The 144,179-nt window shown below is 45.1% G+C and overlaps 1 protein-coding gene across 3 annotated transcripts; it reads right to left on the reverse strand.

Annotated features, from left to right (window-relative positions):
* Positions 1 to 8,697: 8,697 nt before the first annotated feature.
* Positions 8,698 to 112,621, reverse strand: P2RY6 (pyrimidinergic receptor P2Y6). Of its 3 annotated transcripts, none has more exons than XM_073548574.1 (2): positions 112,381 to 112,621; positions 8,698 to 10,500 (listed from the first exon to the last, which is right to left on the reverse strand). In XM_073548574.1, the coding sequence occupies exon 2, from the start codon at positions 10,458 to 10,460 to the stop codon at positions 9,462 to 9,464; it is 999 nt and encodes a 332-aa protein (XP_073404675.1). In that variant the 5' UTR covers positions 10,461 to 10,500; positions 112,381 to 112,621; the 3' UTR covers positions 8,698 to 9,461. The 3 variants fall into 3 exon arrangements, with proteins under 3 accessions (XP_073404675.1, XP_073404677.1, XP_073404676.1); XM_073548576.1 differs by lacking the exon at positions 112,381 to 112,621 and adding an exon at positions 77,545 to 77,837; XM_073548575.1 differs by lacking the exon at positions 112,381 to 112,621 and adding an exon at positions 11,912 to 11,961.
* Between the last annotated feature and the right edge of the window lie 31,558 nt (positions 112,622 to 144,179).

Consider the following 144,179-nt stretch of genomic DNA (forward strand, 5'->3'; position numbering starts at 1 on the left):
TATTGCCAGAAGTTCCGAAAGTGGGCGGTCCTCACTAAATGGAACGATTATGCCCTAGTAGCTCTCTTTCGGAAAGGTCTGGCGGAAACCATAAAATATGTTATGGTGGGATTTCCTGTCCCCTCTGGTCTTAACGACTCCATGTCATTAGCCATTTAAATTGATTGACGTTTACGTGAACGTAAGAGTACGCGAGAGGAGGTGCTGCCTTTTGAACAAACTTCTGAACCCATGCAATGTGATGGGGTTTTGTCTAGGGCGCAACATCAGGAGTTTAGAAGGCGTAATAAATTAGGCTTCTTTTGTGGGGACGCCTCTCATGTTATCTCGGTCTGCCCTAAACGAGAAACACGTTTTGCTCACTCATTTGCCATGGGCAGTGTACAGCCTAAGTTCCTGTTGGCGGTTGCCTTGATCTGCTCCTTGTCTACATTTTCTGCTAAGGCCTTTGTTGATTCAGGAGCAGCTTTGAATCTGATGGATCTTGACTTTGCCAAATGTTGTGGTTTCCCCATGGTGCCCCTGCGGACCCCTATCCCCTTGAGGGGGATTGATGCTACCCCTTTGGCGGAGAATAAACCCCAGTTTTGGACCCAGGTGATAATGCGGGTCGCCCCGGACCATGAGGAGAATTGTAAATTTTTGGTGTTGCACAATTTACATGATATTATTGTACTGGGTTTTCCTTGGTTGCAAACCCATAATCCTGTTTTGGATTGGAAATCTGTGTCTGTGGTGAGTTGGGGTTGTCAGTGTGTTCTTAGGGACGCTCCTGTTTTCTTCACTTCTCCTCAGTCTCATGAAATTCCTGATTATTTGGCTGATTTTTCTGATGTATTTAGTGAGAGTAAGTCTGCGTCTTTGCCTCCTCATAGGAGTTATGACTGCGCGATTGAGTTAATGCCCGGTTGTAAATTTCCCAAGGGTCGGCTTTTCAATTTATCGGTACCCGAACATGATGCTATGCGATCTTATATCAAGGAGTCATTGAAGAAGGGTCATATTAGACCATCCTCGTCACCTTTAGGTGCTGGTTTCTTTTTTGTGGCCAAAAAGATGGCTCATTAAGACCATATACTGACTATAGTTCCCTTAACAAAATCACTGTTAAATATCAGTACCCGTTACCCCTGATTTCTGATTTATTTTCCAGAGTTAAAAGTGCTTGTTGGTTTACCAAGCTTGACATCGGGGGGCGTATAATCTTATTCGCATCAAGCACGGGGATGAATGGAAGACGGCGTTTGATACTCCGGAGGGACATTTTGAGTACCTGGTGATGCCTTTTGGGCTCACTAATGCCCCTTCCGTCTTCCAATCTTTTATGAACGATATTTTCCAGGACCTCGTGGATAAGTTTTTGATCATTTATCTGGATGATATTTTGATTTTTTCCAGTGATTGGGACTCTCATGTGGAACATGTCCGGACTGTGTTCCGGATTTTGAGGGAAAATACTCTGTATGTTAAGGGATCGAAATGTCTTTTTGGTGTACAGAGGATTTCGTTTTTGGGATTCATTTTGTCCCTGTCTGCTATTGAAATGGACCCGGCCAAGATACAGGCCATTTATGATTGGGTTCAGACCACTTCTCTGAAGGCTCTTCAGAAGTTTTTGGGTTTTGCTAATTTCTACTGTAAATTTATAAGTAATTTTTCTGGTATTGTTAAACCACTGACTGATTTGACCAAAAAGGGCTCTGATGTGGTGAATTGGTCTTCAGAGGCAGTTTTGGCATTTCAGGAGCTTAAGTGGAGATTCACTTCTGCTCCGGTTCTACGGCAACCTGATGCTTCACTCCCATTTCAGGTGGAGATAGATGCTTCTGAGATTGGTGCAGGAGCCGTTTTATCTCAAAAAGATCCGGTAAAATCTAAGATCTATGGTAACATCTATGCCTTCTTTTCTCGAAAATTTTCTCCATCTGAACGTAACTATGACGTGGGGAATCGGGAATTGTTGGCCATGAAGTGGGCATTTGAAGAGTGGAGGCATTGGTTGGAGGGAGCTAGACATCGAGTTGTGGTCCTCACCGATCACAAGAATTTGATTTATCTTGAATCAGCCAAGCGCTTGAGTCCTAGAGTAGACAGGCTAGGTGGGCCTTGTTTTTCACGCGTTTTAATTTTGTGGTCTCCTTTATTCCTGGCACTAAGAATGTTAAGGCGGACACCCTTTCTAGGAGTTTCTTTGCGGATTCTCTTGATGTGACCGAGCCTATTACCATTCTAAATGAGGGTGTAGTTCTTTCCGCCATCTCTCCCGATTTGAGAGGTACCCTGGAGGAATTTCAGGAGGATATACCTGAACGATGCCCTATGAGAAAATTGTATGTCCCTGACCAGTGGAGGAGAAGAGTAATGTCTGAAATTCATTGCTCCGCGTTGGCTGGTCATCCAGGTATCTTTGGTACCAGAGATTTGGTGAGTCTGTCTTTTTGGTGGCCTGCCTTATCTCGTGATGTCAGGAATTTTGTGCAGTCCTATGGGACTTGTTCTCGGTCCAAGCCCTGTTCTCATGCTAGTGGTTTGTTGATGTGCCTGCCGGTGCCCAGAAGGCCATGGACCCATATCTCAATGGATTTTATTTCTGATCTCCCTGTCTTTCAGAGAATGACTGTTATTTGGGTGATCTGTGATCGATTTTCTAAGATGGTCCATCTTGTACCACTCCTAAAGTTGCCATCTTCTTCTAAGTTGGTGCCCTTGTTTTTACGACAAGTGGTTCGTTTGCATGGGATTCCTGAGAACATTGTATCGGACAGAGGAGTCCAGTTTGTTTCCTGATTTTGGAGAGCTTTTTGTTCCAAACTGGGAATTCAGTTATCTTTCTCCTCTGCATTTCATCCTCAGACCAATGGGCAGACTGAGAGAACAAGCCAGACCTTGGGAGTCCTATTTGAGATGTTTCATATCTGCTGATCAGGATGATTGAGTCTCATTTTTGCCCTTGGCCGAATTCATGCTAAACAATAGGGCTAGTTCTGCCACTTTGATGTCTCCTTTCTTCTGTAGCTTTGGGTTTCATCCTCGATTTTCTTCAGGGCAGGTGGAAGCTTCTGCCTGCCCAAGTGTGGATTCTTTGGTAGAGAGAATGTAGCAGATTTGGGACCAAGTAGTGGATAAATTGTCCCACTCGCAGGAAAAGGCCCAACGGTTTTCCTACCGCCATAGGACCATTGGTCCCCGGTTTAAAGTCGGTGATATGGTTTGGTTGTCCTCAAAAAATATTCCCATGAAGGTTGCGTCTCCAAAATTCTAGCCAAGGTTTATTGGACCTTATAAGGTTTTGGAAATCCTTAACCCCATTTCTTTCCGTTTGGCTCTTCCAGCTCTTTTATCACCACCAATCCAGTTTTCCCTGCATATTCTGCTCGCCGGCGGTTCCCTTTTAGGATCTTTGGGCCTCTCGCACTATGTGAACTTCCAGGTGTCATGATGCCCAGGAGGGTTATTCGCAGGTGTGTGTGAGGTTAACAGTGCACATCATGATGCCGTTGACCTCCTAAAGGACCCTCCCGGGCGCTATGACACCTGGAAGTCTGGCACCGTGCAAGAGACCCAAAGATCTATAACGAGTGGCGGGGGAAATCAGAGAGTTGAGCAGTGATGTATCATTTTTCTTACGTTTTTGTTTACCTTTTGATGACCTATTATAGTTCAGGAAGATGACATCCATTGACTTGGGTTTTGCTTAATTGGAGTGCAAGGGAATTGCCAAAAAATCTGGATTTTGGCGACTGCAGATGTTGGTAAAATTTCTTGAAGAATTCAATTCCACTCAAATTTATTCACTCATCTCTGCTGCTCATGAAAATTTGACTGAGCATGATGAACTGCTCAACTCTTCTAGTGTCAAAACTCATGCAATGTTGTGGTCTATACCTGAGTGGTGTTCAGGAGGGGCTCCTATAATTTCTAAGGAGGACTTCTACCATCTTAATACTCTAACATACTGAACCTGGAGTGGGGTGAGGTTGCACTCTTTCTTATATAGGACCTTTCCAAGGTTCACTTCAGTGCTTAAGATTAGTAATGTAAAAAGCCCTCAATGTTTCATATATCATGCGACAAGTTGGACAGCTCCTGGGAGAGTGTAGTGCTCTCCACCCATAGCTTCCCCTTGGTCAGAATGTAGGTCAACCAAAGAGTGTTTAGTATGTCTCTATGCTTTGCTAACTATCCGCAAAGCGAGGAAGTAAAAGACGCAAGACTGGAACCAGTTTTCAACCACTGAATTATAAATATTATATCATGACAGCAAACCTTCACTCTTATGGAGGCCACCGATAGAGATTACACCAAATTCATGAATTTAAGTACCCAATTATCCAAGAGGTGGACATACATTTGTGTGTACTGTTTTTCTTCTTTGTCACCTGTAATGTAGAAAACTGTCAACCTCTCCTATGGGAACAAAGGTTCCCCAATGATCGTTTGGATTGATGGTTGGAGAGAGTTCAAACCCCCTATAACCAAAGACATGTGATAGTAGAACCCCCTTAAGAAAAATAATATACAATAATATACAAAAAATGCAATGAATGGAAACATTTTTGCTTCCTGTACAGATGTTTGATTTATTAAAAAAAACAGTTGATACCACAGAATGTTTTTATAAGCATTTTTCAGCCCAGAATCGAAATTCACATTTTATACTTTGTCAAAAAGTGGTTACAATTTAACACATTTCTTGTATTCACTGAACATATATTAGGTGCATGTCACATTTGCACATTTTTTTATCCTTATCAAACGCAATCACTTATGTCTATATTTGGCTCTGTAATGTATATGTGTATATATTTAAATATACAAATACATTCACGCAGAGTTTTTCACATATGGGGTTTATAGTTATTAGATGCATATATCTCAGTTGAACAACAAAGTGGCAGCCTGGTGGTAGTAGATAGTTATATGGATCGAAAGAAGACCCCGAGAAGACATAATCGTTGGGCAAATTGTCTTATCTGAGGTAGGGGTGAATTTTGACCCCATAACTGTTCCCTTTTTTTCTTACTGTGTAATAAATGTATAGTAGAGGCTAACACATTAAATATCAACCTTTTTACTCACTACTACTAAGAACAGTTCTGTAGATCCTGTTGGAGGAAAGAAAGGACCTGGACCTGCACTAAAAGCCAATTTCATAATGTCCAGAATGTTATGCATTATATTGCCAACTTTACCTTCATTTGCTACCATGGTAGTGATCTGACCTTCTACTATGAGTATACCAATATAAAATATATCTGTACAATATTCAGTTCACTGATTATAACATTATAATTTACAGACTATGATCGCCATGCAATTACAGACTGTTGCATTGAAGGAAGATGATATTGAAGAATATATACAATTCCATCCACATACGGCTACAAAAGCTATATACTTGCGGACAGGTTACAGAAATTTCATGGGTCACAGGTAAAAAAAACCTTGTAAGCAGACTGCAGATCCTGTACTGCAAAGATTAAATATACTGTAGTATCTGGTTACTTTGGATAACAAATACACAAGTTAATACAGTAGTATTATAGTATGTTGTCACTTGTCAATTGCACCAGAACCCCTACTGGAGTCCTGATTGAATGCATTTTCATCATCACTTCTCCGGTAAAATATGTTTTTATACCACCTTGCGACAAATAGCATACAAATATACATTTGCAAGTTGTGTTCAAGGAGAAGTTGTAGCATGGAGCTAGTTGCTATGGCTTTTATGGGGTTTTAAAAAAAGATGCTGCAGATATTGCCACACTCCCTTCTTCATTGTGATCATGCTTCTAAATAACAAAAACACTAAGATGCCTAAGAAAGCATAAAATTGAAAGTGTATTAGCAAAAACACATAAAATAAAGTGCACTGTAGTGCTGCTGCTGGCGCCCCTGCATGGTTATCCCACTCCCCCTCTATGCAGGGATGTCGGCTTACTCAACGCCCCAGCCCCGCGGCGTTGTCTTCCAGCATGTCCCTCTTGCTGCTTCCTTTCTGATGCGTGCGCACCACAGCTCATGGCGGCACATGCACTCCCCTGCTTTTAAAAGGGCAGCATGCGCATTTTGCTAAATGCCCGCAGCTTGTTGCTGAGAGTCATTTAGCATAAGTGGCACACCTGCAAGTAGGTTCCCAGTCAATAGGTGGGAGGAATCTTGTATAAAAGACTCCCTCTCCCCTAGGTAGTCGCCAAACAACGTGTAGAGTCATTAGTTAGTAAGGTGTACTACTAGTGAGTTGTGAGGTCCCCTGGTCCCAGTGTGGCCAGTGTCCTGAACCTGTATCCCTGGTCCCGGTGTGGCCAATCATGCATCGGTAGTCCCCTGGTCCTCCAACGGCCAGAGCCTGAACCTTGTCCCAAGGTCTCAGAGCGGCCAGTGTCTGAACCTCATCCCCTGGTCCTGGAGTGGCCATAGTCTGAACCTCATCCCCTGGTCCTGGAGTGGCCAGAGTCTGAACCTCATCCCCTGGTCCTGGGGTAGCCAGTGCCTGAACATTGTCCTCTGGTCCTAGTATGGCCAGTCCTGTATCCACAGTCCCCTGGTCCCGGAGCAGCCATTGCCTGAACCTCGTCCCCTGGTCCGTGAGCGGCCAGTGCCTGCACATTGTCACCTGGTCTTAATGTGGCCAGTCCTGTACCCAAAGTCCTGTGGTCCCGGAGCGGCCAGTGCCTGAACATTGTTCCCTGGTCGTGGTTTGGCCAATCCTGTACCTTGTCTCCTAGTTCTGGATGGCCATTGCCTGAACTTTGTCTCCTGGTCAGTGAGCGGCCAGTGTCTGAACATTGTCCCCTGGTCCTGGTGTGGCCAGTCCTGTATCCAAAGTCCCCTGGTCCTGTTGCATCCAGTGCCTGAACATTATTCTCTTGTTTACAACTGGCCAAAGCCTGATACAGTATCCTAAACCGGTGTGACTCAACTAATCCCTAAAGTAGTTTCAACATACCTGACCCCTAGAGACAGCAGCTGCAGTACCGGGTTCTGCCCAGGAGAGACACCTGGCAGCTACCTGCTGCACAAGCCTGACCTCACCACTAGAGGCTCCACTGAAAACCAAAGTAGCTGCTTAGTTACACCCCTTCATGGGTTGGCTCGACCACAAATCCACATGCGTCACAGTTGGGTGTAACACGCACAGATGTATTTGTACACAGAGTCAGAAAGTTTGCCTATTATGGGTGGGACCTTAAGATAGTATCTGATGAGCAGATGCAAACTAATGAGCACTTCAAGGGGTTGGCCAGGACTAGAAAGAAGAACTGGTGTTTTTCCCAAAATATTGTCACAACTTTCCACGGGATGAATTTGGTATTGCAGCTTATCCCCATTCAGTTGTCCGAAATTGGGCTGCAATCCCAGCCCCAGCCCAAGGACAGGGACTTGCAGTTTGCCTGGGACCTTTCTGTAAGAACGAGGAAGGGACCTTGAGGCGCGAGTGTTGTTGAGAGGTGGAGGTGACGTAGCTGGGTGTCCACATAGAAAGAATGAATTGCTGTAGAAGTAGGAAGGTCATCCTAGGGATTGACACATTTAAATAGCAAGCCTCCACTAAAGAGCCACCAAAGTCATGGAGGCCCCTAAAACATGAATAAAACTGAGCTGCCATTTCATACACTGCCTATACAGTGCCTTGAAAAAGTCTTCATATCCCGTGAATGTTTCCACATTTTTTCACGCTAAACCCACAAACTTAACTGTATTTTTGGGGGAATTTTATGTGACACCAACACAAAGTAACAAGTATTTGTCAAGTGTTAAGGAAATGATACAGGTTTTTCTAAATATTTTAAAAGATAGACCTGAAAATTGTGAGGTGCATTTACATCGGGTGAAATAAGTATTGAACACTTCTCCAGTTCTCTATATGAAGTATTAAAGAAAATTCAGTAAGCGTGATTAATACTTTTCCCTGTGTAATTTCTCATTATTACACATAGTTATGGACATCCATTGGGATTTCTTTGCCTGTGTGGATCGGTTGGGTTGTTGCTGACATCTGGTGAGAATTTCATGTCAATAGCATCTTTTTAAATAGATTTACTTAGAAAATTGGTGATGTGTTCAACAGTCCTCTGCAGTCTGATACCCTCAAATAAAATGCTGAGTGACCAATTGCCACTTCACAAATACTTGTTAGTTTGTGTTGGTGTCACATAAAATCCCAATAAAATACATTTAAGTTTGTGGGTGTAATGTGAAAAAATGGTAAAATGTTCATGGGGTATGAAGACTTTTTCAAGGCACTGTGTGTCACAATGCATATTTGTGACTGTATATAATTTAGAACAACTTTTTGAAAAATTTGCTCTTACTGTAACTTACCTTTATGGCTAAATGGAGCCGTACGGTAAAAAGCGCTGTTTGATAATAAATACTCAATGTGTGAATCATCCTTGCCTTGCAAAGTGTCCTACAACAGTTCTGAGTCTTTCATCACTTCTCAAATTTGTGTAAAATAGTTAGGAATTCACTAAAACTTGCTCATTTGTACAATTTGCGATTTCCTGCCACCTATTTTTTTCACTTTGCAGAAGATTGTCAGCCAGAGAAGAATCACATGACCTTAGGAAATATGTGGGAAATCTTCACAAAGACAGAAGGAAATTTTGTGGTAAATATGTGGTAAATGGTTTTTCAAAGATCTCATGCAACTACTGATCTCCACCAGGCAGTGCCCTGTAGAACAAACACTAATGTTTTTTTTTTATTTTATTCAGTGCTACATTTCACATTACAATGTATGTTGCTCTCTCTAATATAATACTGCATATTTATGTTTATTGTCATTCAGTTCACATTTTTAGATTATATTTACATTTTTCACTATATACAATTTATACTACAGCCTTCAAAAAGGAACTGCAGTTCCAAGATGTTGCCAATCTGATGATTTGTGATACTGTGACACAGAAAGAGCATACAAGTCTGTATTTTTTTGTCTAGCTAAGGTTTGTTTATACCTTTGAATTTTTATACTTATTGTAGTTTTTTCAAAGCTACATGTAATGCTGTGTGATTGTCTCCAGTTCTGGTTGCACAAAGACAACATGTGATACACATAAAGAACCTTACGAAGCAGCAATACTGGTGTTAGATTCTGTTCTGTAATCAGGGGTGAGTTTTGACCCCATTGCAGTCCCTTTTTTATGTGCTTATATCCATTCTTTTTTGATTATGGAAGATTGTTAGATTTGTGTTCCCAGTTTTCACTGTTGCAGTATGGTTCCTATAGTGTTGCCATTAGTGACTGTTATTTGACGTATTTATTCAGTCAAGAAAGCATCTGTCCAGCTCAATCTTTTAATTTCATCCTTTTCTGTCATGTCTTCATGACTGATATCTGCCATTGGGAAGTTGGAAACGATGCCCAATAGGCTAAAAACATATCTTTTGGCAAATATACCTCCCCAAAGTGATTTTTACACCTCTTCTAAATGAACAGACTATGTAAGTTGCATTTATTCCGTTTGTCGTTTTTGAGTGTTGGTTGCTTCAGACCTCCATTTAGTGGTGACCCTCTTAACTAATAATTTAGTACTTTGTCTAAATTTCTGTTGGGTAAAATAGAACAAGATGGGGTCAAGGACACTGTTCATGCTAGCGAAGGGCCTTGTGCATTTATACACAATGGCAAAGGTCTGCAGCTCCAAACATGGGACCCCGGACTTGGAACGTACAACCAAATAGATAGTTTTCGTGAGGTGGAAAGGAAAGAAGCTTATGGCAAAGACCATGACCACAATGATGATCATACGAATGGCTTTATCCTTCCTTCGTCGGGCCACCACATCTGAAAGGTTATCCTTCTGGCAGAGAATTTTGGTCATGGCACAATAACAGCCTAAAATGGCAATGAAAGGGATCAAGAAGCCAGTAACTGTCAACGTTATGCCATATGGAAAATACCGAGAGGATAAAGCTGGAGGGCTCAAGTCATAGCAGACTGTCCGATTCCTCTGGGTTCCTGTAGATGCGAATATGAAGGTGGGTATACATTGGACAATGACAATAAACCAGACAATCCCACAGACCACCCAGGTGAACTTTTTGCCCCTTTTTTTGTGCCATACAGATAATGGGTGGCAGATGCCCATGTACCTTTGAAAGCTCATGCAGGTGAGGAACATGATACTTCCGTGGAGGTTGGTGTAGAATTGGAACCGGACAAACCGGCAAGTGAAGTCTCCAAATGGCCAGTAGTCATGATGGACATAATTATATATGAGAAGAGGAAGGGAGCACACATAGAGGAAGTCAGCCACCGCTAGGTTCAAGGTGTAGATGGCAGTTCGGGTGAGCTCCTTTTTTGAAAGACACACTTGAAGGATCACAATAAAGTTGAGCGGGAAACCGAAAACAAGGACCACAGAGTAGACTACAGGCAGGAGGATTTGCTTAAACTCTTCGTGGAAAGTGCAAGAATTCTTCCCGATGGGGTCTGACGTAATGTTGTCCATGTCGCTGGAGGTGGAGGTGGTCACATGCTTACTTCAGAATCTGGAAGCAAAGAGAAGACAAGACTTAAAGGGGAGATCGACCAGATGTTTGATAAACCTCATATATCTATATAACAGTAATTGATGACCAATTTAACAAGTCTAGAAGTCAATAGGCAAGAAAGAGACTTTTTCTTGGGGGGAGTGGATCTTGTATATTAACCCCTTCAGGGTCTATGTCAGTCATATGTCATCTCCCTGCCTCTGTCTTGCGAGCCTGCATCTTTCATAGCAGAAAATGGCTGTAATATTCAGCAAGCATCAGCAAGAATGTAACAGCCTTGGGTAGATTAAGCCTTTATTTTATAGCTTGAAATGTAAGTATCTTGGAGGAGCTAGAGGTAACTGACCGGTGGATGCCCCCCCCGAGGCCTTCATTACCTTCCCTACAGTATGACTGCCTGTTCTTACCAAAATCTTTCACTTGTAACTTCTCTATCAACCACCAGGTGGTGAAAGAGCAATTGTGAACGATTCACAAATTTACCAGATTTGCATACAGCAAGAAAAATTCTCAAATCGCAAATAGACAAATTCATTTTTTTTTTATTTCCTTCAGTTATTGAGAATTATGTAACTGGGCAGTTAGTAAGTAAGTAAGTAGTGCTTCTCTCCCACACTTCTCCTATTAGGGGCTATATGACATTTTGGTAAAACTATAGTTCCATAACTAAGACTAAACAGTTTTAATCTCTATATTGATATAATGATACGTTCTAAACTTACTACAAAATTTTTTATAACATTACTAATATCCATTATACTCTAAAGGCGCCCCATCATTCCCCGATATTATATCATCAGTTATATGCCTGACGCTATAGTTTTTCTTGGGTTGGCCTATGACCAAGCTTCTGTGGGTGAAGAGGACCCTTTGACTAGGTCATATCAATATCTAAGCCAGCCCCCTTCTGTGTCACCACCAATACATAGACAGACAAGGGGGCTGGCTCAGCTACTGCCATGAGTCTGGACCCGGTGCCACAACGTAAAGCTGCAGATCGGCGCACCTTATACACTGCAAGTATTAAGATTGCTAAATTTACTAATTAAAGCACATTTGAGTATAATTTTTTTTGCACAGGATATTCTCTTTAAGGAGGTTAAAGTAGAGGTCCAGGGTGGCAGATGGCCTCCAAACTGGGTGGTTATTAAAAATCACTAAGAATTATCAATCTGGGGCAGAGGTGTAGTCTGAGGGAACTGTAAAAGGCGTCTGCCTGACATGTATAGTACTGGCGGGTTATGTGGTGGGTTTGGATCTACTCAGGCTCCAGAACCGGTGCACAACGGCTACCGTTACACCCTCATAGCCAAGCCCTAAACTGGACGTAAGGGGGATATAAAACATCTATAAATCTAGGTCCACAACATTAAGGGTCTGCAAATAACAGCAGCAATAAATGAGATACCTGAGAATTCTGCTGCTCCAGCAGCAAATGTCACCATCCTGGACTCAGCGCGACCCAGAATCAGAGAAGTGAGGACGTCGGCCCCTTAATAACGCCTAACACTTCCCCTTTATAAGGATCTTAAAGAGAAATGTGGCAACGACAGACTCTCCGATTTCTAAATGAAAATGCGCAGACAAAAGTATCTGTATCTATTATCTATCTGTTATCTATCTATCTATTACCTACAGTAGGTACGGAAAGTATTCAGACCCCTTTAAATTTTTTACTCTTTGTTTCATTGCAGCCATTTGGTAAATTCAAAAAAGTTCATTTTTTTCTCATTAAAGTACACTCTGCACCCCATCTTGACTGAAAATAAAACAGAAATGTAGAAATTTTTGCAAATTTCTTAAAAAGAAAAAACTGAAATATCACATGGTCATAAGTATTCAGACGCTTTGCTCAGACACTCATATGTAAGTCACCTGCTGTCCATTTCCTTGTGATCCTCCTTGAGATGGTTCTACTCCTTCATTAAAGTCCAGCTGTGTGCAATTAAACTGATAGGACTTGATTTGTAAAGGCGCACACCTGTCTATATAAGACCTCACAGCTCACAGTGCGTGTCAGACCAAATGAGAATCATGAGGTCAAAGGAACTGGCCAAGGAGCTCAGAGACAGAATTGTGGCAAGGCACAGATCTGGCCAAGGATACAAGAGAATTTCTGCAGTACTCAAGGTTCCTAAGAGCACAGTGGCCTCCATAATCCTTAAATGGAAGAAGTTTGGGACCACCAGAGGTCTTCCTAGACCTGGCCGTCCAACCAAACTGAGCAATCGTGGGAGAAGAGCCTTGGTGAGAGAGGTAAAGAAGAACCCCAAGATCACTATGGCTGAGCTCCACAGATGCAGTAGGGAGATGGAGAAAGTTCCACAAAGTCAACTATCACTGCAGCCCTCCACCAGTCGGGCAGAGTGGTCCGACAGAAGCCTCCCCTCAGTGCCCAACATATGAAAGCCCGCATAGAGTTTGCTAAAAAACACAAGAAGGACTCCCAGACTATGAGAAATAAGATTCTCTGGTCTGATGAGACGAAGATAGAACTTTTTGGTGATAATTCTAAGCGGTATGTGTGACAAAAACCAGACACTGCTGATCACCTGCCCAATACAATCCCAACAGTGAAACATGGTGGTGGCAGCATCATGCTATGGGTGTGTTTTTCATCTACAGGGACAGGACGACTGGTTGCCATTGAAGGAAACATGAATGCGGCCAAGTACAGAGATATCCTGGATGAAAACCTCTTCTAGAGTGCTGTGGACCTCAGACTTGGCCGAAGGTTCAACTTCCAACAAGACAATGACCCTAAGCACACAGCTACAATAACAAAGGAGTGGCTTCAGAACAACTCTGTGACCATTCTTGACTGGCCCAGCCAGAGCCCTGACCTAAACCCAACTGAGCATCTCTGGAGAGACCTGAACATGGCTGTCCACCAATGGTTTTTAAATTTACCTAATGGCTGCAATGAAACAAAGAGTTAAAAATACTTTCCGCACCCACTGTATCTATGAATTATTTATTATCTATCTATCTACCTCCTCTTGCACTTTAATGGTGACTATTCCTGTAATTCGCACAGGGGAACATTAATAAAGACTTTATTTAAATTTTCTATTGTTAACCAATGCTAATGGGGCCAGATCTGCTCCATAATTTGCAATTGTTTTCATTTTTTTTTCTTCCCCAAATTTATGGAGCATGGATGGAATTTATTTAGACCCAGTAAATTTACTATAAACTGATTTGACTTTTTGGATGACCAGGAATTTGCCATGTTTATTAAGTAGGACTTCAGATTAAATTTGGCGCATGAAGCGCCGGTCTTAACACGTTCCCCTGTAATACTTCACTGCTGCCTTCATTTATTACTGAAAAGGAAATACGACAAATCTGCTTCTAAAGTAAAACACTGTGTGAGTTTTCTATGCAGCGATGTTGTGTGCGCACAGCCCCGATGTATGCAGACCTATGAGTTTGCCTTTGCATGTACATTTTTTATAGCACTAAAGCCCCCTCCATTGTTGGGTGTTGGGTGACTATTTACCAGCCCCTGTAGGTACGAGCTTGGGTGTGCCGCTGGGGGCCACGTGTGCCGCTTCCTCATCTCCTCCATGGTGCGGCATCATCATCGCTGAGATGCACGGTATCACTTCCCCCCGCGGTGTATAGTCATGCCTTGTATGTATAGATGGCACATGGCACCACTTCCCCTATGCTGGTGTTTTACTAAAGGGATAGTCCTTGTTAATGCATTTGCTGAGAATGGATCACAAAGCACCGCCATACGGCCCCCCGACTGCCACCAATCCCCAATCTTCATGGTTTTGTCCAATATTCTCAGGGAGGAGGGGGTTGGCCATTGTATTTTGTTTCTTTCAGATGGGACATGGTCCTTTCATGCTAATCATGGGGATCCCAGGTAATTTCCCCCAACCCCATTGTTATATGCACATATGCCTTTATGATACTTCCCCCCCCAGTAAAAAGACGACATACTGTATATATCGGTGCCCTCCTCTATAGATGAAAAGCTGTATCCAGTTGCTTTATTATTTTTTTCTCGCAGGTCCGATGTTGTGGCCTTTGCTCCCATTTCCCTCTTGCAGCACAAATTTCACACACAGGTTGAAACCGACAGTTTATAATAGGAGAATGAGTCTCAACCAGAGGAACAGATACTGCACCTGCATCTCCCTCCTCTCCACATTTTATACTATATACTGTTGCATAATAGATGGATTTTTTTTTTTTGCCAGTGAGTGGATTTGGAAATATTTACAGAAATCCTGAAGGCAGAGAAAGAGTCACAGGATGCTGGAAGGTGGCAAAGAAGCTGTTATGGGCTCACTAGGTGAGGTGGACCCTCCAAGCCAAGGTCTGGATGGTCACATGGGCCACAAGCATCAGTGCAGCAGGAGGGTGTTTCACAAAGGAAACAGGTAGCACAGGTACTGGAAGCCGCAGGCAGACAGAAGACAAACTGGAGACCACAGACACACAGCAAGAGGTACTGGAAAATGCATATACATAGCAGAGGCACTGGAAGTGAAAGGCAGACCAGAGATGTCTACGAGACCACAGATAGGTAGCAGAGTTACTGGATGCCGCAGGCAGACTGAAGAAGTCTCGGAGATCGCAGACAGGTAGTAGAATTACTGGAAGCTACAGGCAGACAAGAGACATCATGGAGACTGTGCACAGATAGCAAAGTTATTGGAAATTGCAGGCAGACAGAAAATGTCTGGTAGATCACAGACAGGTAGTAGAGTTACTGGAAGCCACAATTAGACAGGAGACATGCAGGAGACCGCAGACAGGAAGCGGAGGTACTGGAACCCACAGGCAGACCAGATAAGTCCGGGAGACCGCAGACAGGTAGCAGAGTTACTGGAAGCTGCAGACAGGTCTGAGATGTCCGGGAGATCGCAAACAGGAAGCAGAGTTACTGGATACTGCAATGAGATAGGAGACATCCAGGAGATCGCGGACAGGTAGCAGAGATAGTGGCAGTTCTAAGCAGACAAAAGATGTCCTGACAACCACAGACAGGTAGTTGAGTTACTGGAAGCCACATGGGGACAGAACACATCTTGGAAGCCACAGGCACACATGTAGCAGGGGCAAACAAAAAGTCCTAATGAGGTACTGGAAGCTGCAAGTGGCCCGGGAGACCAGAAATAGGTCGCGGTGCACCGACAAACTAAGATATTTAATACTAAGACACAAGTGTGTGTCATGATAGCCCCTATACAGCTCAGGCAGATGATCACATGGGATCACACCGGGCCACGTGCAAAGCCCGACGTAGATCACAAGAGTTCAGTAGAACAGAGTGAAGGGAGCATAGCCTGGATCTGGAGCAGGTGTGTAACAGATGCTTTACAGATGTCACCAGGGATGGACAGGTTTACTTCTCCACCTCTCATGACAATCGGAGATCATAAGTTACCCGTCCGTTTGCATTAGACATGATATAATTATAGCCCTCAATAAGGGTTATTCCTAAATAAACAAGTTTTCTGCTATCCATCGAACATGGAATAAGATACTGATCGGTGGAGATCTGACCACTAGGAGCCCCAAAGATCCCAAGAATACAGCTTAGGAATCATGAAAGCGAAGCTCAGCAGCCATGTTATGAATGGAGGGAGTTGAACATTCTCCACCTCCGCTACTTTCATTGTGAATTGAAGTGCTGGAACAAGCCGAGTATAGACTATGAATGGAGCGGAGTTTCACCATGCACATCTCCCCTCCGCCCTTGCGGTTCCAGAGCCCTATCCTTAGGATCTCTGGGTACCAGTGGTGAAAATCCCAATGACCAGCGACTCACGAGTAATCCCTTATGGATAGAGAATAACTTGCTTTGCGCCACCACTGGTATTACTACTCACCCCAAGCCTTTCTAGGTGTCTAGTGATTAGTGATGAGCGAATTTACTCGGAGAATGTTCGCCAAACATAAATTCGGCATGAATATGGCACATTCGGATTCGTGATCGGAAACCTGAGCAAAATTTTATAGAATCAGTAAAAATCGGTAACGTTCGGTAAAAGTGCGGGAAAATATTAGCGTTGCCAGAAACATATTTTCAGCACTTTAGCAACGATAATGGTGGTGTATTATGAGCGTTTGTCACATGTTTGATGAGGGGAGGGGGGTTTGCAGAGCTCAGAGGCGCCGCGTTCTTGTAAGCACAGCACAGCAGTCAATTTTTCCCCTAACTTTATGTGTTCACATTGCAGCTAGCCAATCAGGGTGCAGGAAACACCCACACTGCCCAATCAGGGTGCTGGCCAATCAGGGTGCAGGAAACACCCACACTGCCCAATCAGGGTGCAGGAAACACCCACGCTGCCACTGTTAACAGCAAGATTTTAGCTAGTTAGCTAGGCGGTTGTCTATCTGTGAGCTAGTGTAGCTAGACAGTGTCCAGTGTGGCTGCAAAATTTACCTTCTAGCACGTTTTTTTCTTTTTTGGCTATTACTGAGGTGCACAAACAAATCCAGCAGGGCACGTGTTATGCACTGCTACTATTGTGATCCATGCACGAGTATAGCATTCTAATTCACATGTAGCTAGTGAAAAAATATTAAACAGCCTGCTGTATCCCACCTTGTCATTTTGTGCTGTCTTGATATGAACCTGTCTTCAGACCTAAGGCACATTAAAAAAATATATACTTTTTCAGTTGCTAAAAGTTAGACAACCCGCCGTATCTCACTTTGTCATTTGGATGGGTTGAAATTAAGCTGTAGAGGCCTGATCCAGAGGCCACCCAAAAATTCTTCTGTTAATAACATCATACAGTAGGGGACCTGACTTCAAAATTGTTTGTAACATATCTTATTTGTCATACAGGCCTCATCCACACTCAAACAATTATTTTTTCTGTGTCTAACACGATACAGCACGCCATATTTCACCTTGGAATTTACTGTCGCTTAAATTCAGCTGTTTGCAGAGGTGGTGCAGAGTTTAAAATCTAATTTTTGTTGCTAATACTGTGCTCCTACCACACTATCTGAGCAACATGACTGGGAAAAAGCGAGGTCGTGGTGGAAGGGGGGTTAGGCTTGATGTTCAAGTAGTACGTAGTGGTAATGTTGGTGAAAGCACTAGTGAAGCAACGTCACGTACTATGCAAAGACTACTGAAAACTTATGTTACTGGACAGGTTACTCCATTACCTTTCTTTGGCAGACGCACAGCGGTACGCCTTGTCGATGATGCCCAGAAAGATCATGTACTCGAGTGGATGGCAAGCGCAGCTTTAAAGTGGCCTCTCCTCCCCTTCCTCCACCTCAACATTACACCCAGTACAGTTAACAGAGGTGTCACCCAAATTCCCCTTGCTTCTCCCCACGTCCCAACTATCCAAACGTTCAACTGACTGTACGGAACCATAGATGAGTCTGAAGAACTGTTCACGCCCTGTATGCCATGGTCATCAGAAGTATACTCAAGAGCTTTGCAGAGTCCAGAGAAGGAAATCTGCGTCGATGCCCAAATTTATTTTAGCTTGGATCCGGGGCAGGAAGAAGTACGGTCCGAACAGCATCCTGACCCTCTTCATCAGACGTTAACCCCTGGAGATATCTGAGGCTCACGTGGACTGTACTGTGCTGTCAGGGCAAGAAGAGGAGGAGGGTGACTCCAATGGCGAGGAATGTGATAACACCGAGGATGATGATGATGAGGTGTTAGATGCCAGTTGGCATGAACATAGAAGCACACAGCTGAGTAGGTCATCTGAGGAGGAAGATGAGAAGGTTACGTTACGGTGTACGTCGCAGACACGTAGTGATTCAGCCACGACGAGCAATGCATCCTCAGCCACAACTGTGTCTCTGAGCATCAGCGTCCATGGGTCTGCGGCTCGCAGTGGTGGCAAGGGTTTCCTAGCCTGGGTCTTATTTGACACTGCAAAGGATGAGTCAACTCACGTAATCTGCCAACTTTGCAAAAAAAAAACTGAATCGAGGTATAAAATGTAATAATTTGACTACTGCATGTATGAACCTTTACATGCAGAATCAGCATGCGTTACTGTTGGAATCCCACTGCGCAAAAATGCAAACCAGCGGACCTCAATAACCATCAGTTACCCCATAAATTGCATCTGCTGCTTCTTCCTCCTCCTCTGTTACCGTGCCAACTATTGAGACGCAGGTCTTTGACCGCAGAACCTCGGGTTCTTTACCCACTCCAGTCACACTGACTGAGCGCTCACCGTCAGCTGTAACGGAAGTGAACATACCTGCTGTTTTTGACCGATCTCAGAGAACCATCACACCACTAGTTTCTCAATCCGCCCTAACATCTCCGCCTGCACCTCTCTCACGGTCCAGCAGTTTGTCCGGTTCATCGTACTCCGACCTCTCTCAGCACTGCAGCCAGCCCATGGTTCTGCAGTTGTGGTCACGGAAAATATTGTTTCCTCCAAAGCTAAGAGGTTGAACTCCACCATCTCCAATCTGTTGGCCACGGAAATGCTGCCTTTCCACCTGGTAAATACAGACGGTTTCTGAAAGCTGATGGCCGTCGCCGTCCTCCAGTGTCCTGACGGATAAGCGCAGCCGGCTGTCCCCTGAAAGTGTAGACTGCCTAACTTTCATTAAGATGAACAAGTCATGGATCTCCAAGGACTTTTGCACCACAATCGCAGACTGTACAGACTAGGTGATATTGCATTTTTAGTGTGATGCATTAATGTCACGTAACTGCAATCTGTGATATCTTTAGTGTTGCTTCTGTGGCTGCTGATGTTAACACAAATTTGTGGAAATGTGAACACGCATGGTGGGTCTACATCTGCTGGGTTAGCTGCAGTGGAAGACGTGTCGGTCCCAATTATACTATTTCTACGGTGGTGAAATTGATGCCATTTTGTTGGTGTCTGCCAATAATTTTTGTAAACGTGTAGACTCCTGGTTAGATCGCCTTCATGCGTGTTGCCTGTAGCAGTAGGCCTCCGAGACCGTCTGGCCTTCACTGCCTTGGACTCAACTACCCGTGTTACTATCCTTAAATTTTTCTGACAGTGGTAGTCTACAAAACTGATATTTGTGCCACCCGAGTGTGGTTCAGCATGAAAGCAGGTTGAGCTATTGCATGTGGTATCAGGGCTCACAGGAGGCCTACACTGATCCCTCACCCACCTCGTCTCACTATGAGGTTCATTGGAAAGCTGTAAATGCTGACCCAGACCCCGATACCTCATGCCTGGCTGATTGCTGCAGTGCCATGCTAATATCTGGACTGTGGGTGAATTGCGGCCACTTTCCTGGTGTCTGTCCCTCATTTGATGTGTTTTGGCAGCATTTGGGGCCATTATAAGGTGTTGTGCAAGCATCTGCTGTTGCCTCTCATTGACGTGAATGGTGTTCGGTAATGTTTGGCCAATATTCGATGAATTAATCTGCGAATATTGCAAATTCGGCGATGGTAATCCGAACCGAACATTGAAGTATTCGCTCATCTCTACTAGTGATATTAGATATTAGCTCCGGCAATGCTGCCAGCAGGAGCATCAATGCATATAACATCATCATTAACTCTATAAGAAATCGATATAGGCATAGTAAGAGGGGGTCCCACCAGCATCTATACTGATTAATTGGGCAAATATGTTTATATCTGACACCAAGCGTCCATCCAAAAAAAACTCACTTAAGGCTATGGGTAAGTGCACACGTAGTTTTTATGTTGTGCGGATTTTGTTGAAAAATCTGCAGGTAAATCCGCAGGACAAAAGTCCTGCGGTTTATGTGCGGTTTTGCCCTGCGGTTTCACACCTCATAATGGATAGGTGTGAAACCGCAGCGAAATCCGCACAAAGAATTGACATGCTGCGGATTGTAACCTGCAGCAAAACCGCGCTGAAAAATCCGCAGCATGTGCACAGCATTTTTTTATTTCCATAGGAACTAAAAGTACTGTACAACGCAGCAGAATCCGCACCGTGTGCACATAGCCTTAATATTTGCTATTATCTATTTTTATAGGGGTACGCGCCTTTTGAATGCAGTTGATAAATGCTTTTCTATCGATTGATTGTGGTATTACTGCCTTTATAAAAGCCTCTTATGGCAACGCCGCTGTGCCCATTGACAACACAGGGAAGAGGTTAATACTCAGCCCCCCGAACTGTCTGAGATTCGCCAAGGTAAATACCCCAGAGGGAACTATACAACTTCTAGAGTTTCTGTCTGAGGAAATCACAAGATCTGATACCTTGTATAAATGTGATGTTACATGTAGCAAAGAGAGAGACAACTACGTCTACATTACTCCTCTGAACCTCATCCCTTCTAGCAGTTTCCACCTCCCTCCCTGCACTGTTCACAGAGAATGTGTATTATCCTGTTCTTATAAAATATATGCCGAACCCTAATTCTTATTGCAGCCTGTACCTTCACCTTTAGAAATATCACTAGTTGCTGTTTATCTATGATTATTATTTAACAGTTATAAATCTGTCTTTTCTCATGTTCTTTGTTCTTCTTCACTTATTGTTCTTGTTGCCCATCTATGTTTTCTGCTATTTCCATATTTTCCTCCTTTTCCCTCCTATTCCTTTTCTTATCCTTCATTTCCTTCATCTGTACAGTGACTTGATTCCATTTTTTCTTCTTGTATTTCCTTTCCTTTATTTCATTTTCTTCTCTTTCTTTCTCCTGTGTGCCTTCTTCCCTTCCTCTTTCATCTTCTTGTACTTAACTTTTCTCTTTCTTTCCTTCCATTCTTTGATTTAATTTAATTCCATCCCTTCCTTTATCTTTTTTCCTTTTATTTTTTAACTTCCTATCTATTTCTTTCTTTCCTCATTTTCTTCCTTTATTTTAATTTATTTTACTTCTCTCCCTTTCTTTTATTTTTCTGTTTCCTTTTATCTTCCTTTCCTTCTTTTTTCTTCCTTTCCTCCCTTTTTCAAATTTCTTTCTTTCTCTTTACCTTTTCTAAACTATTTTTCTACTCTTATTCTTCCGCCTTCTTTTCTACATATTCCTTTTATTTATTATTTTCCTTATTGTCCATTTTCTTTTCTCCTGTTCTTCCTTACCTCTTCATTCTTCCTTTCCCTCTCCTACTTCCTCTTCTATCATCCTTCTGACTTCTGCCTTGTCTCCTCCATATTCTTACTTTACATCTGTTTTGAATTCTACATTTATCAGATTTTGCTGCCAATATTCATAAAAAATCTACCTCCAGACCCCCCAAATTGTTAATCTGTGTGTAGCTTTCCTCACTAATGGTTATTATTAGTAGCATTATAATTTATCACTTTAATGAAACAACCACTTACTGATTTGTTGTGTATTTTGTAGGCTTATAGAAATCGATCCAAGGGTATGGCAATGGGTACAAATCCAACCCCTAGTGCAGCACAGTTAAAGGGAATCTGTCACCTCAATTTGGAGCTGTATGTAAATGAGTTGTGTCCGGTCCAATGGGCGGTGTTTTGACTCCTTCACTCCACCCCTCCTTGGCTGCTGTATGCAATATTTCATGTAATTTCCGTAGTTGTTGTCCATATTACGCGCATGCGCATTGCAATCTCTAATTGCGCGTGCGCAGTATGCTTTGCCCAACTGCGGGCAAAGCCGAAAAGCATTAGTGCGCATGCGCCGGTGAACTATTTCCCAAAAAGGATTTCCAGTTTGTCAAAGAGCGCTTCCAGTTGATTCATTAATTACTCCGAATATTTCAATGAATATCCAGGTTATTGTTAGACATACAACTCGTTTCGGCTTTTCTGCATTCCCTGACGAATCTCCTACAAGGCAGTTCCAAAAAGGTGAGAACAATTTCTATTTCTATCTGATACAGTTAAAACTCTGCAAATAGATCTGCGCCCCCCTCCTTTTTTCCTCTCACCCTTGTTTCGTAGACTCCATTGTCTTCAAAGACGATATTGATTTATTGGTGAACTATTTCCTGGAAGTATTTCACTGCCATTTCTGTGTTCTGGGACATAGTTCACCGGTGCATGTGCACTAATGCTTTTCGGCTTTGCCCGCAGTTGGGCAAAGCATCATGCGCACGCGCGATTGGAGATTGCAATGCGCATGCGCGTAATATGGACGATAACTACGGAAATTACCTGAAATATTGCGTACAGTGGACAAAGAGGGGGGGAGGGAAGGAGCTAAAACGCCGCCCATCGGACCGGACACAATTCATTTACATACAGCGCCAAATTGAGGTGACAGATTCCCTTTAATGAGGCTTATTGGCCAATGCAGCTAAGTCCTTATGACTGCAAACACTTCAAGATCACAGCAAAAAAAAACCATAGAACCTCTAGGTTATCTTTTCTAAACTACATCCAAGTTCTCTCTTAGAAGTGGGTGATTGAGGAGAATACCACCACATAATATAGAAGTAAAGCAGTGGTGACCGGCTGAGGGTCACACCGGAGAGGGAGATTCTTTCACGGATTTCCTAATAGTTAATATGTGACTGTATGGAAAATATGTGAACTCTGGCTAAAGGAAGTAATTTCACTGAGAAAAGAAAGTTCCTTGTTCCTTGTGGTCGAGGGTTTCTTTCTAATGCCTGTGGGCACTGCCACAAAATAACTGGAGACTGATGAAGACAGCAGGTGAGCATCCGGAAATCATCTCTGAGAATTTGTGTCAGCTGGTCTTGATTGTTCTTTTACTTCCTGATTGCAAATTCAGGCAACATTCTGAATAGACTTCGTAAGTCCTTTACCTAGCTAAGTCATCTGCAAAAAATGTTGCAAATCTGTTGGCGCTCCTGCTCCTGACAGCTCTTGCTGCTTCCCTTCCCTTCTTTTGGCTTTTTTTTATAGCAACAGGGAGCATTACCGGGTTGTACTCAGAGGAGGGGAAAACTAACTACTGTCTGTCGGAGGGCAAAGAAAATAGGCTGTTGAAAAGGAGGAAGGCAAATTAAGATGAAATAAGTACAGGATGGAAGCTGTGCTGATATAGGAGCTGTTAGGCATCTGATTTCCGGCGCTGCACAGTGTGAATCCCGAGCCTTGCCTCCGACGGTCTCCCATTCCTCCCCAGCCGCAGAGGAGGTTGCTCAGCAAACTCATCGGTCCCAGCGCTCTGTCCAGACCAGCTCCGTGGGTTTGCTTGCTGCTGCCACCCCTGGTTCAGCTTTGGCAATGCATGCTGCTCAGCAGCAAGATCCTCCAGGGACTAAGTCCTCATGTCGGGCCACTGAGCATGCCTGTGGAGTGATCTCCCATTGGAGATCAAAGGTCATGTGCTCAGGTCCTGCTCGTGTTCGGATTGGCCCATCCGAGAAGCAAGGAGGATCACGGACGCCTGCGGCTATAAAAGGTTCGCATGGCCGTTCGGCCATGCGCTAAGATAGACTCAAATAGTTTGGTGTGTATGATGATGGATGCATGTATCTGGTGTCTGACTCATTATGAAACCCCTACCCTTTGATACGTCTGTTGTTAGGGTTTAGAGTCTGAGTCAGCGCCTGCTAGTGGCTAGCCTGTAGGCCACAGTGCATACCGGCCGTCTGCACACTTGCACACGCCATTTATTTGATCCCTGTTGGTATCGCAGTCGCGGTGCCGGGCGCTAGCGGTTTAGAGGGACTTCAGTCCTGCTGTCTAAGGGCTGAGTCCTGTGACGTTACGCTAGCGCTTACTCTGCCGAGCTCTGTGAGCGAAAACAGGCTACGGCATCTATTATTTGCGGTAGTGCGGCTCTAAGTCATAAGAGTTCGCCTCGATACACCTTGGGTGAGGTTAACCCTGTGTGTGCCGTTATTGCACCGCCATATCGCGTCCGCCATTACCGAGCAGCAGTTAACACCTCTGCACGGTGGACCTCGGGCTGCGAATGCACCTAAACACCATCTTATTATTTGGTGTGTTCCGCCAGCCCTTAACATTATCTTAGCGCCAGGGTCTGACCGATAATGGCGGATGAACAACGACTGCATAGGTACATCCAGCAGCTGGAGGGTAGGTTGGCAGCGCTAGAGCGTTCCACCTCAGCTGCGGATGTTACCTCGGTCGCCAGTCAGGCAGCTACAGAGGCTGTCGCTCGTGTCTCCATGGCCAGTCCTGCCCCAACCTTGTCCCGCCTCCCGCTGCCCGAGAAGTTCTCAGGGGATAGTGCTTCGTGTAGGGGTTTCGTGAGTCAGTGCTCCATTCACCTAGAGCTGCTGGCTACACGATTTCCCTCTGAGCGGGCCAAGGTGGGATTTATCATCTCCCTCCTGTCGGGCAGGGCCTTGGAATGGGCCACTCCACTGTGGGAGCGTGGGGATCCCCTGGTACAGAGTGCCACCCACTTCTTGGTCGCTCTGAAACAGGTGTTCCTGGGACCTCAGGTCACACATGACACGGCACTCCAGTTGCTGGCGCTAACCCAGGGTTCGTCTTTGGTCAGCCAGTATGCCATCCTCTTCAGAACTCTGGTCTCTGAGCTGGAGTGGCCAGATAAGGTGCTCATACCCATATTCTGGAGAGGCCTGGCTGATCATGTTAAGGACGCCCTGGCCACCAGGGAGGTGCCTACCACCCTAGAGGAGCTCATTACAGTCTCCACACGGATTGACGTTCGCTTCACTGAGCGAGGGTTGGAGCGCTCCAGGTCCCGCCAACGCTATAAGTTGGCTCCAAATTTTGCCAGCCCGCTGGAACCCCTCGGCCCACCGCCTGAGCCTCCAGAGGCCATGGAGGTGTCCTGCTTTGGGTCCAGGGTCCGGTCCGTGCGGGTACCCCCAGTCTGCTTCCGTTGTCGGCAGACTGGGCACCACGCTAACCTGTGCCCACAGCGGCCGGGAAATGCCCCCGTCTAGTGGTTATCAGAGGGGGTCTACTAGACACAGCTAATTTCTCCTCCAAGCTCCTGTTTAAAGGGGTGTTAGAGTTTGAGTCTTCCACTCTGATGGTGGAGGTTTGCGTGGACTCTGGAGCGGAGGGCAACTTTATGTCATCTGCCTTCGCTCAACAACACGCAGTCCCTCTGGTCTTGCTACCTCAGCCAGTCACCATTAGGGTGGTGAATGGGGCGACACTCCCGTCCCTAATCACCCACCAAACGGCTCCACTGAGACTCTCACTGTCTCCGTCTCATCAGGAGATGCTGTCTCTCCTTGTGATGCCAGAAGGTATCGACCAGGTCCTCCTAGGGGTTCCCTGGTTACGGGCCCACTCTCCCCACATAGACTGGACCTCGGGGAAAAGCCTCGCTTGGAGTAAGTCCTGCGAGGGTAGGTGTCTGAGGGACTGCATTCAGGTCGCTACATCTGAGGTTCCTGCAGATCTCTCCTCGCTTCCCAAGTCATATTGGCAGTATGCAGACGTTTTCTCCAAGAAGGCGGCGGAGATCCTTCCGCCGCACCGCCCTTACGACTGTCCTATTGACCTCTTGCCCGGCGCTGAGCCTCCCCGGGGTCGAGTATACACCCTATCTCTCCCAGAGACAGAGGCCATGTCGCAGTATATCAGGGAGAATCTGGCAAGGGGATTCATTAGGAAGTCGGTGTCCCCGGCGGGAGCGGGATTCTTCTTTGTCCAAAAGAAGAATGGGGAATTACGTCCGTGCATCGATTACAGGGGACTTAACGCCATAACCGTTAAGAACAAGTATCCTCTGCCCCTGATATCGGAACCATTTGATAGGCTACGGGGAGCGAGAGTGTTTACTAAGCTTGATCTGCGGGGAGCCTATAACCTGATTCGCATCCGTGATGGGGACGAATGGAAGACGGCATTTAACACCAGAGATGGGCACTATGAATATCTGGTGATGCCCTTCGGGCTATGTAACGCCCCAGCCGTCTTCCAAGATTTTGTGAACGATATCTTCCGGGATATGCTTGCCACCTCGGTAGTAGTCTATCTGGATGATATTCTTATTTTTTCTCCAGATATTGACTCCCACCGGAGAGATGTTCGCAAAGTTTTCGATCTCCTGCGGGCCAACTCCCTCTATGCCAAATTGGAGAAATGTGTGTTTGAGCAGGAGTCCTTGCCTTTCCTGGGTTACATCATCTCAGCCCAGGGTTTGGCCATGGATCCTGCCAAGCTACAGGCGGTGATGGATTGGCAGGAACCCCATTCTCTCAAAGCGGTGCAGCGCTTTATGGGGTTCATAAATTACTATCGCCAATTCATTCCCCATTTCTCAACTTTGGTTGCACCCGTGGTAGCCCTCACCAAGAAGGGTGCGAACCCCAAACTGTGGTCGGAGACTGTCTCCAAGGCTTTCGCCTCCATTAAGTCCCATTTTGCTAGCGCTCCCATTCTACATCGCCCTGATGTAGATAAGCCATTCATTCTAGAAGTGGATGCCTCCTCCGTCGGTGCTGGGGCGGTCCTTTTCCAGAAGGACTCGCAAGGTTGGAAGCACCCATGCTTCTTCTTCTCCAAGACCTTCACACCGGCGGAGAGGAATTATTCCATCGGGGACAGGGAGTTGCTAGCAATGAAGCTGGCCTTCTCAGAATGGAGACATCTCCTGGAGGGGGCTCGCCATCCTTTCCAGGTGTTCACCGATCACAAAAATTTGGTCTATTTGCAGACGGCTCAGCGGCTGAATTCTCGTCAGGCCAGATGGTCCTTGTTCTTCTCCCGGTTCCATTTCACACTACATTTTCTCTCCGGGGAGAAGAACGTCCGAGCCGATGCTCTTTCTCGCTCTGTGGTGTCATCAGAGGAGGAGGAGGAGCCTCGACTGATAGTCCCATCGGAGAGCCTGAGGACCGTGGCTCCGGTTGCTCTTGAGTCTGTACCTCCGGGCAAGACTTTTGTCGCTGTCCATCTGCGACCGGAGGTCCTCTCGTGGGCTCATTCGTCCAGAGTGGGAGGTCATTTCGGGATCAAACGGACCACTGAACTACTGGCGAGGACGTACTGGTGGCCGCATATGGCCCGTGACGTCAAGGACTATATTCAGGCGTGCGTCTCTTGCACCCAGAATCGGCCCTCTCGGCAGCGGCCCGCTGGGTTACTCTATCCTCTGCCGGTTGCGGACAGGCCCTGGGAGATGGTTGGTATGGACTTTGCGGTGGGTCTGCCCAAGTCCAGTGGCAGCACCGTCATCTGGGTGATCACCGATCATTTCTCCAAGATGGTGCACCTAGTACCACTCTCTCGGCTACCGTCGGCACGAGGCCTAGCGGCATTGTTCATTAAACATGTTTTCCTCCTACACGGCATGCCGGGTAAGATTGTCAGCGACCGGGGTCCCCAGTTTGCTTCTCGGTTCTGGAGAGAGCTCTGTTCTCTGCTCTGCATTGAGCTAAATCTCTCTTCGGCCTATCATCCCGAGACGAATGGGTTGGTGGAGAGAGCCAACCAGACCCTGGTGACATATCTGCGACATTTTGTCTTGGCTAGGCAGGATGATTGGGCGTCCTTACTGCCGTGGGCGGAGTTCGCCTTGAACAACGCGGTAGCCGATTCCACCGGTCAGACCCCATTTCTCTTAAATTACGTTCAGCATCCGCGCGTCCCCGTGCCCATGCCCGTGTCATCCACCGACTCTAGGGTGGCAGACGGGGCGGTGGAGGCACGTGACATTTGGGACCGCACGCAGGATGCTATCCGGGCCTCCAAGGAGAGAATGAGGTCCTCCGCTGATACCCGCCGGCGCCCTGCTCTGACCTTTGCCCCTGGCGACTTAGTGTGGCTCTCTGCCCGTAACATCAGGCTGCGGGTGGAATCCGCTAAGTTCGCACCACGCTACATCGGTCCTTTCAAGGTCCTCGAGCAGATTAATCCTGTGTTCTACCGTCTAGCCCTTCCACCACACTTGGCTATCTCGGACACGTTTCATGTGTCTCTCCTCCAGCCAGTTCACATGTCCCGGTTTTCTGAGCCAGCTGCCAGAACATCAGATCTGTCGTCTGACGAGTTTGAGGTCAATGCCATCGTGGGATGCAAGGTGATGCAGGGCAAAAAGTTTTACTTGGTGGATTGGAAGGGTCATGGTCCAGAGGCCCGGACCTGGTGGAGAATATCCACGCTCCTCTTCTCATTGCAGAGTTTGAGCGGAGCGAGGCGCAGAGAGGAGGGGGGGTAATGTTAGGCATCTGATTTCCGGCACTATACAGCGGGAATCCCGAGCCTTGCCTCTGACGGTCTCCCATTCCTCCCCAGCCGCAGAGGAGCTTGCTCAGCAAACTCGTCGGTCCCGGCACTCTGTCCAGACCAGCTCCATGGGTTTGCTTGCTGCTGCCACCCCTGGTTCAGCTTTGGCAATGCATGCTGCTCAGCAGCAAGCTCCTCCAGGGACTAAGTCCTCATGTCGGGCCACTGAGCATGCCTGTGGAGTGATCTCCCATTGGAGATGAAAGGTCATGTGCTCAGGTCCTGCTCGTGTTCGGATTGGCCCATCCGAGAAGCAAGGAGGATCACGGACGCCTGCGGCTATAAAAGGTTCGCATGGCCGCTCGGCCATGCGCTAAGATAGACTCAAATAGTTTGGTGTGTATGATGATGGATGCATGTATCTGGTGTCTGACTCATTATGAAACCCCTACCCTTTGATACGTCTGTTGTTAGGGTTTAGAGTCTGAGTCAGCGCCTGCTAGTGGCTAGCCTGTAGGCCACAGTGCATACCGACCGTCTGCACACTTGCACACGCCATTTGTTTGATCCCTGTTGGTATCGCAGTCGCGGTGCCGGGCGCTAGCGGTCTAGAGGGACTACAGTCCTGCTGTCTAAGGGCTGAGTCCTGTGACGTTACGCTAGCGCTTACTCTGCCGAGCTCTGTGAGCGAAAACAGGCTACGGCATCTATTATTTGCGGTAGTGCGGCTCTAAGTCATAAGAGTTCGCCTCGGTACACCTTGGGTGAGGTTAACCCCGTGTGTGCCGTTATTGCACCGCCATATCGCATCCGCCATTACCGAGCAGCAGTTAACACCTCTGCACGGTGGACCTCAGGCTGCGAACGCACCTAAACACCATCTTATTATTTGGTGTGTTCCGCCAGCCCTTAACAGGAGCTAATCGAGACATCTTCACCCTGGATACACACAGATCTCACATCCAGCCTATATTACTGGGAGAGACACGCAGACCTCACATGCAGCCTATATTACTGGGAGGGACACACAGACCTCACATCCAGTCTATATTACTGGGAGGGACCACAGACCTCACATCCATCCTATGTTACTGGGAGAGGCACACAGACCTCACATCCATCCTATATTACTGGGAGAGGCACACAGACCTCACATCCTGCCTATATTACTGGGAGGGACACACAGACCTCACATCCAGTCTATATTACTGGGAGAGACACACAGACCTCACATCCAGTCTATCTTACTGGGAGAGACACACAGACCTCACATCCAGTCTATATTACTGGGAGAGACACACAGACCTCACATCCAGTCTATATTACTGGGAGGGACCACAGACCTCACATCCATCCTATATTACTGGGAGAGGCACACAGACCTCACATCCTGCCTATATTACTGGGAGAGGCACACAGACCTCACATCAGCCTTTATTACTGGGAGAGACATGTAGACCTCACATCCAGCCTATATTACTGGGAGAGGCACACAGACCTCACATCCTGCCTATATTACTGGGAGAGACATGCAGACCTCACATCAGCCTTTATTACTGGGAGAGACATGTAGACGTCACATCCAGCCTATATTACTGGGAGGGAGACACAGACCTCACATCCAGCCTATATTACTGGGAGAGGCACACAGACCTCACATCCTGCCTATATTACTGGGAGAGACATGCAGACCTCACATCAGCCTTTATTACTGGGAGAGACATGTAGACGTCACATCCAGCCTTTATTACTGGGAGGGAGACACAGACCTCACATCCATCCTATATTACTGGGAGAGGCACACAGAGCTCACATCCAGCCTGTATTACTGGGAAAGACACACAGACGTCACATCCAGCCTATATTACTGGGAGAGGCACACAGACCTCACATCCAGCCTATATTACTGGGAGAGGCACACAGAGCTCACATCCAGCCTGTATTACTGGGAAAGACACACAAACCTCACATCCTGGAGGAATGGAATGGTATGGAATGGACAAGGCAACTGTTAGGTGGATTCATAGCTGGCTTAGTGATCGGACCCAAAGAGTGGTCGTAAATGGCTGCACATCCAGTTGGAAGAATGTCTCAAGTGGGGTACCACAGGGCTCTGTCCTGGGCCCTGTATTGTTCAACATCTTTATCAACGATTTAGATGAAGGAATTGAGGGTAAACTGATTAAATTTGCTGATGACACAAAGCTAGGAGGGATAGCTAATACTAGAGAAGAGAGAGAGAGGATTCAAAAAGATTTAAATAAACTGGAGAAGTGGGCAGCAACTAACAGAATGGTTTTTAACAGGGAGAAATGCAAAGTACTACATCTGGGCAATAAAAATGAAAAAAGCATATATAGAATGGGAGGAATAGGGCTAAGTGACAGCACATGTGAAAAAGACTTGGGTATACTAATAGATCACAGACTGAATATGAGTCAACAGTGTGATGCAGCAGCAAAAAAGGCAAATGCAGTTCTAGGATGTATTAACAGAAGCATACAGTCTAGATCACGTGAAGTCATTATTTCCCTCTACTCCTCTTTGGTCAGACCTCATCTGGAATATTGTGTCCAGTTTTGGGCACCACATTTTAAAAAAGACATCAACAAACTGGAGCAAGTTCAGAAAAGAGCGACCAGAATGGTGACCGGTCTGCAAACCCTGTCTTATGAGGAAAGGTTGCAGGATTTGGGAATGTTTAGTTTGCAAAAGAGAAGACTGAGAGGAGACTTAATTGCTGTCTACAAATATCTAAAGGGCTGTCACATTGTAGAAGGATCAACTTTATTCTCATTTGCACAAGGAAAGACTAGAAGCAATGGGATGAAACTGAATGGGAGGAGACACAGATTAGATATTAGAAAAAACTTTTTGACAGTTAGAGTGATCAATGAGTGGAACAGGCTGCCACGAGAAGTGGTGAGTTCTCCTTCAATGGAAGTCTTCAAACAGAGGCTGGACAGACATCTGACTGGGATGATTTAGCGAATCCTGCTTTGAGCAGGGGGTTGGACCAGATGGCCCAGGAGGTCCCTTCCAACTCTACGATTCTATGATTCTATGATTCTATGATCCAGCCTATATTACTGGGAGAGGCACACAGACCTCACATCCAGCCTATATTATTGGGAGAGACATGCAGACATCACATCCAGCCTATATTACTGAGAGAGACACTTCCACAAGAGAAATTTGGAACTTTGCATCAGGATCTAAGCTGCATATCAAGGGGTGGAAAACTGAATGAATGAATGGATATTTACATGTCAAAGTTGTCCATAGCATTTAAGCATTCTGTGATAGAGTAATCTTGGGTGGGTCTTCTACTGGGACCGTGTCATTTATATGGGTGCAGATCAAAATAAAAATGTGGAAGAAAAAGAAAATCTCCAATAAAGTCTGAAGATAATGTGACACAGAATAATTCTCCTTTCCTCTTAATTTCCTTAATTGTTACGATGTATATTTCATTTCCTTCAAAAAGCAATTTCCTAATTTTATTACTCTCAACCATTACTCTCAATTGATGGACATCGCTGTATTTCTGAGGGGTCTCAAAATGAAGATAAATGCTATTCACCATTGGCAATCTGGTTTTCTCCATGCCTCAAGTTATTTCCTCCAGAAATCCTAAAGCAGCTGCATGAACATTAATGGGATCTGAGACATAATAAACAAGAGACATTTCTCCTGAAACTCCCAAATAATTCTTTGTAGTGGATTTATAAGTCATGAATGCAAAGGGTTAGGAGACCACCTCGTTCCTCAAGACCCATCTTAAAATCGTCTTCTGACTGTCACCTGATTTGTCACCAGGTGCTTTAATTCTGACCTCCAGGTCTTCCTCTCTTCTACATGTCACATTATGACCTCTTTTAATGATGACCCTGACTTTCCATCCATTTTGATAGATGCCAAATGTTTTCTACTTTGAGGACCAAGATCTGGGAAACTGACCACAAAGGCTCACATCCTTGTTGGGGGTCAAAGGGTTTACAAAATTGAGATTCCCTTGACTGTTCACCTCAGTTGGGCCAGCGCTAAAAGAATTGTGATTAAATAGTCAAGTTCCAGTTGAGAACCATGACAAATCTATGGAAAATGATGTGTGGATCCCACCATAGTATTGTGAGGGAGGGCCAGGGCCGTAGTCGTGGCTGAGACTAGTGGCTCTGGCGCACCCTGGCCTCCCATCACATAAACACAATGTCCCCTATGCAGCGTACCTTCTGCTTCACCTTCTGCACCATCAGAGTCCCATCGGGCTGGCCGAAGTTCCGCTGCTTTCATGGTTGTACAATAAGAGACAGAGTCCATTTCAAACTTAATACAAAGAACTTTACTCTTTTCTTGATACAGCACATTCTTGTCAGTTACAGCATCAGCATTAGGTTCCACGCAGTCCACGTTCTATGCTCTCCCTACGCTTTCTCCTACGTCCTTCAGTACATTACTGGGTCATACCGCCTCCTGCGATAACACAGCATCCTCCCTGTACAAGCTCAATATGTTTGGGAGCTCCATCGTCCGTTTCACCCCGGAAAAGAGGGCGTCAGCCCATGCAATGATTTGCCACATGGCGAGTGACCTGTGTCCCTGTACTGGTTCAGGACCACTTCTCAAGCCCTTGTTCCCAACTGAGGTCATGCTGCTGCTTCAGCTGCACTTCTGTCCCTAAGGACTCTGAATGACTGGGCATCTGCTTAACGTTACAGAGCTATGCGCCCAACACGGGCACTAGGCCCTTACTAACTACAGGAAGACGCTTTCCTTTTAACACGCCAAACTCCTCCTTAGTATCTATGTACACTAATGTGCCCCCATCTAGTATCTGATTCGGGGGACTACACTTTCCCTATCTCACGTTTATACATGTATATATAATAACATAAAAATCACATTTACATAATACAGTAACCGGGACGTGATTTAAGGGGTTAGTGGCATATACTACACATTGCAACCCCTTACAGTATGACGCCATCACAGCCACACAAAACTCTTCAATGTTCTTCAGGATTTCTGGTTTTGACCTAATGCTCGTGATTAAGGTTCACCAATGTTTGGTGCAATATCACAACAGTTTAGAGGCAATGCTCTGATGTTCACAAAATGGCACCACTAAACTCATCGGCAATTGTCGCTCTGTTGTATGCATTGTGATGGAGAATACTACGGTAGAAGTGTCAGAGAAAAGACTTGCCATAAATTGCCGTAAAAAACACCATAGTGTTGGATGCATCCAATGAAAGACCCAACACTCTAACTCTTCCGATGACATTGAAAGCAATAAAGTCTATCTCAACCACTGGGTGAGAGTATTAAAAGGATGGAAAACCAGTCTTAATGTGGTTTAATGGATCTACAGGGATCTGTCTCTTTGTGGATAGGTGGATCCACGCAGTCCACAGACCACCACTGAATATATATTATCACCATGGTCGTGCCTAATAAAACAATGATGGAGAAGTGGCACTTCTATTAAATAGTTGCAGTTTTGGTGAAGTTAAGATTTAGGCTAGTTTAAATAGGAAACACTAATGGAGCTGATCAGAAAAACCCTTGGGATTTCTGATGTTCTACAAGAACATCTCCAGCTTTGGAGCTTCTGTAGGGGAATGGTATGATAGTCCTGTCACTTATTTTCCCTATGGCCTTTGAGTGTATGCCTATATATACTCTTAGCCCACCAGTGTAGACCTTTATATACTCTTAGCCCTCGGGTGTAGGCCTATACAGTTGTGGCCAAAAGTATTGACACCCCTGCAATTCTGTCAGATAATACTCAGTTTCTTCCTGAAAATGATTGCAAAGACAAATTCTTTGTATTATTATCTATTTGTGTAATTAACAGCACCTGTAACTTACCTGTGGCACCTAACAGGTGTTGTCAATAACTAAATCACACTTGCAGCCAGTTGACATGGATTAAAGTTGACTCAACCTCTGTCCTGTGTCCTTGTGTGTATCACATTGAGCATGGAGAAAAGAAAGAAGACCAAAGAACTGTCTGAGGACTTGAGAAACCAAATTGTGAGGAAGCATGAGCAATCTCAAGGCTACAATTCCATCTCCAAAGACCTGAATGTTCCTGTGTCTACCGTGTGCAGTGTCATCAAGAAGTGTAAAGCCCATGGCACTGTGGCTAACCTCCCTAGATGTGGACGGAAAAGAAAAATTGACAAGAGATTTCAATGCAAGATTGTGCGGATGTTGGATAAAGAACCTTGACTAACATCCAAACAAGTTCAAGCTGCCCTGCAGTCCGAGGGTACAACAGTGTCAACCCGTACTATCCAGCGTCTGAATGAAAAGGGACTGTATGGTAGGAGACCCAGGAAGACCCCACTTCTTACCCCGAGACATAAAAAAGACAGGCTGGAGTTTGCCAAAACTTACCTGAAAAAGCCTAAAATGTCTTGGAAGAATGTTCTCTGGTCAGATGAGACAAAAGTAGAGCTTTTTGGGCAAAGGCATCAACATAGAGTTTACAGGAGAAAAAAAGAGGCATTCAAAGAAAAGAACACGGTCCCTACAGTCAAACATGGTGGAGGTTCCCTGATGTTTTGGGGTTGCTTTGCTGCCTCTGGCACTGGACTGCTTGACCGTGTGCATGGCATTATGAAGTCTGAAGACTACCAACAAATTTTGCAGCATAATGTAGGGCCCAGTGTGAGAAAGCTGGGTCTCCCTCAGAGGTCATGGGTCTTCCAGCAGGACAATGACCCAAAACACACTTCAAAAAGCACTAGAAAATGGTTTGAGAGAAAGCACTGGAGACTTCTAAGGTGGCCAGCAATGAGTCCAGACCTGAATCCCATAGAACACCTGTGGAGAGATCTAAAAATGGCAGTTTGGAGAAGGCACCCTTCACATATCAGGGACCTGGAGCAGTTTGCCAAAGAAGAATGGTCTAAAATTCCAGCAGAGCATTGTAAGAAACTTATTGATGGTTACCGGAAGTGGTTGGTCGCAGTTATTTTGGCTAAAGGTTGTGCAACCAAGTATTAGGCTGAGGGTGCCAATACTTTTGTCTGGCCCATTTTTGGAGTTTTGTGTGAAATGATCAATGTTTTGCTTTTTGCTTCATTCTATTTTGTGTTTTTTTATTTAAGACAAATTAAATGAAGATAATAATACCATAGAATTTGTGATTGCAATCATTTTCAGGAAGAAACTGAGTATTATCTGACAGAATTGCAGGGGTGTCAATACTTTAGGCCACAACTGTATATGCACTATTAGCCCTCCGATGTAGTCATATATATTCTCATAGCCCTCCTGTGTAGGCCTATATATACTCTAAGGGTCCCATTACATTTAGCGATGCACCAGCAATCCCGACAACGGTACGACCCGGTCAGGATCGCTGGTGCATCGCTAAATGGTCGCTAGTGAGCTGCCACACAGGCAGATCTCACAGCGATGCAGCAGCGATACAGCGGACGATACTTACCTTTCAGACGCGGCGAACCTGACGTACTCCTGCCCGCGTCCACGCGTTGCTCGTCGGCGCCACAGGAAGCCCAGCAGGAAGCGCCCGACGAGAAATGGAGCTGCGCGATCAGCGACAGACAGTGGGGGAGCCGGTCGGAGGTAAGTATCACACACAGCAATATCACTATAACGTCACAAAATCGGTGACGTTATAGCGATATTGCTAGCGATATCGCTATGTGTAAAACCCCCTTTAGTGTTTTATATCCATGGGGGGAATCACTGGAGATGTTATCTCAGGAGAAGTGTTTTAGCATAGAGGTGGAATCAGGACTGGCTCTTTGATGATCTTTTGCACACCAAGAGGTGCTGAGCAGCTGTTGCTAATTTATAACTAAGCAGCTCCCACAATCCCTCTCTCTTGGCCCTGCAGTGGGGTGTATAAATGTAGACTAACTCTAAGGGGCACGCAAGTGAGGGGTCAGCACACATGAAGCATCGCATTAGCTAAGCATCTAGCAAGACAGTTACTCCATGACAGTTAGTCAGGACAGGAGTCAGGTAACCCACACTTTGCTGTATTTTTAGCCATGTGCTTTATTTTTATCCTCCTGTGTTCCCTTGCCATCCACATTCACCGCCCCATCCCTCCCCATCACCACTCATACACATCAGCCCCTCTATACTTCCCTCTCCCATGTACATCTCCCATGCACTCCTCACCTTCCTGAAAAACCTCAGCACATCACGCCCAAACACATTCAACAAAAAAACTGCTAATATTTCAAATAACTACTTGCTCTTTATGTTCTTACTCCTAATGATTTCAGGGGACATCTCCCCCAACCCTGGTCCACCATCCTCCAACCTCAACCCCTACCCTACCCCATATCAAAACCAAAATAATCTAATTAATATTACTTGCACTCCTTCATCTCCTTCTTTCAATTGTGCCCTCTGGAATCCACTGTCTGCTTGTAACAAGCTTCCTTTCCTGCATAACTACTTTCTGAACAACTCTCATAATCTGCTGGCCCTCACTGAAACCTGGATTCAGGATTCTGACACTGTCTCTCCTGCTGCCATTTCCTATGGTGGCTTACAATTCACCCATTCCCCCGAGACCCACAAACAGACCTGGTGGTGGAGTCGGCATACTCCTGTCCCCACAATGCACTTTCCAGGTCATCCCCCCAGTTCCATCACTCTCATTCCCTTCGTTTGAGGTCCATACCATCAGGCTCTTCCGTCCCCTCTCCCCCAGAGTAGCGGTCATATACCGGCCCCCAGGCTCACCCACCCACTTCCTTGACCACTTCTCAGCCTGGCTGCCGCACTTCATGTCCTCAGAACTTCCAACCCTTATCCTGGGAGACTTCAACATCCCCATTAATAGCCCTACTTCCACATCTGCATCCCAGCTTCTATCACTAACCACCTCTCTCGGCCTCTCGCAGCTTTCAACCTCTGAGACACACAAAGACGGTAACACCCTTGACCTGGTCTTTGTCTGGCTTTGCTCAATCTCCTACCTAAATAACTCACAGCTTCCCCTCTCTGACCACACTCCTTCACGCTCACAAATCCTCGCCCACTTCAAATTTATGCTAAGAACCTACAACTCTGCCCTTCACCTCGCCAAACAGACCTACTTCACCACCCTGACCTCCTCACTAGCCAACAATCCCAAGAAACTTTTTGACACCTTTCACTCCCTCCTCAGCCTGAAAGCACAAGCTCCTATCACAGACATTTGCGCTGATGACCTGGCCTCCCATTTTTATAGAGAAAATAGATAATATCCATCAGGAAATCCGCTCCCAATCACCAAGTGCTGTGACTCCCATCCCTTCCTGCATTTCCACTGGCTCACTTTCCACATTTGATCCCATCACAGAAGAAGAAGTCTCCAGACTCCTCTCTTCTTCTCGCCCAACTACATGCACTACTGACCCCATTCCCTCACAACTCCTCCAGTCTCTCTCTCCAGTCATCACAACTCACCTAACTACAATCTTTAATCTCTCCCTCTCCTCGGGCATCTTCCCCTCCTCCTTCAAACACTCTATCATTACTCCATTATTAAAGAAACCTACCCTCAACCCATCCTGCACAAACAACTACAGACCAGTCTCCAATCTCACTTTCATCTCTAAACTCTTGGAGCGCCTAGTCTACTGCCGCCTTACCCGTTACCTCTCCACTCTCTCCCTTCTAGACCCTTTACAGTCTGGCTTCCGACCCCTACATTCGACTGAAACTACACTCATCAAAGTGACCAATGACCTTCTGACAGTAAAACGTAATGGTGACCACTCTCTGCTCATTCTTCTCGACCTTTCTGTTGCTTTCGACACTGTTGACCACTGTCTCCTACTCCATAGGCTCCAGTCACTAGGCATTAAGGACACTGCTCTCTCCTGGTTCTCTTCCTATCTCTCTGACCGCTCCTTCCTCGCTAGCTCCACTTATCTCCTCTTCCTCTCGCTGTAGGGGTTCCTCAGGGCTCAGTCCTTGGCCCCCTTCTCTTCTCTCTCTGCACGGCCCCAATTGGACAGACCACCAGCAGATTTGCATTTCAGTACCATCTTTATGCTGATGATATACAACTATATACGTCATTCCCCGACCTTACCCCGGCTGTACTACAGAACGCCAGTGACTGTCTATCCGCAGTCTCCAATATCATGTCCACTCTCTATCTGAAACTCAACCTCTCCAAAACTGAACTTCTTCTGCTCCCGCTGTCTACTAACCTCCCTAAATCTGACATTTCCCTTTTCGTGGGTGGCACCATAATAACACCCCGGCAGCAGGCGCGCTGTCTGGGTGTTATGTTTGACACCAACCTCTCCTTCACATCCCATATACAATGTCTTGCCCACTCTTGCCACTTATGCCTAAAGAATATCTCCAGAATTCGCCCTTTTCTCACCATGGAAACAACAAAAACCCTCACTGTAGCATTGATCCACTCCCGCCTGGACTACTGCAACGCTCTATTAATTGGCCTCCCCGTTACTCGACTTTCCCCTCTCCTGTCCATACTTAATGCAGCAGCCAGGGTCATCTATCTGGCTAATCGGTACTCGGACGTGTCCGCTCTTCGCCAGTCCTTACATTGGCTGCCCATTTATTATAGGGTCCAATTCAAAGTACTTGTTCTCACCCACAAAGCTCTCCATGGTGCGGCACCCCCCCTACATCTCCTCCCTCATTTCTGTCTACCACTGCGCTCTGCAAAAGACTTTCGACTAACCTCTGCACTAATCCGCACCTCCCACTCCCGACTCCAAGACTTCTCCCGCGCTGCACCAATCCTCTGGATTGCTCTACCCCAAGAAATTAGGACTATCCACAATTTGCAGTTTTAGGCGCTCCCTCAAAACACATCTATTCAGAGCAGCCTATCACATTCACTAATCAAAGTCATTTTATGTGCAAGTGTGAGTATGTAGCCCATTCACTATCTCTGTCCCCCACCTTCTCAAGATGGCTGCACCATCATTGTAAATACATCATTGTAAATACAAACCTGTACTCTGTATCTCCCCCACCTCATTGTAGATTGTAAGCTCTCACGAGCAGGGTCGTCTTATTTTACTTTAATTACTGTACTGTTAACGTTGTTACTTATGACTTGTATTTTGAAACTGTTAAATTGTAAAGCGCTGCGGAATATGTTGGTGCTATATAAATAAAGATTATTATTATTATTATCTCACCAGCGATGCAGCAGCGCTAAGCGATCCGTTGGCGGTCACTCTTACCTGTCACACCGCAGCGATGATGAGGACATCCGCCTGCGTCCATGCTTCGCTAGTCGGTGCCAGCGGGATGCCAACGAGGAGAAAATGGGCCAGGACATTCGAGCGCAATCAGCGATATCCAGCGGGGGGGGCGGTCGCAGGTACGTGTCACACAAAGCGAGATCACTAAGCGATATGACCTGTTTGCAGCCCTTGAGGAATGCAGTTTGAGACCTCTGCTCTAAGCCCTCCGGTGTAAGCCTATATATACTCATTGCCCGTGGGTGTAGGCCTATAAATACTTGTGGCCCTCAGGTGTAGGCCTATATATACTCATGGCTGTCAGGTGTAGGCCGATTGATACTTGTGGCCCTCAGGTGTAAACCTATAGATATTCGTGGCTCTCAGGTGTAGGCCTATAGATACTCGTGGCCCTCAGGTGTAGGCCTATAGATACTCGTGGCCCTCAGGTGTAAACCTATAGATACTCGTGGCTCTCAGGTGTAGGCCTATAGATACTCGTAGCCCTCAGGTGTAAGCCTATAGATACTCGTAGCCCTCAGGTGTAAGCCTATAGATACTCGTGGCCCTCAAGTGTAAGCCTATAGATACTCGTGGCCCTCAAGTGTAAGCCTATAGATACTCGTGGCCCTCAGGTGTAAGCCTATAGATACTCGTGGCCCTCAGGTGTAGTCCTATAGATATTCGTGGCTCTCAGGTGTAGGCCTATAGATACTCGTGGCCCTCAGGTGTAAGCCTATAGATATTTGAGGCCCTCAGGTGTAAGCCTATAGATACTCGTGGCCCTCAGGTGTAAGCCTATAGATACTCGTGGCCCTCAGGTGTAAGCCTATAGATATTTGAGGCCCTCAAGTGTAAGCCTATAGATACTCGTGGCCCTCAGGTGTAAGCCTATAGATACTCGTGGCCCTCAGGTGTAAGCCTATAGATATTTGAGGCCCTCAAGTGTAAGCCTATAGATATTCGTGGCTCTCAGGTGTAGGCCTATAGATACTCGTGGCCCTCAGGTGTAAGCCTATAGATATTTGAGGCCCTCAGGTGTAAGCCTATAGATACTCGTGGCCCTCAGGTGTAGGGCTATAGATACTCGTGGCCCTCAGGTGTAAGACTATAGATACTCATGGCCCTCAGGTGTAGGACTATATATACTCGTGGCCCTCAGGTGTAAGCCTATAGATACTCGTGGCCCTCAGGTGTAGGCCTATAGATACTCGTGGCCCTCAGGTGTAAGCCTATAGATACTTGAGGCCCTCAGGTGTAAGCCTATAGATACTTGAGGCCCTCAGGTGTAGGGCTATAGATACTCGTGGCCCTCAGGTGTAAGACTATAGATACTCATGGCCCTCAGGTGTAGGACTATACATACTCGTGGCCCTCAGGTGTAAGACTATAGATACTCGTGGCCCTCAGGTGTAGGCCTATAGATACTCGTGGCCCTCAGGTGTAGGCCTATAGATACTCGTGGCCCTCAGGTGTAGGCCTATAGATACTCGTAGCCCTCAGGTGTAAGCCTATAGATACTCGTGGCCCTCAGGTGTAAGAGTATAGATACTCGTGGCCCTCAGGTGTAAGACTATAGATACTCGTGGCCCTCAGGTGTAAGCCTATAGATACTCGTGGCCCTCAGGTGTAAGACTATAGATACTCGTGGCCCTCAGGTGTAAGAGTATAGATACTCGTGGCCCTCAGGTGTAAGACTATAGATACTCGTGGCCCTCAGGTGTAAGACTATAGATACTCGTGGCCCTCAGGTGTAAGACTATAGATACTCGTGGCCCTCAGGTGTAAGAGTATAGATACTCGTGGCCCTCAGGTGTAAGACTATAGATACTCGTGGCCCTCAGGTGTAGGCCTGTATATATCAGCATCTTACTGATTGTAAATTTCTTCCAATTTCAAATTAATATTATGTTCCATCTGTTAAATCCCCGGGGCCCCTAGGCCAGTGCCTACTGTGCCTAACTGGTAATCCGGCAGAGCATTGGGGTTCAGGAGATGAAGGATTCTGAGGTTAAATCCACTGATATTACAGCTGGTCATCGGGGTCATGGAGGAGAAAAACATTTGACCTCATTACGCTCAACCAACACCATGAGATGGAGAAAGTAAAAATATAGAGAATCAAATAAAAAAAAACGCTCATCGCTTCTATAGTATTTCTGAGGAAATTCTTTACATAATGATTAAGAAGAAGGTGACAATGCAATATATAGTATACTGTAGTCATACGTCGCTCGCTGACTACTCACCCCGAGCTCACATCTGTACCGGCAGATGATGTTTTAATATTTTCAACTTTTAAACACTAAAGGGGAGCAACTTCTGAAATTTGCCATGGAAGAAAAGTGTACGGCTAGCTGTGTATCTAATCCTCTCCTGTGTGATACTGACTGCTGAGCCGTGTATCTAATCCCATCCTGTGTGATACTGACTGCTGAGCCGTGTATGTAATCCTATCCTGTGTGATACTGACTGCTGAGCCATGTATCTAATCCTCTCCTGTGTGATACTGTCTGGTGAGCCGTGTATCTAATCCTATCCTGTGTTATACTCACAGCTGAGCCGTGTATCTAATCCTATCCTGTGTGATACTGACTGCTGAGCCGTGTATCTAATCCTATCCTGTGTGATAATGACTGCTGAGCCATGTATCTAATCCTCTCCTGTGTGATACTGTCTGCTGAGCCGCGTATCTAATCCTCTCCTGTGTGATACTGACTGCTGAGATGTGTATCTAATCCTATCCTGTGTGATACCGTCTGCTGAGCCATGTATCTAATCCTATCCTGTGTGATACTGACTGCTGAGCTGTGTATCTAATCCTCTGCTGTGTGATACTGCCTGCTGAGCTGTGTATCTAATCCTATCCTGTGTGATACCGTCTGCTGAGCCATGTATCTAATCCTCTCCTGTGTGATACTGACTGCTGAGCCGTGTATTTAATCCTATCCTGTGTGATACTGACTGCTGAGCCGTGTATCTAATCCTATCCTGTGTGATACTGACTGCTGAGCTGTGCATCTAATCCTATCCTGTGTGATACTGTCTGCTGAGCCGTGTATCTAATCCTATCCTGTGTGATACTGACTGCTGAGCCATGTATCTAATCCTCTCCTGTGTGATACTGTCTGCTGAGCCATGTATCTAATCCTCTGCTGTGTGATACTGCCTGCTGAGCTGTGTATCTAATCCTATCCTGTGTGATACTGTCTGCTGAGCCGTGTATCTAATCCTCTCCTGTGTGATACTGACTGCAGAGCCATGTATCTAATCCTATCCTGTGTGATACTGACTGCTGAGCCGTGTATCTAATCCTATCCTGTGTGATACTGTCTGCTGAGCCGTGTATCTAATCCTCTCCTGTGTGATACTGACTGCAGAGCCATGTATCTAATCCTATCCTGTGTGATACTGACTGCTGAGCCGTGTATCTAATCCTATCCTGTGTGATACTGTCTGCTGAGCCGTGTATCTAATCCTATCCTGTGTGATACCGTCTGCTAAGCCATGTATCTAATCCTCTCCTGTGTGATACTGACTGCTGAGCCGTGTATTTAATCCTATCCTGTGTGATACTGACTGCTGAGCCGTGTATCTAATCCTATCCTGTGTGATACCATCTGCTGAGCCGTGTATCTAATCCTATTCTGTGTGATACTGACTGCTGATCTGTGCATCTAATCCTATCCTGTGTGATACTGTCTGCTGAGCCGTGTATCTAATCCTATCCTGTGTGATACTGACTGCTGAACCGTGTATCTAATCCTATCCTGTGCGATACCGTCTGCTGAGCCGTGTATCTAATCCTATCCTGTGTGATACTGACTGCTGAGATGTGTATCTAATCCTATCCTGTGTGATACTGACTGCTGAGCCGTGTATCTAATCTTCTCCTGTGTGATACTGACTGCTGAGCTGTGTATCTAATCCTATTCTGTGTGATACTGACTGCTGTGCCGTGTATCTAATCCTCTTCTGTGTGATACTGTCTGCTGAGCCGTGTATCTAATCCTCTCCTGTGTGATACTGTCTGCTGAGCTGTGTATCTAATCCTCTGCTGTGTGATACTGCCTGCCGAGCTGTGTATCTAATCCTATCCTGTGTTATACCGTCTGCTGAGCTATGTATCTAATCCTATCCTGTGTGATACTGACTGCTGAGCCGTGTATCTAATCCTCTGCTGTGTGATACTGCCTGCTGAGCTGTGTATCTAATCCTATCCTGTGTGATACCGTCTGCTGAGCCATGTATCTAATCCTCTCCTGTGTGATACTGACTGGTGAGCCATGTATCCAATCCTCTCCTGTGTGATACTGTCTGCTGAGCCGTGTATCTAATCCTATCCTGTGTGATACTGACTGCTGAGCCGTGTATTTAATCCTATCCTGTGTGATACTGACTGCTGAGCCGTGTATCTAATCCTATCCTGTGTGATACCATCTGCTGAGCCGTGTATCTAATCCTATCCTGTGTGATACTGACTGCTGAGCTGTGTATCTAATCCTATCCTGTGTGATACTGTCTGCTGATCCGTGTATCTAATCCTATCCTGTGTGATACTGACTACTGAACCGTGTATATAATCCTATCCTGTGCGATACCGTCTGCTGAGCCGTGTATCTAATCCTATCCTGTGTGATACTGACTGCTGAGATGTGTATCTAATCCTATCCTGTGTGATACTGACTTCTGAGCCGTGTATCTAATCCTCTCCTGTGTGATACTGACTGCTCAGCTGTGTATCTAATCCTATTCTGTGTGATACTGACTGCTGTGCCGTGTATCTAATCCTCTCCTGTATGATACTGTCTGCTGAGCCGTGTATCTAATCCTCTCCTGTGTGATACTGTCTGCTGAGCCGTGTATCTAATCCTATCCTGTGTGATACTGTCTGCTGAGGCGTGTATCTAATCCTATCCTGTGTGATATTGACTACTGAGCCGTGTATCTAACCCTATCCTGTGTGATACTGTCTGCTGATGCGTGTATCTAATCCTATCTTGTGTGATACTGACTGCTGAGCCGTATATCTAATCCTCTCCTGTGTGATACTGTCTGCTGAGGCATGTATCTAATCCTATCCTGTGTGATACTGACTACTGAGCCGTGTATCTAACCCTATCCTGTGTGATACTGACTGCTGAGGCGTGTATCTAATCCTATCTTGTGTGATACTGACTGCTGAGCTGTGTATCTAATCCTATTCTGTGTGATACTGACTGCTGAGCCGTGTATCTAAACCTATCCTGTGTGATACTGTCTGCTGAGCCGTGTATCTAATCCTATCCTGTGTGATATTGTCTGCTGAGCTGTGTATCTAATCCTATCCTGTGTGATACTGACTGCTGAGCCGTGTATCTAATCCTATCCTGTGTGATACTGACTGCTGAGCCGTGTATCTAATCCTATCCTGTGTGATACTGTCTGCTGAGCCGTGTATCTAATCCTATCCTGTGTGATACTGTCTGCTGAGCCGTGTATCTAATCCTCTCATGTGTGATACTGTCTGCTGATTCGTGTATCTAATCCTTTCCTGTGTGATACTGACTGCTGAGCTGTGTATCTAATCCTCTCCTGTGTGATACTGACTGCTGAGCCGTGTATCTAATCCTCTCATGTGTGATACTGTCTGCTGATTCGTGTATCTAATCCTTTCCTGTGTGATACTGACTGCTGAGCCGTGTATCTAATCCTTTCCTGTGTGATACTGACTGCTGAGCTGTGCATCTAATCCTCTCCTGTGTCATACTGACTGCTAAGCCGTGTATCTAACCCTATCATACATAAGTATAGATAAGACTGTATCTCACATGACAGGTTTGGATACACGGACCAGTGGACAGGTTTGGGCAGGAGCGCTACGATGGAGATTTTGTCCAGTGAATTGTACTCCTCGCTGGATGAAGCCACCACCGCAGCGCTGCTTCCCGGGCCTAGTGCGGCTTTGCAGATGCCACAGTGAGCAGAGCGGAGGCAGTGTTCAGAGCTCAGCAGCAGGATGATTACACTACTGAGCTCTGAACACTGCCCCGGAGACAGCGGCGGTGAGGTCAAGAGCCTGACCTTGTTTTACTAGTACCAGGCTCCTGAGCTGTTCCGACCACTGGAAGAAGTCACTGCCGCAGCCGCGTGCTCACCACTCAGTCGGCCCAACTTGCACTCACCACTACTGTAATGTTAGTTTTTTGACCACTCTTGCCTGGAAATTCTGTTACCGCTTGCTGCTGAACTCTGCATCAGTGGGACATGGAGAAAGTGTATCTCAGCGCACAGCTCATCTTTGGGCTACAATAAATTGGCGTCTGACTGCCCCAAAGCTGTGAAATGGACAGATCAGGAGCCAAGGCCAGAACAGAGCTGCATCAGACGCAGCACAGGAGATAGGGTTGGACACTGTCCGCAGTGGCAACTAGTTGCAATATTTGTGGGTTGTATCGTGCTTTGAAACACACAAGCAAACTAAAATGTCAGCTCCCAGGGCTGTGGAACCCTTACTAAAGAGTATTTAATACTTCTTACAAAAGCCTTTGTTGATGATAACAGCTTCTAAAGGCGTCTTGTATGGAGAAACTAGTCGCAGGCATTGCTCAAGTGTGATTTTTGCCCACTTTCACAGGTGAAATTGTGCATTATGTTGAGCTATTGGACTGCAAATGGTCCTCACACTGTCTTTGAAGAGGGGAAGTCTCCTGTCTGTGTCGGCAATTGCGGTAAGACTGGTTAATGAACGTTGATTTGCCTGGGAAGGAGATTGGGGAGGGATGTGAGGCTGCAGAATGCTGCAATAAATACAAAGGCAACAACTCATGGTCTATATCCTGAAGGCAGGACCCCACAACTCCCACCTTAGAATGTGCCAAAAGCTTTTTTCTTTCAAAACGAATTAAAAAAAAGTTCTTCAAAGACAAGTAAAGGTTTCCTCAGCCTCTAAATTTTACCCAACGATGACCACATCGTTCTCGAAGAAGGACCCAACAAACATTCAACCAAGGTTTAGATTAACAAAGAACTTGGACCATATTTACTAATAAAACTTTTTATAGAACTAACAGAAATGACAAAATAAACAAGATAAAAGTGAATTTCTGAGAATTAATTAATACGACATGAAACACAGAGATGAGACGCGAGGTGTCTGATATATACAGAATGATGTATGGAGTGAGAAGTGTCCTAAACAAATCTCCTGGCATCACACATGATGAAGTAATAAACAAACTAAGCAGAGAGCACAAAAATAGAGCAAAGACAATGTGTCCATGAGGAATATCCAGGAAGGTCACAAAGGGGTGAGAAAACCTGACCATAACATCCAGATACAGTAGTGAGCAACTAGAGCATGAGATGTGGTGTGGAGAATCCCTGAAACTCTACATATTAGCAAAACAGGTGAAGAAACAATTTCAAAGTCCATAATTAAGAATGAATATTACACCTAGATACAAAAAGATTACTACTATAATACTGCCCCCCTATGTACAAGAATATAACTACTATAATACTGTTCCTATATACAAGAATCTAACTACTATAATACTGCCCCCTAGGTACAAGAATATAACTACTATAATACTGCCCCTATGCACAAGAATATAACTACTATAATACTGCTCCTATATACAAGAATATAACTACTATAATACTGCTCCTATGTACAAGAATATAACTACTATAATACTGCTCCTATGTACAAGAATATAACTACTATAATACTGCCCCCTATGTACAAGAATATAACTACTATAATACTGCCCCTATGTACAAGAATATAACTACTATAATACTGCTCCTATGTACAAGAATATAACTACTATAATACTGCCCCTATGCACAAGAATATAACTACTATAATACTCCTCTTATGTACAAGAATATAACTACTATAATACTGCCCCTATGCACAAGAACATAACTACTATAATACTCCTCTTATGTACAAGAATATAACTACTATAATACTGCCCCTATGTACAAGAATATAACTACTATAATACTGCTCCTATGTACAAGAATATAACTACTATAATACTGCCCCTATGTACAAGAATATAACTACTATAATACTGCTCCTATGTACAAGAATATAACTACTATAATACTGCCCCTATGTACAAGAATATAACTACTATAATACTGCTCCTATGTACAAGAATATAACTACTATAATACTGCCCCTATGTACAAGAATATAACTACTATAATACTGCTCCTATGTACAAGAATATAACTACTATAATACTGCCTCTATATACAAGAATATTACTACTATAATACTGCTCCTATGTACAAGAATATAACTACTATAATACTGCCCCTATGTACAAGAATATAACTACTATAATACTGCTCCTATGTACAAGAATATAACTACTATAATACTGCCCCTATGTACAAGAATATAACTACTATAATACTGCTCCTATGTACAAGAATATAACTACTATAATACTGCCCCTATGTACAAGAATATAACTACTATAATACTGCCCCCTATGTACAAGAATATAACTACTATAATACTGCCCCTATGTACAAGAATATAACTACTATAATACTGCTCCTATGTACAAGAATATAACTACTATAATACTGCCCCTATGTACAAGAATATAACTACTATAATACTGCTCCTATGTACAAGAATATAACTACTATAATACTGCCCCTATGTACAAGAATATAACTACTATAATACTGCTCCTATGTACAAGAATATAACTACTATAATACTGCCTCTATATACAAGAATATAGCTACTATAATACTGCCCCTATGTACAAGAATATAACTACTATAATACTGCTCCTATGTACAAGAATATAACTACTATAATACTGCCCCTATGTACAAGAATATAACTACTATAATACTGCCCCTATGTACAAGAATATAACTACTATAATACTGCCCCCTATGTACAAGAATATAACTACTATAATACTGCCCCTATGTACAAGAATATAACTACTATAATACTGCTCCTATGTACAAGAATATAACTACTATAATACTGCTCCTATGTACAAGAATATAACTACTATAATATTGCCCCTATGTAGAAGAATATAATTACTATAATACTGCTCCCTATGTACAAGAATATAACTACTATAATACTGCTCCTATGTACAAGAATATAACTACTATAATACTGCCCCTATATACAAGAATATAACTACTATAATACTGCCCCTATGTACAAGAATATAACTACTATAATACTTCCCCTATGTACAAGAATATAACTACTATAATATCTGTATAGAAACAAATACTACTATTATGGTGCAGTCTACATTCAGTTATGCAAATACTTTTTTCTGCGTTTCCTTTGTTGCTCCTGTACACCGCTGCTGGCATGTGATGTGTGACGTGACCTCGCTGTTCAGGTTCTTTCTCTTTTGATATTAAATATCGTAAACATTGTTTCTTCCTAGAACTATTATCTACCGGTGAACACTGGTAACTTCATGGTAATGAGTGTTTTGCCAAGGACACTACAAATATCCAGCAGTGATCAGGATAAGAAAACTATCTGACTTTTGATAACCCTGCCTAATGCTACTGTAAGAGCGTGAGATAATACTGCAGACTGTGCTGATATACTACAACCCCTGGCAAAAATTATGGAATCACTGGCCTTGGAGGATGTTCATTCAGTTGTTTAATTTTGTAGAAAAAAAGCAGATCACAGACATGGCACAAAACTAAAAAGTCAATTCAAATGGCAACTTTCTGGCTTTAAGAAACACTAAAAGAACAAAAAATGTGGTAGTCAGTAATGGTTACTTTTTTAAACCAAGCATGGGGAAAAAATTATGGAATCACTAAATTCTGAGGAAAAAATCATGGAATCACCCTGTAAATTTTCATTCCCAAAACTAACACCTGCATCAAATTAGATCTGCTCGTTAGTCTGCATCTAAAAAGTAGAGATCACACCTTGGAGAGCTGTTGCACCAAGTGGACTGACATGAATCATGGCTCCAACACGAGATATGTCATTTGAAACAAAGGAGAGGATTATCAACCTCTTAAAAGAGGGTAAATCATCACGCAATGTTGCAAAAGATGCTGGTTGTTCACAGTCAGCTGTGTCTAAAATCTGGAACAAATACAAACAACATGGGAAGGTTGTTAAAGGCAAACATACTGGTAGACCAAGGAAGACATCAAAGCATCAAGACCGGAAACTTAAACAATATGTCTCCAAAACAGGAAATGCACAACAAATCAAATGAGGAACGAATGGGATGAAACTGGAGTTAGCGTCTGTGACCGAACTGTAAGAAACCACCTAAAGTAAATGTGATTTACATACAGAAAAGCTAATCGAAAGCCATCATTAACACCTAAACAGAAAAAAAACAAGGTTACAATGGGCTAAGGAAATGCAATCCTCTACTGTGGATGACTGGATAAAAGTCATATTCAGTGATGAATCACGAATATGCATTGGGCAAGGTGATGATTGTTCTGCCCATTCTGTACAGCACGATATTTTTTAAGTGCTGTTCCAGCTATGGCCACTAGGTGTCATAGTTGCCTCTCTCTTTCTTATTCATGTGTTTGGAATCTTCTGTTCCCCCAAATAGTTAACTGTTCAGAACCGCCCCTTTTCCTGCCCGTGTTTTGCAGCATGTAACCATCACTGCAGAACTCCTGAGTAGCCCACATGTGCTCAGCTCCATGCAAAACCACTGCTTATAACAAGCAGATTCCGGTAAGGTTAATGCAATTATGTGCTATGCATTTGTGTTAGCAGCCATAATGCAGTGAGTGCAAAGCTGGCAGCCATTAGTTGTTTTAGACATCTTTCTCTTTTACTGCTGTGTATGCTGTATTGCTCAGCTTCTATAATGCATGCTACCAATATAACTGCATCCTGTATCATTGCTACTGTTGTGATAGTACCCTGTATTGCTGAGGTTACCTGCCAGTATTTGTGTATTGTATGTTATCTACCAGTACTGACATGCTGCATTATCTGTTTCTTATAGTTTTTACCTGAATCATCCACATTGTGTACAACAATATCTGAATCATCCATAACTGTTGTCACGGGGTCCTTCTCCGATACCACACAATCAACAGAGCGAGGGAAGGGTGAACAATTCCAAGACCTTTATTACAGGCAAAATTAGAAGGTCCATAAACAATCCACCACACTGAGGATACAATAGTCCAGAACAAGAATGTAGTCCAGTAACAAGATAAAATGTCCAGGGAGACGAGATTTCAAAACTCTAGCACCAGAGGATAAAATGGGTCCTTCTCTCTGAAGTGCAGTCTTTACACGATCCTCTCCATACAGAAACTGACTTGACCAGCTCCTGTTCTCCCCACCCCCTTCCTTGTGTCCAGGGGTTGTCAAACAGGTTGGGGCAGTTTCCAGGCCTCCCAGAGGAGAACAAAGGGGCCTTGGGGATTAAAGAACTACAGGGGGTCATCCAGAGACATATACAGTCAGGCTATAGACATACAAGAAAAACACTATGAAAATACGTGAAATAGAAATATACACTAAATGATATCCACATAGCCTATCACACCATCACAACCGTGTTCAACAATCTCTGATATCATCTACAACTTTATACAAAAACCCCTGATCTCATCTACTACTGTATACCATCTGTTATCATCTCCCATTGTTGTCCACATCATCCCAATAAATATAGACTTAAGCACCCATACAGTCTTGTGCCATGTCTGTGATCTGCTTTTTTCCTATAAAATTAAACAACTGAATGAACATCCTCCAAGGCCAGTGATTCCATAATTTTTGCCAGGGGTCGTAATATACTAATCCTATACTGAAATATAGTAAATTTACCATCTTTTCTGAATAACAATTTTTATTTTATGTCCTCTAATGTATATAGGTCACAACACCAACCTCGAAAGCACAAATAGTGCAAATAACTTCTATTATGAAACATTAAAATCAATATTAATACATATGGGTCCTAGAGAATTCCACTAAATAAATGTGACCAAACCCTAAACTGTTCCCCAAAAATAGAGAATCCTTTAAAATAATGCAGATCTCAGGAGAGACCCTGCCGGATGTCCCAGTTATTTCAGGGAAGATGGTAAATATCATATACAGGAGTGTAACCATAGGGGGTGCAGAAGTAAGAAGTCATCAGCATCATAAATGGTCCATGGCTAAAGAACGGTCTATTACAACTTTACACTAGAGACACAAAGCACCAAGTTACTTCCCTACTACCGTACCTCTATTCTACAACGATCCTTTTATTATTAGTATTATAGCATATTCTTGTACATAGGGGCAGTATTATAGTAGTTATAGTCTTGTACATAGGGGCAGTATTATAGCAGTTATATTCTTGTACATAGGAGCAGTATTATAGTAGTTATATTCTTGTACATAGGAGCAGTATTATAGTAGTTATATTCTTGTACATAGGAGCAGTATTATAGTAGTTATATTCTTGTACATAGGAGCAGTATTATAGTAGTTATATTCTTGTACATAGGGGGCAGTATTATAGTAGTTATATTCTTGTACATAGGAGCAGTATTATAGTAGTTATATTCTTGTACATAGGGGGCAGTATTATAGCAGTTATATTCTTGTACATAGGAGCAGTATTATAGTAGTTATATTCTTGTACATAGGAGCAGTATTATAGTAGTTATATTCTTTTACATAGGAGCAGTATTATAGTAGTTATATTCTTGTACATAGGGGGCAGTATTATAGTAGTTATATTCTTGTACATAGGAGCAGTATTATAGTAGTTATATTCTTGTACATAGGAGCAGTATTATAGTAGTTATATTCTTGTACATAGGGGGCAGTATTATAGTAGTTATATTCTTGTACATAGGAGCAGTATTATAGTAGTTATATTCTTGTACATAGGAGCAGTATTATAGTAGTTATATTCTTGTACATAGGGGCAGTATTATAGTAGTTATATTCTTGTACATAGGGGCAGTATTATAGTAGTTATATTCTTGTACATAGGGGCAGTATTATAGTAGTTATATTCTTGTACATAGGGGCAGTATTATAGTAGTTATATTCTTGTACATAGGGGTCAGTATTATAGTAGTTATATTCTTGTACATAGGAGCAGTATTATAGTAGTTATATTCTTGTACATAGGGTGCAGTATTATAGTAGTTATATTCTTGTACATAGGAGCATTATTATAGTAGTTATATTCTTGTACATAGTGGAAGTATTACAGTATTTATATTCTTGTACATAGGAGCAGTATTGTAGTTGTATTCTTGTACATAGTGGAAGTATTATAGTAGTTATATTCTTGTACATAGGGGGCAGTATTATAGTAGTTATATTCTTGCATATAGGGGCAGTATTATAGTAGTTATATTCTTGCATATAGGTGCAGTATTATAGTAGTTATATTCTTGTACATAGGAGCAGTATTATAGTAGTTATATTCTTGCACATAGGGGGCAGTATTATAGTAGTTATATTCTTGTATATATGGGACAGTATTATAGTAGTTATATTCTTGTACATAGGGGGCAGTATTATAGTAGTTATATTCTTGTACATAGTAGCAGTATTATAGTAGTTATATTCTTGTACATAGGGGGGCAGTATTATAGTAGTTATATTCTTGTACATAGGAGCAGTATTATAGTAGTTATATTCTTGTACATAGGGGGCAGTATTATAGTAGTTATATTCTTGTATGTAGGGGACAGTATTATAGTAGTTATATTCTTGTACATAGGGGGCAGTATTATAGTAGTTATATTCTTGTACATAGTAGCAGTATTATAGTAGTTATATTCTTGTACATAGGGGGCAGTATTATAGTAGTTATATTCTTGTACATAGGTGCAGTATTATAGTAGTTATATTCTTTTACATAGGGGGCAGCATTATGGTAGTTATATTCTTGTACATAGGGAGCAGTATTATAATAGTTATATTCTTGTACATAGGGGGGGTCGCGTTTCGTTTCGTGAAACCCGACTTTTCCAAAAGTCGGGTCGAGCAAGATCGTCCGATTATAGGGAAAAGTCGGGGTCGTCCCGAAACACGAAACCCAATGTAAGTCAATGGGGAATAAAAGTCGGCAGTGAGAGGAGGACAGGAAACACACCTACAGTGCCCATTTGCCCATCAATTCTTCTTACTTAAGCTTGTCAACCTTAATTAACTTCATAATACAAGTTACGCACTGAAAAATGGGGGTTATTTGGCTAAAGTTGTGGGGGGGGGGCTGGCTCCAGGTTTTCATGTGCCCTGGGCGAAAGTGCGCCCCTTTAACACATACCACAACTCATCATGCTCCGATACGGCAGAGAAATAGCGGTATAGTACAATGAAAAATACTTCACTTTTTACATCTCATGACGAGGCCCATCTATTTCTCCATACAGAATCATTGGTCCCATATAATGTTTGAAACAGTATATGATGAGCTCCACATAATGCTACAGTATATGTTGGTCCCCATGGATGAAGCTCCACTGTCTTATGGGCCCAAATAATGCTCCAAACATAATGGGCCCCATTTCTAATGCTCTAGTGTATAATGGGCCCTGTAAATGCTGCTCCAGTGTCTGATGTCCACCTTTGGAATGTTCCAGTGTATGGTGGGCCCCATCTATCATTCTCCAGAGTAACGTGCTCCCCAAAAATTGCTGTCCCAACATTGAAAACAATCAAATAAGTCTCCTCGCTAGGGAATCCCTGTACTAGTCTGGACTCCTCGTCGTCCCCATCTTCCATCTCACTGCACAGTATTTCAACCTTGCAAGTGCTGTGATCCTGAGCAAGCAGGGGGGGCCCACTCGTTGGCGACGGCACTGGCACAGGGCCCCTGATAGTACGGTGGTGTGTCTGATGGCGGGTGGGCCGAACCTGCACTTTCATCTGCAGCTTCCTCTTTGTCACCGTGTAAGATGGAACTGTATATGGGAAGGGTAACCTGAGTTTCATCAGGGTCAGATTCAGGCCGTGTAGCGTGCGAGGGGAATGTAGTGGTCTGGGTCAATGTACCAGCAGATTCATCGAGCAGTGGCTGGGCATCAGTGCACTTGTGTCGCCCCCAGGAGTACGGTCGCCACAGTGGCATTACCTTCCTCCTAGGGAGTGTGATGTCATGCTTGGGAGCAACGAAGGATCTCTCTAGCAGGTTAACTGATTGGGCGGCGTTATTCCCACGAGTCATGACCCTCTAAACAGTGTTCATGAAGGCAAAGTGTTTGTTTTACGTGGGCAGTATGGTTGCAAAGCTGAACCTTAAAGGAATGTCCAGAAGGGCACCACCAGGAGTGGAGCCTACGGTTAAATTCGACTCCACCTGGGAAACCTCAACCATGCCAGCTACAGAACAGATGCACACATTGCAAGCTTAATTCCGTTAACGAACGAGACTCCGTCATGCCCCGCGGTCCGAGTCCGGCTTACTAGAGGGACACGTGAGGCTCTGGAACATGAGATTGGCCAATAACTGGTGTGTCATGCCCTTACATGTCCGTGGCTGCATGTGCGCTACACTGAAAAGGCCAGCGTTTGTCGCTTACGGGTGCAGATAACCCGCTGAACAACGTTAGTGATGGGGATCACTGATTACAATTATTACCCGCGAACAATGATTTCCCAGTAAGTGCAGGTCAACTGCAGTTCCGGAATTAGGCCTAACCGTCATTCCTGAAAAAATGAAAAACTTACGTGTGCAAACCACAGGTGCTGTAGCTTGCTTAACAGCTCGCCAGCCGTTCTCACGCCCAGTATGGATTACACGTGATTGCACAAAGGTTAGAAAGGGTACCGTATCCCCAGATAACATGTATGGATAGCGTACACATTCAAAATATATGTCTCAGGAGGCAGGCTCAGACGGTGTTAGGCCCAGTATGGATTGCACGTGATTGCACAAAGGTTAGAAAGAGTACCGTATCCCCGGATAACATGTATGGATAGCGTACACATTCAAAATATATGTCTCAGGAGGCAGGCTCAGACGGTGTTAGGCCCAGTATGGATTGCACGTGATTGCACAAAGGTTAGAAAGGGTACCGTATCCCCGGATAACATGTATGGATAGCGTACACATTCAAAATATATGTCTCAGGAGGCAGGCTCAGACGGTGTTAGGCCCAGTATGGATTGCACGTGATTGCACAAAGGTTAGAAAGGGTACCGTATCCCCGGATAACATGTATGGATAGCGTACACATTCAAAATATATGTCTCAGGAGGCAGGCTCAGACGGTGTTAGGCCCAGTATGGATTGCACGTGATTGCACAAAGGTTAGAAAGGGTACCGTATCCCCGGATAACATGTATGGATAGCGTACACATTCAAAATATATGTCTCAGGAGGCAGGCTCAGACGGTGTTAGGCCCAGTATGGATTGCACGTGATTGCACAAAGGTTAGAAAGGGTACCGTATCCCCGGATAACATGTATGGATAGCGTACACATTCAAAATATATGTCTCAGGAGGCAGGCTCAGACGGTGTTAGGCCCAGTATGGACTGCACGTGATTGCACAAAGGTTAGAAAGGGTACCGTATCCCCGGATAACATGTATGGATAGCGTACACATTCAAAATATATGTCTCAGGAGGCAGGCTCAGACGGTGTTAGGCCCAGTATGGATTGCACGTGATTGCACAAAGGTTAGAAAGGGTACCGTATCCCCGGATAACATGTATGGATAGCGTACACATTCAAAATATATGTCTCAGGAGGCAGGCTCAGACGGTGTTAGGCCCAGTATGGATTGCACGTGATTGCACAAAGGTTAGAAAGGGTACCGTATCCCCGGATAACATGTATGGATAGCGTACACATTCAAAATATATGTCTCAGGAGGCAGGCTCAGACGGTGTTAGGCCCAGTATGGATTGCACGTGATTGCACAAAGGTTAGAAAGGGTACCGTATCCCCGGATAACATGTATGGATAGCGTACACATTCAAAATATATGTCTCAGGAGGCAGGCTCAGACGGTGTTAGGCCCAGTATGGATTGCACGTGATTGCACAAAGGTTAGAAAGGGTACCGTATCCCCGGATAACATGTATGGATAGCGTACACATTCAAAATATATGTCTCAGGAGGCAGGCTCAGACGGTGTTAGGCCCAGTATGGATTGCACGTGATTGCACAAAGGTTAGAAAGGGTACCGTATCCCCGGATAACATGTATGGATAGCGTACACATTCAAAATATATGTCTCAGGAGGCAGGCTCAGATGGTGTTAGGCCCAGTATGGATTGCACGTGATTGCACAAAGGTTAGAAAGGGTACCGTATCCCCGGATAACATGTATGGATAGCGTACACATTCAAAATATATGTCTCAGGAGGCAGGCTCAGACGGTGTCAGGCACAGTATGGATTTGACGGCCCAGATTACACAGCGGAGGAGCAGGGAGAGGTAAAGATTGCAAATGCTGGGGCCCTGCCCAAGCAAGGGGGGCCCACTCGTGGGCGTCGGTACTGGCACTGGGCCCCTCATAGTACAGCGGTGTGTCTGACGGCGGGTGTGCACCACCACCGTCAGAGACACTTGATTGCACTATGAGGGACCCTGTGCCAGTGCCCGCGCCCAAGAGTCGGCCTACCCACCTGTCCAGGGCAACGGCACTCGCACGGTGTCGTGCGCTAGGTGGTGACCCCGGCCATGGGGGGGGAGGCAGCACAGTTAGGGAGTTTTAGAAAGTGGCATATGTTGATGTTGGACATTCAGCTGATGCAAAAGGCGAAATAGGTCAAGTCCCAGGAAGAGGTGGACCAAAGCAAGCCATTTTTCTGTCACCCTATGTGTCATCAGGGGAAGGTGGGACAAAATCCTTGGAAACCCATGCATGGTTCATTTTAATGAAGGTTAGATCATCCACATTTTGGGTTGACAGACGGGTCCTTTTTTCTGTCAGGATTGATCCAGCTGCACTGAAGACTCTTTCCGATAGCACACTTGCAGCTGGGCAAGCGAGCTCCTGTAAGGCATATTGGGACAATTCAGGCCAGGTGTCCAGTTTAGCGGCCCAATAGTCAAAGGGGAATGACCTGTGTGGGAGAACATCGATATGGGAGGAAAAGTAGTTTGTAACCATGGTTGACAACTGCTGTCTCCTGTCACTTTCCATCGATGCAGTATTACCAGTTGTGTGAGCGGTATTTGAAAAATCAGTCCACAACATTGTCATGAAACCCCTGTCTCCAACGCCACTTCTGCTGTGTGCACCACAAACACCTCTGCCAAGCTGCCCCCGGCCCGTACGGCTCGTGTGAGAACCATCACCGCTGCTGTGTGCGGGGAATGCCTCAAGCAACCGATTTACCAGAGTTGCTTGTTTATTAGCCAATATTAGGTCAAGGTTCTCCTGTGGCATGATGTTTTGTAATTTGCCTTTATAGCGTGGATCCAGGATGCTGGCCAACCAGTAGTCGTCATCGTTCATCATTTTGGCAATGCGGGGGTCCCTTTTTAGGATCCGCAAGGCATAATCTGACATGTGGGCCAATGTTCCCGGTGTCAATGATGCACTGCGAGTGCTGGTTGGAGGAGCACTTTCTGGCAAATCCACATCCCTCCAGTCACGCACAAACCCTGTACCAGACCTTGCCACGCCAACATTTTCACTTGCCCCACGAGATGCATCCTCCTCCCCTAAGTAATCATCCCCATCATCCTCATCCTCCTCCTCCTCCTCTTCTTCCTCCACCTCGTCCAGGAGAGGTCCCTGAGCAGACAATGGCTGAATGTCATCAAGGATTCCCTCCTCCTCTTCCTCCTCATCAACATTGGCTGCAGAAGCCTGCTCCTTAAGGGGCGTCAAAGTTTGCATGAGCAGACGCATAAGTGGGATGCTCATGCTTAGGATGGCGTCGTCTGTGCTTACCAGCCGTGTGCATTCCTCAAAACACTGAAGGACTTTACAGAGGTCTTTCAGCTTCGACCACTGCACACCTGTCAACTCCATGTCTGCTCTCAAAGTGCCTGGCCGTGTATCCTCCCACAAATGCATTATGGCCTGCCTCTGCTCGCACAGCCGCTCCACCATGTGCAGGGTGGAGTTCCACCTTGTTGCAATGTCGATAATGAGGCGGTGGTTGGGAAGGTGGAGCAATCGCTGCAGCTTCTGCATACGAACGGAGTGTACAGGCGACCGGCGGATGTGCGCGCACAGTCTTCGCACCTTCTGGAGCAGGGCTGTTAACTCCGGATAATTTTTGAGGAAGCACTGCACCACCAGGTTCAAGGTGTGAGCCAAGCAAGGTATGTGGCTGAGTTTTGAAAGGGCTATGGCTGCCACAAAATTACGGCCGTTATCACTAACTACCTTGCCTGCCTCAAGATGTACACTGCCCAGCCATGACTCAGTTTGTCGCTTCAAGTACTCGGCCAGCACCTCGGCGGTATGTCTGTCGCCCAAACACATCATCTGCAACACAGCCTGCTGACGCTTTCCACTAGCTGCTCGATAGGGGGACACATCGTGTGCAACAGTGGCAGCTGCAGATGGAGTGCTCGTACGACTGCGCTCTGTGGACGAGCTTTCGCTTCTGGAGGAGGAGGAGGAGGAGGAGGAGGAGGAGGGTGGAACGCCTACAGCCAACTGTTTCCTATACCGTGGGCTAGGCAGCACTGTCCCACCACCGCTGTCCCCTGTGGACCCTGCATCCACCACATTAACCCAGTGCGCAGTGATGGACACGTAACGGCCCTGGCCATGCCGACTGGACCATGCATCAGTTGTGAGGTGCACCTTTCCGCTCACTGACTGCTTGAGTGCATGGACAATGTGGTCTTTCACATGATGGTGGAGGGCTGGGATGGCTTTGCGAGAGAAGAAGTGGCGACTGGGTAGGTCATAGCGTGGTACTGCATAGGCCATGAGTTCGCGGAAAGCTGTGCTTTCCACCAACCGAAAGGGCATCATCTCAAACGAGATTAGTTTGGCAATGTGGGCGTTCAAACCCAGTGTACGTGGATGAGAGACTGAGTACTTTCTTGACCTACTCATAGTGTCTGGGAGGGTGAGCTGGACTTGAGAGCTGCATATGGTGGAAGTAGCGGTGGACAGGGCGGACTGAGAGAGGGTTGATGATGGTGATGGAGTTGGTGTTCTTTCTGATGGCCTAGAATCAGTCTTTCGTTGATATAACAGTGGGATTCCCTGACTGCTGTGGCCTTGCAACGACACCTCAACATTTGCTGCTGTGCTAACCGGTGGGCTTACAGTGGGGGAAACAATGTAGCGTTGCTGACTACCTTCGTTGTGATCAGTTGCACATGTGGCACTTGAGGTTTGGTGTTGTGTCCACGCTTGCAAGTGCATGCTGGTTAAATGTCTAAGCATGCAACTGGTATTCAAATTTTTCAGATTTTTCCCTCGGCTAAAGGTCTTTGCGCACTTCTTACAGATAACCTTGGCCTGATCATGAGGATTTTGTTCAAAAAAGTGCCACACTGCACTCTTCCTACTTTGGCAGACATTTTGCGGCCTAGCACGCTGTGATCTTTTGACCCTCTGGACAAGCTGTCCAGCAACTCTTTTGATGTTTGGAACCTGTCTTTGGAGTGCTCCGGGCCTGCCAGATAACAGCTGTTGCGATGTCGATGTCTGCTGTGGATGCTCCTCATCTGAGCTATTGGAAGCAGCACCCTCTTCCCCCAATGGATGCCAATCTGGGTCAACAACTGGGTCATCCATCACCTCCTCTTCTATGTCATGTGCACCTTCCTCTGTGTCACCGTGTATGGTGGTATAGTGTGCGGGAAGGGGCACCTGAGTCTCATCAGGGTCAGAATCTGGCTCTGTACACTGCGAGGACAATGTAGTGCTCTGAGTGAATGTACCAGCAGAATCATCCATCAGCGGCTGTGCATCAGTGCACTCCATGTCAGATTCATCTTGGCCTGGGTAATTCACCATTTCACTTGATAATCCAGGCATGGTATGTGAAAACAGCTCCATGGAGTAATCAGTAGTATGGCCTGCGTCATCCTTCAATCTTGGTTGGGGTGAAGGACACAAGGAAAGGTGTGGTTCATGAACATGAGCCTCCAATGACGACTCAGTGCTTTTACTTTTTACAACTGAAGAAGAGGAGGTGATAGAGCTGGAGGCTGAGTCAGCAATGTAAGACAAAACTTTTTCCTGATGCTCTGGCTTTAAAAGCGGTTTGCCAACTCCTAGAAAACTAAGCGTTCGAGGCCTTATGTAGCCAGACGATGACGCAGGCTCAACACCTCCTGCATTCGGTCCTATTTTGCTCTTGCCACTACCATCAGATCCACCACCAACACCATCATTACCAGCTGCCAACCCCCGCCCAATTCCACGGCCTCTTCCACCAGCCTTCCTCATTTTTGGTAGAAATGTAGACAAAATCCAACAAACTATATAGTATGTAAAACAAGGTACAAGGTGTCTATAGGACAGGGGAGATTTTGAATTTCTGCACACACTTTTGGACACTGGACACTTTTGGATTGTGTGAGGCCCAAAGACTATCTGAGCGCTATGTGACAGGCTCGATGGCACAGCTGTGACCTAAGTGACTAGAGGATAAGGGAGATTTTGAATCTCTGCACACACTTTTGGACACTGGACACTTTTGGATTGTGTGAGGCCCAATGAATATCTGAGCACTATGAGACAGGCTCGATGGCACAGCTGTGACCTAAGTGACTAGAGGATAAGTGAGATTTTGAATCTCTGCACACACTTTTGGACACTGGACACTTTTGGATTGTGTGAGGCCCAATGAATATCTGAGCGCTATGTGACAGGCTCGATGGCACAGCTGTGACCTAAGTGACTAGAGGATAAGTGAGATTTTGAATCTCTGCACACACTTTTGGACACTGTACACTTTTGGATTGTGTGAGGCCCACTGATATCTGAGCGCTATGTGACAGGCTCGATGGCACAGCTGTGACCTAAGTGACTAGAGGATAAGTGAGATTTTGAATCTCTGCACACACTTTTGGACACTGGACACTTTTGGATTGTGTGAGGCCCACTGATATCTGAGCGCTATGTGACAGGCTCGATGGCACAGCTGTGACCTAAGTGACTAGAGGATAAGGGAGATTTTGAATCTCTGCACACACTTTTGGACACTGGACACTTTTGGATTGTGTGAGGCCCAATGAATATCTGAGCACTATGAGACAGGCTCGATGGCACAGCTGTGACCTAAGTGACTAGAGGATAAGTGAGATTTTGAATCTCTGCACACACTTTTGGACACTGGACACTTTTGGATTGTGTGAGGCCCAATGAATATCTGAGCGCTATGTGACAGGCTCGATGGCACAGCTGTGACCTAAGTGACTAGAGGATAAGTGAGATTTTGAATCTCTGCACACACTTTTGGACACTGTACACTTTTGGATTGTGTGAGGCCCACTGATATCTGAGCGCTATGTGACAGGCTCGATGGCACAGCTGTGACCTAAGTGACTAGAGGATAAGTGAGATTTTGAATCTCTGCACACACTTTTGGACACTGGACACTTTTGGATTGTGTGAGGCCCACTGATATCTGAGCGCTATGTGACAGGCTCGATGGCACAGCTGTGACCTAAGTGACTAGAGGATAAGTGAGATTTTGAATCTCTGCACACACTTTTGGACACTGGACACTTTTGGATTGTGTGAGGCCCACTGATATCTGAGCTCTATGTGACAGGCTCGATGGCACAGCTGTGACCTAAGTGACTAGAGGATAAGTGAGATTTTGAATCTCTGCACACACTTTTGGACACTGAACACTTTTGGATTGTGTGAGGCCCACTGATATCTGAGCGCTATGTGACAGGCTCGATGGCACAGCTGTGACCTAAGTGACTAGAGGATAAGTGAGATTTTGAATCTCTGCACACACTTTTGGACACTGGACACTTTTGGATTGTGTGAGGCCCAATGAATACCTGAGCGCTATGTGACAGGCTCGATGGCACAGCTGTGACCTAAGTGACTAGAGGATAAGGGAGATTTTGAATCTCTGCACACACTTTTGGACACTGGACACTTTTGGATTGTGTGAGGCCCACTGATATCTGAGCGCTATGTGACAGGCTCGATGGCACAGCTGTGACCTAAGTGACTAGAGGATAAGTGAGATTTTGAATCTCTGCACACACTTTTGGACACTGGACACTTTTGGATTGTGTGAGGCCCAATGAATATCTGAGCGCTATGTGACAGGTTCGATGGCACAGCTGTGACCTAAGTGACTAGAGGATAAGGGAGATTTTGAATCTCTGCACACACTTTTGGACACTGGACACTTTTGGATTGTGTGAGGCCCAATGAATATCTGAGCACTATGAGACAGGCTCGATGGCACAGCTGTGACCTAAGTGACTAGAGGATAAGTGAGATTTTGAATCTCTGCACACACTTTTGGACACTGGACACTTTTGGATTGTGTGAGGCCCAATGAATATCTGAGCGCTATGTGACAGGCTCGATGGCACAGCTGTGACCTAAGTGACTAGAGGATAAGTGAGATTTTGAATCTCTGCACACACTTTTGGACACTGGACACTTTTGGATTGTGTGAGGCCCACTGATATCTGAGCGCTATGTGACAGGCTCAATGGCACAGCTGTGACCTAAGTGGCTAGAGGATAAGTGAGATTTTGAATCTCTGCACACACTTTTGGACACTGGACACTTTTGGATTGTGTGAGGCCCACTGATATCTGAGCGCTATGTGACAGGCTCGATGGCACAGCTGTGACCTAAGTGACTAGAGGATAAGTGAGATTTTGAATCTCTGCACACACTTTTGGACACTGGACACTTTTGGATTGTGTGAGGCCCACTGATATCTGAGCGCTATGTGACAGGCTCGATGGCACAGCTGTGACCTAAGTGACTAGAGGATAAGTGAGATTTTGAATCTCTGCACACACTTTTGGACACTGGACACTTTTGGATTGTGTGAGGCCCACTGATATCTGAGCGCTATGTGACAGGCTCGATGGCACAGCTGTGACCTAAGTGACTAGAGGATAAGTGAGATTTTGAATCTCTGCACACACTTTTGGACACTGGACACTTTTGGATTGTGTGAGGCCCAATAAATATCTGAGCGCTATGTGACAGGCTCGATGGCACAGCTGTGACCTAAGTGACTAGAGGATAAGGGAGATTTTGAATCTCTGCACACACTTTTGGACACTGGACACTTTTGGATTGTGTGAGGCCCAATGAATATCTGAGCACTATGAGACAGGCTCGATGGCACAGCTGTGACCTAAGTGACTAGAGGATAAGTGAGATTTTGAATCTCTGCACACACTTTTGGACACTGGACACTTTTGGATTGTGTGAGGCCCAATGAATATCTGAGCGCTATGTGACAGGCTCGATGGCACAGCTGTGACCTAAGTGACTAGAGGATAAGTGAGATTTTGAATCTCTGCACACACTTTTGGACACTGGACACTTTTGGATTGTGTGAGGCCCACTGATATCTGAGCGCTATGTGACAGGCTCGATGGCACAGCTGTGACCTAAGTGACTAGAGGATAAGTGAGATTTTGAATCTCTGCACACACTTTTGGACACTGGACACTTTTGGATTGTGTGAGGCCCACTGATATCTGAGCGCTATGTGACAGGCTCGATGGCACAGCTGTGACCTAAGTGACTAGAGGATAAGGGAGATTTTGAATCTCTGCACACACTTTTGGACACTGGTCACTTTTGGATTGTGTGAGGCCCAATGAATATCTGAGCACTGCGAGACAGGCTTGATGGCACAGCTGTGACCTAAGTGACTAGAGGATAAGTGAGATTTTGAATCTCTGCACACACTTTTGGACACTGGACACTTTTGGATTGTGTGAGGCCCAATGAATATCTGAGCGCTATGTGACAGGCTCGATGGCACAGCTGTGACCTAAGTGACTAGAGGATAAGTGAGATTTTGAATCTCTGCACACACTTTTGGACACTGGACACTTTTGGATTGTGTGAGGCCCACTGATATCTGAGCGCTATGTGACAGGCTCGATGGCACAGCTGTGACCTAAGTGACTAGAGGATAAGTGAGATTTTGAATCTCTGCACACACTTTTGGACACTGGACACTTTTGGATTGTGTGAGGCCCACTGATATCTGAGCGCTATGTGACAGGCTCGATGGCACAGCTGTGACCTAAGTGACTAGAGGATAAGTGAGATTTTGAATCTCTGCACACACTTTTGGACACTGGACACTTTTGGATTGTGTGAGGCCCACTGATATCTGAGCGCTATGTGACAGGCTCGATGGCACAGCTGTGACCTAAGTGACTAGAGGATAAGTGAGATTTTGAATCTCTGCACACACTTTTGGACACTGGACACTTTTGGATTGTGTGAGGCCCAATAAATATCTGAGCGCTATGTGACAGGCTCGATGGCACAGCTGTGACCTAAGTGACTAGAGGATAAGGGAGATTTTGAATCTCTGCACACACTTTTGGACACTGGACACTTTTGGATTGTGTGAGGCCCAATGAATATCTGAGCACTATGAGACAGGCTCGATGGCACAGCTGTGACCTAAGTGACTAGAGGATAAGTGAGATTTTGAATCTCTGCACACACTTTTGGACACTGGACACTTTTGGATTGTGTGAGGCCCAATGAATATCTGAGCGCTATGTGACAGGCTCGATGGCACAGCTGTGACCTAAGTGACTAGAGGATAAGTGAGATTTTGAATCTCTGCACACACTTTTGGACACTGGACACTTTTGGATTGTGTGAGGCCCACTGATATCTGAGCGCTATGTGACAGGCTCGATGGCACAGCTGTGACCTAAGTGACTAGAGGATAAGTGAGATTTTGAATCTCTGCACACACTTTTGGACACTGGACACTTTTGGATTGTGTGAGGCCCACTGATATCTGAGCGCTATGTGACAGGCTCGATGGCACAGCTGTGACCTAAGTGACTAGAGGATAAGGGAGATTTTGAATCTCTGCACACACTTTTGGACACTGGTCACTTTTGGATTGTGTGAGGCCCAATGAATATCTGAGCACTGCGAGACAGGCTTGATGGCACAGCTGTGACCTAAGTGACTAGAGGATAAGTGAGATTTTGAATCTCTGCACACACTTTTGGACACTGGACACTTTTGGATTGTGTGAGGCCCAATGAATATCTGAGCGCTATGTGACAGGCTCGATGGCACAGCTGTGACCTAAGTGACTAGAGGATAAGTGAGATTTTGAATCTCTGCACACACTTTTGGACACTGGACACTTTTGGATTGTGTGAGGCCCACTGATATCTGAGCGCTATGTGACAGGCTCGATGGCACAGCTGTGACCTAAGTCACTAGAGGATAAGTGAGATTTTGAATCTCTGCACACACTTTTGGACACTGGACACTTTTGGATTGTGTGAGGCCCACTGATATCTGAGCGCTATGTGACAGGCTCGATGGCACAGCTGTGACCTAAGTGACTAGAGGATAAGTGAGATTTTGAATCTCTGCACACACTTTTGGACACTGGACACTTTTGGATTGTGTGAGGCCCACTGATATCTGAGCGCTATGTGACAGGCTCGATGGCACAGCTGTGACCTAAGTGACTAGAGGATAAGTGAGATTTTGAATCTCTGCACACACTTTTGGACACTGGACACTTTTGGATTGTGTGAGGCCCACTGATATCTGAGCGCTATGTGACAGGCTCGATGGCACAGCTGTGACCTAAGTGACTAGAGGATAAGTGAGATTTTGAATCTCTGCACACACTTTTGGACACTGGACACTTTTGGATTGTGTGAGGCCCAATGAATATCTGAGCGCTATGTGACAGGCTCGATGGCACAGCTGTGACCTAAGTGACTAGAGGATAAGGGAGATTTTGAATCTCTGCACACACTTTTGGACACTGGACACTTTTGGATTGTGTGAGGCCCAATGAATATCTGAGCACTATGAGACAGGCTCGATGGAACAGCTGTGACCTAAGTGACTAGAGGATAAGTGAGATTTTGAATCTCTGCACACACTTTTGGACACTGGACACTTTTGGATTGTGTGAGGCCCAATGAATATCTGAGCGCTATGTGACAGGCTCGATGGCACAGCTGTGACCTAAGTGACTAGAGGATAAGTGAGATTTTGAATCTCTGCACACACTTTTGGACACTGGACACTTTTGGATTGTGTGAGGCCCACTGATATCTGAGCGCTATGTGACAGGCTCGATGGCACAGCTGTGACCTAAGTGACTAGAGGATAAGTGAGATTTTGAATCTCTGCACACACTTTTGGACACTGGACACTTTTGGATTGTGTGAGGCCCACTGATATCTGAGCGCTATGTGACAGGCTCGATGGCACAGCTGTGACCTAAGTGACTAGAGGATAAGTGAGATTTTGAATCTCTGCACACACTTTTGGACACTGGACACTTTTGGATTGTGTGAGGCCCACTGATATCTGAGCGCTATGTGACAGGCTCGATGGCACAGCTGTGACCTAAGTGACTAGAGGATAAGTGAGATTTTGAATCTCTGCACACACTTTTGGACACTGGACACTTTTGGATTGTGTGAGGCCCAATGAATATCTGAGCGCTATGTGACAGGCTCGATGGCACAGCTGTGACCAAAGTGACTAGAGGATAAGGGAGATTGGATTGCTTTTAAAAAAGCAGTTTGCGGAGCAGTGGGTAAACAGCAATGCCAGCCTGTCAGGAAGCCTTAAAAGGCAGCCCAACAACCAACACTACTGATACACCACAATATAGCCTCCCCTTGCACTGCACACACAGTGACTGGTGTGTTGTGCAGGCCAAATTGCTATCAGCAGCAGAAGCAGTTTTTTTTTCTTCTCAGCAGGACAAAAAAAAAAAATTGGGCTTGCTTTTAAAAAAGCAGTTTGAGGCCCAATGAATATCTGAGCGCTATGTGACAGGCTCGATGGCGCAGCTGTGACCAAAGTGACTAGAGGATAAGGGAGATTGGATTGCTTTTAAAAAAGCAGTTTGCGGAGCAGTGGGTAAACAGCAATGCCAGCCTGTCAGGAAGCCTTAGAAGGCAGCCCAACAACCAACACCACTGATACACCACTATATAGCCTCCCCTTGCACTGCACACACAGTGACTGGTGTGTTGTGCAGGCCAAATCGCTAGCAGCAGAAGCAGTTTTTCTGTCTTCTTCCCTGCCTAACGCTCTCCCTACAGAATCAGCAGCAACCTCTCCCTATGCTAAGATCGGCAGAAGTAAGATGGCGGTCGACGTGCACGCCCTTTTATACCCCCTGTGACGCCCACCAAAGCAAGCCAATCACTTGCATGCCCTTCTGAAAGATGGTGGTGACCCGTGCCTATGTCATCATGTTGCCCACAGTGTCCGTGGATCCTGATTGGCTGAAAAAGAGCACAAAACAAACTTTTGAAACGCGACTTTGGCGCGTAAGTCGCCGATCTCGTGGCCGACCTCATCCTAGGGTCGGGTTTTGTTTTATGAAACCCGACTTTGCCAAAAGTCGGCGACTTTTGAATTTTTTCGACCCGTTTCGCTCAACTCTAATAATCACTTTTTTCACTACATAGAGATTGTATCACTTGGCATCTTCAGGAGCACACTTTTTATAGTATTCCTGTAGGTAATGTATATCGCTGTGTAGGGTGACTGATTACACTTTTTTTTGCTGTCTTTTTTAGGGAATTATCCAAGGTCTTAGATCATTGGCTTTTTTTCCAATTTTATTCCTTGTCTTGCCTCTTTGTCTGACAATATAGTAAAGGTTTCTTGTGTATATTCGGGAATTATCGACAAGTTTTTCCTGATTTATTGCATGTAATACATGTTATCTGTGTGGATCAGGATAAAGCCTCTGTGTTTAGAATATACAGAATTTGTTGGAGTGACACACTGTAACAACCCTACATCTGTCGGGAGTATGAGCAGACCATTAGTGTTTTTATTCACTGACAGCAAGCAGACTTTGCATAAATTAGTAGAAATTGAAACACAATGTAGATTTGAAAGTTATAGATCATTTTATTAGGCTTCATATATATATATACTGTATATATACACTGCTCAAAAAAGTAAAGGGAACGCTAAGATACCACATCGTAGATATCACTGAATGAAATATCGCAGCTGCAAATCTTTATTCATTACATAGTGGCATGCTTGGAGAACAAGAAAACATAAAAATGATCAATGTAAATCAAAATTAATATCCCATGGAGGTCTGGATTTGGAAAGATGCTCAAAATCAAAGTGGAAAATCAAATTACAGGCTGACCCAACTTCAGTGGAAATGCCTCATGACAAGGAAATGATGCTCAGTATTGTGTGTGGCCTCCACGTGCCTGTATGACCTCCCAACAATGCCTGGGCATGCTCCTGATGAGGCGGTGGACGGTCTCCTGAGGGATCTCCTCCCAGACCTGGACTAAAGCATCTGCCCACTCCTGGACAGTCTGTGGTGCAACGTGACATTGGTGGATGGAGCGCGGTGACATGATATCCCAGATGTGCTCAATCAGATTCAGGTCTGGGGAACGGGCGGGTCAGTCCACAGCTGCAATGCCTTCATCTTGCAGGAACTGTTGACACACTGCAGCCACATGAGGTCTGACATTGTCCTGCATTAGGAGGAACCCAGGGCTAACCGCACCAGTATATGGTCTCACAAGGGGTCTGAGGATCTCATCTCGGTACCTAATGGCAGTCAGGCTACCTCTGGCGAGCACATGGAGGGCTGTGCGGCCCTCCAAAGAAATGCCACCCCACACCATTACTAACCCACTGCCAAATTGATCATGCTGAAGGATGTTGCAGGCAGCAGATCGCTCTCCACGGCATCTCCAAACTCTGTGACGTGCTCGGTGTGAATCTGCTTTCATCTGTAAAGAGCACAGGGCGCCAGTGGCGAATTTGCCAATCCTGGTGTTCTGTGGCAAATGCCAAGCATCCTGCACGGTGTTGGGCTGTGAGCACAACCCCCATCTGTGGACGTCAGGCACTCAGACCATCCTCATGGAGTCGGTTTCTAACTATTTTTGCAGACACATGCACATTTGTGGCCTGCTGGAGGTCATTTTGCAGGGCTCTGGCAGTTCTCCTCCTGTTCCTCCTTGCACAAAGGCTGAGGTAGTGGTCCTGCTGCTGGGTTGTTACCCTCCTATGGCCCCCTCCACATCTCCTGGTGTACTGGCCTGTCTCCTGGTAGCACCTCCAGTCTCTGGACACTACGCTGACAGACACAGCAAACCTTCTTGCCACAGCTCGCATTGATGTGCCATCCTGGATGAGCTGCACTACCTGAGCCACTTGTGTGGGTTGTAGAGTCCATCTCATGCTACCACGAGTGTGAAAGCACAACCAACATTCAAAAGTGACCAAATATCAGCCAGAAAGCATTGGTACTGAGATGTGGTCTGTGGTCCCCACCTGCAGAACCACTCCTTTATTGAGGGTATCTTGATAATTGCCAATAATTTCCATCTGTTACTCCATTTGCACAACAGCATGTGAAATTGATTGTCAATCAGTGTTGCTTCCTAAGTGGACAGCTTGATTTCACAGAAGTTTGATTTACTTGGAGTTATATTCTGTTGTTTAAGTGTTCCCTTTATTTTTTGAGCATTGTGTGTGTATATATATATATATATATATATATATATATATATATATATATATATGACCTGACAAGTCTTTTAGGTGGAATTTCTACAGAAATCTGGCTTCACTCGTTCTGTATCTCGTGCCTCGGTCAGATTTGTCTTTCTTGCTTGCAGATTTTCAGCCTGACATGTGTAATCTGTACTGAATTGTTGCAGCCGTTCTACGAATCACTCATCTGATTTTCTGCCAGAGCAAAATATCTAAAACCCATCATGTCAGCCCCAACAGCTGCGTCCTGTCAGATGGTGTATGTCCATTACTGAACCAGAAGACTGCACAGTGTTTCCGGCTTATTAGATATCACACAGGTCAGACATCGGGGCACGTTATAATTCGGAGAATTTGGGAAAATAGAGCTATTACATAACAGCAGGTAATGTTTGCTTATAGCCACCACTAGGGGGAGCTAGCAGAATCTCTATATGACTCCGATTCGCTTTATTAATCTGATGAGCTCCCTCTAGTGGCGACAGCAGGAAGCCTGAATTCTATGCAATGGGGGGCACTTTAATGGCGCAGTTAAAGTGGGATAGTCTGCTGGGAAACGCTGTCAATTCATATATGTAAAAAAAATAAAAAATAACAAAGATCAAAAACAATACAGTATCTACAAATACATACCCTGCATAAATATAAAAATGCCCAAGGTGTAATGTGAAGTATTAAGTGAAAAAACTGCAGGGAAAGTAGGGGTTAAGTACTATACAGTAGTGCTGTATAATACAACTACCAAGTAGACCAAAAAGGAATCAGGACTATATAAGCACCCTAGCTAAAATGATCAAAGAGATACCAGATCCATCTCCGCCATTGTGTGTTTCGCTTCTGCGCTTCATCTGGGGTTACTTTTGGGTCTACTTGCTAAATACATTCTACCCAGCACTGCGGTATAATATATCTCCTGCTTTTCTTTTAATACTTTAGGTTATGCTGTGGCATTTCTTCTACTATTTATGCATACTGTTGTGTTTTTGGTCTTTCTTTGTGTAGTGTTTCCATATGTGAATTACTATTTTTGGAGTTTCTCCTTTTCCATATGATTCTGATTTTATCTCCATTCATATATCTTTGCCCCCTGGCATTTTTTTTTTAACTATTTTTCAAACACGTGTCAATGATTATTGTATTTATGTATTGGTATCTTCCTGTACATTTTGTTCCTCTCCTTTGGTGATCTCTTCATAGTTGTAGACTACCATGCTGTCCTTTTTTTTCTTTGCTGCTCCTTTAAAAAGTAGTTTTACAGTATAATTTACATAAATCTATAATACTAACGAGTTCTGTAACTTTCAAATATACTTTGTGAAATCAACAGGGCATCAGGCAGCGCAGAGTGTTTCAGGAGAGAGGTGTGCTGATCTACCGGGAGATCACAGATTGACAATCACATGTTGGAAACTGCAGGGGCCCAGAGCTGCACAGAGGATTTCAGGAGAGACATGGGCTGGGGAGGCTACAGACTGAGAGTTACATAGAGCACTCCGGCTATATACCACATCGCAAGAACCCGCAATCAGGAGATGACTGGAACCACGACTAATATTAATGATGGCAGAAAACAAAGGAGATACTAATATAGACACAAAACAATATTCCCAAACAACTGAACAAATTACAAGTACACGATAGTGACCCCCCCACTCTCCGGCACTCAGTGGGGCACATTGCAGGTATGCAGACAGCATTTAGGGGTAGATGGATTAATAATGATTTGCTCCTCTAGGGGGCACTGTCCAGCTTTCTTAGAATGCGGTGCGGCAGCTCTGCCTAGTTGTACGGTGACATGAGAAGAGGGTTTCACGATACCTTCCCGTTAGGGGATCCAGATACCTTCCCGTTAGGGGATCCAGATACCTTCCCGATAGGAGCTCCCGATACCTTCCCGTTAGGGGATCCCGATACCTTCCCGTTAGGAGCTCCCGATACCTTCCCGTTAGGAGCTCCCGATACCTTCCCGTTAGGAGCTCCCGATACCTTCCCGTTAGGAGCTCCCGATACTTTCCCGTTAGGGGCTCCCGATACCTTCCAGTTAGGGGCTCCCGATACCTTCCTGTTAGGAGCTCCAGATACCTTCCCGTTAGGGGCTCCCGATGCCTTCCCATTGGGAGCTCCCGATACTTTCCCGTTAGGGGCTCCCGATGCCTTCCCATTGGGAGCTCCCGATACTTTCCCGTTAGGGGCTCCCGATGCCTTCCCATTGGGAGCTCCCGATACTTTCCCGTTAGGGGCTCCCGATACCTTCCCGTTAGGAGCTCCAGATACCTTCCCGTTAGGGGATCCCGATGCCTCCCCTTTAGGAGCTCCCGATGCCTTCCCGTTAGGAGCTCCCGATACCTTTCCGTTAAGAGCTCCAGATACCTTCCCGTTAGGAGCTCCAGATACCTTCCCGTTAGGAGCTCCAGATACCTTCCTGTTAGGGGCTCCCGATGCCTTCCAGTTAGGGGCTCCCGAGTCCCGATACTTTCCCTTCTCAGGTGGATTTTCTTGTTTTTGCTCTATTGACACCATGAATGGGGGGACGCTCTGTTGACACTATGAATGGGAGAACACTCTGCTGACACTATAAAGTGGGGGTACACTTTCCTGACACTATGAATGGGGGGACACTATGCTGACACCATGAATGGGGGGACACTATGCTGACACCATGAATGGGGGGACACTCTGCTGACACTATGAATGGGGTGACGCTCTGCTGACACCATGAATAGGGGGACGCTCTGCTGATACCATGAATGGGGGGACACTCTGCTGACACTTTGAATGGGGGGACGCTCTGCTGACACTATGAATGAGGGGACGCTATGCTGACACCATGAATGGGGGGACACTATGCTGACACTATGAATGGGGGGACACTCTGCTGACACTATGAATGAGGGGACGCTCTGCTGACAACATGAATGGGGGCATGCTCTGCTGACACTATGAATGGGAGCACACTCTGTTGACACTATAAAGTGGGTGGACACTTTCCTGACACTATGAATGGGGTGCCACTCTGCTGACACTATGAATGGGGCGACGCTCTGCTGACACCATGAATAGGGGGACGCTCTGCTGATACCATGAATGGGGGGATACTCTGCTTACACTTTGAATGGGGGGACGCTCTACTGACACTATGAATGAGGGGGCGCTATGCTGACACCATGAATGGGAGGACACTCTGTTGACACTATAAAGTGGGGGGACAGTTTCCTGACACTATGAATGGGGTGCTACTCTGCTGACACTATGAATGGGGTGCTACTCTGCTGACACTATGAATGGGGGACACTCTGCTGACACTATGAATGGGGGACACTCTGCTGACACTATGAATGGGGGGACGCTCTGCTGACACTATGAATGGGGGGACACTATGCTGACACCATGAATGAGGGGACGCTCTGCTGACACCATGAATGGGGGGACACTATGCTGACACCATGAATGAGGGGACGCTCTGCTGACACTATAAAGTAGGGTACACTTTCCTGACACTATGAATGGGGTGCCACTCTGCTGACACTATGAATAGGGGGACGCTCTGCTGATACCATGAATGGGGGGACGCTCTGCTGACACCATGAATGTGAGGACACTCTGTTGACACTATAAAGTGGGGGGACACTTTCCTGACACTATGAATGGGGTGCTACTCTGCTGACACTATGAATGGGGTGCTACTCTGCTGACACTATGAATGGGGTGCTACTCTGCTGACACTATGAATGGGGGACACTTTGCTGACACTATGAATGGGGGACACTCTGCTGACACTATGAATGGGGGGACGCTCTGCTGACACTATAAATGGGGGGACACTATGCTGACACCATGAATGAGGGGACGCTCTGCTGACACCATGAATGGGGGGACACTATGCTGACACCATGAATGAGGGGATGCTCTGCTGACACTATAAAGTGGGGTACACTTTCCTGACACTATGAATGGGGTGCCACTCTGCTGACACTATGAATAGGGGGATGCTCTGCTGATACCATGAATGGGGGGACGCTCTGCTGACACCATGAATGTGAGGACACTCTGTTGACACTATAATGTGGGGGACACTTTCCTGACACTATGAATGGGGTGCTACTCTGCTGACACTATGAATGGGGTGCTACTCTTCTGACACTATGAATGGGGGGACGCTCTGCTGACACTATGAATGGGGGGACGCTCTGCTGACACTATGAATGGGGGGACACTATGCTGACACCATGAATGAGGGGACGCTCTGCTGACACCATGAATGGGGGGACACTATGCTGACACCATGAATGAGGGGACGCTCTGCTGACACTATAAAGTGGGGTACACTTTCCTGACACTATGAATGGGGCGACACTCTGCTGACACCATGAATGGGGCGACAGTCTGCTGACACCATGAATAGGAGGACACTTTGCTGACACCATGAATGAGGGGCTGCCCTGTTGACACTATGAATGGGGGGACACTCTGCTGATACTATAAATGGGGGACACTGCTGACACTATAAATGGGGGGCACTGTGCTGACACTATAAATGGGGGGCACTGTACTGACACTATAAATGGGGACACTGTGCTGACACTATAAATGGGGGTCACTGTGTTGACACTATAAATGGGGGTCACTGTGTTGACACTGTAAATGGGGGACACTGTGTTGACACTATAAATGGGGGACACTGTGTTGACACTATAAATGGGGGTCACTGTGTTGACACTATAAATGGGGGACACTGTGTTGACACTATAAATGGGGGTCACTGTGTTGACACTATAAATGGGGGACACTGTGTTGACACTATAAATGGGGGACACTGTGTTGACACTATAAATGGGGGTCACTGTGTTGACACTGTAAATGGGGGTCACTGTGTTGACACTATAAATGGGGGTCACTGTGTTGACACTATAAATGGGGGTCACTGTGTTGACACTATAAATGGGGGACACTGTGTTGATACTATAAATGGGGGACACTGTGTTGACACTGTAAATGGGGGTCACTGTGTTGACACTATAAATGGGGGTCACTGTGTTGACACTATAAATGGGGGTCACTGTGTTGACACTATAAATGGGGGACACTGTGTTGACACTATAAATGGGGGACACTGTGTTGACACTATAAATGGGGGTCACTGTGCTGACACTATAAATGGGGGTCACTGTGCTGACACTATAAATGGGGGATAATGTGCTGACACTATAAATGGGGGACACTGTGCTGACACTATAAATAAGGGGTACTCAGAAGAAACAATTAACAAGTGGGATTCTGTTGAAAATAAAAATAATGGGTGTTCTGCTGACACTTAAAAAAGGAATACTTTATGTACACTATAATTTGGGGAAACAGTCCAAGCGATAGCCGGTACTCACGTCTTCTAAAAATAATTGTTTTCTTTGATCCAGTAATATAAAAGGCACAAAAAGTGGATGAAGACAAAAGCGCAAAAATTAAAAAGGCAGAAAAGAAACATCCGCTGCGCTCCTAAGTAACATGTTTCAAACCTACATGGACCTTTTTCAAGGCAGTTTAACAAAGGACCGTGCAGGTCTGAAACATGTTGCCTGGGAGCGCAGCGGATATTTCTTTTCTACACTTTTGGTTTTTACACATTTTAGCATTCAGCCATCTTCTGTGCCTTTTTATATTACTGGATCAATAAAGCAATTCTTTTAAGAAGATGTGAGTGCCGGCTATCCTTTGTGCTGTTGCTATTACATTCTGACAGCAGAGCGCAGACAGCAGCTCTCTTATTATAAATAATGCAATAATCAAAGAACGCCAGCATCTGGTATGAATAAAGGATCCAAGCTGCAGTGTAAAGCATGACGGAGGGACAGAGTAGCCTTTGATGAGAGAGGATATACATTTCTTACTTTTTCAGTCTCCACTGATCAACTTTGCTTCCACATAGAAGATTTATATAGAGCAGCCAACCTGAACAAGCAGTGCTGCAGTGTAAAGCATGAGAAAGGGAAATTGTAGTAGCTATAACTGTGTACAGACAAACATTGCCCTGTTAGTAGCAGATGGTCTTATAATTCCCACACAAGTCACACACGGCCCCTTGCTGTGCTGTATACGGTGTAATTGCAGCCATCAGACATTTCTCGGTGCCACTTTGTTGCGTTACTGATCGGCGCCAGCGTTCCTGGAACTGATTTCTGGATCCCGGATAAGAGCAGGTTCCCCGTTGCCCCCTGCACTCCTGAATAAATCATGGGGGTCGATTAACCAGACTGGCAGAGATACATATATTAAAATATATTGATCCTGGAGCATAACTTTTTGGAACGGACGTCTTAAAGTGACAACACAGCATAAACCTTAATACGTCTGAGCATGGTGCCGCTTAGCTTTCCAATATAAAAACAATGCTCTGATCGGTGACTCCAGCTCAGCAACATTATCTATTGGGGCCTGCAGACGTCTAATATCTACCACTGCTCTCATCAGCAGCTTTTCTGTTCCTTGCTTTACACTGCAGCTCTTCTCCAATAAAGCACAGCTAAGATCTGTGGATACACCCGCATTGTCTGGTGATAGGCTGAAATCAATCTCTTATTGTCTATTCGTAATCCACCACCGGTCTCAGCAGCTATTTCTGCTGCTTGTCTGTCTGTCCACCATGCTTTACACTGCAGCTCTCGCCGGTCCAATCTGTGTTCTGCTTCCAGCACAGACAATAATCTGACCTGTGTCTTGTTTGGAAACCTCCCATGCTGTTTGCAGCCGGTCTCCAATTCTCGCAGCTTGGGTGTACTTCCTTAAAATGTGAACTAAATTTGTAAACATAAAACAAAAAACAAAACAAAACTGGGAAGTTCAGTAGAATTGTGAATGCTGCTCTGGCCGGAACTAGAATGTGGCCAAAACAGCAGGACAGGAGAGGTGATGACGAGTACCACTGACTGGGGGTCCGGGGCCCCTTCATCGCCTCTGACTATAGGTTTCCCAAAGGGACTCACTATGACAATGACTTGTGGCCGGTGATAGGTTTGGGTTATAAAGTGTTGGCAAAAAGTGGAGCTCCCCTTTAAATGCTGCGTCAGGCATAGGAAGGGACGAGAGTATCCCAGGGATCTGGAGTATTCTGTTCCAGATTTAATGGCTCTGGTTACCCCATAAGGCCTGAACCCAGGGCGGATGTTATAAGCCCCCCGTGAGTTACTCACTTTGTGCTGTGGGAGACCACCGTGTCACTTTTGGCCATTAGTGACCTCATGTGATGATGATGGTTTCAGCGTTCCCCAATCTGGAGAACAATCGAGGTTTTGTCACTCGGGGATTTGCGCGAAGTCCCTGACACAAGAATCCGGTTGCTATGGATTGCAATAATCCTCGTTAACGTCATGTAGATCGGAATGCTCTCCATACAATGAATGTTACACGCGGCTCCATCGGGTTGGCGCGGTGGCGATACTGTGTAATGGGGCATCTCTGACACCGGAGATTAGGACGCAGAATTCCGACCAATCTTACGGATCATGACATCATCGGTCAGCGACATGCACAAGGAGATATTCTCATTTTCCTCATCTGCTATAATTGGGACAATCCTAAAATAAAACCTTCCTATTCCTTATAAAGGAGATGTTGTCAGATCAGCTGTGGCCAGACTGGACACAGATTGTATACAGGTGCCGGCCGATCTATGTGTCTGCATGGTTTAAAAGCTCAAAACCGGTATATATAAGGCACTGTGAGCCCAATTCATCATTTGTAGGGGGATTAAGTCACTTGTAGGGTTCATTCACATGTATGAGGAAAAACAGATTGATTAGTCTGATCAGAGTTTGGTCTGAGCATTATCCGATTTTCTCATAAGTAGAGAAATAAAACGTTTCTCCACCTTCTCCATTCTAACAGTTTGCAAAAATCCGACTGAACTCAGATGTCATCCAATTTTCTCACGGACTCATTGACTTGTATTGCCGATTTTGATCCGACACTCACCTAAAAATTGGAAGGAGAGGGAGAGAGAGATCCGTTTTTTTTTGCAAAGGCTGGAGTCACACACAACGTAGAAAAATACGGATCGTATTGTACGGCCGTAATACGCATAAAGGTTCCCTAAATAGTGACCCGTATGTCATCCGTTGTCAGGGTGTTGCCGCGTAATTTTCTCACGAAAGCATCCGTATGTAATCCGTATACCGTTTGTTTCTCGCAGGCTTGTAAAACGGACATATAATGGAGCCCAATGACAGGGTTTCATATCCAAACGAAAGAATAGATCTAGACACATAGAATACATATATATATATATATATATATATATATATATACACACACACACACACATGTCATTGAGACACATATATATTTATATTTCACGGAGTTCTTCATAGCAGAATAGCCGCTAATTCAATTGCCGGCTTCTGTCAAATCATTCCCCAACCCGACATGAAATGACACATGGTTACATTCAGTAAACCATTTAATTTCATGGGTTTTTTTTATATGTCCCTGACTAATAATTAGATGAGGGTTTGTGTGCAAAATTTGGGAGGTGTACAGTTGTGGCCAAAAGTATTGACACCCCTGCAATTCTGTCAGATAATACTCAGTTTCTTCCTGAAAATGATTGCAAACACAAATTCTTTGGTATTATTATCTTCATTTAATTTGTCTTAAATGAAAAAACACAAAAGAGAATGAAGAAAAAAGCAAAACATCGATCATTTCACACAAAACTCCAAAAATGGGCCGGACAAAAGTATTGGCACCCTCAGCCTAATACTTGGTTGCCCAACCTTTAGCCAAAATAACTGCGACCAACCGCTTCCAGTAACCATCAATGAGTTTCTTACAATGCTCTGCTGGAATTTTAGACCATTCTTCTTTGGCAAACTGCTCCAGGTCCCTGATATGTGAAGGGTGCCTTCTCCAAACTGCCATTTTTAGATCTCTCCACAGGTGTTCTATGGGATTCAGGTCTGGACTCATTGCTGGCCACCTTAGAAGTCTCCAGTGCTTTCTCTCAAACCATTTTCTAGTGCTTTTTGAAGTGTGTTTTGGGTCATTGTCCTGCTGGAAGACCCATGACCTCTGAGGGAGACCCAGCTTTCTCACACTGGGCCCTACATTATGCTACAATTTTTCAAAAACTTGGTGTATTTATTTCATTAAATGACTTTTTAATTAATGTCTGTGTGTGATTTTTAACCCCTTCTTAGTATAGGGTTAATAATGGATTGGTGTCTTATTGACACCTCTCCATTATTAATCGGCTTAATGTCACCTTACAATTGAATGGTGACATTAACCCTTTGTTATATTAACCTATACAGGGCAATGGGAATAGAGAGGATAAGTGCCAGAATTGGCACATCTTATAGATGCGCCATTTCTGGGGTGTCTGGGGGCAGATTTTTGAAGCCGGGGGGGGGGGGGGGAAACAATGGTCCCTCTCATGGCTATTAATATCTGCCCTCACCTACTTTCCCTCTCTGGTTGACAAATTACTGCGGGAGCCCACACATTTTTTTACAACGAATTAACCCCTTAAATTAACATCTATACCTCCCAAATTTTGCACACAAACCCTCATCTAATTATTAGTTAGGGACATATAAAAAAAACATGAAATGAAATGGTTTACTGTAAGTAACCATGTGTCATTTCATGTCGGGTTGGGGAATGATTTGACAGAAGCCGGCAACTGAATTAGCGGCTGTTCTGCTATGAAGAACTCTGTGAAATATAAATATACATATATATGTGTCTCAATGGCATGTATATATATATATGTATGTATTATATGTGTCTATATCTATTCTTTCGTTTCTTTATTAAACCTGTCAATGTGAGTTTACTGTATAGCGCACTGAATTGCCGGCTTTGCTAAAAGACACCTGGTGCGTATTTACCGCAAGTCACACGTGTGCTCCGTGTGTAATGCGTATTTTTTGCGCACCCATAAACATGTATTGGCGTACTACGGCCGTAGTACGCTGACAATCGCAGCATGCTGCGATTGGCACGGACCGTAAAATATACGCAAGAAAAATACGGCTGATGGGAGCTGCCCCATAGAGAATCATTGGTCCGTGGGCAATGCGTTTTTTTACCGCCTCTCAATCGTCCATATTCCTCTCTTGTGTGACGCCGACCAAAAACTGAGCCCCTGCAAGGGAAACGCAACAATGTATCACTGACCGCTCCACAAACACTAAACTGAGCCTCTGCAAGGGAAAAGCAACAATGTACCACTGACCACTCCACGAACACTAAACTGAGCCCCTGCAAGGGAAACGCAACAATGTATCACTGACCGCTCCACGAATACTAAACTGAGCCCCTGCAAGGGAAAAGCAACAATGTATCACTGACCGCTCCATGATCACTAAACTGAGCCCCTGCAAGGGAAACGCAACAATGTATCACTGACCGCTCCACAAATACTAAACTGAGCCCCTGCAAGGGAAAAGCAACAATGTATCACTGACCGCTCCATGATCACTAAACTGAGCCCCTGTAAGGGAAACGCAACAATGTATCACTGACCGCTCCACGAATACTAAACTGAGCCCCTGCAAGGGAAAAGCAACAATGTATCACTGACCGCTTCATGATCACTAAACTGAGCCCCTGCAAGGGAAAAGCAACAATGTATCACTGACCGCTCCATGATCACTAAACTGAGCCCCTGCAAGGGAAACGCAACAATGTATCACTGACCGCTCCACAAATACTAAACTGAGCCCCTGCAAGGGAAAAGCAACAATGTATCACTGACCGCTCCACAAACACTAAACTGAGCCCCTGCAAGGGAAAAGCAACAATGTATCACTGACCGCTCCATGAACACTAAACTGAGCCCCTGCAAGGGAAACGCAACAATGTATCACTGACCGCTCCACGAATACTAAACTGAGCCCCTGAAAGGGAAACGCAACAATGTATCACTGACCGCTTCATGATCACTAAACTGAGCCCCTGAAAGGGAAACGCAACAATGTATCACTGACCGCTCCACAAACACTAAACTGAGCCCCTGCAAGGGAAAAGCAACAATGTATCACTGACCGCTCCACAAATACTAAACTGAGCCCCTGCAAGGGAAATGCAACAATGTATCACTGACCGCTCCACAAACACTAAACTGAGCCCCTGCAAGGGAAAAACAACAATGTATCACTGACCGCTTCATGATCACTAAACTGATCCCCTGCAAGGGAAAAGCAACAATGTATCACTGGCCGCTCCACAAACACTAAACTGAGCCCCTGCAAGGGAAAAACAACAATGTATCACTGACCGCTTCATGATCACTAAACTGAGCCCCTGAAAGGGAAACGCAACAATGTATCACTGACCGCTGCACGAACACTAAACTGAGCCCCTGCCAGCGAAAAACAACAATGTTTCACTGACCGCTCCATGATCACTAAACTGAGCCCCTGCAAGGGAAACGCAACAATGTATCACTGACCGCTCCATGATCACTAAACTGAGCCCCTGCAAGGGAAAAGCAACAATGTATCACTGACCGCTCCACGAACACTAAACTGTGCCCCTGCAAGGGAAACGCAACAATGTATCACTGACCGCTCCATGATCACTAAACTGAGCCCCTGCAAGGGAAAACACAACAATGTATCACTGACCGCTCCACGAACACTAAACTGAGCCCCTGCCAGCGAAAAACAACAATGTTTCACTGACCGCTCCATGATCACTAAACTGAGCCCCTGCAAGGGAAACGCAACAATGTATCACTGACCGCTCCATGATCACTAAACTGAGCCCCTGCAAGGGAAAAGCAACAATGTATCACTGACCGCTCCACGAACACTAAACTGTGCCCCTGCAAGGGAAACGCAACAATGTATCACTGACCGCTCCATGATCACTAAACTGAGCCCCTGCAAGGGAAACGCAACAATGTATGTCTGACTGCTCCACAAACACTAAACTGAGCCCCTGCAAGGGAAACGCAACAATGTATCACTGACCGCTCCACAAATACTAAACTGAGTCCCTGCAAGGGAAAAGCAACAATGTATCACTGACCGCTCCACAAACACTAAACTGAGCCCCTGCAAGGGAAAACACAACAATGTATCACTGACCGCTCCACGAACACTAAACTGAGCCCCTGCAAGGGAAAAGCAACAATGTATCTCTGACCGCTCCACGAACACTAAACTGAGCCCCTGCAAGGGAAACGCAACAATGTATCACTGACCGCTCCATGATCACTAAACTGAGCCCCTGCAAGAGAAAAGCAACAATGTATCTCTGATCGCTCCACGAACACTAAACTGAGCCCCTGCAAGGGAAACGCAACAATGTATCACTGACCGCTCCATGATCACTAAACTGAGCCCCTGCAAGGTAAAAGCAACAATGTATCACTGACCGCTCCATGATCACTAAACTGAGCCCCTGCAAGGGAAACGCAACAATGTATCATTGACCGCTCCATGATCACTAAACTGAGCCCCTGCAAGGGAAACGCAACAATGTATGTCTGACCGCTCCACAAACACTAAACTGAGCCCCTGCAAGGGAAACGCAACAATGTATCACTGACCGCTCCACAAATACTAAACTGAGCCCCTGCAAGGGAAAAGCAACAATGTATCACTGACCACTCCATGATCACTAAACTGAGCCCCTGCAAGGGAAAAGCAACAATGTATCACTGACCGCTTCATGATCACTAAACTGAGCCCCTGCAAGGGAAAAGCAACAATGTATCACTGACCGCTTCATGATCACTAAACTGAGCCCCTGCAAGGGAAAAGCAACAATGTATCACTGACCGCTCCACAAACACTAAACTGAGCCCCTGCAAGGGAAAACACAACAATGTATCACTGACCGCTCCACGAACACTAAACTGAGCCCCTGCAAGGGAAAAGCAACAATGTATCTCTGACCGCTCCACGAACACTAAACTGAGCCCCTGCAAGGGAAATGCAACAATGTATCACTGACCACTCCACGAACACTAAACTGAGCCCCTGCAAGGGAAACGCAACAATGTATCATTGACCGCTCCGTGATCACTAAACTGAGCCCCTGCAAGGGAAACGCAACAATGTATCTCTGACCGCTCCAGAAACAGTAAACTGAGCCCCTGCAAGGGAAATGCAACAATGTATCACTGACCGCTCCACGAACACTAAAATGAGCCCCTGCAAGGGAAAAGCAACAATGTATCACTGACCACTCCATGATCACTAAACTGAGCCCCTGCAAGGGAAAAGCAACAATGTATCTCTGATCGCTCCACGAACACTAAACTGAGCCCCTGCAAGGGAAATGCAACAATGTATCACTGACTGCTCCACGAACACTAAACTGTGCCCCTGCAAGGGAAACGCAACAATGTATCATTGACCGCTCCATGATCACTAAACTGAGCCCCTGCAAGGGAAACGCAACAATGTATCTCTGACCGCTCCAGAAACAGTAAACTGAGCCCCTGCAAGGGAAACGCAACAATGTATCTGTCATGATCTGAGGTGATCTGACAGTTTTAAAAGCACAGAGCGAACTTTTTTTCCTTTGGGCAAGTTGCCAAGGTGACTTGACTGTCCCCGGTGGTGGTTAGTGGTATCGCACCTTAGGTTTTCAGTTTAAAGTTCTCTGTAATTATGATTCAGGTGTGGGGCTCTATAAATGAGTCTCAGGGTGTGCAATCACTGCTCGTGATATTGATTCACTTATTCATTCATTGATTCTGAGTTGTTGAGAGCCTGGTGGAAGGATGGAGCTGAGGAGGAGTCCTGCGCAGCTTAGCCAGGGGGGACGTGTGTCAGCTATGGTGTCTGGACGAAGGGCTGGCATGGCGTGGTGGGGTCGCAGTGATGGTGTCAGCAGGAAGTGCCGGCATGGACTGGTGGAGTGGCTACTATGGAGAGTGGCACTCACCATGTGGGACTTGGCTGCGGAGCTGGACTCAAGCATGCTTGACTTCGTGGCAGAAGCTGAACTCATCTTTGGGACTCTGTTACTAAGCAGCAGCAACTGGTGGTGGACTCTGCTCCAAGGCTGCACTATGGTGAAGGATCCTGTTATGGTGATGGATCCGGGTGGAGAAGACGCACGCAGGTGGAGGGTTCTGTTGCAGGAGCATAAGCACAGAGCATAAAGCTAAGTGGTGTTTCCCCTGTATTGTCTCTTTCCCTCATGTGTGTTGTTAGTGCAGTGGTGGGATTAGTTTCCGCACCGACCAATTCCCTAGTGAGGGTTTAGGGTCAGGGCGAGCAAGGGCTTTGAGGTACGCGTGCGGCGCCCGGTGCGGAACCGGCATAGGGAACGTCAGGAGTGCAGGGACACTGGCTCAGGGGAGCTCAGGAGGTCTCCACTTCCCTATTCCCTATCGCAGGGCCCACCATTGTTAATGTTACCCAGGTTCCCTTTTATTATTTAAATTCGCCGTACTGGAGGCGGAGTTTCCAGAATTTATATTAACGTGTAATACCTAAATTCGCCTGGTGGAGGCGGTGTATCCATCTGCACGTATTATTATTTAAATTCGCCCCACTGGAGGCGCTGTATCCAAGGTCACGTGTGTTATGGGTTCGCCTTGCGGTATCATCTGCGTCCAGACACACAGTGACCGTGACAGTATCACTGACCGCTCCACAAACACTAAACTGAGCCCCTGCAAGGGAAAAACAACAATGTATCACTGACTGCTCCACGAACACTAAACTGAGCCCCTGCAAGGGAAACGCAACAATGTATCACTGACCGCTCCATGATCACTAAACTGAGCCCCTGCTACACTATTCTATCTGCTTTCACTGTGTGAAAAATATCTAAAAGGAAAGTGTAGAGAGAAGCGAGGATCTGATCACTTAAAGAGATTCTTTGTAGTCTGTGACCATGGAGATGTTTAGGTCTGCATAGGAGCTGTATACAGGAAAGATGTTTATTATGCTCTGTGTGCGCTGTTACTTACTCTACATATTAGATACACGGAAACAATAAAAGTATTGGATACAAAACTATACACACCCTTCCAATGCTCAGTATTTGTTTAATGTACAGTGGGGAAAAAAAGTATTTAGTCAGTCAGCAATAGTGCAAGTTCCACCACTTAAAAAGATGAGAGGCGTCTGTAATTTACATCATAGGTAGACCTCAACTATGGGAGACAAACTGAGAAAAAAAAATCCAGAAAATCACATTGTCTGGTTTTTTTTCATTTTATTTGCATATTATGGTGGAAAATAAGTATTTGGTCAGAAACAAAATTTCATCTCAATACTTTGTGATATATCCTTTGTTGGCAATGACAGAGGTCAAACGTTTTCTGTAAGTCTTCACAAGGTTGCCACACACTGTTGTTGGTATGTTGGCCCATTCCTCCATGCAGATCTCCTCTAGAGCAGTGATGTTTTTGGCTTTTCGCTTGGCAACACGGACTTTCAACTCCCTCCAAAGGTTTTCTATAGGGTTGAGATCTGAAGACTGGCTAGGCCACTCCAGGACCTTGAAATGCTTCTTACGAAGCCACTCCTTCGTTGCCCTGGCGGTGTGCTTTGGATCATTGTCATGCTGAAAGACCCAGCCACGTTTCATCTTCAATGCCATGGAAGGAGGTTTGCACTCAAAATCTCACGATACATGGCCCCATTCATTCTTTCATGTACCCGGATCAGTCGTCCTGGCCCCTTTGCAGAGAAACAGCCCCAAAGCATGATGTTTCCACCACCATGCTTTACAGTAGGTATGGTGTTTGATGGATGCAACTCAGTATTCTTTTTCCTCCAAACACGACAAGTTGTGTTTCTACCAAACAGTTCCAGTTTGGTTTCATCAGACCATAGGACATTCTCCCAAAACTCCTCTGGATCATCCAAATGCTCTCTAGCAATCTTCAGACGGGCCCGGACATGTACAGGCTTAAGCAGTGGGACACGTCTGGCACTGCAGGATCTGAGTCCATGGTGGCGTAGTGTGTTACTTATGGTAGGCCTTGTTACATTGGTCCCAGCTCTCTGCAGTTCATTCACTAGGTCCCCCCGCGTGGTTCTGGGATTTTTGCTCACCGTTCTTGTGATCATTCTGACCCCACGGGGTGGGATTTTGCGTGGAGCACCAGATCGAGGGAGATTATCAGTGGTCTTGTATGTCTTCCATTTTCTAATTATTGCTCCCACAGTTGATTTCTTCACTCCAAGCTGGTTGGCTATTGCAGATTCAGTCTTCCCAGCCTGGTGCAGGGCTACAATTTTGTTTCTGGTGTCCTTTGACAGCTCTTTGGTCTTCACCATAGTGGAGTTTGGAGTCAGACTGTTTGAGGGTGTGCACAGGTGTCTTTTTATACTGATAACAAGTTTAAACAGGTGCCATTACTACAGGTAATGAGTGGAGGAAAGAGGAGACTCTTAAAGAAGAAGTTACAGGTCTGTGAGAGCCAGAAATCTTGATTGCTTGTTTCTGACTAAATACTTATTTTCCACCATAATATGCAAATAAAATGAAAAAAAAAACAGACAATGTGATTTTCTGGATTTTTTTTTCTCAGTTTGTCTCCCATAGTTGAGGTCTACCTATGATGTAAATTACAGACGCCTCTCATCTTTTTAAGTGGTGGAACTTGCACTATTGCTGACTGACTAAATACTTTTTTGCCCCACTGTATATTTACGGTTTATTCCCTACACTAGATTAGTTGTTGCGCTCATAGAAAGTGTTGGGTCGTTTGGCGCAGGACAGCAAATTACACAACCTCTGGCCCAATGTGCGGAGTGAAGCGGTCTGTTCTCCGGGACGGTAAGCAGACATTGATGTTATTTCCCTTATTAGATCTCACTCTTCAGAACTTTCCCACTCCTGAAATACTAAGCATTTATTCTTCTTCACGCTTCTACTCGTTTCCTGAATAGAGTTTTTCTCTTTAGCCCCATTCCTGGCAAATCCGAATGCCAAGGAGAAACTTCTCATGAGCAAAATACAATCAGATGAAGGAGGGGAAAAGTAACAAAAGCACAAATTACAGTCCAAACAAGTGAAAACTAAAATTTGGCAACTCCAAATACATGTGATTTTAATGTTATAATACTGCCCCTATGTGCAAGAATATAACTACTATAATACTGCCCCTATGTGCAAGGATATAACTACTATAATACTGCCCCTATGTGCAAGAATATAACTACTATAATACTGCCCCTATGTACAAGAATATAACTACTATAATACTGCTCCTATGTACAAGAATATAACTACTATAATACTGCCCCTATGTGCAAGGATATAACTACTATAATACTGCCCCTATGTGCAAGAATATAACTACTATAATACTGCCCCTATGTGCAAGGATATAACTACTATAATACTGCTCCTATGTTCAAGAATATAACTACTATAATACTGCCCCTATGTACAAGAATATAACTACTATAATACTGCCACCTATATCCAAGAATATAACTACTATAATACTGCTCCTATGTGCAAGAATATAGCTACTATAATACTGCCCCTATGTACAAGAATATAACTACTATAATACTGCCCCTATGTACAAGAATATAACTACTATAATACTGTCCCCTATGTACAAGAATATAACTACTATAATACTGCCCCCTATGTACAAGAATATAACTACTATAATACTGCCCCCTATGTACAAGAATATAACTACTATAATACTGCCCCTATATACAAGAATATAACTACTATAATACTGCTCCAATGTACAAGAATATAACTACTATAATACTGCCCCCTATGTACAAGAATACAACTACTATAATACTGCTCCTAAGTACAAGAATATAACTACTATAATACTGCCCCTATGTACAAGAATATAACTACTATAATACTGCCCCTATATACAAGAATATAACTACTATAATACTGCTCCTATGTACAAGAATATAACTACTATAATACTGCCCCCTATGTACAAGAATACAACTACTATAATACTGCTCCTATGTACAAGAATATAACTACTATAATACTGCCCCTATGTACAAGAATATAACTACTATAATACTGCCACCGATATTCAAGAATATAACTACTATAATACTGCCCCTATGTGCAAGAATATAACTACTATAATACTGCTCCTATGTACAAGAATATAACTACTATAATACTGCCCCTATGTACAAGAATATAACTACTATAATACTGCCCCTATATACAAGAATATAACTACTATAATACTGCCCCTATGTACAAGAATATAACTACTATAATACTGCTCCTATGTACAAGAATATAACTACTATAATACTGCTCCTATATACAAGAATATAACTACTATAATACTGCCCCTATGTACAAGAATATAACTACTATAATACTGCTCCTATGTACAAGAATATAACTACTATAATACTGCTCCTATGTGCAAGAATATAACTACTATAATACTGCCCCTATATACAAGAATATAACTACTATAATACTGCTCCTATGTACAAGAATATAAGTACTATAATACTGCTCCTATGTACAAGAATATAACTACTATAATACTGCCCCTATATACAAGAATATAACTACTATAATACTGCTCCTATGTACAAGAATATAACTACTATAATACTGCCCCTATGTACAAGAATATAACTACTATAATACTGCCCCTATGTACAAGAATATAACTACTATAATACTGCCCCCCATGTACAAGAATATAACTACTGTAATACTACCCCTATGTACAAGAATATAACTACTATAATACTGCCCTCTATGTACAAGAATATAACTACTATAATACTGCCCCTATGTACAAGAATATAACTATTATAATACTGCCCCTATGTACAAGAATATAACAATTATAATACTGCCCCTATGTACAAGAATATAACTACTATAATACTGCCCTCTATGTACAAGAATATAACTACTATAATACTGCCCCCTATGTACAAGAATATATGTACTATAATACTGCCCCTATGTACAAGAATATAACTACTATAATACTGCCCCTATGTACAAGAATATAACTACTATAATACTGCCCCTTTGTACAAGAATATAACTATTATATTACTGCCCCTATGTACAAGAATATAACTACTATAATACTGCCCTCTATGTACAAGAATATAACTACTATAATACTGCTCCTATGTACAAAAATATAACTACTATAATACTGCCGCTATGTACAAGAATATATCTATTATAATACTGCCCCCTATGAACAAGGATATAACTACTGTAATACTACCGCTATGTACAAGAATATAACTACTATAATACTGCCCTCTATGTACAAGAATATAACTACTGTAATACTACCCCTATGTACAAGAATATAACTACTATAATACTGCCCTCTATGTACAAGAATATAACTACTATAATACTGCCCCTATGTACAAGAATATAACTACTATAATACTGCCCCTATGTACAAGAATATAACTACTATAATACTGCTCCTATGTACAAGAATATAACTACTATAATACTGCCCCTATATACAAGAATATAACTACTATAATACTGCCCTCTATGTACAAGAATATAACTACTATAATACTACCCCTATGTACAAGAATATAACTACTATAATACTGCCCCCTATATACAAGAATATAACTACTATAATACTGCCCCTATGTACAAGAATATGACTATTATAATACTACCCCTATGTACAAGAATATAACTACTATAATACTGCCCCCTATATACAAGAATATAACTACTATAATACTGCCCCTATGTACAGGAATATATCTACTATAATACTGCCCCCTATGTACAAGAATATAACTACTATAATACTGCCCCTATGTACAAGAATATAACTACTATAATACTGCTCCTATGTACAAGAATATAACTACTATAATACTGCCCCTATGTACAAGAATATAACTACTATAATACTGCCCTCTATGTACAAGAATATAACTACTGTAATACTACCCCTATGTACAAGAATATAACTACTATAATACTGCCTCTATGTACAAGAATATAACTACTATAATACTGCTCCTATGTACAAGAATATAACTACTATAATACTTCCCCTATATACAAGAATATAACTACTATAATACTGCCCTCTATGTACAAGAATATAACTACTGTAATACTACCCCTATGTACAAGAATATAACTACTATAATACTGCCCCCTATATACAAGAATATAACTACTATAATACTGTCCCTATGTACAAGAATATGACTATTATAATACTACCCCTATGTACAAGAATATAACTACTATAATACTGCCCCCTATATACAAGAATATAACTACTATAATACTGCCCCTATGTACAGGAATATATCTACTATAATACTGCCCCCTATGTACAAGAATATAACTACTATAATACTGCTCCTATATACAAGAATATAACTACTATAATACTGCCCCCTATGTACAAGAATATAACTACTATAATACTGCTCCTATGTACAAGAATATAACTACTATAATACTGCTCCTATGTACAAGAATATAACTACTATATTACAGCCCCCTATGTACAAGAATATAACTACTATAATACTGCCCCCTATGTACAAGAATATAACTACTATAATACTGCACCTATGTACAAGAATATAACTACTATAATACTGCTCCTATGTACAGGAATATAACTACTATAATACTGCCCCCTATGTACAAGAATATAACTACTATAATACTGCTCCTATATACAAGAATATAACTACTATAATACTGCCCCCTATGTACAAGAATATAACTACTATAATACTGCTCCTATGTACAAGAATATAACTACTATAATACTGCTCCTATGTACAAGAATATAACTACTATATTACAGCCCCCTATGTACAAGAATATAACTACTATAATACTGCCCCCTATATACAAGAATATAACTACTATAATACTGCCCCTATGTACAGGAATATATCTACTATAATACTGCCCCCTATGTACAAGAATATAACTACTATAATACTGCCCCTATGTACAAGAATATAACTACTATAATACTGCTCCTATGTACAAGAATATAACTACTATAATACTGCCCCTATGTACAAGAATATAACTACTATAATACTGCCCTCTATGTACAAGAATATAACTACTGTAATACTACCCCTATGTACAAGAATATAACTACTATAATACTGCCTCTATGTACAAGAATATAACTACTATAATACTGCTCCTATGTACAAGAATATAACTACTATAATACTTCCCCTATATACAAGAATATAACTACTATAATACTGCCCCTATGTACAAGAATATGACTATTATAATACTACCCCTATGTACAAGAATATAACTACTATAATACTGCCCCCTATATACAAGAATATAACTACTATAATACTGCCCCTATGTACAGGAATATATCTACTATAATACTGCCCCCTATGTACAAGAATATAACTACTATAATACTGCCCCTATGTACAAGAATATAACTACTATAATACTGCTCCTATGTACAAGAATATAACTACTATAATACTGCCCCTATGTACAAGAATATAACTACTATAATACTGCCCTCTATGTACAAGAATATAACTACTGTAATACTACCCCTATGTACAAGAATATAACTACTATAATACTGCCTCTATGTACAAGAATATAACTACTATAATACTGCTCCTATGTACAAGAATATAACTACTATAATACTTCCCCTATATACAAGAATATAACTACTATAATACTGCCCTCTATGTACAAGAATATAACTACTGTAATACTACCCCTATGTACAAGAATATAACTACTATAATACTGCCCCCTATATACAAGAATATAACTACTATAATACTGCCCCTATGTACAAGAATATGACTATTATAATACTACCCCTATGTACAAGAATATAACTACTATAATACTGCCCCCTATATACAAGAATATAACTACTATAATACTGCCCCTATGTACAGGAATATATCTACTATAATACTGCCCCCTATGTACAAGAATATAACTACTATAATACTGCTCCTATATACAAGAATATAACTACTATAATACTGCCCCCTATGTACAAGAATATAACTACTATAATACTGCTCCTATGTACAAGAATATAACTACTATAATACTGCTCCTATGTACAAGAATATAACTACTATAATACTGCACCTATGTACAAGAATATAACTACTATAATACTGCTCCTATGTACAGGAATATAACTACCATAATACTGCCCCCTATGTACAAGAATATGACTACTATAATACTGCCCCCTATGTACAAGAATATAACTACTATAATACTGCCCCTATGTACAAGAATATAACTACTATAATACTGCACCTATGTACAAGAATATAACTACTATAATACTGCTCCTATGTACAGGAATATAACTACTATAATACTGCCCCCTATGTACAAGAATATGACTACTATAATACTGCCCCCTATGTACAAGAATATAACTACTATAATACTGCCCCTATGTACAAGAATATAACTACTATAATACTGCTCCCTATGTCAAGAATATAACTACTATAATACTGCCCCCTATGTACAAGAATATAACTACTATAATACTGCTCCTATATACAAGAATATAACTACTATAATACTGCCCCCTATGTACAAGAATATAACTACTATAATACTGCTCCTATGTACAAGAATATAACTACTATATTACAGCCCCCTATGTACAAGAATATAACTACTATAATACTGCCCCCTATGTACAAGAATATAACTACTATAATACTGCTCCTATGTACAAGAATATAACTACTATAATACTGCTCCTATGTACAGGAATATAACTACTATAATACTACCCCCTATGTACAAGAATATAACTACTATAATACTGCCCCCTATGTACAAGAATATAACTACTATAATACTGCCCCTATGTACAAGAATATAACTACTATAATACTACCCCCTATGTACAAGAATATAACTACTATAATACTGCCCCCTATGTACAAGAATATAACTACTATAATACTGCCCCTATGTACAAGAATATAACTACTATAATACTACCCCCTATGTACAAGAATATAACTACTATAATACTGCTCCTATGTACAAGAATATAACTACTATAATACTGCCCCTATGTACAAGAATATAACTACTATAATACTGCCCCCTATGTACAAGAATATAACTACTATAATACTGCTCCTATGTACAAGAATATAACTACTATAATACTGCCCCTATGTACAAGAATATAACTACTATAATACTGCTCCTATGTACAAGAATATAACTACTATAATACTGCCCCTATGTACAAGAATATAACTACTATAATACTACCCCCTATGTACAAGAATATAACTACTATAATACTGCTCCTATGTACAAGAATATAACTACTATAATACTGCCCCTATGTACAAGAATATAACTACTATAATACTGCCCCCTATGTACAAGAATATAACTACTATAATACTGCTCCTATGTACAAGAATATAACTACTATAATACTGCCCCTATGTACAAGAATATAACTACTATAATACTGCCCCTATGTACAAGAATATAACTACTATAATACTGCCCCCTATGTACAAGAATATAACTACTATAATACTGCCCCTATGTACAAGAATATAACTACTATAATACTGCTCCTATGTACAAGAATATAACTACTATAATACTGCCTCCCTATTGACACTCTACAGGTATATTCTCATATAGTCTGGCGTCAGGATTAGTGCTGCTGACCCCGTCTCTTCTCCTGGTTTTGGACGGGGCTGATCTTCCGGTTGTGTGAGGAGATGGGGATATGATCTCATGTAGCAGAGTTGTCCAGGCTGTTGCTGACACTCACAAGTGTTCGGTTTTGCTATTTATAATGTGTTTATTATACTTCTCATTCCTGATGGACTGAACCTGTAGAAACATTAACCCTTCACTGTACTATTCTGGGTAACATTTATCCTGTTAGGCAAGTGTTGATATTTAAAGGCACAGTACAGGAGATCCCACATGACATTTTGGATACATTTTTTTCCTTCTGGTTTTCTTTTAGGACAAATCCGCAGAAATCTCTCTGATTTTGGCTCCCGGCTTTGTTTTTTTTTTTTTTCTGTTGTGTTTTTGCTGTGTTTATTTTTGCCTTTTTCCTGCTATTGACATCAATGGTATCAGAAAGAAAAGCACAAGTGCGAGTTTCCTTGTGATTGTTTATGTAGTTTTGCTTTTTTTTTTTTGCCTGACACTTTACTATACATGGATTCGCAGCATTTTTTTTATATAGAATTTTGAATAACTAATTTTTAACCGTTTTTTTTTTTATGGGGAAAAATATCAACATGGAAATAAAATATTTCAATATAGAGTTTGAGGTTTAGTGGAGGGGTGACCCTATGGATCATGTACGTCTCCCGTCCACCCCAGCCCGTTCTCCATGTGCTCAGCGGGCTCCTCGCCATAATGAAGCTACTGTGCAAATAGTCCTGATGAGAAATCATTCCTCGTTTTGTGTACACAGCTCCTATGCTGCAGACCTTTGTGCCTCCATAGTTAGAGACTGCAAACAATCCCGGTGTCGTCAGATCCTGCGGCCACGTGTTACTGCACTCACTTCTCCTACTGAGGCAGATTGGGGCGAGTAACATAATCGTTCAGGACCTGACTACACGGGAATTCTTTGTAGTCTGTAACCGTGGCGACACAAGCTGGATGCACATAGTGATACATTGTTTAGCAACTCATCAACCAGACCCCCTTTTTCCCGTTCTATTTTTGGGTGAATTCCCAGATTATCAGGAGAAGGTCCAATGGAATCTTATGGCGGATTTTTTTGTTTTATTTTGCACTTTTTCAAACTTTCTGACCCACCTGCCGCACATTGACTCCATGGGTTTATTAGTGGGAGCAATATTGGAATTCTTCGAATTCCGATCATTTGGGGAAGTTTTAGGAGCTGCCTCTAAATGTACATAAATGTGATCTAACAGCTGGACTCAGCGCTGGTACAATGGTAGATGCTGGGACAGAATCTCTAGGGCTTTCTGGGGACCTCGGAGAGAAGACAAAGCCGCATTGTTTGGAATGATGACTTCCTGCATGGTCCATAGAAAGCTCGGCGGAAGCTGAGACAAGACGTCACTGGTTTATAAAGAGCCGATTAGCAAATTTCAAGCTGCCCCCCCCCCCAGAAGCAGGGGCACGCACCTATCATGATGAGGCCACCGACCGCCACCTGTCTGAGTAGGTAATGGTAACGGTTGCCTCAGGCAGCGCCGGCGGTAAGCAGAGGGTAGGGCGCCAGGGCGGCATGATGCATTGGCGCAGCCGCTAGTAGGAGCTTTAATCCCGGCCTCAGTGTCTGCCGGCCGCTCTACACTGCAGATCAGCATGGCGGAGACTGGAGTCAGTGATGATATCATCACTGAGCGCCCCGAGTCCTGCAGTGTGGGGCCGGCACACCACCTGGGGAGACTGCTGGAGCTGCTAGGAGGAGAGAAGACTAAGTAAAAAAAAAAAAAAAGTAAATACTTGTTAAATCAGACAGTAACCTGATGGGAGATAATGTGGGGAGGTGTTGTATATCTATATGATGTGGGACTGGGAGGCCTATGGGAGGCTGTATATGATATGGGAGCCCTATGGGGGGGCTGTATATGATATGGGAGCCCTATGGGGGGCTGTATATGATATGGGAGCCCTGTGGGGGGCTGGATATGATATGGGAGCCCTATGGGGGCTGTATATGATATGGGAGCCCTATGGGGGGGCTGTATATGATATGGGAGCCCTATGGGGGGCTGTATATGATATGGGAGCCCTGTGGGGGGCTGGATATGATATGGGAGCCCTATGGGGGCTGTATATGATATGGGAGCCCTATGGGGGCTGTATATGATATGGGAGCCCTATGGGGGGGCTGTATATGATATGGGAGCCTTATGGGGGCTGTATATGATATGGGAGCCCTATGGGGAACTGTATATGATATGGGAGCCCTATGGGGGGCTGTATATGATATGGGAGCCTTATGGGGGCTGTATATGATATGGGAGCCCTATGGGGGGCTGTATATGATATGGGAGCCCTATGGGGGGGCTGTATATGATATGGGAGCCCTATGGGGGCTGGATATGATATGGGAGCCTTATGGGGGCTGTATATAATATGGGAGCCCTATGGGGAACTGTATATGATATGGGAGCCCTATGGGGGGGCTGTATATGATATGGGAGCCTTATGGGGGCTGTATATGATATGGGAGCCCTATGGGGGGCTGTATATGATATGGGAGCCCTATGGGGGGGCTGTATATGATATGGGAGCCCTATGGGGGCTGGATATGATATGGGAGCCCTATGGGGGGCTGTATATGATATGGGAGCCCTATGGGGGGCTGTATATAATATGGGAGCCCTATGGGGGACTGTGTATGATATGGGAGCCCTATGGGGGGCTGTATATGATATGGGAGCCTTATGGGGGCTGTATATGATATGGGAGCCCTATGGGGGGCTGTATATGATATGGGAGCCCTATGGGGGGCTGTATATGATATGGAAGCCCTATGGGGGCTGTATATAATATGGGAGCCCTATGGGAGGCTGTATATGATATGGGAGCCCTATGGGGGCTGTATATGATATGGGAGCCCCATGGGGGGGCTGTATATCATATGGGAGCCATATGGCGGGGCTGTATATGATATGGGAGCCCTATGGGGGGCTGTATATGATATGGGAGCCCTATGGGGGGCTGTATATGATATGGAAGCCCTATGGGGGCTGTATATAATATGGGAGCCCTATGGGAGGCTGTATATGATATGGGAGCCCTATGGGGGCTGTATATGATATGGGAGCCCCATGGGGGGGCTGTATATCATATGGGAGCCATATGGCGGGGCTGTATATGATATGGGAGCCCTATGGGGGGCTGAATATGATATGAGATCCCTATGGGTGGCTGTATATGATATGAGATCCCTATGGGGGGCTGGAGTTTTATGGGTTGGGTGATATCTCTGTAGAATTAAATTTGTGGTATAGTCTGTGGAAAAAGAAGGATTTAGCAGAAGACAAATTAGAGGACATTGAAGGGGCTGCACTTTTGGAGGAGGCAAATATTTTTTTCCCTGCAACAAGGCACGCACTCTTCATTTTAAGTGCTTTCCCGTCCACCACAGCTACTGTTGAACAACCTTTCAGTACCCTTCGAAGGGTAAAGACTTGGCTCAGAAGTACAATGGGAGAGGACAGACTGACTGGGTTGTGTTTGATGATCGTCCATCGAAAATTCTTCAACGAAAATCAGGACTGGATTGAAAGGAAAGTTTTGAGCAAGTTTTCTTCAAACCCAAGAAAAATGATATTAGTATAAGATGTAATTAGAATAAAAATCTAAAAATTTTTTGCAAGCAAATAATTGTAATAACTAATAAAGCACTGCTATAATTACGTACAATTTTCTTAAAATTTTCATTTCATTCACCTTTTTTGTTCTAAAATTTTACAACCTGAACGACCATGGCTTGCCCCCCCCCCTAGTTTTGATCCTATGATCATCAGAGGATTGCGGAACTAGCAATTATACAATAATTTGTTAATATGGGAATTATCTCATTCAGCCGATGCAGCCAAGAGTTCACGGTTTTCTACTTATTGAAGCCCCAGTATTGAACATGTCACCAATTTTGTGAAATTCTCATCAGATGTCAGTAACAACCCATCCGATCCACACAGGCAAATAAATCACCATAGACGTCCATAAATAAAGTTAATCGCTCACTGTATATATACTGTATATAGGCACTTGCTATATCTAAATTAATAGTTAAAATGCTTGAAGGAAATGTTTAATTACAAATATATTCTCTTCTTTAAATCAAGTTTTTGTGTTTAAATGTTTTTTTTTACATTTTTAGCAATTTTTTTTATATTTTGATCATTATTTGAAAAAACAAAGTTAGTAGTCTTGCAATCTTCACACTGACAACAGGGGCTTTCTAGTCTCACACTTCCTGTTCTTTCAGTAAGGCCGGGGGTCAGACTTGCGAGAAGCTTGGACGAGTGTTGCACATCAATACCCGGCACTGCCGCCAGCACTTGAATCGGAGCGTTTGAGCTGCATGCAGTGGCGTAACTACAAAGTTATGGACCCCGGTGCGAACTTTCAAATGGGGCCCCCCCATGCCAAAAAACACGCACATCTCTGCTCCGTACACCTCGTACACACCCGGCTCCGCTCACCTCGTACACACCCGGCTCTGCTCCGTGCACCTCGTACACACGCGGCTCCGCTCCGTACACCTCATACACACTCGGCTCCGCTCCGTACACCTCGTACACACACGGCTCCGCTCCGTACACCTCATACACACTTGGCTCCACTCCGTACACCTCGTACACACTCGGCTCCGCTCCGTACACCTCGTACACACTCGGCTCCGCTCCGTACACCTCATACACACTCGGCTCCGCTCCGTACACCTCGTACACACCCGGCTCTGCTCCGTGCACCTCGTACACACGCGGCTCCGCTCCGTACACCTCGTACACACTCGGCTCCGCTCCGTACACCTCGTACACACACGGCTCCGCTCCGTACACCTCATACACACTTGGCTCCGCTCCGTACACCTCGTACACACTCGGCTCCGCTCCGTACACCTCGTACACACGCGGCTCCGCTCCGTACACCTCATACACACTCGGCTCCGCTCCGTACACCTCCTACACACGGCTCCATTGCGTACACCTCGTACACACACGGCTCCGCTCCGTACACCTCGTACACACACGGCTCCCCTCCGTACACCTTGTACACACGCAGCTGCGCTTCATACACCTCGTACACACTCGGCTCCGCTCCGTACACCTCATACACACTCGGCTCCGCTCCGTACACCTCCTACACACGGCTCCATTGCGTACACCTCGTACACACACGGCTCCGCTCCGTACACCTCGTACACACACGGCTCCCCTCCGTACACCTTGTACTCACGCAGCTGAGCTTCGTACACCTCGTACACACTCGGCTCTGCTCCGTTCACATCGTACACACGTGGCTCCACTCACCTCGTACACACGCGGCTGCGCTCCGTACACACACGGCTCCGCTCTGTACACCTCGTACACACGCAGCTCCGCTCTGTACACCTCGTACACGCAAGGCTCCGCTCCGTACACCTCGTACACACACGGCTCTGCTCCGTACACATCGTACACACGTGGCTCCACTCACCTCGCACACACGTGGCTGCGCTCCGTACACACCCGGCTCCGCTCCATATACCTCGTACACACGCAACTCCACTCTGTACACCTCGTACACGCAAGGCTCCGCTCCGTACATCTCATACACACGCAGCTCCGCTTCATACACCGCGTACACACGCGGCTCCGCTCCATACACCGTGTACACACGTGGCTCCGCTCCATACACCGCGTACACACTCGGCTCTGCTCCATACACCGCGTGAACACGCGGCTCCGCTCCGCACACCTCGTACACACACGGCTCCTCTCCGTACACCTCGTACACACACGGCTCCGATCCATACACCACATACACACACGGCTCCGGTCCGCACACCTCGTACACACACGGCTCCGCTCCGCACACCTCGTACACACACGGCTCCTCTCCGTACACCTCGTACACACACGGCTCCGATCCATACACCACATACACACGCGGCTCCGCTCTGTACACCTCTTACACACGCGGCTCCGCTCCGTACACCTCGTACACACACAGCTCTGCTATATCCACCCTGTAAACCCCTCCTGACCCCACACAGAAACTTTACCTCATCCAGCACCATGACAACCAGCACAGCAGAGTCCTGCAGACAAGAGGCCCCTGATCATGTGACCCCTGACTCCTCCCCCCCGTGACCTCATCACAGGTCCTGTGCGATTGCGCACAGAAAAGAGCAGCCTAGGACGTCATTGCTGGCTGTGAGGAATCCTAGAATGGTAGAGTTGGAAGGGACCTCCTGGGCCATCTGGTCCAACCCCCTGCTCAAAGCAGGATTCGCTAAATCATCCCAGTCAGATGTCTGTCCAGCCTCTGTTTGAAGACTTCCATTGAAGGAGAACTCACCACTTCTCGTGGCCGCTTGTTCCACTCATTGATCACTCTAACTGTCAAAAAGTTTTTTCTAATATCTAATCCGTGTCTCCTCCCATTCAGTTTCATCCCATTGCTTCTAGTCTTTCCTTGTGCAAATGAGAATAAAGTTGATCCTTCTACAATGTGACAGCCCTTTAGATATTTGTAGACAGCTATTAAGTCTCCTCTCAGTCTTTTGCAAACTAAACATTCCCAAATCCTGCAACCTTTCATCATAAGACAGGGTTTGCAGACCGGTCACCATTCTGGTCGCTCTTTTCTGAACTTGCTCCAGTTTGTTGATGTCTTTTTTAAAATGTGGTGCCCAAAACTGGACACAATATTCCAGATGAGGTCTGACCAAAGAGGAGTAGAGGGAAATAATGACTTCACGTGATCTAGACTGTATGCTTCTGTTAATACATCCTAGAATTGCATTTGCCTTTTTTGCTGCTGCATCACACTGTTGACTCATATTCAGTCTGTGATCTATTAGTATACCCAAGTCTTTTTCACATGTGCTGTTGCTTAGCCCTATTCCTCCCATTCTATATCTGCTTTTTTCATTTTTATTGCCCAGATGTAGTACTTTGCATTTCTCCCTGTTAAAAACCATTCTGTTAGTTGCTGCCCACTTCTCCAGTTTATTTATATCTTTTTGAATCCTCTCTCCCTCTTCTCTAGTATTAGCTATCCCTCCTAGCTTTGTGTCATCAGCAAATTTAATCAGTTTACCCTCAATTCCTTCATCTAAATCGTTGATAAAGATGTTGAACAATACAGGGCCCAGGACAGAGCCCTGTGGTATCCCACTTGAGACATTCTTCCAACTGGATGTGCAGCCATTTACGACCACTCTTTGGGTCCGATCACTAAGCCAGTTATGAATCCACCTAACAGTTGCCTTGTCCATTCCATACTTAGTCATTTTTTCAATAAGGATTGTATGAGAGACTTTGTCAAATGCTTTGCTGAAGTCAAGATATACTATATCTACAGCATTTCCCTGATCCACCCAATCAGTGATTCCGTCATAGAAGGAAATTAAGTTAGTCTGACATGACTTATTAGTTACAAACCCATGCTGACTCTGTTTAATCACTTCATTCTTACCAGGTATTGACATACATGTTGTTTAATAATTTGCTCAAAGATCTTTCCTGGTATAGAAGTCAGACTCACCGGCCTATAGTTGCCTGGGTCCACCTTCTTCCCCTTTTTGAAGATAGGAACAACATTTGCTCTTCTCCAGTCTTCTGGGACTCCTCCTGTTCTCCAAGAATTTTCAAAGATTATGGAGAGGGGTTCAAAAATTTCTTCTGCTATCTCCTTCAGTACTCTGGGAGCTGCGATGGGTCTATCTGGGAGGGTGAGGATGGGGTGCATGGGGGGGCGTGACGGCTCGGTGCAGTGCAGGAAGAATAGACTCCTGGGCAGGACGCAGGGGGAGTAAAAAACGGGACTGTCCTGTGAGAATCGGGACGGTTGGAAGATATCATGGCCTGACCTGCTGGGCCCCTGACTCCCCCCGGCCCAGTCTGCTGCGACCGTGGTAGTTACGCCCCTGGCTGCATGTATTTCTATGCAGCTGAACGCTCTGATCCGAGTGCTGGCGGCAATGCTGGGTATTGACGTGCAAGACTCGTCCAAGTCTGACCCCCGGCCTAAACGTTTTTTTAGAAGTTTCCTTATCAGCAGAGGCAGGGTTACAATTACACCTCTGTATACAGCAGATAACACAGGATCCCCAGTTCACAATAGGTGATGTCACAGCTCGCCTCCTCCCCCTCCCTTTGTGAGGGGCTTTGCATATGCTTATTAGATGCAGTTCAAAACATAGGGTCAGAGTTTGTTTGTTGCTATTTATTTACATGTATATTTCCTAAGGCAGCAGAGTGTAAAAAGCCCCAATCACCCATGCAAGAACTGAAAGATTTCTTATTTTTTATACAGGTTGTGATATGGAAAAATAAACATTGCTGCTTTTCTAAAATATGTTTTTTTTAAAAAGCTGATGAAGCAGTAGGACTCTATAGTCATCAATCTTCTGGATAGAAACAGGAACTTTCCCTTTTACTGACATTTATCTTTAAAATGGTGAAATGTACAGAATAGATCTCTGGTTGCCGTTAGTGGATAGAAACTAGTGTTGAGCATTCCGATACCGCAAATATCGGGTATCGGCCGATATTCGCGGTATCGGAATTCCGATACGGAGTTCCGATACTTTTTGCATATCGAATACCGGATTCGGAAGTTCCCATAATGCTATGAGCCAGTTTGATTTGATTCAGCCAATGAGGAATCCTAAGAAGTGTGGGCACATCCTGTTAGGCATGTAGGCATGTTAACTAATGGCATGGCTGTGATTGGCTGCTGAAATGATGTCATGATGCACTATAAAAGCCACCGCCGCCGTCATTTTGGGTTCACTCTGCTGTGAATTCAGTTAAGGACAGGATGCTGCTCTTGTGACTCTGAGGGACAGTTAGAAATATCGATTTGCTAGATTAGCCCAGGCTAGTTTAGCAACCCCTGTGAGAAGCTTTCTTTGCCTTGCAGCGCTGTTCACAGCTGTCTGCAAGGTCTGTGTGAGTGCAGCTCACGCTCTGTAGTGTGTCCTGCAGCCACGCCTGGTTGTAGGCCGCTCAGCGTGCGTCACTGCCTCATACATATTTATTTTTGTTTTATTGCTGCTCATTTTTCATTAATTCTCCTATTAGTGTGCATCCATCTACATTGGTTGCAAACACTATATAGGAGTAGACAGCGGAGCCCTTCTGCAGCCTTTCAGTGCTAGTGCCCAGTTCTCTGCACTGTTCACGGCTGTCTGTGAGGTCTCTATGTGTGAGTGCAGCTCACGTTGTAGTGTGTTCTGCAGCTACGTCTGGTTGTAGTCTGCTCAGCGTGCATCACTGCCTCATTCTTTTTTGCTGTAGTGCTGCTTATTTTTTCTGAATTTCTCCTAGTAGTGTGCTTCCATCCGTATCCAGCTAGATTGGTTGCAAACACTATATAGGAGTAGATAGAGGAGCCTTTTTTCTGGCTTGTGCCCTGCAGCCGCAGCCAGATTAGTATTAGCCTATTTTTTGGAGCCTCATCTATTGCATTGTAGGTTACCTTCCTGCATTGTAATAGCTCCAAAAAGTTTGTGATACTATCGTTTTCACATCTTTGGTCACATCCTTTTAGATTTTTTGAAAAAAAACCACATAAATAAAGTTCACCAAACACTACATTTGACAGTTGTGTAGGCCACATTAGCTCATATTAAAGTGTAGTCCACACACTTTATAAAATTAGTGTTTCTTATACCTGTTAGCAGCTGTTCAGGAATAAGCACACTAAGCCCTTAGTACTTTTCTGCCTATCTTTATCAGTCTACCAAGATGAAGAAGGCAGGGAGTAAGGCACGTGGTCGTGGGCGTGGAGTTTCAGCAGGGAGAGGACGTGGGGATTCTGCAGGAAGAAGACGTGGGGATTCTGCAGGGAGAGGACGTGGGGATTCTGTGCCTGCTGCGGGCACCTGTGACTCAGCATCCCCCAGTTATACCAGGGAACAGTCCTTTATGCGCAGCTTTGTAGGACCTCGCCGTACCCCACTGCTGCGGGACGAACAAATTGAAGCCGTTGTCGGATGGATGGCAGCTAACGCCTCAACTTCAATTACTTCCACATCCTCTCAGGGCCAGAGCACTGAAGAGCAACCATCTGTCTCTTCACCACCTGCCAAAGTGCCCAGGCAGTCAGAGAGCCCTGGACAGGAGCCATCTCTACTTCTGTTCTCTGAATCTCTTGGCTTGGAAAGAGGGGGCCAGCCAAGCAGCATTCTAGAATGTGAAGAAGAGGGAGTATGCAGTGATGCGCAACAGCTTTGTCCCTCTGAATCTGAAGAGGCAGGTGGGTCAGTGCCTATGGTCAGCACACCTCAGTACGCATCAGATGATGATAGTCAGGTGCCACTTTCTGGTGTGTACTGTGCTGGCGAGACAACCCAGGAGAAGCAGGTGTCTGAAGAGTGGAGTGTAGATGATGAGGTCTTTGACCCATCATGGTGTGAGGAACAGGAAGGTGGTGGGAGCAGCTCTGAGGAAGAGATTCCCCGAACGGCCAAAACAGGAGGGAGAGGGAGGGGGCAGACTTGGTTGCCTGTAGCCTCCACTTCGGCACTCATTAGGAGCATTCCTCTTCCAAAACCCAAAACGGGCGCTCCCAGGACTTGCAGTGCGTGGTCCTTTTTTGACACAGTTGCAGATGACATTTGCTTTGTCAAATCCAAGCTGTGTAATCATAAAGTCAAAAGAGAGAAAAGTGTCAGCAACCTCAATACCACAAATATGTGGAAACATGTGCGGACCAAGCACGTGGTGGAGTTACAAAGACACACTGAACACGTAGGCCAACGTACAGCACCACCTACCACCTCTTCAGCTCGTGTTGGGGCCTCTTCCACCAGCTCACACACAGCTGGTTCGGCTTCCTCACAGGATCGCCATGGAAGAACCTCTGGCACTGTTGTCCAGAGACCCAGTGAACTTCCACCCACAGCACCACGTTCCTTGTCATCCTCACACTCCCAGGCCGCTCACCAGCCATCGATCGGTAGCACAGGCATGGGAGAAAAGGTGGCCATACTCGGCAAACCATCCCCGAGCACAGGCTCTGAATGCTGGCATTGCAAAACTACTGGCCTTTGAAATGCTCTCATTCAGGCTGGTGGAGACTGACACCTTCCGTAACTTCATGGCATTGGCAGTCCCACAATACACCGTGCCCAGCCGCTTTTATTTCAGCAGGCGAGCCGTCCCTGCCCTGCAAAAGTATGTGCAGGGAAAAATAAAACATGCGCTACTAAACGCCGTCAGTAGCAAGGTCCACCTGACCACCGATGCGTGGACCAGTAACCATGGACAGGGACGATACCTTTCCCTCACTGCCCATTGGGTCAATGTTCTGGAGCCGGGTACAGATCTGGAGAGTGGCGCTGTACGTGTTCTGCCAACTCCACGGATTGCAGGAATCCAGTCTATACACATTGACTCCTCCTCATACTCCAGTTCCTCAGAAACAGCGCTGCAGGAGCCTGTTATGACCGATATAAGCACAGCCGTGGCCAAACGTCAACAGGCCGTACTGAAATTAATTTCTTTGGGGAATTGAAGCCACACAGCGCAGGAGCTCTGGAATGCCATCAAGCAGGAGAGCGACGTGTGGTTTGTGCCAGCGAATCTCCAGCCGGGCTTGGTAGTGTGTGACAATGGCTGAAATCTGGTGGCAGCTCTGGGCCTAGGCAACCTCACTCACATCCCATGTCTGGCACATGTGCTCAGCTTGGTCATGCAGAGCTTTCTGAGGGACTATCCGGATCTTGATGCACTGCTGCACAAGGTCCGCATAGAGTGCGCTCACTTGCTGCGTTCCAGCATGGCAAGATCGCGCATTGCAGCTCTGCAGCGCCGATTCTGCCTTCCGGAACATCGCATCATATGTGACCTCCCCACCAGGTGGAATTCAGCGTTACATATGTTGGAGCGGTTGTGTGAGCAGCAGGCAGCAGTCATGGAGTACCAGCTGCATCAGGCGCAAACAAGTCGCACTGTGCGCCGGTCACACTTCACCACCACTGAGTGGGCCTCTATGAAGGATATCTGCCTCGTTTTGCGTGCCTTCGATGATTCCATGTGGATGGCGAGTGCAGATGATGCACTAGTCAGCATGACTGTCCCCCTTATCTGCCTGCTTCAAAAAACACTGCAAGCACTAAGGGAGGAGGTTTTGGAAGAGGTGGAGGATGAGGAGTCCCAAATGCCATCTGCTTCTGGACAGTCTGCGCTATGTGCTTCCTCACAAAGGCCTAGGCAGGGGACACTTTATGAGGAGGATGAGGAGGAGTCAATGGAGGAGGAGGAACACATCTCTCCAGAGGAGGGAGGTACACAATGCTCTAGTAGTCAGTATGTACTGCGAGGGCGGGGTGATGCAGAGCAGGCAGAGATGACGCCTCACGCAGGGGACAGCGTTTCTTGGGCAGTTGGGAGTCTGCAGCACATGGTTGATTTCATGCTGCAGTGCCTGAGAAACGACTGCCGCATCGCCAGCATTCTCTACACGGCTGATTTATTGGGTGTACACCCTCCTAGATCCTCGCTACCGGGACAACTTACAATAATAATAATAATAATCTTTATTTATATAGCGCCAACATATTCCGCAGCGCTTTACAGTTTAACAGTTTCAAAACACAAGTCATAAGTAACAACGTTAACAATACAATAATTGAAGCAAAATAAGACGAAATGAGATGACCCTGCTGGTGAGAGCTTACAATCTACAATGAGGTGGGGGAGATACAAAGTACAGGTGTGTATTTACAATTGTGTATTTACAATGAAGGTCCAGCCATCTTGAGGGAGTGAAGGATGGATGGAGATAGTGAATGGGCTACACACGCACACTTACACAGAGAATTACTTTGATCAGTGAACGTGATAGGCTGCTCTGAACAAGTGTGTTTTGAGGGAGCGCCTAAAACTATGCAAATTGTGGATAGTCCTGATTTCTTGGGGTAGAGCATTCCAGAGGATAGGAGCAGCACGGGAGAAGTCTTGGAGTCGGGAGTGGGAGGTACGGATTAGTGCAGAGGTTAGTCGAAAGTCGTTTGCAGAGCGCAGCGGTCGGTTAGGTCGATAGACAGAAATGAGAGAAGAGATGTAAGGGGGTGCCGCACTGTGGAGAGCTTTGTGGGTGAGAACAAGTACTTTGAATTGGATCCTATAATGAATGGGCAGCCAATGTAAGGACTGGCGAAGAGCGGACGCGTCCGAGTACCGATTACCCAGATGGACGATCCTGGCCGCTGCATTAAGTATGGACTGGAGAGGGGATAGTCGAGTGATGGGGAGGCCAATTAATAGAGCATTGCAGTAATCCAGGCGGGAGTGGATCAATGCAACAGTGAGGGTTTTTGTTGTTTCCATGGTGAGAAAAGGGCGGATTCTAGAGATGTCCTTTAGGTGTAAGCGGCAAGAGCGGGCAAGAGATTGTATATGGGATGTGAAGGAGAGATTGGTGTCAAACATAACACCCAGACAGCGCGCCTGCTGCTGGGGTGTTATTATGGTGCCACACACAGAGAGGGAAATGTCAGATTTAGGGAGGTTAGTAGATGGCGGGAGCAGAAGAAGTTCAGTTTTGGAGAGGTTGAGTTTCAGATAGAGAGTGGACATGATGTTGGAGACTGCGGACAGACAGTCACTGGCGTTCTGTAGTACAGCGGGGGTGAGGTCGGGGAATGACGTATATAGTTGTGTGTCATCAGCGTAAAGATGGTACCGAAAGCCAAATCTGCTGATGGTCTGTCCAATTGGGGCCGTGTAGAGAGAGAAGAGAAGGGGGCCCAAGGACTGAGCCCTGAGGAACCCCAACAGTGAGAGGAAGAGGAGATGAAGTGGAGCCAGAAAACAGAACACTGAAGGAGCGGTCGGAAAGATAGGAGGAGAACCAGGAAAGAGCAGTGTCCTTATTGCCTAGTGACTGGAGCCTAGAGAGTAGGAGATGGTGGTCAACAGTATCGAAAGCTGCAGATAGGTCAAGAAGAATGAGCAGAGTGGTCACCATTACGTTTTGCTGTCAGAAGGTCATTGGTCACTTTGATGAGTGCAGTTTCAGTCGAATGTAAGGGGCAGAAGCCGGACTGTGAAGGGTCTAGAAGGGAGTGAGTGGAGAGGTAACGGGTAAGGCGGGAGTAAACTAGGCGTTCCAAAAGTTTAGAGATGAAGGGGAGATTTGAGACTGGTCTGTAGTTGTTTGTGCAGGATGGGTAGAGAGCAGGTTTCAGCCTCATAACACCGTTGAACCGGGAGCGTAAACTGCAGGAGTACCAAGACACACTGGTGCATTCCATCATGTTCTCCATTCCACCTGAGAGCAGTGCTGCTAGTACTTTACAAAGTAGCTCTGTGCGTCGAGGCAGTGGAGGAAGCTCTGCACAAAGAGGTAGCAGAGGCAGCACCTCAGCACAAGGCAAGACCAGTATGGCCCAAATATGGCAAAGTTTTGTGAGCCCGCCACAAATGTCTACACCATCACAGACGGCTCCAGTCAGCACGAGGCAACGTTTCCGTCAGATGGTGACAGACTACATGTCTTGCCCTGTCAGTGTACTCCCAGACGGCTCTTCCCCCTTCAAGTTTTGGGTCTCTAAGCTGGATACCTGGCCAGAGCTTAGCCAGTATGCATTGGAGGTGCTGGCTTGCCCTGCTGCTAGTGTATTATTGGAACGCGTCTTTAGTGCTGCAGGTGGTGTGGTAACAGACCGTCGCATGCGACTATCCTCCAATAGCGTTGACCGGCTTACTTTTCTGAAAATGAACAAGGCCTGGATCTCACCTGAATTTGCCAGTCCTCTTCCAGATTAAATAATTGGTTGGCAACAGTATCCAGGTCTCCTGTTGTGTTCCTGTTTCTACCACCTGAACTGTAATCCCTGGGCTCCAACACGACCAGTTGCTGCTCGGAAGTGCCGTCTGCACAGAGAAAAACACTAGCTCCTGTGTTAGTGGGGTTCAGTAACGCCAGCTGCTCCCCTGCTGTGTGTCCGGCAATATCTCCTGCTCCCTCCACATTCAAACTACATCAGATATTAAACTTGCTCCAAGTAGGCCTCCGCCTACACTAAAGCCAATAGGGTCATGGGATGCATTAGAAGAGGTCTGGGGACACGAGATGAAAACATAATTCTCCCTCTGTACAAATCACTCGTCAGACCACACTTGGAGGATTGTGTGCAATTTTGGACGCCGGTGCTCAAGAAAGACATTACTGAACTTGAAAAGGTTCAAAGGTGGGCTACTAAAATGATAAATGGAGTTGGTTCACTACAATACCCAGAAAGGTTATCAAAATTAGGTCTATTTACTCTAGAAAAGAGAAGACTTAGGGGAGACTTAATATATATGTACAAGTATATCAGAGGGCAATACAGAGATCTCTCCAATTAACTGTTTGTACCAAGGACTGTGACAAGAACAAGGGGGCATTCTCTTCGTTTGGAGGAAAGACAATTTCTGCACCAGCATAGAAGAGGGTTCTTCACGTAAGAGCAGTGAGGCTCTGGAATTCTCTTCCTGAGGAAGTGGTGATGGCCAACTCACTGAATGAATGTAAGAAAGGAATGGAGGCTTTTCTTGTGAGTAACAGTATAGAAGGTTACGAATAACAGAATATTATAGGTAGATGGTTGACCCATCTTAGGGGAAGGAATTTTTTTCCCTATGGAGAAAATTGGCTTCTACTCTGTTGGTTTTTTGCCTTCCCCAGGATCAACAATGCAGAACAGCTGCACTAAAAATAGGCTGAACTAGATGGACATAAGGTCTTCCTTCAGCCTTCAAAACTATGTTACTATGTTATGTTACACCATGATTGATCCTGGGCTCCAACACCGCCAGTTGCTGCTCGGAAATGCCGTCTGCACAGAGAAAAACACTAGCTCCTGTGTTAATGGGGTTCAGTAATGCCAGCTGCTCCCCTGCTGTGTGTACGGCAATATCTCCTGCTCCCTCCACATTAACCCTGCATCAGATATTAAACTTGCTCCAATTAGGCCTCAGCCTACTCCTTGATGGACCCTGGGCTCCAACACCGCCAGTTATTGCTCAGAAGTGCCGCCTGCACAGTCAACATTTGCTCCAGTGTTATTGGGGTTCAGTAATGTCAGCTGATCCCCAACTGTGTGTACGGCAATGTCTCCTGCTCTGTCCACACTCACACAACTAAAGATTTTAAGCTTGCTGCAATTAGGACTCTTCATCCACTCTGTTTGAACTGTAATCCCTGGGCTCCAACACCACCAGTTGCTGCTCAGAAGTGTCTTTGGCACAGGTAGTCCTTCCTGGCCAGCCTGGTTCCAGCACGCCAGCTGTTTCCGGGAGGTGTCAATGTCACTTTGTCACCAATACGTTGTCCTGTCGTGTTGCGGTTGGGTTAGCCGACTGTATGGTGCCTGCAGTTCAGGTACCTCCTGCTTAGTAACCGGGTTCCAGTACCGTCAGCTGGTCCTCGGTAGTGCCATTGCCTCTTGTAGCTTCTGCTACCCATCCAGGTTCCAGCACCGTCAGCTGGTCCTCGGTAGTTCCATTGCCTCTTGTTCCTTCTGCTGCCCCTCCGGGTTCCAGCACAGTCAGCTGGTTCTCGGCAGTGCCTTTGGCTTAGGTGCCTCCATCTCGGTATCCGAGTTCCAGCAACGTCTGCTGGTCCTTGGTAGTGCTTTCTAGCACAGGTACCTCCTGCTTAGTCACCGGGTTCCAGTACCGTCAGCTGGTCCTCGGTAGTGCCATTGGCTCTTGTTCCTTCTGCTGCCCCTCCAGGTTCCAGTACCGTCAGCTGGTTTTCGGCAGTTCCTCAGCCTTCTTGTACCTTCTGCTACATTTCAAAGTTCAAACTTTTTGAAATGGTTTTTGGTAATCACTCTGGATCTCCCTGACGACGACCCTGAAGACCACCCCAAAGAAGACCAAAAAGATGATCCTGAAGAAGATGACCAAGAGGACAAAGAACATGAAAACAACCACCAAGATACAGAACAACAAGAGACAAGACCAAGAAGCAGAAGAACAAAAAGCAGAAGAACATTAAGCATAAGACTAAAAATCAGAGCAAAAGATATTATCTAAATTATAAGCAGAAGAAGACTAAGCAGTGTATGGGGGGTGAGTCCATTCCTCCTCGTGGTGCCCCTGGAAAATGCCTGCTGCTGCAGGCCAAACTGAGCGCGGACAAATCCTGTTGTAAATCTTTTGTGACAGGAAGAACGGCTGGTGTAATCTTCAAACTTTTATAGATAACAACTACAGGAATGCCTGACACAAACAAGAATATGATGAAGAAGAATAGGAAGAAGATGAAGAAGTAGAATATGAAGAAGAATAATAGTTGAATAAGAAGAATATGAAGAATGTAAAAAAAAAGGAATAATAGGAAGAAGGTGAAGAAGAAGAAGATGAATAAGGTGAAGAAGAAGTTAATGAAAAAGATGCTGCTGCTGAGGATGATGAAGGAGAAAGTGTGGGAGAAGTAAAAAAGAAGGTGAAGAGCATGGAAGTAGTGAAACATACATATCTGACAAAATATAAAAAAAGGTTAACATAGTCAATATCTTTGTAACTCCGAACGTCTTAAAAAAAAAAAAAAATTATTCCTGCTATTCCATTTGATTGGGCTAAACCTCTATGCCTTTAATGTCTCCTCCACCTCCCACAATACATTCCACATTATTATTAGTTGTTTTTCTTCATGTCGAATTAACCTACAAGGAAAGAAAGGGTTTATTTTAATTCCGATATTTCTGTCCCATTGACTTGCATTGGTTTCCGGTATCGGAATCGGTAATATCCTATACTTTTTGGGTATCGGTCCGATCCAATCCGATCTGATATTTCACGATATCGGAAGGTATCGCTCAACACTAATAGAAACAGGTCCAGACCTCATGCATCTTAAAGCGGAGTATTTGGCAGTGTATGTTCAGATGTACAATACGTGTTGCCAGAATTAAAAAAAATTCATTCCGTGGATGAGAAATACTTGGATTTATACAGGTGAAAGACACAGTTGCAATTTCTTTTGTTTTTGCACAAAACACATTCCTAGCACAAATTTACCCCCTAGTTCTGAGAGTTTGTTACAATGTATCAGTGCAGATAACGTGTCCAAACTGGACTGGTTACAATTGTAACAAACCCTCAACAGTGGGAAGTACAGTATCAGTTCTTTGGATGGATGTCGGTAACATTTGTGATCTAAAGAGGTCACCTTTCCAACCTCCGGGATGATGCAGACCCCCTCTCCCCTTTTAAAGATGATTCTATTATATAAAATGGATGCAAATCTGATGAGTTATCTAATCAGTCACATAAATAAGTGCAATGCCCCATGAGAATAGTAAGTGCACAGTAAGGAGAGAGCTGCCCCCCCTTTACCTTAGAGCTGAGGGTCCTGGATTATCCTGACAGATGCAGCAGAGCCAAGTCCTGGAGATCTCCACTGCTCAGGTTATTGCATGTAATCAGATCCTATATAAATGCTGATGAGTGATCCCAGCCCTCCTCCAGACTGTTGTCCCTTATTATTCCTCCTTCAGGGGCTTCTCTGACTTCTCAGGACCCAGGACAATGAAGGTCTGCAGCCTCCCAGTCTACAAGTCCCTGGACTGCAGCTTACTTCCCCCTCCCCGCTCTTACACAGAAACTGTCAATAGCTAAACCCAACACATGTAGGAGTGGACTGAATGCAGCTCCAATGCTGGGACGTGTCCGCTCAGCGCCAGGAAGGATCCGCAAATGTCCCGGAGACATGAAATTCTCCACATTTCCTCATTCATAATTTTACTAAAGACCCGTACCTGCGAACTAACCGCCAAAGGCATACATAGCAAAACAGAGGATGAGACCCATTTCCCATGGAGTAGGGATAAGCTTTATTCCAAAGTACGGTTTGGGTACCCAAACTTTACCTAGAACTTGAACCCACTGAAAACATTGATGGTCTGGACTTATGACCTAGAAAATTTCTCTCATCCATCTATCTCTCTCATCTCTCTCTTCCGCCTGTCTGAACGCTGAACATTGCAATGGACTTCTGGGGCAAGTCCATACTCAGCGCTTATCACCAGGCAGTACGAACTCATCTCTACTACTTCATTAATGTTAATATACATCACTTACATTCAATATTCTGCAGTGATTACTTTTTTGTTAGTGTTAGAAGCTCTGATTTATATAATTCTCGCTGTAACGCCACTAGAAAGAATAAGAATGTCTGCAGTCACCACTAGGGGGAGCTCCCTGTATACAGAGATACATGATAAGAACCTGTCTGCAGTCACCACTAGGAGGAGCTCCCTGTATACAGAGATACATGATAAGATCCTGTCTGTAGTCAACACTAGGGGGAGCTCCCTGTATACAGAGATACATAATATCCTGTCTCCAGTCACCACTAGGAGGAGCTCCCTGTATACAGAGATACATGATAAGATCCTGTCTGTAGCCACCACTAGGGGGACCTCCCTGTACACAGAGACACATGATAAGATCCTGTCTGTAGCCACCACTAGAGGGACCTCCCTCTATACAGAGATACATGATAAGATCCTGTCTGTAGCCACCACTAGGGGGAGCTCCCTGTATACAGAGATACGTGATAAGATCCTGTCTGCAGCCACCACTAGGGGGAGCTCCCTGTATACAGAGATACATAATAAGATCCTGTCTGCAGCCACCACTAGGGGGAGCTCCCTGTATACAGAGATGCATAAGATTCTGTCTGCAGTCACCACTAGGGGGAGATCCCTGTATACAGAGATACATAAGATTCTGTCTGCAGTCACCACTAGGGGGAGATCCCTGTAAATAGAGATACATGATAAGATCCTGTCTGCAGCCACCACTAGGGGGAGCTCCCTGTATAGAGATATACATGAAAAGATCCTGTGCAGCCATCACTAGGGGGAGGTCCCTGTATACAGAGATACATGATACAATTCTGTCTGCAGTCACCACTATTGGGAGCTCCCTGTATACAGAGATACATGATAAGATCCTGTCTGCAGTCATCACCAGGGGGAGCTCCCTGTACACAGAGATACATGATAAGATCCTGTCTGCAGCCACCACTAGGGGGAGCTTCCTGTATACAGAGATCCATGATAAAATTCTGTCTGCAGTCACCACTAGGGGGAGCTCCCTGATTACAGAGATACATGATAAGATCCTGTCTGCAGTCACCACAAGGGGGAGCTCCCTGTATACAGAGATACATGATAAGATCCTGTCTGCAGTCACCACAAGGGGGATCTCCCTGTATAAAGAGATATATGATAAGATCCTGTCTGCAGCCACCACTAGGGGGGAGCGCCCTGTATACAGAGATACAAGATAAGATTCTGACTGTAGCCACCACAAGGGGGAGCTCCCTGTATAGAGACATACATGATAAGATCCTATCTGCAGCCATTACTAGGGGGAGCTCCCTGTATGCAGAGATACATGATAAGATTCTGTCTGCAGTTACCACTAGGGGGAGCTCCCTGTATACAGAGATACATGATGAGATCCTGTCTGCAGCCACCACTAGGGGGAGCTCCCTGTATAGAGACATACATGATAAGATCCTATCTGCAGCCATTACTAGGGGGAGCTCCCTGTATGCAGAGATACAAGATAAGATTCTGTCTGCAGTTACCACTAGGGGGAGCTCCCTGTATACAGAGATACATGATGAGATCCTGTCTGCAGCCACCACTAGGGGGAGCTCCCTGTATATAGAAATACATGATAAGATCCTGTCTGCAGTCACCACAAGGGGGAGCTCCCTGTATACAGAGATACATGATAAGATCCTGTCTCCAGTCACCACTAGGGGGATCTCCCTGTATACAGAGATACATGATAAGATCCTGTCTGCAGCCACCACTAGAGGGTGCTCCCTGTATACAGAGAGACATGATAAGATTCTGTCTGCAGTTACCACTAGGGGGAGCTCCCTGTATACAGAGATACATGATGAGATCCTGTCTGCAGCCACCACTAGGGGGAGCTCCCTGTATAGAGACATACATGATAAGATCCTATCTGCAGCCATTACTAGGGGGAGCTCCCTGTATGCAGAGATACATGATAAGATTCTGTCTGCAGTTACCACTAGGGGGAGCTCCCTGTATACAGAGATACATGATAAGATCCTGTCTGCAGCCACCACTAGGAGGAGCTCCCTATATACAGAGATACATGATAAGATTCTGTCTGCAGTCACCACTAGGGGGAGTTCCCTGTATACAGAGATACATGATAAGATCCTGTCTGCAGCCACCACTAGGAGGAGCTCCCTGTATACAGAGATACATGATAAGATCCTGTCTGCACTCACCACTAGGGGGAGCTCCCTGTATACAGAGATACATGATAAGATCCTGTCTGCAGCCACCACTAGGAGGAGCTCCCTGTATACAGAGATACTTGATAAGATCCTGTCTGCAGCCACCACTAGGGGGAGCTCCCTGTATACAGAGATACATGATAAGATCCTGTTTCCAGTCACCACTAGGGGGATCTCCCTGTATATAGAGATACATGATAAGATCATGTCTGCAGCCACCACTAGGGGGAGCTCCCTGTATGCAGAGATACATGATAGGATCCTGTCTGCAGCCACCACTATGGGGGAGCTCCCTGTATACAGAGATACATGATAAGCTTATGTCTGCAGTCACCACTAGGGGGAGCTCCCTGTATACAGAGATACATGATAAGATCCTGTCTGCAGCCACCACTAGGGGGAGCTCCCTGTATACAGACATACATGATTAGATTCTGTCTGCAGTGACCACTAGGGGGAGCTCCCTGTATACAGACATACATGATTAGATTCTGTCTGCAGTGACCACTAGGGGGAGCTCCCTGCATAAGTATCGATAGAATAGCTCCTCTGACAACAGGGTCCATAATAATTATGTTGTGCTTTTACAGTAGATACCGACTTCAATGCAAAATCTGTAATAGAACCCCCACCCACATAGTATTTATGAAATAATCCTTGTTGTGACCTAAAACTCTGATTACTAAGAAAAATGTTGAAAAGTATGTACACTATCGCAACCACAAGCTCTATACACAAAACAATTAAATACAAAAATAAAATCATGACAAATTGCTAATGGTTCCACATCTTTTTGAAAAAAATCTTTTGCAAAAGATCCCTTTAATTTGTACTATTTGTGAACCAATTTATTAGCAACATTAATATTGGAAATATTTAAAATTGCAGTGATTAGTCCAGCATTGCAGCAAGTGATAAGACAGTGGAAGCGTCACACGTTGCAGGGTCTGCTGATTTCGGCCGCTCAGGAATTCCTGATATTTGCCCTGTTTTCCATTTCAGCTGTCAGATATTAAAAAAATAAACTTTTCCCTCTTATCGCCCCATGTGTGGAATGCAGACCCGTGAGTGTACTGAGGCCAAAAGATCATTGTTTAGAGGTTTGGGGGTGATTTAATATATAATAATATATTTTTTTCATATACAGTATTTCGGTTGGGCACTAGAGTTGAGCGACTTTTGGTTTTTTAGGGTCGAGTTTCGTTTCGTGAAACCCGACTTTTCCAAAAGTCGGGTCGAGCAAGATCATCCGATTATAGGGAAAAGTCAGGGTCGTCCCGAAACACGAAACCCAATGTAAGTCAATGGGGAATAAAAGTCGGCAGTGAGAGGAGGACAGGAAACACACCTACAGTGCCCATTTGAATGCCAAAAGCATCAATTCTTCTTACTTAAGCTTGTCAACCTTAATTAACTTCATAATACAAGTTACGCACTGAAAAATAGGGGTTATTTGGCTAAAGTTGTGGGGGGGAGGGCTGGCTGCAGGTTTTCATGTGCCCTGGGCGAAAGAGCGCCCCTTTAACACATACCACAACTCATCATGCTCCGATACGGCAGAGAAATAGCGGTATAGTACAATGAAAAATACCTCACTTTTTACATGTCATGACGAGGCCCATCTATTTCTCCATACAGAATCATTGGTCCCATATAATGTTTGAAACAGTATATGATGAGCTCCACATAATGCTACAGTATATGTTGGTCCCCATGGATGAAGCTCCACTGTCTTATGGGCCCAAATAATGCTCCAAACATAATGGGCCCCATTTCTAATGCTCTAGTGTATAATGGGCCCTGTAAATGCTGCTCCAGTGTCTGATGTCCACCTTTGGAATGTTCCAGTGTATGGTGGGCCCCATCTATCATTCTCCAGAGTATAGTGCTCCCCAAAAATTGCTGTCCCAACATTGAAAACAATCAAATAAGTCTCCTCGCTAGGGAATCCCTGTAATAGTCTGGACTCCTCGTCATCCCCATCTTCCATCTCACTGCACAGTATTTCAACTTTGCAAGTGCTGTGATCCTGAGCAAGCAGGGGGGGCCCACTCGTTGGCGACGGCACTGGCACAGGGCCCCTGATAGTACGGTGGTGTGTCTGATGGAGGGTGGGCCGAACCTGCACTTTCATCTGCAGCTTCCTCTTTGTCACCGTGTAAGATGGAACTGTATATGGGAAGGGTAGCCTGAGTTTCATCAGGGTCAGATTCAGGCCGTGTAGCGTGCAAGGGGAATGTAGTGGTCTGGGTCAATGTACCAGCAGATTCATCGAGCAGTGGCTGGGCATCAGTGCACTTGTGTCGCCCCCAGGAGTACGGTCGCCACAGTGGCATTACCTTCTTCCTAGGGAGTGTGATGTCATGCTTGGGAGCAACGAACGATCTCTCTAGCAGGTTAACTGATTGGGCGGCATTATTCCCACGAGTCATGACCCTCCAAACAGCGTTCATGAAGGCAAAGTGTTTGTTTTACGTGGGCAGTATGGTTGCAAAGCTGAACCTTAAAGGAATGTCCAGAAGGGCACCACCAGGAGTGGAGCCTACGGTTAAATTCGACTCCACCTGGGAAACCTCAACCATGCCAGCTACAGAACAGATGCACACATTGCAAGCTTAATTCCGTTAACGAACGAGACTCCGTCATGCCCCGCGGTCCGAGTCCGGCTTACTAGAGGGACACGTGAGGCTCTGGCACATGAGATTGGCCAATAACTGGTGTGTCATGCCCTTCCATGTCCGTGGCTGCATGTGCGCTACACTGAAAAGGCCAGCGTTTGTCGCTTACAGGTGCAGATAACCCGCTGAACAACGTTAGTGATGGGGATCACTGATTACAATTATTACCCGCGAACAATGATTTCCCAGTAAGTGCAGGTCAACTGCAGTTCCGGAATTAGGCCTAACCGTCATTCCTGAAAAAATGAAAAACTTACGTGTGCAAACCACAGGTGCTGTAGCTTGCTTAACAGCTCGCCAGCCGTTCTCACACCCAGTATGGATTACACGTGATTGCACAAAGGTGAGAAAGGGTACCGTATCCCCGGATAACATGTATGGATAGCGTACACATTCAAAATATATGTCTATAGATCAGGAGGCAGGCTCAGACGGTGTTAGACCCAGTATGGATTGCACGTGATTGCACAAAGGTGAGAAAGGGTACCCTATCCCCGGATAACATGTATGGATAGCGTACACATTCAAAATATATGTCTATAGATCAGGAGGCAGGCTCAGACGGTGTTAGGCCCAGTATGGATTGCACGTGATTGCACAAAGGTGAGAAAGGGTACCGTATCCCCGGATAACATGTATGGATAGCGTACACATTCAAAATATATGTCTATACATCAGGAGGCAGGCTCAGACGGTGTTAGGCCCAGTATGGATTGCACGTGATTGCACAAAGGTGAGAAAGGGTACCGTATCCCCAGATAACATGTATGGATAGCGTACACATTCAAAATATATGTCTATACATCAGGAGGCAGGCTCAGACGGTGTTAGGCCCAGTATGGATTGCACGTGATTGCACAAAGGTTAGAAAGGGTACCTTATCCCCGGATAACATGTATGGATAGCGTACACATTCAAAATATATGTCTATACATCAGGAGGCAGGCTCAGACGGTGTCAGGCACAGTATGGATTTGACGGCCCAGGCTACACAGCGGAGGAGCAGGGAGAGGTAAAGATTGCAAATGCTGGGGCCCTGCCCAAGCAAGGGGGGCCCACTCGTGGGCGTCGGTACTGGCACTGGGCCCCTCATAGTACGGCGGTGTGTCTGATGGCGGGTGTGCACCACCACCGTCAGAGACACTTGATTGCACTATGAAGGACCCTGTGCCAGTGCCCGCGCCCAAGAGTCGGCCTACCCACCTGTCCAGGGCAACGGCACTCGCATGGTGTCATGCGCTAGGTGGTGACCCCGGCCATGGGGGGGAGGCAGCACAGTTAGGGAGTTTTAGAAAGTGGCATATGTTGATGTTGGACATTCAGCTGATGCAAAAGGTGAAATAGGTCAAGTCCCAGGAAGAGGTGGACCAAAGCAAGCCATTTTTCTGTCACCCTATGTGTCATCGGGGGAAGGTGGGACAAAATCCTTGGAAACCCATGCGTGGTTCATTTTAATGAAGGTTAGATCATCCACATTTTGGGTTGACAGACGGGTCCTTTTTTCTGTCAGGATTGATCCAGCTGCACTGAAGACTCTTTCCGATAGCACACTTGCAGCTGGGCAAGCGAGCTCCTGTAAGGCATATTGTGCCAATTCAGGCCAGGTGTCCAGTTTAGCGGCCCAATAGTCAAAGGGGAATGACCTGTGTGGGAGAACATCGATATGGGAGGAAAAGTAGTTTGTAACCATAGTTGACAACTGCTGTCTCCTGTCACTTTCCATCGATGTTACCAGTTGTGTGAGCGGTAGAGTTGAGCGATACCGTCCGATACTTCAAAGTATCGTATCGGATGGTATCGGCCGATCTTTAAAAAAAGTATCGGTATCGCCGATTCCGATACCGGAAGTCCCATTCAAGTCTATGGGACTTCCGGTATCGGAATAAGAAAAACCCTTTCCTGCCCTTGTACAGCCTCTCTGGGGTCTGTACGGGCCTTTCGGGGGGCTGTGCCGGCCTGCCAGGGGGTCTGTGCAGGCTCCGGTGGTCTGTGCCGGCCTGCCGGTGGTCTGTGCAGGCTCCGGGGGGCTGTGCCGGCCTGCCGGGGGGCTGTGCCGGCCTGCCGGTGGTCTGTGCAGGCTCCGGGGGGCTGTGCCGGCCTGCCGGGGGGCTGTGCCGGCCTGCCGGGGGGCTGTGCCGGCTCCGGGGGGCTGTGCCGGCCTGCCGGGGGGCTGTGCAGGCTCCGGGGGTCTGTGCAGGCATCGTCCGATGGGACTACAAGTCCCATCGGGCGATGCCTGCTACCATGACAGTGATTGACACATTAGCCAATGATGGGACAGTAGTAGTCCCATCATCCGGCTAATGTGTTAAATGTAAAAAAAAAAAAAAAAAAAAAAATTACATGCTACATACATACAACATGCATACTACATACATGCTACATTCATACTACATACTACATACATGCTACATACATACTACATATATACTACATGCATGCTACATACATACTGCATGCTACATACATACCACATACATACTACATACATACTACATATATACTACATGCATGCTACATACATACTACATGCTACATACATACCACATACATACTACATATATACTACATGCATGCTACATACATACTACATGCTACATACATACCACATATATACTACATACATACTACATATATACTGCATGCTACATACATACTACATATATACTACATGCATGCTACATACATACTACATACCACATACATACCACATACATACTACATACATACTACATATATACTACATGCATGCTACATACATACTGCATGCTACATACATACCACATACATACTACATACATACTACATATATACTACATGCATGCTACATACATACTACATGCTACATACATACCACATACATACTACATATATACTACATGCATGCTACATACATACTACATGCTACATACATACCACATATATACTACATACATACTACATATATACTGCATGCTACATACATACTACATATATACTACATGCATGCTACATACATACTACATACCACATACATACCACATACATGCTACATACATACTACATATATACTACATGCATGCTACATACATACTGCATGCTACATACATACCACATACATACTACATACATACTACATATATACTACATGCATGCTACATACATACTACATGCTACATACATACCACATACATACTACATATATACTACATGCATGCTACATACATACTACATGCTACATATATACTACATACATACTACATATATACTGCATGCTACATACATACTACATATATACTACATGCATGCTACATACATACTACATACCACATACATACCTCATACATACTACATACATACTACATACATACTACATGCTACATACATACTACATGCTACATACATACTACATATATACTACATGCATGCTACATACATACTACATATATACTACATGCATGCTACATACATACTACATGCTACATGCATGCTACATACATACTACATACATACTACATGCTACATACATACCACATATATACTACATACATACAATACATTCATACAATACATACATAGACATACAGTACATATAACATAGAGTAACATACTTACCAATACTTGTCACATTGTTCCCCGAAGCCATTGTCGTCTACGGAATAAATATTAACATAACAAACCACAAAAATACTCACCCACGATCCGAAGCAGTCCACGAGTGTGTCCCACGACGATCTTGGGTAGAGAACTGCAGCATCAGATGATGCTGCCGTTCTCTACGGGCTGCAGGAATCCAATGACGGAAGGTAGGTATCCTTCCGCACTGTATTCCTCCGCCACTTAAAAAAAAAAAGTCCCTAGTCTCACTTTATGCCATTGCTGTGTGGGAAATTCCCACACAGCAATGGCATAAAGTGAGACTAGGGACTTTTTTTTTTTAAGTGGCGGAGGAATACAGTGCGGAAGGATACCTACCTTCCGTCATTGGATTCCTGCAGCCCGTAGAGAACGGCAGCATCATCTGATGCTGCAGTTCTCTACCCAAGATCGTCGTGGGACACACTCGTGGACTGCTTCGGATCGTGGGTGAGTATTTTTGTGGTTTGTTATGTTAATATTTATTCCGTAGACGACAATGGCTTCGGGGAACAATGTGACAAGTATTGGTAAGTATGTTACTCTATGTTATATGTACTGTATGTCTATGTATGTATTGTATGAATGTATTGTATGTATGTAGTATATATGTGGTATGTATGTAGCATGTAGTATGTATGTAGTATGTATGTAGCATGCATGTAGCATGTAGTATGTATGTAGCATGCATGTAGTATATATGTAGTATGTATGTAGCATGCATGTAGTATGTATGTAGCATGTAGTATGTATGTAGCATGCATGTAGTATATATGTAGTATGTATGTAGCATGCAGTATATATGTAGTATGTATGTAGTATATATGTGGTATGTATGTAGCATGTAGTATGTATGTAGTATGTATGTAGCATGCATGTAGCATGTAGTATGTATGTAGCATGCATGTAGTATATATGTAGTATGTATGTAGCATGCATGTAGTATGTATGTAGCATGTAGTATGTATGTAGCATGCATGTAGTATATATGTAGTATGTATGTAGCATGCAGTATATATGTAGTATGTATGTAGCATGTATGTAGTATGTATGTAGTATATATGTAGTATGTATGTAGCATGTAGTATGTATGTAGCATGCATGTAGTATGTATGTAGTATTTTTTTTTTTTTTTTTTTTTTTTTAACATTTAACACATTAGCCGGATGATGGGACTACTACTGTCCCATCATTGGCTAATGTGTCAATCACTGTCATGGTAGCAGGCATCGCCCGATGGGACTTGTAGTCCCATCGGACGATGCTTGCACAGACCCCCGGACATCAGCACAGCCCCCCGGCAGGCCGGCACAGCCCCCCGGCAGGCCGGTACAGACCCCCACAGGGTGCACAGACCACCGGCAGGCCGGCACAGACCACCGGCAGGCCGGTACAGACCCCGGGCAGTCCACACAGCCCCCCGGCAGGCCGGCACAGCCCCCCGGCAGGCCGGCAGAGACCCCCGGAAGGCCCGAAATGACGGCGCATCATGATGCGCACACACCGCGCATCATGATGACGTCAGGCCGTCAATCAACTGAACTTCCGATTCCGATGCCGAATTCCGATATTGAAAAAATATCGGAAGTCGGTATCGGAATTCCGATACAGCAAGTATCGGCCGATGCTCGGAATGCTCAACACTAGTGAGCGGTACTTGAAAAATCAGTCCACAACATTGTCATGAAACCCCTGTCTCCAACGCCACTTCTGCTGTGTGCACCACGAACACCTCTGCCAAGCTGCCCCCGGCCCGTACGGCTCGTGTGAGAACCATCACCGCTGCTGTGTGCTGGGAATGCCTCAAGCAACCGATTTACCAGAGTTGCTTGTTTATTAGCCAATATTAGGTCAAGGTTCTCGTGTGGCATGATGTTTTGTAATTTGCCTTTATAGCGTGGATCCAGGATGCTGGCCAACCAGTAGTCGTCATCGTTCATCATTTTGGCAATGCGGGGGTCCCTTTTTAGGATCTGCAAGGCATAATCTGACATGTGGGCCAATGTTCCCGGTGTCAATGATGCACTGCGAGTGCTGGTTGGAGCAGCACTTTCTGGCAAATCCACATCCCTCCAGTCACGCACAAACCCTGTACCAGACCTTGCCACGCCAACATTTTCACTTGCCCCACGAGATGCATCCTCCTCCCCTAAGTAATCATCCCCATCATCATCCTCCTCCTCTTCTTCCTCCACCTCGTCCAGGAGAGGTCCCTGAGCAGACAATGGCTGAATGTCATCAAGGATTCCCTCCTCCTCTTCCTCCTCATCAACATTGGCTGCAGAAGCCTGCTCCTTAAGGTGCATCAAAGTTTGCATGAGCAGACGCATAAGTGGGATGCTCATGCTTAGGATGGCGTCGTCTGCACTTACCAGCCGTGTGCATTCCTCAAAACACTGAAGGACTTTACAGAGGTCTTTCAGCTTCGACCACTGCACACCGGTCAACTCCATGTCTGCTCTCAAAGTGCCTGACCGTGTATCCTCCCACAAATGCATTATGGCCTGCCTCTGCTCGCACAGCCGCTCCACCATGTGCAGGGTGGAGTTCCACCTTGTTGCAATGTCGATAATGAGGCGGTGGTTGGGAAGGTGGAGCAATCGCTGCAGCTTCTGCATACGAACGGAGTGTACAGGCGACCGGCGGATGTGCGCGCACAGTCTTCGCACCTTCTGGAGCAGGGCTGTTAACTCCGGATAATTTTTGAGGAAGCACTGCACCACCAGGTTCAAGGTGTGAGCCAAGCAAGGTATGTGGCTGAGTTTTGAAAGGGCTATGGCTGCCACAAAATTACGCCCGTTATCACTAACTACCTTGCCTGCCTCAAGATGTACACTGCCCAGCCATGACTCAGTTTGTCGCTGAAAGTACTCGGCCAGCACCTCGGCGGTGTGTCTGTCACTCAAACACATCATCTGCAACACAGCCTGCTGACGCTTTCCACTAGCTGCTTGATAGGGGGACACATCGTGTGCAACAGTGGCAGCTGCAGATGGAGTGCTCGTACGACTGCGCTCTGTGGACGAGCTTTCGCTTCTGGAGGAGGAGGAGGAGGAGGGTCGAACGCCTACAGCCAACTGTTTCCTATACCGTGGGCTAGGCAGCACTGTCCCACCACCGCTGTCCCCTGTGGACCCTGCATCCACCACATTAACCCAGTGCGCAGTGATGGACACGTAACGGCCCTGGCCATGCCGACTGGACCATGCATCAGTTGTGAGGTGCACCTTTCCACTCACTGACTGCTTGAGTGCATGGACAATGCGGTCTTTCACATGATGGTGGAGGGCTGGGATGGCTTTGCGAGAGAAGAAGTGGCGACTGGGTAGGTCATAGCGTGGTACTGCATAGGCCATGAGTTCGCAGAAAGCTGCGCTTTCCACCAACCGAAAGGGCATCATCTCAAACGAGATTAGTTTGGCAATGTGGGCGTTCAAACCCAGTGTACGCGGATGAGAGACTGAGTACTTTCTTGACCTACTCATAGTGTCTGGGAGGGTGAGCTGGACTTGAGAGCTGCATATGGTGGAAGTAGCGGTGGACAGGGCGGACTGAGAGAGGGTTGATGATGGTGATGGAGTTGGTGTTCTTTCTGATGGCCTAGAATCAGTCTTTCGTTGATATAACAGTGGGATTCCCTGACTGCTGTGGCCTTGCAACGACACCTCAACATTTGCTGCTGTGCTAACCGGTGGGCTTACAGTGGGGGAAACAATGTAGCGTTGCTGACTACCTTCGTTGTGATCAGTTGCACATGAGGTTTGGTGTTGTGTCCACGCTTGCAAGTGCATGGTGGTTAAATGTCTAAGCATGCAACTGGTATTCAAATTTTTCAGATTTTTCCCTCGGCTAAAGGTCTTTGCGCACTTCTTACAGATAACCTTGGCCTGATCATTAGGATTTTGTTCAAAAAAGTGCCACACTGCACTCTTTCTACTATGGAAGACACTTTGCGTCCTTGCACGCTGTGCTATTTTGACCGTCTGGCCAAGCAGTCCAGCAACTTTTCGGCTTTTTGTAACCCGTTTTTGGACTGCTCCGTGCCTGCCAGATAACAGCTGTTGCGATGTCGATGCCTGCGGCGGATTCTCCTCCTCCTCTTCTGAGCTATTGGCAGCGGCACCCTCTTCCCCCAATGGATGCCAATCTGGGTCAACACCTGGGTCATCCATCACCTCCTCTTCAATGTCATGTGCACCTTCCTCTGTGTCACCATGTATGGTGGTATAGTGTGCGGGAAGGGGCACCTGAGTCTCATCAGGGTCAGAATCTGGCTCTGTACACTGCGAGGACAATGTAGTGCTCTGAGTGAATGTACCAGCAGAATCATCCATCAGCGGCTGTGCATCAGTGCACTCCATGTCAGATTCATCTTGGCCTGGGTAATTCACCATTTCACTTGATAATCCAGGTATGGTATGTGAAAACAGCTCCATGGAGTAATCAGTAGTATGGCCTGCGTCATCCTTCAATCTTGGTTGGGGTGAAGGACACAAGGAAAGGTGTGGTTCATGAACATGAGCCTCCAATGATGACTCAGTGCTTTTACTTTTTACAACTGAAGAAGAGGAGGCGATAGAGCTGGAGGCTGAGTCAGCAATGTAAGACAAAACTTTTTTCTGATGCTCTGGCTTTAAAAGCGGTTTGCCAACTCCTAGAAAACTAAGCCTTTGAAGCCTTATGGAGCCAGACGATGACGCAGGCTCAACACCTCCTGCATTCGGTCCTATTTTGCTCTTGCCACTACCATCAGATCCACCACCAACACCATCATTACCAGCTGCCAACCCCCGCCCAATTCCACGGCCTCTTCCACCAGCCTTCCTCATTTTTGGTAATAATGTAGACAAAATCCAACAAACTATATAGTAATGTAAAACAAGGTACAAGGTGTCTATAGGACAGGGGAGATTTTGAATTTCTGCTCACACAAGTGGACACTGGACACTTTTGGATTGTGTGAGGCCCAATGAATATCTGAGCGCTATGTGACAGGCTCGATGGCACAGCTGTGACAAAAGTGACGAGAGGATAAGGGAGATTTTGAATTTCTGCAGATACTTGTGGACACTGGACACTTTTGGATTGTGTGAGGCCCAATGAATATCTGAGCGCTATGTGACAGGCTCGATGGCACAGCTGTGACAAAAGTGACGAGAGGATAAGGGAGATTTTGAATTTCTGCAGACACTTGTGGACACTGGACACTTTTGGATTGTGTGAGGCCCACTGATATCTGAGCGCTATGTCACAGACTCGATGGCACAGCTGTGACAAAAGTGACTAGAGGATAAGGGAGATTTTGAATTTCAGCAGACACTTGTGGACACTGGACACTTTTGGATTGTGTGAGGCCCAATGAATATCTGAGCGCTATGTGACAGGCTCGATGGCACAGCTGTGACCAAAGTGACTAGAGGATAAGGGAGATTTTGAATTTCAGCAGACACTTGTGGACACTGGACTCTTTTGGATTGTGTGAGGCCCACTGATATCTGAGCGCTATGTCACAGGCTCGATGGCACAGCTGTGACAAAAGTGACTAGAGGATAAGGGAGATTTTGAATTTCAGCAGACACTTGTGGACACTGGACACTTTTGGATTGTGTGAGGCCCACTGATATCTGAGCGCTATGTCACAGGCTCGATGGCACAGCTGTGACAAAAGTGACTAGAGGATAAGGGAGATTTTGAATTTCAGCAGACACTTGTGGACACTGGACACTTTTGGATTGTGTGAGGCCCAATGAATATCTGAGCGCTATGTGACAGGCTCGATGGCACAGCTGTGACCAAAGTGACTAGAGGATAAGTGAGATTTTGAATTTCAGCAGACACTTGTGGACACTGGACACTTTTGGATTGTGTGAGGCCCAATGAATATCTGAGCGCTATGTGACAGGCTCGATGGCACAGCTGTGACCAAAGTGACTAGAGGATAAGTGAGATTTTGAATTTCAGCAGACACTTGTGGACACTGGACACTTTTGGATTGTGTGAGGCCCAATGAATATCTGAGCGCTATGTGACAGGCTTGATGGCACAGCTGTGACCAAAGTGACTAGAGGATAAGGGAGATATTGAATTTCTGCACACACTTGTTGACACTGGACACTTTTGGATTGTGTGAGGCCCACTGAATATCTGAGCGCTCTGTCACAGGCTCGATGGCACAGCTGTGACCAAAGTGACTAGAGGATAAGGGAGATTTTGAATTTCTGCACACACTTGTGGACACTGGACACTTTTGGATTGTGTGAGGCCCACTGAATATCTGAGCACTCTGTCACAGGCTCGATGGCACAGCTGTGACCAAAGTGACTAGAGGATAAGGGAGATTTTGAATTTCTGCACACACTTGTGGACACTGGACACTTTTGGATTGTGTGAGGCCCACTGAATATCTGAGCGCTCTGTCACAGGCTCGATGGCACAGCTGTGACCAAAGTGACTAGAGGATAAGGGAGATTTTGAATTTCTGCACACACTTGTGGACACTGGACACTTATGGATTGTGTGAGGCCCACTGAATATCACAGCGCTATGTCACAGGCAGAAATTGGCTAGTGTATCACAAACTACAAGGTGTATGTAGAATTGGGCAGAATAGGAATCTCCCTAGAGTGCAGGTCTGTAAGAACGGAACATGTCCTCGTTTTATTCTCACAGAATGACACACTGATAGCTTCACTGTGGCTGTGATAACAGCCGTTACACAGTACTGTGTGAGGAGCGTACACCGCTGTATGGTGTGAAAAAATGCACGCTCAGTACCTCAGCAGGACAAAAAAAAAATTGGGATTGCTTTTAAAAAAGCAGTTTGCGGAGCAGTGGGTAAACAGCAATGCAGGAATGTCAGGAAGCCTTAGAAGGCAGCCCAACAACCAACACCACTGATACACCACTATATAGCCTCCCCTTGCACTGCACACACAGTGACTGATGTGTTGTACAGGCAAAATCGCTAGCAGCAGAAGCAGTTTTTGGTGTCTTCTTCCCTGCCTAATGCTCTCCCTACAAAATCATCATCAGCAGCAGCAGCTCTCTCTATTCTGAGATCAGCATGAGTAACATGGCGATCGGCGTGCACGCCCTTTTATACCCCCTGTGACGCCCCCCAAAGCAAGCCAATCACTTGCATGCCCTTCTGAAAGATGGTGGTGACCCGTGCCTATGTCATCACGTTGCCCACAGTGTCCGTGGATCCTGATTGGCTGAAAAAGAGCGCAAAACAAACTTTTGAAACGCGACTTTGGCGCGTAAGTCGCCGACCTCGTGGCCGACCTCATCCTAGGGTCGGGTTTCGTTTCATGAAACCCGACTTTGCCAAAAGTCGGCGACTTTTGAAATTTTTCGACCTGTTTCGCTCAACTCTATTGGGCACCAATCAGATTGCTGGAGGTAGATGGCATGGAGCCAAATATTAGCAACATAACCCCTTTAGATCTGACATTTAAAAGCAGAATTGAAAATAAAAATGTTACCACTCCGTCCAAGGCACAATTGATTTTACATCTGATATTATGCGATTGGCTACTGTGATCGTGTGATGTTACACTTGCAAAGATCTGGGATCAGTGGTGCGAGGACAACCCCTATTCAATGAGATAGGAGAATTACAATTTTTTCAGATATAATATATTAAATTATTTATTTCATAAAATTAATTTAATGACTTAAGGGCAACTCTAATCTTAAAGAGAAGCTGTTACCTGGTGAAAAGTGGGCAGATTTTATTATTTTATTCCCGATACTCCTCTGAGTTTTCCACTTTCTCTTTTGTTAGATTTCAGTAAATGGTCCCGGAGATATGGGGCCTATTTATTTATTTAGCGCTAAGTGATTTCCAATGTACAGTCATGGCCAAAAGTTTTGAGAATGACACAAATATTAATTTTTACAAAGTCTACTGCTTCATTTTTTCTAATGGCTATTTGCATATACTCCAGAATGTTATAAAGGGTGATCAGCTTAACAGCAATTACTTGCAAAGTCAATATTTTCCTAGAAAATGAACTTTATCCCCCAAACCACATTTCAACATCATTGCAGCCCTGCCTTAAAAGGACCAGCTAACATCGTTTCAGTGATTGCTCCATTAACACAGCAGGTGTGGGTGTTGATGAGGACAGGGCTGGAGATCAGTCTGTCATGATTAAGTAAGAATGACACCACTGGACACTTTAAAAGGAGGCTGGTGCTTGGCATCATTGTTTCTCTTCTGTTAACCATGGGTATCTGCAGTCATCATTGCACTGCACAAAAATGGCCTAACAGGGAAGAGTATCGCAGCTAGAAAGATTGCACCTCAGTCAACAATCTATCGCATCATCAAGAACTTCAAGGAGAGAGGTTCCCTTGTTGCCAAAAAGGTTCCAGGGCGCCCAAGAAAGACCAGCAAGCGCCAGGACCGTCTCTTAAAAGTGTTTCAGCTGCGGGATCGGGCTACCAGCAGTGCAGAGCTTGCTCAGGAATGGCAGCAGGCAGGTGTGAGTGCATCTGCACGCACTGTGAGGCGGAGACTCTTGGAGCAAGGCCTGGTCTCAAGTAGGGCAGCAAAGAAGCCACTTCTCTCCAGAAAAAACATCATGGACAGACTGATATTCTGCAAGAGGTACAGGGAGAGGACTGCTGAGGACTGGGGTAAAGTCATTTTCTCTGATGAATATCCTTTTCGATTGTTTGGGACATCTGGAAAACGGCTTATTCGGAGAAGACCAGGTGAGCGCTACCACCAGTCTTATCTCATGCCAACTGTCAAGCATCCTGAAACCATTCATGTGTGGGGTGGCTTCTCAGCCAAGGGAATGGGCTCTCTCTCAGTCTTGCCTAAAAACAACCATGAATAAAGAATGGTACCAGAATGTCCTCCAAGAGCAACTTCTCCCAACCGTCCAAGAGCAGTTTGGCGATCAACAATGCCTTTTTCAACATGATGGAGCACCTTGCCATAAAGCAAAGGTGATGATAACTAAATGGCTCAGGGAACAAAACAGAGATTTTGGGACCATGGCCTGGAAACTCCCCAGATCTTAATCCCATTGAGAACTTGTGGTCAATCATCAAGAGACGGGTGGACAAACAAAAACCTTCAAATTCAGACAAAATTAAAGCATTGATTTTGCAAGAATGGACTGCTATCAGTCAGGATTTGATCCAGAAGTTGATTGAGAGCATGCCAGGGAGAATTGCTGAGGTCCTGAAGAAGAAGGGTCAACACTGCAAATATTGACTTGCTGCATTAACTCATTCTAACTGTCAATATAACCTTTTGTTACTCATAATATGATTGCAATTATATTTCTGTATGTGATAAAAACATCTGACAAACACACATAAAAACCAGAGGCCAGCAGATCATGTGAAAATATAATATTTGTGTCATTCTCAAAACTTTTGGCCATGACTGTAGATATCTCTCACAGGATTCTCTGGGGACCTGTCTCTAGGCTGCTCTGCATAATTTCCTTGTGAGTCACTCCCCCTTGATAAAAACCATATAGAAGAGATGTGGGGAAATTATACTGTATATAGGAAAGCTGTGGAAACATCATACTGTATATAGGGGAGCAGGGGGGGAATCATACTGTGTATAGGGGAGCTCTGGGGATATCATACAGTATAAAGGGAAGCTGTGGGGACATCATGCTGTGTATAGGGAGCTGTGGGGACATCATATTGTGTATAGGGGAGCTGTGATCCCATCATACTGTATATAGGGGACCTCATACTGTGTGTAGGGGAGCTGTGGGAAAATCACATTGTGTATAGGGGAGCTGTGGGGACATCATACAGTATAAAGGGGAGGTGTGTGCACATCATGCTGTGTATAGGGAGCTGTTGGGACATCATGCTGTGTATAGGGGAGCTGTGGGGACATCATACTGTGTATAGGGGAGCTGTGAGCCCATCATACTGTATATAGGGGACCTGAGGGGACATCATACTGTGTGTAGGGGAGCTGTGGGAAAATCACACTGTGTATAGGGGAGCTGTGGGGACATCATACTGTTTAGAGGAGAGCTGTGGGGGCATCATATTGTGTAAAGGGGAGCTATGGGGACATGATACTGTGTAGCTGTAGGGATATCATACTGATTGTATGGAAGCTATGGGCTCACCATACTGTGTTTAGGGGAGGCGTGAGAACACTTAGGGCATTAATTTTTTATATGGGGCAATTTAACCATCTAGATGGCACAACGAAGGTATTTCACTTGGTAAGGGGCACAGTGGTGGGCATTATTATGTGGGGCACAAAGAGGAGCCGTTATTGTACCACATAGCAGGTGCAATAATAGGGACATATACGGCAACAGTGGCTCACTCTTGGGATATCATCAGGATGAGGAGTTTGCACAGGTTTTGGATACATGGGGACAGTGCTGGAAATGTGAGAGGTCAGACGAGTCTGTGCTGTAATCTCTGCGGACGAGTCCTGGCTGGAATAAGTTGTGTCTGTCTGAAGAAGATGGATAAGACGTGAAATGTGACTTATTCCATCAGATAGAACATCAGCTGTAAGTCACTCTCTGTGACTGCACTGTGATCTCTTACGTGTTCTGTAGCACTGGTATCTACCACTATATGGTCACCATATGGCGGTGATATCAGTGTTGGTCTTTCATAGAATCATAGAATCGTAGAGTTGAAAGGGACCTCCTGGGCCATCTGGTCCAACCCCCTTTCTAGAGATTTTTATTAGTAACATCGCGGTCATCTGCTGAGGTTTCCTACAGCCACCATAGTTGTAAGCAGGGTTACCTGGTTAGATCCCACTCAGAAGTTTCGCCCCATCCTCCCCATGCTGAACCCCTAGCTGCGCCTCTGACTTGCACATGTGGCTGCTTGCGTTTTTTTGAGATAAGTGGCTACCTGGCATCTTAGGTGACGTTTATCTACAGTAAGAAACAAAAGATTGATGTGGAAACACCGGGCACGGAGATGTCTTCAACTCCCACTAACTACTGATAGTTGGTGGCAGCCACCACTATGGTTCACCCCCATGTGTAACCCCTCATTGACACTGGAACTTTACTTTTCGCTCTTATCATTTTCTTTCTCCTTGATGTCTTGTCAGATTATAATCAGCAAATCTCATATCTGTTTCCTGCATGATTCACATATGAAGGCAAAGTGTGCTTATATTACATACTGGGTTGGTTGCCATTATATAAGATGGTTTGATGGTACTCTTTGCTAGCATATGATCCTTTGGGTTTACTAGCGGTTCACATTGAGTTCATTCATCAGGTGCATACTGATTTGTCTTCAGTTCCTAGTGCAGGATATATTGTATGTTTTGGAATTTTTAGTATGTGGTCATTATGAGTAAGACTCGGTCGAGTTGAAACGCGTAAATACCTGTCTTCACCATGGTTTTTTAACCTGTATCCTGCTTTTGGATTTTTAATGAAGATCTCTCAATAAAGATTTAATTTTTAAGTAAGAAGATGTGCTGGAATATTTGGATTCTTTGTACTTATGTCAGCTTGTGACATCTCCTAGCACCTTCAGCAAAGAACTGCCTCCAACGTGACAAATAAAAAAGGTGAGCTGAATATATTGGTTTTTGGACTCCCTTATACACAGTATGATGTCCCCAATGTGCCATATACACAATATGATGGGCCCACAGTTCCACTCTACACAGTATGATGTCTCCACTTCTCCCCTTTACCCAGTGTGATGTCCCCACTACTTCCCTATACACAGTATGATGGTCCCCTATACAGAGTATGATGTCCCCACTACTCCCCTATACACAATATGATGGCCCCACTACTTCCCTATACAGAGTATGATGTCCCCACTACTACCCTATACACAATATGATGGCCCCACTACTTCCCTATACACAGTATGATGGCTCCACTATTTCCCTATGCATAGTATGATGTCCCCACTACTCCCTATACACAATATGATGGCCCCACTACTCTCCTATACACAATATGATGGCCCCACTACTCCCCTATACACAATATGATGGCCCCACTACTCCCCTATACACAGTATGATGGCTCCACTATTTCCCTATGCATAGTATGATGTCCCCACTACTCCCCTATACATAATATGATGGCCCCACTACTCCCTTATACACAGTATGATGTCCCCACTACTCCCCTATACAGAGTATGATGTCCCCACTACTTCCCTATACACAGTATGATGTGTCCACTACTCCCCTATACACAGTATGATGTGTCCACTACTCCCCTATACAGAGTATGATGTCCCCATTACTCCCCTATACACAGTATGATGTCCCCACTACTCCCCTATGCACAGCATGATGGCCCCACTACTCCCCTATACACAGTATGATGGCTCCACTATTTCCCTATGCATAGTATGATGTCCCCACTACTCCCCTATACATAATATGATGGCCCCACTACTCCCTTATACACAGTATGATGTCCCCACTACTCCCCTATACATAATATGATGGCCCCACTACTCCCTTATACACAGTATGATGTCCCCACTACTCCCCTATACAGAGTATGATGTCCCCACTACTTCCCTATACACAGTATGATGTGTCCACTACTCCCCTATACACAGTATGATGTGTCCACTACTCCCCTATACAGAGTATGATGTCCCCATTACTCCCCTATACACAGTATGATGTCCCCACTACTCCCCTATGCACAGCATGATGGCCCCACTACTCCCCTATACACAGTATGATGGCTCCACTACTCCCCTATACAGAGTATGATGTCCCCACTACTCCCCTATACACAATATGATGTCCCCACTACTCCCCTATACACAGCATGATGTGCCCACTACTCCCCTATGCACAGCATGATGGCCCCACTACTCCCCTATACACAGTATGATGGCTCCACTGTCCCCACTACTTCCCTATACACAATATGATGTCCCCACTACTCCCCTATACACAGCATGATGTGCCCACTACTCCCCTATACACAGTATAATGGCTCCACTACTCCCCTATACAGAGTATGATGTCCCCACTACTCCCCTATACACAATATGATGGCCCCACTACTCCCCTATACACAGTATGATGGCTCCACTACTCCCCTATGCATAGTATGATGTCCCCACTACTCCCCTATACACAATATGATGGCCCCACTACTTCCCTATACACAGTATGATGGCTCCACTATTTCCCTATGCATAGTATGATGTCCCCACTACTCCCCTATACACAATATGATGGCCCCACTACTCCCTTATACACAGTATGATGTCCCCACTGCTCCCCTATACAGAGTATGATGTCCCCACTACTTCCCTATACACAGTATGATGTGTCCACTACTCCCCTATACAGAGTATGATGTCCCCATTACTCCCCTATACACAGTATGATGTCCCCACTACTCCCCTATGCACAGCATGATGGCCCCACTACTCCCCTATACACAGTATGATGGCTCCACTACTCCCCTATACAGAGTATGATGTCCCCACTACTCCCCTATACACAATATGATGTCCCCACTACTCCCCTATACACAGCATGATGTGCCCACTACTCCCCTATGCACAGCATGATGGCCCCACTACTCCCCTATACACAGTATGATGGCTCCACTACTCCCCTATACAGAGTATGATGTCCCCACTACTCCCCTATACACAATATGATGTCCCCACTACTCCCCTATACACAGCATGATGTGCCCACTACTCCCCTATACACAGTATGATGGCCCCACTACTCCCCTATGCACAGCATGATGGCCCCACTACTTCCCTATACAGAGTATTATGTCCCCACTACTCCCCTATACACAGCATGATGTGCCCACTACTCCCCTATGCACAGCATGATGGCCCCACTACTCCCCTATACACAGTATGATGTGTCCACTACTCTCCTATACACAGTATGATGTCCCCACTACTCCCCTATACACAGCATGATGGCCCCACTACTCCCCTATACACAGTATGATGGCCCCACTACTCCCCTATACACACCATGATGTGCCCACTACTCCCCTATACACAGCATGATGTGCCCACTACTCCCCTATACACAGCATGATGTGCCCACTACTCCCCTATACACAGTATGATGTCCCCACTACTCCCCTATACACAGCATGATGTCCCCACTACTCCCCTATACACAGCATGATGTCCCCACTACTCCCCTATACACAGCATGATGTCCCCACTACTCCCCTATACACAGTATGATGCCCCCACTACTCCCCTATACACAGCATGATGTCCCCACTACTCCCCTATACACAGTATGATGTCCCCACTACTCCCCTATACACAGCATGATGTCCCCACTACTCCCCTATACACAGCATGATGTCCCCACTACTCCCCTATACACAGCATGATGTCCCCACTACTCCCCTATACACAGTATGATGTCCCCACTACTCCCCTATACACAGTATGATGTCCCCACTACTCCCCTATACAGAGTATGATGTCCCCACTACTCCCCTATACACAGCATGATGTCCCCACTACTCCCCTATACACAGCATGATGTCCCCACTACTCCCCTATACACAGCATGATGTCCCCACTACTCCCCTATACACAGTATGATGTCCCCACTACTCCCCTATACACAGTATGATGTCCCCACTACTCCCCTATACACAGCATGATGTCCCCACTACTCCCCTATACACAGCATGATGTCCCCACTACTCCCCTATACACAGCATGATGTCCCCACTACTCCCCTATACACAGTATGATGTCCCCACTACTCCCCTATACACAGTATGATGTCCCCACTACTCCCCTATACACAGTATGATGTCCCCACTACTCCCCTATACAGAGTATGATGTCCCCACTACTCCCCTATACACAGCATGATGTCCCCACTACTCCCCTATACACAGTATGATGTCCCCACTACTCCCCTATACAGAGTATGATGTCCCCACTACTCCCCTATACACAGCATGATGTCCCCACTACTCCCCTATACACAGCATGATGTCCCCACTACTCCCCTATACACAGCATGATGTCCCCACTACTCCCCTATACACAGTATGATGTCCCCACTACTCCCCTATACAGAGTATGATGTCCCCACTACTCCCCTATACACAGCATGATGTCCCCACTACTCCCCTATACACAGCATGATGTCCCCACTACTCCCCTATACACAGCATGATGTCCCCACTACTCCCCTATACACAGTATGATGTCCCCACTACTCCCCTATACACAGTATGATGTCCCCACTACTCCCCTATACACAGTATGATGTCCCCACTACTCCCCTATACAGAGTATGATGTCCCCACTACTCCCCTATACACAGCATGATGTCCCCACTACTCCCCTATACACAGTATGATGTCCCCACTACTCCCCTATACACAGCATGATGTGCCCACTACTCCCCTATACACAGCATGATGTCCCCACTACTCCCCTATACACAGTATGATGTCCCCACTACTCCCCTATACACAGTATGATGTCCCCACTACTCCCCTATACACAGTATGATGCCCCCACTACTCCCCTATACACAGCATGATGTCCCCACTACTCCCCTATACACAGCATGATGTGCCCACTACTCCCCTATACACAGCATGATGTGCCCACTACTGACATTTCCTTGAGCAGAAGCCTCTCAGGCACCATGGCCGAAGGAAGTTCTGGCTCAGTGTGAGAGGCCTGAAGATCCCAACCCCAGCAGCGGGGGAACAGAAGACGCAGCGAGGACCAGATGAGTGGCGACGGAGACATGAGCAGAGGGGGAGTAAAATATATATTTTTTATTTTTTACATATTCCATTTATTTTGCTCTGGGGTCTGGAGAGACTGCAGAACAGAACAAAGAACATTGGAAAGTAAATTCTGAGAATAACCTCTCCATGAATCAATTTCCTGAGAAAATCAGTGCAAACAGGTGAATTTGAATTTTGCCTGATCCACTCATCTCTATTTATTATATAAGGCTAATATACTGTGTATACATTTATGACATGCCAAGCAAAATATTCAAGATTATTGCATCCATCGGCTGTGGACAGCTTGAATGGTATGCAGTATGATGCAGCCACATTGACATTACTAAGGATGTGTTTCCATCTAACAGCTTGAAAAATGATCAATACAGTCCTAGGAGACTTCAGAGTGTTACACATGTGTTTTCAGGGTAATTGAAATACTTGCGATTTGCGGCAAAATCCATTCACTGCGAAACAATTTTTTCAAAAATTTGCTCATCTGTAGACTATCTATTCTAGGGGGTCGGTTATGATCAGAGGCATTTTTAATGTCCCTTTTTTGGAATGCAAATGTTCCAATACACTTTGCACCAAATTCATAAAAATGTCACATGGTGTAAACTGAATTTGGCGCAATTTCAAAACAACATAATAACTTGTAAAGGGAGTGATAGAAACACCGTCTGGAACCTGCCTGAAAAAGTGCTTAAAAACACCTAAAAGATGTCTAAAAGACGCTGTGTGCATGAACTCTAACTATAGCTAAAGTGAAAAAATAGCCAATATCAAGATATGTCAGGAAAAACAATATAGCATAAAGTTAAAAAAAAAAAAAAAAAAATAGAGAAAAATTTGCTTACAAATATCAAAACCAAATCTGATAAGATCTTTTTAATATCAAACGTTATAATAGTAATTAGGTATCTGTTCCAGTTTTGGTCATCTACGTCATCGAGGTATTGGAGACTTGTAAAAAAGTTTACAAGTTATTAAGAATTTCTGCCAAGCAATCCACACCCAATTTTTTTTAACGGAATCCCTGAACCTGCACAAAGTAGAGAAAGTAAATAGTAAATTTAGAGAACCTCAGAAAAATAAAAAGTTGTAAAAAAAATTGAGTAGCAAGAATAATAAATCCTAGGTTACGTCATCCAAGGGTGGGATCAAAATTGACAATGCAAGTCAATGGGTGCGTGAAAAAATTGGACGGTGCTCAGATGACATCTGAGTGCAGTCTGATCTTCTGTGGAGAAGTTGGAGAACCTTTTTTTTTCTTCTTTCTCAACATACGAGAAAATTGGACGACACCCAGACCGCACTCTGATCAACCCCTGATCAGAGTCTGATCACAATAATGGGTCCATGTGACGGGGTCCTTCTCTGATACCACACAATCAACAGAGCGAGGGAAGTGTGAACAATCCCAAGACCTTTATTATAGGCAAAACTAAAAGGTCCATAAACAATCCACCACACTGAGGATACAATAGTCCAGAACAAGAATGCAGTTCAGTAACAGGATGAATGTCCAAGGAGATGAGAGTCCAGAAATCAGCAGCCAGAGGATAAAATGAGTCCATACGCTTCCCTTTCTCTCCGACGTGCAGACTTCACACAAGCATCACCACAAAGGAACTGACTTGTCCAGCCCCTGTCCTCCCCACCCCCCTCCTTATGTCCAGGGGTAGTCAGACAGGTTGGGGCAGTTTGCAGGCCTCCCAGATGTGACAAAGGAGCCTTGGGGATTAAGGAACTACAGGGGGTCATCAAGAGACAGATAAACTCAGGCTATAGACATACAAGGCAACAAGAACAACACTATGAAAATCAGTAAAATAGAAATATACACAAAATGATATCCACATAGCATATCACACCATCACAACCAAAATGCGAAAAAAAACGCGACGTGTGAATGCAGCCTAATTGAAATACTTGTGATTTACGGCAAATCCCTTTGTGGCGCCCCTGAGGCTCAGTCGCCACAGAGGTACTGCACCTCCTCCTGAGGTGTGGTGCCCCACCATCCAGATAAGTTGGAGGCTCCTGCCACGCTCCAACATCTGTATCCCACACAACACAGTAGTTCAGCAAAGCCACATTGCGACTCCCTGCTTGGAGAGTAGCAGAGCACCTTTGGTGGCTCCCTGCTTGGAACACGAAACGTGTTGGGAGGCGGGTGGAGTTAGATTAAATAAAAGAGCGGGAAGGGTTAGGATTAGAAGTCAGTGTGAGTCGGAGAGTCATTCAGAGAGGAGTGAGGAAAGAAGCTCCTTGGGAGAGGGATGGAGGAAGGAGTGCTGCAGCAGATCTCAGTGACCTGGGTCTGCTGGCACAGGAAAGGAAAGAAGGTGAAAGACATTGAACTGAAACCTGATCTTCCATAAGAAGGAGAGACTAGTACGGAACGTAGGAGTAAAAGGGAACAGAGGATGTGGGTTAGAGGAGAACCCTGCCTAGAAGTTCTAAGCGCAAGGCTGGGGCTCGGTCCCCGAGGTTGTATGGACACTTATGGTTCTGCAGCAGACACCGGAGGAGTAGTGGGCTGTAAATGCACTACTCCCATCTAAAACTTGGGGGCACAACCGCAACTTGGATAGTGAGCCGGGACTCAGGAGTAAGGAGTCCCCGAAGCAGGCTACAGCTGTCTGCCGTACAAGTAGAGTTCTTGGGAACATCTGTCAGGAGGAACTCCAGTGTAACGCAGTACTAGGAGTACTTCACACTTAAAGGCGCTATAAGAGGAGACGTTCAGAAAGGCACATGTTGGCGGAGCGTTGGAAGGGAGCATTCCACCTGGCCTGGAGGTTGATTGAGTCTCTGACCTGGAGGACACAGCACGGAGGCAGGCATCTGTGTGTACAATAGACTGTGAGTAAAGCTTTGGAACTACAAGCCCTAGTGTCTTCCATTGATTCTTGCGCCAACACACCCAGCACTGCTACATCAGGGTACCAGCTACTATACCGCTTGTGCCTCTCCTCTACCCCTACATCTACACTGCCCTGGGGCTACAGCTTCACCTGTGGGGAGCTTCACCATCTTGGCTGCAACACACCACCAGCCCCAGAGGATCTGCACACAGCGTCGGCTTAACACCTCCCTTGCCGAACACCACAGGTGGCGTCACAAACTATTCACCATTAACATATCGCCACTGCTTGGGAGCCCAGGGCCACGGTCCGGGTCACCGCTGCTGTGACACATCCCGCTGACACCGGCCCGTTACCGAGTACCCCACAGCCCTGGGAGGGCGACCCACATTCACCGCGAAACAATTTTTTCAAAAATTAAAAAATTTGCTCATCTCTAGACTATCTGTTCTAGGGGTCGGTTATGATCAGAGGCATTTTTAATGTCCCTTTTTTGGAATGCACTCTTATTCTCGTGTTCCTATACACTTTGCACCAAATTGATAAAAATGTCACATGGTGTATACTGAATTTGGCGCAATTTCAAAACATAATAACTTGTAAAGGGAATGATAGATACACCGTCTGGAACCCGCCTGAAAAAGTGCTTAAAAACACCAAAAAGAATAACATATGCACAGCAAAGTCAAAGCGAGTCGCTGTGCACATGTTTAACCACTTCATGAAACAGCTAAATGAAGTGACCGTTCCATTTCCTGACGGCTTTAAAAAAAAAGGCGCATTGGCATCCAAAATGGCAACAGAAAAGACTCCTTATCCACTGTTGTGTTCTGTTTAAAAAAAATGATGCGGGTAGGTCGATGTCTAGAAGACGCTGTGTGCATGAACTATAGCTAAAACAAAAAAATAGCCAATATCAAGATATGTCAGGAAGAACAATACAGCATAAAGTTAAAAAAAAAAGAGAAAAATTTGCTCACAAATATCAAAACCAAATCTGATAAGATCTTTTTAATATCAAACGTTATAATAGTAATTAGGTATGTGTTCCAGTTTTGGTCATCTACGTCATCGAGGTATTGGAGACTTGTAAAAAAGTTTACAAGTTATTAAGAATTTCTGCCAAGCAATCCGCACCCTATTTTTTTTAACAGAATCCTGAACTGGCACAAAGTAGAGAAAGTAAATAGTACATTTAGAGAACCTCAGAAAAATAAAAAGTTGTAAAACAATTGAGTAGCAAGAATAATAAATCCTAGGTTTACGTCATCCAAGGGTGGGATCAAAATTGACAATGCAAGTCAATGGGTACGTGAAAAAATTGGACGGTGCTCAAATTACATCTAAGTGCAGTCTGATCTTCTGTGGAGAAGTTGGAGATACTACTTTTTTTTTTCTTCTTTCTCAACATACGAGAAAATCGGACGACACCCAGACTACTGCACTCTGATCAACCCCTGATCAGAGTCTGATCACAGTAACGGGTCCAATTTTCTCATACATGGAATCCAAGAAGTATCATTTCTCCTAAGCATGTCGAGGTGAGGAGACTTAAAGCCGCAATGCTCCTCTGGGAAATATGCTAATTATGCAAATTGTCTCTTCAGAGAGGAAGAGGACTAGAACTCTAGTGCCACCTATTGGAAGTAGCAATCCTAAAAGTCAATGTCGACCCTTTAACGAGCCTTGTCACATGACTTAGGATAAAAGCCAAGCCAGAATCTCAATTTGCAGACCCTGTGTTTCGGGGTACTCGTACTGCTTGTACATGGAAAAATCAGACGTGTGAATGAGGCCTATTGGTTGGATTACTTTAAGTTACTTTGCATTGTTGCACAATTTCACAATTTTGGTTCTTGGGATCTTGGTTTAGACCAAACCCTTCCCATGCCGACTTCCAAATAGGCCACAACTAGTGTCCAAAAATATGTTAAAAAACATAAAAAATTTGGTTCAAGCATAAAAAATATTTTTTTGATTCATGTAGCGTAGGAAATCAGCTCCGACATATTTTACCTAACAGTGCACTGTTATGAATGAGTCACCGAAGGAGGAAAAAACAAAAATACAAGCTAAGTCCAGAAAACCGGAGAGGTTGGTAGCTATCGGATTGCAGACCCCTGATCATATCCACAACAACTAACAGTAGCCGTGGGGGGTTCCTACAATGCCCTAGACCCCTCGATCACAGCCGGAGAACTAAATAGGCCTAAAGAAAGAAAGGGGAAATCTAAACTGCCCCAGAGCAGACCCCAAAGCAATAGGCAGCCCCCAACATATAATGACGGTGAAGCAAGATGAAAACACTAACACAGATAGAAAGATAGGCTGAGCAAATGATTGGGCCCAAGCTAACTAAAAAGGACAGGATAGAAAAGCTGCTGTCTGCAATCCGTAAAAAACCCTACCAAAAAATGTCCCAACCGTCTGATAGGAAAAACAGGCCCTGAAGTCGCTAGGACTTCAAAATGACTATATCAGCACTCAGGTAAATTCTGAAGACAGAGCAAAGAGACAAACTGATCAGAGACAAAAATGGAAATCAGCACACCCCCCGACCGGGGATGGCTGAACTCCAAAAAACAAGGTAAACAAAACAAAACTAATAAGTTCAATAGCAGAGCAAAAACTTATCTTTGGGAAGCAGGAATCAGACTGGTCTCCAAGAATCCAGCAGAGAAATCACCAGCGACTCAGAAGGGCGTCGGCTGCCTTATATCCAGTCAGAAGTTCCTGTTACCCAGTCATCATCTACCAGATCAGGTGTTTGGTAATCAGCCTCACACCTTCACCAGAAGAGGGAGTTCATCAGACATCGACGGTGAAGGGGAAAATGAACTCACAACAGTGCACTGTATCAGACCCAGATACTTTTCTGGCTTTGCATTTTCCATCATCACGTTGAAAGGTTTCTAAAAGGGTCACTGACTTATAGGTTAGCTACTCCTTCTAGGTGTTACTTGTCATATAGTTGCTTTCGTTCTTCGAGAGCTAATTTGCATGCCTAGATTATGGAGGACAGCCAATCCAACACATGGAGGAGACAGCTCCAGCTTCTTGCTGATGCTGGTGGGATTCAAACACTGGACCCCCACACTGCAGGACAACAGTGCGCCTATATGATACGTTAGTGTGGATGACTGTCCTACATTACTCTAGAGCCGTCGTCCTTCTCCAGGAATAGTGACAATCTCTGTGATGTGGACGCGTTATCTCGTCTTCGGTTACACTAATCTGTATCAGAAGTTTCCTCTCTGCTCGATGAGATCTGATCCCGCCACAATCTAAGCCGTACTCGCTCTATAAACCCCGTGTAAATTCACTACGGTCACAGGTTCTGTTTATGCTACTGCCTCCTTATCTTCTTCCGTTGCTTCCATCATGTCATCATCCCCACATCATTCATTTTTAGTCCAACTTAAAGGGACAAAAAAACCATAAAACGGAATGAGATAAAACATTCGGGCACTTTGCTGTTTCTCAGCTGCTTTGCAAGATTCTGAAACTGTTTCGTAAAAATTTGTTGGAGAAAACGAGCAGGAAGCAGCCGTGTCTCTTCAGTCTCTTCACATGGTGTCCACCATGTTTGACTAGAGACTGACTGAGAGGGAGTTACTTGCTTAAAGTGACTACGTTGGAGCCCCCTCACTCACCAGGGCTGTGGGGTACTCGGTACCGGGCCGGTTGATCTTCTCAACGGGGGGATGTCACGGCAGCAGTGACCCGGCCCGTGGCCCTGGGGCTCCATTGCGAGGGGGGTTGTTTTGGTGTGCTTATGGTGGTGAAAGTTTATAAGTGATTCGTGACGCCACCTGTGGTGTTCGGCAATAGAGATGTAAGCCGACGCTGCAGACAGATCCTCTGGGACAGATGGTGTGGTGCAGCAGTGATGTTATAACCCTCCACAGGCAGGGCTGGAGTCCCAGGGCAGTGTAGGTGAAGTGAC

The sequence above is a fragment of the Dendrobates tinctorius genome, unplaced genomic scaffold (assembly GCF_039654945.1).
Source record: "Dendrobates tinctorius isolate UK_male_01 unplaced genomic scaffold, ASM3965494v1 ptg000157l, whole genome shotgun sequence".
NCBI lineage: Eukaryota > Metazoa > Chordata > Amphibia > Anura > Dendrobatidae > Dendrobates > Dendrobates tinctorius.

What these genes read in the sequence shown, in the direction of transcription:
- P2RY6 (XM_073548574.1), bottom strand. Translation starts at nt 10,460, where the DNA reads ATGGACAACATTACGTCAGACCCCATCGGGAAGAATTCTTGCACTTTC.